The sequence below is a fragment of the Cinclus cinclus genome, chromosome 22 (assembly GCF_963662255.1).
Source record: "Cinclus cinclus chromosome 22, bCinCin1.1, whole genome shotgun sequence".
Lineage (NCBI taxonomy): Eukaryota > Metazoa > Chordata > Aves > Passeriformes > Cinclidae > Cinclus > Cinclus cinclus.
In genome coordinates, this window is record NC_085067.1 from 10,002,966 (window position 1) to 10,145,777 (window position 142,812).

The following is a 142,812-nucleotide window of genomic DNA, read 5'->3' on the forward strand; positions in this document are numbered from 1 at the left end:
GGATGCTGCCCTGAAGGAATGACTTTGGCTCTGACAGGTGAGCTGGGTTCCTTCAGCAGCTTTTGCTGGAATCCACTTCCCCACAGCCTCCAAATTATTTCAGCATCGGTGAGGCTGCTGTTCCTTCTGCTGGCTCCTTCAGCAGCAGGGAATCAGGATCATTGCTAAAGCCAGTGGTTGAAGCCAGCCAAGGTCAGTGGTCATCAGGGGTGCAGCCTTGCAGGAGCAGGAACCCAAATCCTTCCACGATCCCCACACGGAGAACTTTCCCAAAGTGTCCTCAGCAAGCCCAGGACAGGCAGTGCTCAGGCTGAGTGGATTTCACTCCCTCCTGAATTAAACCAAAGCCTCTCTCAGGCTGAAATCATCACGTCGCTCTCGAAGCCTTCCCTGCACTTCAATCCTCTTAATTGCACACAGTTTTTTTGTGGCCAAGCCAACAGAGTTGCTCACGAATTCCTAATAATTTCCTAATCCATGAAAAGCCCCTGTTGCACTGCTGGGAGCTGTTTGCCCATCCCTGGAAGTCTGGGATCATGTGTGCTCTGCCATGGTGGCACCCATGTCACGAACAGCCAGGGTTGCCATAGCAATCTCCTGTTCCTCCAGAACTGCAGGGCTGAAAAGACACTTCAATCCTCCTGGAACTGGCAAGAGCAGAAGTTTGGAGCTTTTTCTGACAGCTCTGCTGCAGTCTGGGTATTTTTTTAAAGTATGTTAATTAGCACTTAAATAGTTTTTTTTTTTTTTCTTAAAGTATGGGATGTGGGGTTTTTATTTTTATGTCTTTGATTCTTCTGCTTTCTCCCCCCTCAGCTTTTGCCATCAGGTTCCAATCAGAATTTTACTGCTCTATTTTTACCTCCTGTCTGTAAAAGCAGCAAAAAGCCCTATTTTTCCCCTCCTGTGTAGAAGGAAAAAAAAGGAGATAAATGGATGTTACATAAATGGAGCCAGGGAGGGAGGTAGAAGACATCCAGTGCTGCTGGATGGGAAGGTTGTGGGGAAAGAAAGGATGGAATAGCTTGGCCTGATCCATCCTGCATTGCCAGGAGTCACTGATTAAAGAAAGGATCTCTTCACAATGCCTGGAGATGGAGGAAGGCTGCTCTAGGAAGGGAAAGGAGACCTCTGGCAAGACATGACCCTGATTTGTAATGGAAAAGTGAGCTTCCCTACAGAAAAATCACACCCCAAAGCCCCCAAAATCCTGTACCCAGTAAAATCAGTGGGGAGTTGTGCAATGAACTCTACTGACACCAGGCTATGGCTTTTACCAATATATTCATTATAGGTTTGGTTTTACAAATGGAGCTGCGAGGGGAAGGGTTGGGCTGGAGAATGGCTGTATTTACAAGGGTTTATGGAGCATGCAGAAGGGAATTCTGGAGCCTTCCAGAAAGCTTCAAGGAATGCAGACAATCATTGTCCATGAGGTGCTTCTGGGCCTGGAGTCTGCTGGGGGGTTGTGGCACACGGGTGAAGAAAATTGGGGAAATGCCTGGTTTGGGGTTGTGGGTTTGGGGTTGTGGGTTTGGGGTTGTGGGTTTGGGCTCAATGGCAGCACCACCCTGCCCTGTGCTCCCCCCATCCCTCCCCTCTACCTCCATCTGCCCACACTCACTCCAGCACAATCCCAGGCACAAAATGAATATTCCTTGGTGGCAAGGAACATTTAGACTTTTTCTTTCCACAGCTGCCACCTTTCCACAGACCCCTGAGACCTAAAAGTGGGGATCAGTTCCCTTAAAATTATCTCCAAGCTTGTTATCTGCAATGCCCAGCACAGAAAACATGTCTGGGCTCCCCAGCACTGAGAATCCCACTCCAGAATATCCCACAGATATTCTGCTGCTGCGCTGTGGCAAATGGAAATCTCTCCATCTTCTGGGAGACAGAATCATTTTTTTAATGGAATATTCTGCAGTTCAACTCTATTGGTCATAGCAGAATATAAATGCAGGAGTTGTGTGTTTGGGAAAGGCAGAAAAAAACAACTCTGCTGCTGTGGAAAAGGTGTTTTCTTTGGGATGGAGGGGACACCAGGAAAATGGCAGGAAAAGGTGGAGGCAGGAGACCGAGACACCTAAAAGTGACTTGAGTTTAAAGGGGTGGTGGGAGACAGGACAAGGAGCAGCAGATTTTTAAATTAGGCTGCTAAAAGTACAGGCAAATGTCACTCAGACTAGGAGAAAAGAAAGAGATGGAATGAGTGTTTGGGATGGATCCAGTGTAAGTCAGTGGCTGCAGTGTGGGATGAGGGAGGCTGGGGCTGTGCAACCCCTAGGGGAGCCATCCTGCCCCTCCTGTGGCACAGGGAACAGTCACCTCCACTTCCAGGAGCAACCAGGGTTCCCGGGTGTGCCTGGAGCTCTCCCAGCACAGCCACCCCACTCCAACAGCTGAGTGCCTCCATGGAACTCCCTTGGAGCACTCCATGATCACCAGCTGGGAAACCCCTCCTAGGAGGGCAGGAGATCACCTCTGTCCTGGTGTGGCACCCAGGGGCACAGTTTATCCAAAGGGAAATGCATGGATTTGTGTCAAGTTTCAAAGGAAAAACACCTTCCCAAGTAATCCTGGCTCCTTGCACTTTCCCGTGTGGTGTCCCTGCTCTGCATCATTCCATCTTCTCCTTAAAATGTGTTCCAGGACAACCACCCAATGCTCCCGGGATCTGGAAGTCTGACACACTTCAAACACACAGGGGTGGCCTCAGGTTTGGTTCCTTCTTCCCCTGCTGCACTCAGCTTTTCCGACAGCTCCCTTTGGAGCCTGCCCATGGGATGGATCCTGGGAGAGAATGGAGAGGTTGGCTGGTCAAATCCACACTTTACCATTTGGGTGAAAATAAAATCTCCCCCACAGGATGATGTCTACTGTGCAGGTTTCACTGCAGATCATAACCAGGCCACATGAAATGGAATAAATTAAAATTGTGCAGGCAAGGAGAGGGAACGAAAGCTTGGGAAGAGCTTCCCTCAGGATTTTCACCTGGGAAAAAATTCTTGAAGACCAATAAAGAAGAAGGGTAAAACTGCTGGAGAGAAAATGTTGAATATGCAGAGAGGCTCGAGGAGAGGGGGGTTTAGCTGGCGCTGGTGGTGGCAGAGTCCCTTGGAAGACTTTGCACAAGTTCAGCAATGCCCAGGTGGGAAAACAAGGGGTGCTCCTCAAGCCCTGATTCACAGTCGGAAAAAAATTACCAACAAACTCCTGCTACCCCACAGTCTCTTGTCAAAGGTGGAGCTGATGAAGCAAAAAACAGACATTTTGTATGGTGCTGGCAAATTCTCCCCCTTTTTCCTCAGAAAATACTGTACAAGGATGCTCTAGCTCCCCTCTAATGCCGTAAACTCCATGGCATGGTCATAAGGGAAAAGGAAAGTGAAGCTGGAACACGTGGAACAAAAGGAACAGGACTTGCTTGTGGCAATGCTACGATCAACTTCCTGGGAATGTGGGCCCGGCGGGAGCTCCGTGGGATAGTCAGTGGTCCCTGGGATAAGGACAAGTCACGAGGCTGGGCCTCCTTTGAACCGCAGAGCGCCGGATCCAAGTCTCCTCCGCGTTGCCATTGCTGTTTCAAAGCAATAATTCGGGACTCCTGGATATGGGATTATTGCATTAGGAAACAAAACCTTTAAAGCATTAGAACAGCCCTTTGATGTCCCTGCCAAAAGGATGTGGTCGGTTCACAGGACACGCTGCTGGCTCAGGCTCCTGCTGCAGGCGCCGGCTGTGCCCGCGTGTCGGTGCCGTGGGATCGGGGCGGGAGCTCTCCCGGGGTGCGCATGCATGGCTGCCATGGCGCTGCCAGGACCTTTCTGAGCCGTGCCAGCACTACTCCATGCCGCTGCGCAGGATCTGGTTGGCCGCGATCAGCATCACGCTGATGATGAAGGCCATGGCGAAGGCGCAGATGAGGCTCTTGCGCACGCACGTCTGGCGGTTCTGCTTCTGGGCGTGCACTGCGGGGACAAGAGGGACGGTCAGACACACCAGGGCTTGTGTTCCTGCCTGGAGCAGCTCAGGAACCCTCCTGTCTTCACTGTCACCTCTCCCTACTGGGACATTCCCAAACAACTCACTCAACCTTCCAGGACTTCCAAACCAGCCCATCCCAGTCCTTCCCAACCCTTCAGGAACTCCTCTCCCTCATCATGGCTTTTAACCCCTTTAAATGCTCACAAGGATATTTGGGATTAGCTGTGTATTTCTTTTAAACTCTTTGTGAAATTGGAATCATAGAATGGATTGGGTTGGGTTGGGTTGAAAGTGACCGCAAAGGTCATCTTTGTCCCATGAATAGGGACAGCTTCCACTGTCCCAGGCTGCTCCAAGCCCAGTCCAGATTGGCCTGGGACACTGCCAGGGATCCAGGGGCAGCCACAGCTGCTCTGGGCGCCCTATGCCAGGGCCTGCCCACCCTCACAGGGAACATTTTCTTCACATTATCTGACCTAAACCTCCTGTCTTTCAGTTTGGACTAAGTTGTCTCTGAAGTTCTTTTTAATAGCAAATGATCGACCTTGTGTGAATCCCTCCAACTCTTCCAGGTCAAATGGGAATGAAAGGAAAATCAAGACGTTCTCCCTGATGACACTCAGGCCCCCACTGTGACAATTCCCAGGAGCATCCTTGGTACATGAGTCACTTTTCCAAACTGTTTTAGATTTTCTGTGCTTAAGCCAAATCAGATTTATTAAGAACCTTTCCAAGTGACTGTTTGCAGAATAATTGTCAAAAGAGGTGAGAGCAGCAATTAAAAAGCAGATAGAGTTGAGATTTTTAGCACTTGTTTTATTTAATTTTACTTTTTGCTAAGCTCATCAGTGAGAATTCGTGCTGTGACTTAATAAAGCCAGTATATGTCTCTGTCTTGGCCTCCCCACATCTGAATGTCAGAACCACGTGTGCTGTCGGGGCACTGTGGAGATATGTGCGCAAAGGTCTTGAAGGTTTCCCCAGGCAGTCCTAGGGTGGTTATGGCTGGAAGAGCCCAGTTATCACCCCAGCACTGCCACAATGGTCAGCACTAAACCATGTCCTCGGTGCCACACTTTTTGGACACTTGAAGGGATAGAGACTCCACCATTGTTGGGCAACCCTTCCAGTGTAGAAATTGCTCCTATTTTCTAATCTAAGCCTCCCCTGGCCCAGCCTGAGGCCGTTCCCTCTCCTACTGTCCCTGTTCCCTGGACCCCCCCCCCATCTGTCCCCTCCTGTCAGGGAGTTGTGCAGAGCCACAAGGTCCCCCCCGAGCCTCCTTTTCTCCAGGCTGAGCCCCTTCCCCAGCTCCCTCAGCTGCTCCTGGGGCTCCAGCCCCTTCCCAGCTCTGTTCCCTTCCCTGGACAGGCTCCAGCCTCTCAGGGTCTGTCTTGTCCTGAGGGGCCCAGAACTGATCCCAGAACTGGAGGTGTGACTTTAGCAGTGCCAGCACAGGGGACAAGCCCTGCCCTGGTGCAGCCCAGGGGCCATTGGCCTTTTTGGCCACCTGAGCACACCTGGGCTCATGTCCAGCCACTGGCACCAGCACCCCCAGAGCCTTTTCCAGCTGTCCAGCTCCTCTGTCCCAGCCTGAAGCATTCCATGGGCTGTTGTGCCATGGAACAAGTGCAGGACCTGGCACTTGGCCTTATTGACCCTCATTCAATTGGCCTGTCCACGTCAGTCAGGGAAAACCAGGAAATCATCCCACACTGGATGGGCAGCTCTGCCTGGCTACTCTGGGCCTTGCTTTGGTCTTTGGGCTTGGTTTGCCCTGGGAAGGGATGTCCCTGTCACCTTTTCCTCATGGATGGTTTTGTGATGACAGGAGACTTTCAGATGGTTGACAACAACCCCAAAACAAACCTAAAATGCACCCAAGGACAGGCTTCAGGTGCCCATGTTTGGATAGCTGGAAAGGAGAATATTTTTAGAATATGTGGAAAAACCCCTTGTTGTGATCCAGTCTTGAACCTCATCACACAGAGAGCCCTGCATGCTGGGTTTTGAGTCCCAGTTTTCTCTCCCGTCACCTCCTCTGGCTGGTGTTCAGCAGTGCCTGTGCCCTAATCCCAGCTCCCAGTGGCCCCAGCTCAGAGCCAGAGACACAGAAACCTCCTTAGGGAGGGTTGGAGCCATCCTGCCCCAGGCAGGGAATGTGAGTGAGGTCTTGATGTGTTCTGGGCAGGGAATGAAATGCCCCCCTGCGAGCAGCTCTCCCAAATTCCTCACTCTCTGCTTGCACTACTCTGCTCCTGGATTCCTTCTCTGGCTTTTATAAACCACACAGGATCAATGCTGTGGCTCCCTGGCTTTGTGCACGGTGCCCCGGTGATTTGAAATGCTCATTCCTGCCCAGCTGTAGTTATTATTTTATTTTTTCTAGTATTTCTGTACTTCTACAGCACTTCCAGGCAGCAGAAAAATCACCAGCATTGCTGTCAGGTTGGGCCTGCTGATGGAAACAGCAGTCCAAGACTGGGCAAGGGTTTATTGCGATAACAAACCCACCTCTTCAGAGGAAAAGAGTAAAACATGCTTGGTGTTTTTGCAGAAATGTTCCTGGATTGAACAATTCTTGAGGGTTCTGTTATAAACCAGAGCCTGAAGGCAGCAGGGTGCAGGGAAGTCCCATTTACTGCTCTTTACCAACTGAAGGGACACCAAACATCTAAATTACCTACAAATAACCCCAGGGGAAAGGGGGATGACTGTGGAGGGGCTGAAGGCCCAGCCAGACCCTCTTGCTGTTGGTACAGAATGACTCCAGTAACGAGGTGGGTATCACCATTGCCCTGCTCCCTTGAAATCCACAGGGAGACAGAGGAGCTGGAATTCCTGATGTCCTGATTCCTGGAATTCTTCCCTATGTGCTGTCCTCTTGAACATGAAGTTCCATTTAACCAATCCTGCTTACTGGGGAGGGTTTGCCCTCAGTTCTCTCCTTTCTCTAAATTCATAATCTTTGAGCACAGAATCTGCTTTTCCTGCTGGCACCCATAGCTGGCATTGTCCCAGGGCTGGATGCCAACATTTGGGTGCCGGTGGGAACTCTTACCACCCCTGGGACATGCCAGGGGTTGGATGTGGAGCTGGTTCATTGGACTTGGGCAGATCCTGAGGCTCCTCTGGAGAACTCAACCCTTCTTAGGGGAAAGAGCAACCCAGAGGTTTCCAACATCCATCAGACCTCACCAGGCAAAGGCAAATCAAGGCTGGTTCATTCTTCTTCTCAACACTCCCAGGACAGGCTGGTGAGGAGAACTCCCTCACTGGCACAGACCACTGCCCCCAGAACTCCTCCAGCAGGAACTGGGGTTAATGGAGCCAGGCTGTTTCCAGGTCACGATGCCCATGGTGGGTTTGGGATGTGCTCCTAGCACTGGGAGCCTGCAGGAAAACAGTTCCTCACAAGGACAGCAGCAGTGTATTTATAGTGGCCCTGTCCCAGCCGTGCCATAGGTGAGTTATGGTGGCTTGTTCTGGCTGCCTGGAGTTATTTTTGGTTTAACAGGTCAGTTTGTCATTGCCAAGCCGAGCTGAGTGGGACGGGGGGGGCGGGGGGGGGGGAAGGCAGGGGGAAGCTGCTGGCTGTATCCTGTGGATTTGGGGGTCGTGGCTGAGAGCGGAACCCTCCTGGCAGGCAGCACCAGTCCTGTAACCACTGACCGCTGTGCCACCAGCTTTGTCCTGAGTGTTGGATCAAGGGAACTGCCAGGAAAAGGCTGCTGGACTGTAAATCTTTGGGAACACAGTGTTGCTACAAATTGTCCTTTCCCTGTGTCCCATGAAATCACACAGCACTCAATGTCCTGTCCTGAGCGCTGATAAAAACAGAGATAAAGCTGAGGACAGAACCGTGCCTCTGCCCTGGGTGTGTCCTTCCCCTGGATGTGACATCCTGCAAATGACTTCAATGTTCAGAGGGAGCTGAGGAAACCCTGAACTTGGCCCTAACTACAATACAAGTATTTTATTTGGGGTAAAATATGTGGTGAGAGGTGCAAGGTCTGTCATCCACATTGATACTGAAGAATATTTCATGGTCATAAAGACCTCAATATCACAAAATGTCATAATTGTACGACAGAAATCTCATGGATTTGTACGGATGGTGATATTACCTGTACAATACTCTTTACCACCTCAGCCAGCTCACCCAGCTGTGAAGAAGGGGAATGTCCAGTGTGGAGAAGGGACATGTCTCTGCCCAAAGGAGAAGGTTTGGGACTGGTCTGGGATCCAAGAACACACCCAGAGGTGACACCAAGTGGAGATCCCCCTCTCACCAACGTTCTCCTGAAAGTTTCAGCTGTGTCTGCTCCCTTAGGAGATCCCCAAACCTCAGTGCGAACCCCTGTGGTTCATCTTGGCTTCATTCCTCCCCAGAATTAAAGGCCCTTCAATGGGGTGCATTATACATTAAATATAGATGGGAGCTGAGAGAAATATTTGAATTGCTATTTGAGGAGTTGAACTAAGAAAGGAAGTTCTTTTAGTTCTTCATCCCATCCCAATGTAGCACCTAAATAAAACTCTAGAAATTCTATCCAAAAAGCATCTCCTTCAGTGCACAATTAGAAGGGAGTGACCCCCAGGGAGACGCCCCAGGACAGCTGACAGCTATGCCTTAGTGCCACAGTCCATGACGTGTAATTCCTGCTATTGAGCCCTGCAGGGATCCTGGTGTTTGAGAACTGGGAACTCTGAGGGCACTGGTGGGTCGTTCCTAGCAAGCCTGGAGAGCTGCAGGGACTCAACCTGCTCTTTCCTGGCAGAAATGCTCCTGTCAGAGCTGTCACAGACCAGAACTGTCCCATTCCACTGGGATCTGGAGCAAAACTTTGCCCTGTTGTTGACAGTTCAGGTGATCTTGATTCCCTGCTGGATTTGTATGTGCTCCTAACATCTAAAAAAGGATCTGTTTTGCTTCTAGGTTCTGCCTGGCACCAGCAATGCCAAAACATCCCACGAGAAAAGCTGTTCCTGCTGTACTTTTGGAAACTGGAACTTCCAAAATGAGATGCTGAGCATTTGAGACCCACATTTTTTTCCTGGGTGGTTCAGCCAGGCTCCCAAAACCCTGCAGCAGTGACAACTGGCTTGTGTCCCCAGGGATCAGCATGTCAGCGGGTACCAACAGCTCCAGGCAAGGAAGAAACATCTCTCCCTCCTGCTGCCCACCAGGAGGAACATTAAAATTGTTGCTTGGCCTGATGCAGAGAGTGTTGCTGCTGCCTCCCTCCTGCAGTTGTTTTTTAAATTCAGCTGTGCTCCTCCAGCTTCTCTGCAGTGCTTAACAGAGGGGAGAGTAAGAATGGAGCTGCTGCATCTCATTCATTAGCAAGGCCAAGGACTGGGCTATATCTTCATCCTCTGCTTGGTGCCTCGACCTGGTGCCCATTCAGAGCTGTTTGACCCCACAGAATATCAGTATTTCCCCCAAATGGTCGGAAGCGGCTCTACTAGGACACAAACTCTGAGCTTCTCTGTTCCATTTCCCTGGGTTCTTCTGCACATGAGATGATTTCATGGAATCACAGGACAGTTGAGGTTGGAAGGGAACTTAAAAACCATCTTGTTTGTGGGCAGGGACACCTTCCACCAACCCAGGGTGCTCCAAGCCCCATCCAACCCGGCATGGGAAACTTCCAGGAGTCCAGGGGCAGCCCCAGTCTGGACAACAAGGACTTACTTGGTTGTTCCAAGCAGCAATACTTTGGAGCAGCATGAGTTCCTCTGGCCAAGGAAATGAAAAGGCTTCTTCTGACGTGGCTTAAAATGGGGAATGTCCTTGCCAGTGTCGGCTCTGTCCAAGTGCAAAATCCACTCTAGATCCCAGTGTATGATCCTATTTCCTGATCCCCTGTGGCTCTGCTGAAGGAAGGAAATGTTTCCCCTTCTCTGGGTGCCTCCAAGCACTGCTCAACTCTTAACTTTTCAGAGCTCCTCATGTGTTGAGAGGAGCTGTCCTGGCTGAGGCAGGTCCTGGCAGCTCAGAGCAAAAGGTACCCAGGGCAGCAGGGCACAGACCTCTGCTTACTGCTGGTATTACAGTGCAGGACAGAATTCATCCCAGCTGTTCCTTGGGAGCCTTTTTGGGATTTGAACAGAAAACTGGAGAAGCTCAACACAGCTTGGTAGGGCCTGCCTACCAAGAAAGTCTTTCCGTGGTAGGATGAGGGAAATAAAGGTGTTTCTGTAGGGAAGTTCAGCCTAGCTTAGACACTCATCTCAGCACATTCCTCTGCCTGCATCCCACCAGAGAGAGGGGAAAACCCCCAGTGCTTCATCCTTGCACCTGAAAAAGAATCAGCTTTGCTGAGGGATAGAAGAAATCTGAGGGTAGCTGTTGAGCTCTCTGTGTGTCCTGCTCCTCACTACAAAATAACTCCCTGCCAACCCCGTGCATTCACTCCTGGATCAGAGCAAGCTTTACACACACAGGAAGGGGATAATTGAACAGAAACCCAGGGACTTTCTCTCTCACCTTCGAACTCCGTTTGGCAGTTGCCAGAGTTCTCGTTCAAGCTCTCCTCCTCATTGATGATGATGTTCTCAATGTCCTTCATGGTGAGGTGGTCACGGAAGGCATGGTACAGGATGTGCTTCAGCTCCTCCAGCGTTATCCTCTGCATGTCAAACTGTGGGAGACAGCCCAGTTACACCCAGGGCATGGGGCTCTGAGGAAAGCAGGAGTGAGGGAATGCCACAATCCCCAATTTTTGTTTTGTCAGCCTCATTTCAACACCCCAGTGTGGGTTTTTGCTCTTTGGGGTTGGTTTCACCTAACAGTGAAGTCTAAAAATGGGTGTTGCCCCTGCCAGCTCCCTTGGCACTGCTGGAGCAGAAGAGAAACCAAGTCCTGTGCCAGGGATGGCCTTCCAGGCTGGAGAGGCAGCAATCCAGTCCATCCCAACAAAGAGAAAACCCTCAGCGATTCTCCTGGTAGCTCTCACACATTCCATGAGCCACAACCCTGTTTCTGCCCCCTTTTTTACCTTCCTAACCCCCAAGTTGTGCCTGGGTGGGAGGAATAAGAAGAGGAGACTTCCCTCTGAGCTGATTTCTGTTGTAGATCCAGTAGGAAACGCTGTTCTTACACCAACCAAGTGTTAAACCCACAACTCCTACTGAATGCAAGCATTTTGTCCCAGAAGGACATTGGATACGTGCAGTTTGTGGTATTAATTAATCCCTGCTAATGGTGCAGCAGAGAGGAGACACACCCTGGCTGCTTTGCTGTGCCAGGGGAGCAGAGGAGTCTCTCTGAGTTTAGTAAAGAAGGATGGAAATGTTCCAAGTCATGATGAGGTTTTCCAAGGGCTGCAGAAACTCCTCCTCTGCCCACCCCTGGAACTTACAGCCCCAGAAGGGTTCATGCACAGCAATCAGGGCTCCTCCACCCCATCTGAGCCCCTAGCCACCCTCAGGGTATCCAGAAAGTCCAAACCCCTCTGGTTCAATGCCCCAGTGGAGGAAATGCAATGCCAACTCACAGCTACTTCTGCCCTGGAGAACGGGTGTGCAGCAGGAAATTCCCATTCCTTCCCCAGCCTGGGGAGAACAGGACAAACCAGGCAGGACAGGACAAGGGGAATGGCTCCCAGCTGCCAGAGTTTTGATGGGATATTGGGAATTAGGAATTGTTCCTGGGAGGGTGGGCAGGCCCTGGCACAGGGTGCCCAGAGCAGCTGTGGCTGCCCCTGGACCCCTGGCAGTGTCCAAGGTCAGGTTGGACACTGGGGGACTGAGCAGCCTGGGACAGTGGAAGGTGTCCCTGTCATGTCAGGGGTGCCACTGGATGGGCTTTAAGGTTGCTCCAACCCCAAGCCTTTCTGTGCTTCTGATTCCCTGAAGGCAGAAAAACCAAATCCACAAACTACAGCAAACCTCAGATTTGTATTTGCCTTGGAGAATTGTCTCTGAGCCAGGAACTGGAAAAGAATTCCAGCAGAGGTTGAACATCAGCCCTGACGAGGTGGAACGGGGTCACCACATGCTGAGGAGATGCTCCTGCAGGCAGGAAGTGACCACGGGGGTGGAATTATGGGTTTGCCATTTGGATGGAATCAGGAAGGGGCTCAATGTCAGGCTGGAGTTTCCCGGGATGAAGACTCCAAAGGAATGCAGGATGGGGTGTTGGGTGAGAAATCCTTGGATTTACCCCCATGCTATCAGCAATGCAGGAAGTCACCCAGGAGGGCTGGGAACATTGGGCAACTTCACTGCCCTCTGCAAACCTCCTGCAACACCCCGAGCACTGCTGCAAGGCAACCAGAGGAATTATCCCAAATTTCCACACCTTCAATTGCCAGGAGAAATGCTTTTTGTCATGGAACAGGATGTGAAGAGCACAGCTGCTCCCTTTTCAACATTAAAGACAGCAGACCAGGGCTGGTGAGATTTGTACATGCACAACAAAGCAGGATGGAAACTGGTGATTAAATCCCAGGGGGATTTGCAGCCCAGCTTTGAACTGGGCACCAAGGAGCCACTGGTGACAATGGGATGCTCGCTATTTTTAGCTGAATCCCCGAGGAACAAGGACAGAAGAAAAACCAAACCCATCAGCTCTGCTGTTCACAGAAATACTTTTCATCTGGATAGAGCCAGGAACTTTGTCTCTGGTCCTTGTTGTCCACTTCCCTACACACTCCTTGCAGCAGGGTTGGGGTTGGTGCAGGAGGTAAGTGAAGGGAATTGGAGAAATTGGTGCTTCTGTGGATGCTGGATAAAACCAGATGGATGTGTGCAAATCTGTCTGCACACACAGGGATAGATGGGAATATTGCAGGGCCCAGATTAAGCAAAGTGCACTTATTTTCCTTTGTTAAACTCCTGGAGGATTAATTATTTTGCATCTGTGCAATGAGCGGTGGTCAGGAAGAAAACCTCAGGCTGAGCAACTCAGGACTGATGAGAATCCCAGGATGAGCTGGGTTGGAAGGATCTCAAAACCCATCCAGTGCCACCCCTGCCATGGCAGGGACACCTCCCACTGTCCCAGGCTGCTCCAAGCCCCAGTGTCCAACGTGGCCTTGGGCACTGCCAGGGGTCCAGGGGCAGCCACAGCTGCTCTGGGCACCCTGTGCCAGGGCCTGCCCACCCTCCCAGGATCAATTCCTAATTCCCAATATCCCGTCCATCCCTGCTCTCTGGCAGTGGAAGCCATGCCCTGTGCCCTGTCCCTCCAGTTCCGGATGCTCCCAGGCTCCCTCTCTGCCTTCCCTTCTCCAGACCCTGGGAGGTGCTGGGAGGTCTCTGCACACCCTCCTCTTCCCCAGGCTGCACAGCCCCAGCTCCTTCAGCCTCTCAGTCTTTGCTGCTCTCCCTCTCTCCCAGCATTGCCACTAAAAAGCTTTTGCAGAGTCTTCTGTCGGCCTGCCTCTGCTCCAGGCTGGAGCTCAGACATAACAGTGGGGATCAGCTCATCCTCAAATTGTGCCAGCAGTAATGACTTGAGGGGTTTGGGGTCTTCCTGTTCCAGTTAAAATCTGTCTGGAGGGAAAGAACTGTTCTCTTGAAAAATGCTCAGCTGCTGCTGAGCATCTCAAATGTTATGCTAATAGAGAGACAAATTATCTTTTTTATTGTTTTGTTGTCATTTGTATCTTTTAGGAAGTGGAAAAACCTCAGATGGAATTCAAAATCACCCTCACTGGCTCACAGGAATTGGACTCAATGATCTTTGGGGGTACCTTCCAAGTCAGAACACTCTGTCAAACTGTGAATTTATGCAGTGATTTTTGGTCTCTTAGCAGGAACATGGTCCTTGCTCCTGCTTATGCAGGACATCTGTCCTCCCTGAGCTCTGTGTCACCCTGGCCAAGTGTCCAGGATGGGTCCAGCTCAGGGCAGGCAGGGACAAGCTCTGGTTAGGCTCCCAAGTAATTCCAACTATCCCTGCTCTCCAACCCAGCAATTTCCCTGATTCACTTTTCAATTACTCCAGGTTTTATTGTGGTAATGACAGGAACCAGGGAGCAACTCTTAACTTTTATTGACTCTGTGGGGAGGAAAATGGGGACTGTGGCAAGCTGGAAACTTTCTATAGGATTTATAATTAGGAGAAATCAATGGAGCTGTTTGTGAGCCTTGGAATAATTAGCTGTGAGCAGTGAAACACAAACTGTGCTGAGGCTCAAGCTCCAGGTGCTGGTGTGAGTGGGAGCTATGGAGAGCACCAGGAACTGGGCAGTGCAGCTCCTGAGGGACACCTGAAGCTGGAGGATGCTGTCCCATGAGATACCTGGAAGGGAAAGTAGACCTGATCCAATCAATCCAGCCTGCAGCTTAATTCTTGACTTAAAATTCCTGCAGGGAATGAATCCCTACCTTGGGTCCTTGAATCTCCTTAATCAAAATTTCCCAAATTTGTGTCTGCCTTGCCTGCAAAGCTCCATCCCAGGTAGTTCTGCGTCCTGTCTGGCTCAGGCTCCTCTGCCCTGTGCAGGAATGGTTCAGTGGGAAGGACTTGTTCCTTGATGGAGTTAAATGCTGAAACAGCACTTCTGATCATTTCATATCAGCTCAGCTTTAAAACAAAAGAGTGGGAGGTTCCTCTCTGGAATCCCAGGGTGGCCTTGCTGCCCTGCAGGTGGGTGAGGCCAGGGGGACTCTGTAGTGACAGGAGCAGGGCCAGACTGGGAACCTTAAAGCCACTTTGCTCAACAAGAGGTGGGACTGGCTGCTCTGGCAGGGAGGATTTAGCTGGGAGAGCACTCACACCCAGGTTTCCCACATAAACAACCTGAAAAGCTCAGCTGGGGATGTTGAGGGCTCCAGGTGGAGCAGGATTTTGCCTCTTGTTCTGAAAATTAATCCTGCAACCTCAAAAGCTTCAAAGCATCAGAGAATCATTTAGGCTGGAAAATATCCTTGAACCAAGGGCCTGACCCCAATTCAGCACTAAACCAGTCACAAAGCACCACATGTGCAGTGACCCCAGTTCCAGCATTAACTATGGCCCAAAGCACCGTGCCCGTGTTTCACTGAGCTCTTATTTGGGACAGTCCTGCACAATTTCTGAGTAACATGCAAAGCCTTTGTTTTGCCCTCAGATCTTCTGCATGCCTTGAATAATCCCAGGGCACCTGCAGAGGGGCTCTGCCCACACTGCCACAATGGGGGTGTGATCCCAAAAACACCTGGAGTCTGCAGAGCAGCTGGGCTTTATGCACATGTATAGATACATTTGTATGAAGAAATGTACTATCTTATTATATATTATTATTGTTATTGTCATTGATATTACTACTACTATTAGTTATTGTTGTTGTTGTTGTTATTGTTGTTACTTAGAGGGATGAAGCACCTCTCTGGCAAGTAAAGGCTGAGAGAATTGGGATTGTTCAGCCTGGAGAAGATTTGGGGTGACCTCACTGTGGCCTTCTAAGACCTGAAGAAGCCAACAAGGAAGATGGAGAGAGACTTTGGACAATGGATGGGACAGGACACAGGGAATGGCTTCCCAGTGCCAGAGGGCAGGAATGGATGGGATACTGGGAAGAAATTGTTCCCTGGGAGGGTGGGCAGGCCCTGGCACAGGGTGCCCAGAGCAGCTGTGGCTGCCCCTGGATCCCTGGCAGTGCCCAAGGCCAGGTTGGACTTTGGGGCTTGGAGCAGCCTGGGATAGTGGAAGATGTCACTAGTAACACATGCACACACACACACACACACACACACACATATATATATAAATGGGAACATATGAAATATTTTCCAAATGTCCAGGCACACCCCTCTCCAAACCCCTCCCAGCCTGCAAGAGGGAGCAGAACTCCACCCATGATGGATTATTCCTTCCTGCTAGGGGATGATGTGGGCAGGACACAGTTCCATCCTGCCTAGAGCTGGATCCCAGGACTGACAGCCTTGCCCTCTCTGCATGTTTTTATCCCATCCCATCCCATCCCATCCCATCCCATCCCATCCCATCCCATCCCATCCCATCCCATCCCATCCCATCCCATCCCTCACACAGAGCTCAAGGCTGTGTTTGGTCCCATGGGGGACACACTCACCCCCAGTGCCTGGAGCACAGGGAGCCCCGCAGGAACCATTCCCCCTGGAATAACATGGGATGTTCACCCAATGCCTGGAGCACAGGGAGCCCAGCAGAACCGGCAGGACTCAGACACTCGGTGACAAGTGACCAGCGGGTTTCAGGGCATGTTCACAGCACTCACTGAGAAATTCACATCAGGTTTAAGTGCACGTTCACAGCATTCTAACCCCAAATAGCCAGCCTGAGTATGCACTATGAAATGATGAGGAATTCCAGCCTCATCTGGCCCTGTCTACCTCCTGTGTGTCCCTTCACACACCCACAGCCCACATGGGATCATCAAGGAACATCCCTGGGCTTTCCCAGCTCTGCCAGAGGCACTGGTGTCTGTGGCTTACAAACTGCTCAGGACAGGGCTCCAAACACCCTCCAGGGGTGGGGGGGATTTTGTGGCTGTCCTGTGCAGGGCCAGGAGTTGAGCTTGATGGTCCTTGGGGGTCCCTTCCCACTCAGGATATTCCATAATGCCAGTGTGGATTTGGAGCATCCCTGAAAGCTGCTGGCTCCATAACTCCTGGGACAGGTGTCTGCCAGGAACCCATGGGGACACATTTGGCTCTGGGGATGGCAAATGCTGCTGGGGCTGGGCTGCAAAGAAACCTTTTCCATCCAAGAACAGACCTGGAGCTGTAATTCTCTCCTGGAGGTGTAATTACTTCTGCTGGTCTCAACCCCTGGTGAGGCTGGTCCCAGCCTTTACTAGACCCAGACTCATTCCAGGGCAATGATTTAAGCAGGGGAGTGGGTCTTTGGCTGTGTCTCTCCACTTCCCAGCTGGGAACCAGTGGTTCTTAAACTGGGCTAAGAGGAATAGGCCTCCTGACAGGCACCACCTCCACAGCAAACACAGCAGGAATATGAACCTGGCCCCATTCAATTAACTTGAAATAGTTCAGTAAACCATGGAGAAGTGGTGGTTTGGTGGGGTGTTTTAATTAGAGAATGCTTTGAGACTGCAGCACAAATTAACAGGCCCCAACAATTTCTGTGGTGTGGGTTTAGGGCTGCCAGGACTCACCCTCATCCTAATCAAAGGGAATCCCTAACGAGGGCTGCACCTTCCTGACCTTCCATGCCAGGCCTGAAGGAGTCTCTGGGGAAGCAAACTCCTCATATTTAATTAGGGCTAAAGCTGGGAATTCCCATTTGGCACTGACAAATCTGAAGTTCTCATGGATTCCTGTCCTGGGGTAAACCCAGGAGTGGGCAGAGGTAAAGCTGCTCTGCTGGTGCTGTCTGTGTGTCCTCTGCAGGCAGGGATTTCACCCTGAACTCTTCCCCCCGGCTCAGTCAGTGGGAGCGCAGCAAGGGCATTTTGGGACAGGTCACTGTGAGGGCTGTGCCAGAATTCCAAACATTCCAAGGGGATTTTCTGTCTTTGCCCCACAAAACGTTCCTCCATCAGGGCAGAGCAGGGGGTCTGCACCCCCCCCCCCCCCCCCCCAGGGCGACCCTCAGGGGTGGCAGCTGCTGTGTCTGGGAACGCTGGAATAGCTGATCCAGGCAGCAGCAAGGTGCAAGGGCACCTCTGCTGTGTGCCAGGCCAGGTGCCCGGTGCAAGACAGCAGCCTGTGACAGTAATGACAACCCTGACAGCACAGGGGGATTGTGCACTGAGGAGAAGCCAAGGCCTTGCAGAAACAACCTCCCCTGTGTGTTTCACCAAGCAGATTGAGCCCGACCCTCAGGGCTCTTCCCCATTTCTCACAGGCTGCTGTGGATCCCTGCCTGGAGAAATGATCTTTAATGTGCTCCTGAATGGGATGAGGCAGCAGAAACCTGAGTGAGGACAATGAATGGGCCCTGCTCCTGCTGCTGTCTCCTGGAAGCCCTCGGCCAAAGGAAACCAATTTTTTACTTAGCAGCTACAAATGTTTGGAGAATGCCGGGAGAAGTGGATTTGAAGGTGAGACCTGTTCCTTGAACTGCACAAAGGACACAATAATTCATAAAGGCTTTACAAGGCAGACCCAGAGCTGCTGTAGGGGACTTGAGGCATCCTCGGCACTGCTGACAGTGGTTAACAAAAAATAATAACAACGAGGCAGCAAAGAGAGCTTCTAATCCTGCTGCGCAGCACCAGCCAGAGCCAAGATAGAATCCAGGATGGGTTGGGTTGGGAGAGACCTCAAAGTTCATCCCTGCCATGGGCAGGGACACTTTCCACTATTCCAGGCTGTCCCAAGCCCCAGTGTCCAACCCGACCTTTGACACTTCCAGGGATCCAGGGGCAGCCACAGCTTCTCTGGGCACCCTGTGCCAGGGCCTGCCCACCCTCCAAAGCAAAAGGGAAAAGAGAAAAATACCGAAGTTTTTATTCTGTACTTCCATCAGCAAGTGATGTTCAGCCACTTCCCAGGAAGGACTCCAGCCCCTGAAGTGATTTCCCCAAAGACAAACATTGTAAATAACAAATTTCCACCTTCCTCCCCCTTTTCTTAGCTTTTACATCTGAGCTGACATCACATGGTCTGGCATATCCCAGGACCTCAGGACTGGCACCTTCTCATTTGCAAGACATGAAATATTGAAAAGACAATTTTTTTTCACAGTGAGAAATTCACCTAAAGAGAAGAAATTCATCTGTGCAGGGAAATGCCATGATTTGTCAACTGACACTTTCTAAGGAGAAGGAAGTAATAACAAATTTGAAATGCCAGATGTTCCTGATGTTGCTAATGGGGCCCAGGAGCTGACAGAGAGGAGATGGAAGTACCACCACCAATGTGTCCCAGAGGGCCCTGCCCGGTGCCCCAGCAGCTGCACAGCCAAGGCACATGAACACCACATTTGGGGCTATTTTTCCAACATCCCCCCGAGCTGTAGAAAGCAGGGTTTCTCTAAAGCCCATTCCATCAGCCCCCAAAAGCCCCAGGCTCCCATGAACACACATTTGCTGAGAGGTGACAGTGAAACTCCCCTGGTGGCTGTCCTGGATCTCTCCTGACAAGTCAAGAGCCCTGAGGGAAGTCAGTGAATGTCAAATTCAACTGGAGGCAGAAACAGAGAGCAAAACCCCTCCCCTGCTGCAGCTCATTTCAGCAATTCCAGAGCAGAGGATGTGAAAAATTGGTGCTGCTGCTCCAAGGCTCAGAGGATGGGAAGGACAGAAATTATTTGAATATTTTGAATTTGTTTCTGTCTATCACCTTGTGCTGGGATGTGGATTTGTCTTTCCTTATATTTGCATGTTGTAATTATTTTTATGTCACCTTTTGCTCTCCACATAGCAACCATTGTTTGAAAGCAAGATTAATTCAGCTGAAAAGTACAACATCAAAACTAAAGCCTGGAGTATCTGCTCAGTTACTCCAGTGCTGGGAGGCCATGATTTTTTTCCTTGCCATGCTACAAACAAGGTGATCACTTCTGAAGTCCTCTCCATCAATTCACTTGGCATTTGTGAGCTCCTGGCAGCTCCCAATAAGAGAGAGAGAGAGCGCAGAAAATACAGATCAGCTGTCAGTGCTGAAAAATAAACTTCACCAAAGTGATTTTAATGCCTGACTCAGTAGGTACCAAGGAGGGAGCACTGGCACCTCCCCACTGGGATAAATGAGCAGCTTCTCCTGCAGGAAAGTCCAGGAGGCACAGGGAAAGCAGGAGCAGAGCTGGGCCCCCAGCACAGAGCTCAGCACAGGTGATCCCACAGCAGAGTGCAGGTGAAATGTGGGAAGAGCTCAGCTGGGAAACTCCTCCTGGGGACAAGCAGGAATGGTCCAGATTGGGAACACATTTAGGAGCTGCACATACTTGTTTGGATCCCACTGGGAACGCAGTGGGAACTCTCCCAGCACCAGCTCCCTCTGGGGAAGAACTTTTCCTTGATCTCCAGCCTGACCCTCCCCTGCTAGCTGGGGACTGTCACCAAGGCAGGAGAGTCCAGCCCCATCCCAACCCTGAGCTCCCACCTTGGAACAGCCACATCTCAGGAGAGAGATCTGACCCAGGCCTGTGACATCAGGCTGCTAATTGCACTTCAGTTCTGCATGAATTAGAGAAATATTTAGCTCAGTGACACTTAAGGGCTCTTGTCCCACTAAAATAAACTGAATAAATTGTCACACGGCACCTCAGCTCCCCCAGCCTGTGCCTTGCTTGGACAGCCCAGGGACAACACCTGGGGGGAAATCAAAGCTGGGCTTCCAAAGAGACCCCAACATGCTGGGGATGGAGCAGATCTGCTGGGAGAAGAGGCTGGGAAAGCTGGGATTGTTCAGCTGGAGAGGAGAAGCTCCAGAGTCACCTCACTGTGGCCTTGCAGGGCCTGAAGGATCTCACAGAAAAGATGGGGAGATACTGTGGACAAGGGCCTGGAGTGCCAGGACACAGGGAATGGCTTCTTACTGTCAGAGGGCAGGGTTGGGTGGGATACTGGGAAGGAATTGTTCCCTGGGAGGGTGCTGAGGCCCTGGCACAGAGGGCACAGCTGTGGCTGCCCCTGGATCCCTGGCAGTGCCCAAGGCCAGGTTGGACTTTGGGGCTTGGAGCAGCCTGGGACAGTGCAAGGTGTCCCTGCCCATAGCAGGGGTGGCACTGGATTTAAGCATTTAAGGTCCTTCCAACCCAAACCATTCATGATCCCTTGAGTTCAGCAGTCATCAGACCAAGCCTTACACCCCAAATCCTGGCAGCAGGCCCTGAGGGTCTGCTCTTCCCACATCTCCAGCATGGAGGACCAGGCTCTCCAGTACCACAGCCAAGCTTTAATTCATGTGCACAGCTATCCCAGGAATGGAGTGGATGCAGCCCTGCCACATGTGTGGGGACAAAGCAGCCCCCTGACTCTGGTGACACAGCTCAGGCTCCGCCACCCTTTGCTGAACCTCCTTGTCCTCCATGCCCTGACCCCAGGCTGCTCGCCTCAGTGTTCCCTCTCACCCAGGAGCCACAACACGGAGCTGAATTTATCAGTGCTGGGAAAGGCTCAGCAATCAAAAAGAGCTGCTAATCCTGATGATTCCAGTGATACAGCCCAAGGAAACACAATCCTGTCCCATCCTGCTGACAACTCCGCAGAAATATTGGGATCATTTGTTTGGGTTCAAAGCTATCTGACAGGATGAGGGGATTCACTAAAACAGGATACTTCCTACCTACAAATCTTCTTTTATTTGGAATGCTATGAACAGCCTAAAATGTAGCAGTCCATAAAAACAGGGAAAAAAAAGCTGGAGAAGAAGCAGTAACCCTGTCCTGCCCCAGGACAGTATTTGTAAGGACAACACTTCCTACCCCTGAACTGACCATTCTGACACTGCATAACACTTTCCCCATAAGAAATTACTATGCCTGTGAACAAAACACAGAATTCCTGGAACTCCCTGAAAAAAAGTGTGGAGTTGGGTGGGATGGTGTTTTCTCACACAAGGGACAGGACAAGGGGAAATGGCCTCGAGTTGTGCCAGGGGAGGTTCAAGTTGGATATTGGGGAATATTTCTTCATGGAAAAGGTTCTCCCACACAGCACAGCTGCCCAGGGAGTCATCATCCCTGGAGGGGTTAAAAAAAAGGGATGTGGTACCTGGGGACATGGTGGTCTTGGCAGTGCAGGGGGAGAGCTGAAGAGGGAGTTTGGACAAGGGATGGAGGGACAGGACACAGGGAATGGCTTCCCACTGTCACAGGGCAGGGCTGGATGGGATACTGGGAGGGAATTGTTCCCTGTGAGGGTGGGCAGGCCCTGGCACAGGGTGCCCAGAGCAGCTGTGGCTGCCCCTGGATCCCTGGCAGTGCCCAAGGCCAGGTTGGACACTGGGGCTTGGAGCAACCTGGGACAGTGGAAGGTGTCCCTGCCCATGGCAGGGGTGGGATATGTTGAATTTTTAGGTCCCTCCCACCCCAAAACATCCTGGCACTCTGTGATGCTGGATATGGAAAATGAGCATCATGACACACTGAAATATTCCTCCTGACACCAGACCACCCCCCTCCAATAATTCTCTATTTCTCTTTATCCCACTGGGTCCAAGACCTCATCTGGAGCTTTGCTGAAGTCTCCTCTGCTCTGCAGGTGCCAATCCAATTTTCTCACCAAATTATGAAATGTGTTAATAAAATCCAGCTGATTACAATCCTGGAGTCCTCAGCTTCTGCCCCAGCTCTGGAGAAGGACACGAACCTTCCAAAGGTTGAGCAGGGATATTTTTCTACTAGGAAATGTCACTGATCCATGAAAACTCTGAGCCCTGACTTCACTAAAACCTCATTAATCAGAGGCCTAATGGTGAGAGGGAAGGACCTGGCAGCCTGACTTGAGCAGACACTCACCCTAGAAGGGAGCAGGAGAAATAGCATTTACTGATGTGACCAATTCCATCCCTGGAAGAAGAACCTGTTGTGAGGGACACCAGCACCAGCTTTAGGGTGGCCTTTTGGCTGGAAGGAATCCTCATTTCATCAGTCTTTGAGTCCAGATTTGGTTTCAGTAGTCCCTGAGTGCAATTCCTTTGCAAATGTTACTTAATGTTTGTTATTTACCCAAGAGCCTTGGCTCAACAGCAGCGTTTTCATCCCATCCCATCTGCTGGAGCAATTCCTTCTTTTGCAAAATAAAAATTCACAGATTTTGCAGAAGAAAAAGCTGAGGACAGAGGCTGAAATCAATGCTGTGACACTCAGTAGAAGAAGGAGCAGGCTGCAAAGCCAGGGTCTCCTTTGCCTTCCCTTCAGTCCTGACCTGGGAACATCTTCAGAGCCCCATGGCAGAAGGACAAAATGTCTGCTCAAACCCAACTGGGATTGTGGTCCGCCGGTATTTGGGTTCACATCCATCGTGCTGTGTGAGGGGAGGGGTTGAGCTTGCCAAGGATTTATCTTGAACTTGGCTCATCTGTCTGAACAAATGCAAATTTGTTCCTGCCCTACACAGTGACCCCTGGGTTTGGGGTCAGGCCTGATGGGTCCCCCCAGCTCTCAGGGGTGACACCCCCTCAATGCCTGGCTGCAGAGGAGCCCTTTGGAAAGGTCCTGCTCCTTTCCTTGCCTGGGGTCAGGCTCCACCACCAGCTCCAGAAAGTCCCTTTCCTTGGTGACACACATCAAGTTTTCTGTTTTCCCTGCTCACAAACTGGCTTTCCCTGCAGGAAATCTCTGCTCCCTGGCCAGCTGTTCCAGCTCATCAACTCCTGTCATCTCTGACACTTCTGGAGCGCTTCATCCCAGTTTGAAATCCCTCAGGAGAGAGAAATCCATGGCTGGTGAGGGTTTTGAGTGGCTCCTTTCCTGCCCCTTTTCTGTCCTGTTTGGCACAGCCACACCGAGGGGAAGTTGTGCTTTGCTGTCCCCTCCTCCACGTGCTTTGTCATTTCCTGGGCTCCCCCAGTCTTTGCTGCCCTAAGATTTATTTCACAACAGCTGACTTCACCAAGAGGGGGTAAAGGAAAGCAAACAGAAAGAAACAATCTAAAATGTTCCTAAAATCTAAAATGACTGCTGCTCTTTCATAACTCAGAAGTGCTGGATCCCAGAAAGGTTTGGGTTGGAAGGGACTTTAAAATCATCTCCTGCCCTGGGCAGGGACACCTTCACTAGAGCAGGTTGTTCCAAGCCTGCTGTTTCCTCATCTCTGTGGTCCCTCTGTAACCTGCCCATTTACTGTGGATTAATTTTGCTGTCTGTGCTGAAGTCAGGATGAAATATCAGCTTTCTACCTGAGTGTGTCAAGTGCACCTGGGTTTTATCAGGGAGATAAGGTGAGAAGACTCTGTCATATCTGCCTGGAGCTTAGGCATCAAAACAGGTTCATTTTTCACTCATTTTTTTTCCCAGTAAAAGGAAGTGTGGATTCTTCAGGATTTTGTTGTGATTTTGTTTGTTTTTAAATCCTATTTGTGCTTTTTTTTTTTTTGGCATCAAGGTTCACTGAATAAAATTTACATTTAGGCAACAAAAGTTCACAACAGACTCTGCCACTTTCTGTATTAAACCCTTCATTTCCCTCTGGATGCTCTGGTTGGAGAAGTTTGATGTTGTTGATTCTCCAAGGGAAAAGCTGGAAAGAGCTGCAGGGAAGCGAATTCCTGAGCCCCCAGAACTGCTCTTGGTGTGCACATCCATATCCATCAGAACTGATGTAATTAAAAGGAAGGCATTGCAAAATATAATTTGAAGCAGTTTGCAGCATTAATACATAATTTTCAAATTGTTTGGGAAGAGAGAAGTTAACAGAATTGACAAGGCAATGTTATATGCAGTGAGAAGGAATAAAACTTAGTCTTCAACTTATATATCCTGTCAATTAATAAAGGAATGGATATAAATGAGATGCTCAGGATCTGAGAGAACAAAGGGGAATCTGCTTCTCTCAGAGTATCAAGAGCCAAAGCAACACATGCTGGAGAAGACAGGAAAATGCATCCTGGGAACAGGTGTTACTTTTAGCTGGTCTTTGGAGGTGCTAATGAAAACTCCCTAAAATTAATGGGATCACAGGGAATCCTGAGTATCTGATAAATTTCTGGGATTTGGCTGTGTAAATTTGACATGTCTCCATCAAGGAAACGTTATCACTCCTTGTCTCAGCCCTGCAAGCAGCTTCGGTAAATTTCCCTGATCTAATTGCTCTTTAATAGTTTGTTGTGTGAGCACTCGCTAATTATAAGTCAGGCAGCTTTGTGAAAACACATCTGAAATATTCCTACAGGTGAGAAATGGGTTTGGGGAAGAAAGGCATTTTTGACAGGGTGTGGTTTGTGAGTCTTGGGTGATCTGAAGTCCTGCTTCAAACACCAGCACTGAGTCAGAGCATTGTTGTCATTAGACATAAATAATTCATCAGGTGAGGAGACCCAGGTAGCTCTGGCTTTTCTCTGGGTACTGCATTTTAAAATAAAAATAACCTAACTCTTTATGCTGTTGTTTATTTCTTAATTTTTGCAGGTTTCCCTCAGACTCTGCCGTTCGCACCCAGTGCAGCACACACAGGTTGTGATCCCAGACTGGAGCATTCCCACAGAAATGGGGAACAAGAGGAGCTGCAAAATGGGACTGGGAGGGTGCCCCAGGGGTGTGTGGCACTGCTGAGACCCTCAAACCCTGGGGTCAGTTTTGTGCCCCTCAGCACAAGACAGACCCTGAAGGTCTGGAGCATGTCCAGGGAAGGGAACAGAGCTGGGAAGGGGCTGGAGCACCAGGAGCAGCTGAGGGAGCTGGGGAAGGGGCTCAGCCTGGAGAAAAGGAGGCTCAGGGGGGCCCTTGTGGCTCTGCACAACTCCCTGACAGGAGGGGACAGCCGGGGGGGTCGGGCTCTGCTCCAGGGAACAGGGACAGGAGGAGAGGGAACGGCCTCAGACTGGGCAGGGGAGGCTCAGAGTGGACACCAGGAGGAATTCCCCCATGGAAAGGGTGGTCAGGCACTGGAAGGGGTTGCCCAGGGAGGTTTGGAGTGCCCATCCTTGGAGGTGCCCAGGGAAGGGCTGAACGTGGCACTCGGCGCTCTGGGCTGGGGACAAGGTGGGGATGGGACAGAGGGTGGGTTCAGAGACCTTGGAGGGCTTTTCCAGCTCCAGTGATCCTGGGATTCTGTATGGTCCTGTACATGTGCAGCAGGGCCAGGGCTGGTGCTGAGGTTCCCAAGGAGATCCAACAGCAATCCCAGCACAGCCAAAGGGCAGGGAGTCCCTCCCACCCTTATATCACATTTCTGCTTCTAACTTCAGCCTTGGCAGAGACTTCCAGATCAGAGGAATGGGATAAATTCCTGGGAAAATGCAGACTTTGCTAACTACAGAACAAAAGGAAAGGCAGAAGGAATCCCCAGACAGCATTAGTCCTGATTGTAATTTATGCAATAAAAATAAAAAGTGATGGCTTAAATTGGAATTTTCTGTTGCCTCTCGGAGGATCAATTGGAGTTTTTTATCCTACATTTAGATGCTAATGATGCAATCCATCACTTCAGGGCCATTCTGGGGCAATGGTGGAGTTTAGAGGTCAATGAGAAACAAATTCCTCATGAAGTATTGAATGCTGGAAGAGGAAAGGTTGAATGCTGGAAGATGAAGGAGATACAGTGTTGTCTTTCAGAGAATATCAGAGCTCATTTTCTCCACTAATGGTGGTGGAACTGTGGGGTCTGGACTGCTGAAGTTCAAGATAAGGGTCTATCACAGCTGCTATTTGCTTATCTCATGGAAAGGAAAAAAAAAACCAAAATGTTTGCTTTTATGTTCCTGAACTCCATCTCTTTCTTTGGGAAGAAGTTTTCCTCCTGGTGGATGTAATAACCCATGGATGGACACGTGCATGGGCAGGTTCAGAGTAGATGTCAGGGGAAGAACCCTACCTTCACTGCAGAAGGGAAGAAGAGAGACCTTGAGTGAATAATTTGCCAAGTTATTTTGGGAAGTTCTGTGAACTTCCAGCACATCCAACTTGTGCTGTCAGGAAATTTCACACCTTGCAGGAGAAATCCTCTCCTTGGGCTTGCTCTGAAACTGCCTCCTGTTTCACTTGTACCCTCCCCAGCTCTAGTTATCACCTTCCCAAATTCTGACATAGAAAAGATAACCCAGTTATCTTTTCCTCCACCTAAGTTATCCACTTAAGTTTCCTCTTTTTATCCACTCAGGTTTCTTCTTTTCAGCCACCAAAGTTTCCTCTTGAGGAAGCACCACCTGAAAATCATGAAGGTTTCCTCCTCATTAACTTCTCCCATCCCACCATCTCCCTTCCAGGACATGGTGGAGCAGATCCCAATGACTTCCAAGAAATGAACACACACCACGAGCTGTTTTTTTCCCCTATTCTTTTCTCAACCTTTCCCAGTTTCCCACTTGCTGTTTGACTGCTGAGGACTGAGCCAACATTCCCATGGATCTGCTAAAAAAAACTTCAGGATCTCATTCCTGAGTGGTGCCAGCCCAAACCATTCAAGGATTCCATGATTTCATGATTCTGGGACTCCATGATTCTGTGATTTCATAATACTGTGACTCCACAATTTCATGATTCTATGATGTAATGATTCCCTGACTCTATGGTTCCATGATTCTATGATATCATGATGCCATGAGTCTGTGATTCCAATGTTCTATGATTCTATAATTCTACGTCTATGATTCCATGACTTCATGACTCCGTGATTTCATGATTCCATGATTTAATGAGCTACATTTTGCATTTCTCTTGAATCCAGGAACTGTTGGGCCAAGTGAGTTTTTATCTTTTGGAGAATTGTGCCATTTTCCTGCATTTTAAGGGCTGGTGGGAATTACGTTTGCAACAGCCAGGAAAACCTGACACAACCTGAGTTTTTTTCTCCTTATCCATGGAAATTTGGCTCATTCACTGATGTGAACTCATCCCCTTGTCACATTGTGTTATTTTATGCAAACCCCTGAACCACCCCTTTGGTCCCAAACCTCGAAGTTCACCGGATTCCAGGACAATTGCATTTTCCAAATGTGCAATTTGGAAATTCAATACTTTGGACTGCACATCCAATTTCCCACTGGAAATAAAAGGGAAAAACAACTTGTTTATCAAAGTTTCATTCTGGCACAGCATTATCTTCAACTGCTCCACACAAGCTCCAGTTACTGCCTCAAATTCAGTGTGGGAGAGCTGAGACTCCCCAAAAGTGCCACAGAAGGCTGGGAGCACAGCTGCAGCTGAGCTCCAGATGTGTTCCTGCTGAGTCAGACTGGCTGCAAACAGAGGAGAACAAAGAGGGCGGGATTGGGAGGGGATTTTTTGTTGGGTGTTATGGAAGTGGAAAATGGATATTATGGCTATAAAAGACTAACATAAAATCATGGAATCAGGAGTGAATGCTGAGTTAATAAGTTAAGTTTGCATTTTCAGTGTGTGAGCAAGGAAATAATAGATTTGGTTTAGGAGGTTTTGGGTTTTTTTATGCCTTTTATTACTGAGGCTGCTTCCCTGCCTGGCAAACCTTCTGAAAACTCCTGCCTTCATCCCCAGCTCCACAGGCACACAAAAACAAAGATGGAGGAAATGCCAGCCAAGCAACAGGAAAAAGCACCCAAATAGCAAAACAAAGCAGCTGAGTGCTTTCCAGGGAGGATGGAGCAGGTCTTCCCATGTGAGAGGCCATGGCAAAGGCTCAGGTAAGACTTAAACACAAATCCAGGTGTCTGCATTGTCTGGGTTATCTGGAATTGTTGAACACACATCCCAGCAATGCATTGGACTCCAAAGACTGGTCTTAAGCAGAATCCAAGGCACAAGGGTCACCTCCAAGGGCAAAAGGAGAGGGGCACAAAATCAAATCTGAAAACACAAAACATTTATTTTCCCCAAGCAACCAATATTTCCTGGTAAAATGACTGGAAAAAGGAATAAATGCTCCCTGGGTGCTCCACTGGGAACAAGGCAAGATGGCAAATCCATGCTCTGGCTTCTTAGGGTGGATCTCAGGGAAAGGTTCTTCCCCCAGAGGGTGCTGGGCACTGCCCAGGCTCCCCAAGGAATGGGCACGGCCCCGAGGCTGCCAGAGCTCCAGGAGCTGCCAGGGATGCCCAGGGAGGGATTGTTGGGGTGTCTGTGCAGGGCCAGAGGCTGGATGATCCCTGTGGTCCCTTCCAGCTGAGGATATTCCATGACTCTCCGGGGGGATGGAGAGTGCTGGCTTTTTGCCTCTGGTCAGGCAGAGCTTTGGCCCAGGAGCCACCAGAACATGGAAGCAGCAGAACCTCCTGGGTTTGGTGTGTGCAGAGTCAGCACTGCCCTGCAGCTGCTCCTTTGCACATTATCCCTCCTGATGGCTTTCAAACCATGGCTTTCAGCATCCCCTGCTGCTCCCAGCCCTGCTGGAATGCACAGCCAGAAGGTTTTTAGACAGAGACAAACTCACTTTTCAACAACATCCAACCTCTATTCCCAGTGTAAGGAAGCTCTGAAGCTCTGCTGGATGAAGTTATTAATAAAGAAAAATGTAAACACACACAATATTTGCAGTAATTCTCCATTACCCACTCCACAGGCAGCTTGGAACAATGCACGTGGAGGAGCTGCCCTGTTGCTCTCTGTTCCTATCAGGACTGATTTTATGAGGATGAGATTTTGCTCTGAAATGTTTCAGAAGCTACTGAGAAACAGATGGAGAAGGAAGCTGCACATGGGCAGCACTAAATCCACACTGTCTGTGCTAAAAGCACTTGGTGCAAGGAAAAGTGATAAGCACAGGGACATTTTGGGGCAGCAACAACTCACAGGAAGGAATGCAGCAGGCTGGCAAATCAGGCATGGCTGAGGAGCTGGGGTAAAACTCCAGGTTTTCCTGGGATTGAGTAAACCCAGAGGTCCAGAACCTTGGGAAATGCCTTTCTCTGCAGGAAGAAGTTTCCTTGTGATGCTGCCAAAGTGCGGACAACGTGGGTTATGTGCCAGAGAATTCCAGTTCCACTGCTGGGATCTCTGGGATCAAACCTGCCTGGCCTTCCCACCCTGAGGGGGTGAGGAACTGGTGTTAAAAAGGGAATCTTCCCCTGGCACATTCAACACACTCAGGTTCAGGTGCTCCTGAGGGTGACTTTTGAGCCATTGGCAGGTGGCACTGCAGGGAGGCTGTGACAGGAGGTTCTGAGCCGCCCCAGAGCAGGTGACCTCACTCCTGAGCCATCTCCATCCCAAGGCCATCCCTCCCATTGCATGCCCTGCCATCCTTCCTCCCTGGGTTGGCAGCAACAATCAATAACACCACTTCCCTCAGCTTCCCAAAGCACAGCTCTTGTGGGGTTTGTTTCTAAGGAACACTGAAAACTGGAGCATCCGTTGAACCTGGGAATCCTTGTAATTTAATTAAAATTGTATCTCGTTGATCCAATCATACCCTAAAAGCAACCACAAGCTCTGCCTGCGTGATCAGATCAGTTCCTGCGATTTCAGGAGTCCTGCTCCCCTGGCACCTCATCACACACACTGAGACTGAGGGGACATGAAATTCCTGCTTCCTGCAGAAAAATGGAACGTGCAGCACTTGGATTTACTCCTCAAGGAGCCAGAGGAGAAAGAGAATGAGGGAAACAGGGGAAACCAGAGCAGCTGCAGTGGATGTGCCCAGGCACAGACTCTGCCACAGACAGGAGAGGCTGCTTTAAATGGAGCCCCAAGTCTGTTTTCTTGGAAAAAGGAGGGTTTCTCTCCATTGTGTGACACATCCAAGGGAGACTTTGAATCCCAGTGCCATGGGGGCTGCAAACCCCAGCGTGGGCAAATCTGTGCCTGTGCTGAGGGGAAGACATGAAAAGACTGCTAATTAAAGCCATTAACTGATTGACTCTCCCCTGCACTGAGTGGAAATAACTTCCCAAAGCCTAGGCTCCTGCTCCCTCTGTGCTGAGGCTCAGCAATTCCAGCAGGGACGGAGGCGATCAGCAGATCCCTCTCCTCTGACAGCTGAGTTCATTCCTTAGGCAGCAGCTGCCCCTGGGATTCTGTTCTGTGTCGGGTGTCTGGCAGAGGAAATGCTGGTGGAGGGATTCACTCCCTGATCCAGCCTTTTGTCACCTTCCAGGTGCCCCTGGGCTGCTCTGGTTGCACAATTGTGGCCCTGTCACCTCTCCAGGTGGGGCCTGCCCTCAGGCAAGGGCTGGTTCCCATCCCCACAGATGAAAATCTGATTTTCTGGGAAATATTTCCTGCTTAGGTACCTTCCCCTGCTCTTGAGAGAACAGAGACTTATGAATCACTGGGTTCATCACGTTGAAAGAATGTGACTTTTTATTGTCAGTGATATTTGAAGTATTTAAAGTTTGAACATGTCTTGTTCATGCTAAAAGGGAACAGGGCTTCATCATCCCCCACCCACGGTGACCTGCACACTGAGAGGGAATATTGCTGCCTCCTCAAAGTCACTGCAATTGTCATTGTGCCTGAAAGATTCTCCAATTCGACAAAACTGGCTAAAAACAATTGGCTGAAAGCACCCTGACACTACCCCCCCCTCATACTGTGCAACTGTGCATTGTTCTCAAACAATGTCTAAATCAAGATTTCATTTATTGTTATGATCCAGCAGTCCAGGAGCTCCTGAAATCCCATTCCACATCTCCAATATCCAGGCTCTTCTCTTCAGATACACATTTCAGTGATAGGTTCAAACAGATGGATCTGTTTGTGTTTGATGTTCTCTCCAATTTCCTGTATCTCCTTCCTGCCCTTTACTTTGGCTTTAGGTTGGACTTGATGATCTCTAAGGTCTTTTCCAACCTTAATGATTCTCTAATTGTGAACAAAAAATGTTTCCATCCCTGCAGTGAGCTGAAGATCCTGACCTCTGCAGCTTTTCAAGTGCAACACCAGTGATGAAAGTCCTCATAATCAGGGATTTTATTTATTCCCAGCTACAGAAAAGCTTTGTCAATGGAATTCCAGATCTGATTTTCTATGCAACTCATCACTTGGGATGTGGTGGCTGCACCTGCTTGAGGTTTGTGTTAAAAGAGAGGGGCAGGTGGTTTGAAATGAGGTCTCTGCACATCCAATGTGGCCTGGATTATCAGGAGCTGCTGATTCTAATTCAGAACACCAGAGCTGTGTCCTGCTTCCTAGAGTCAGGGAATCATGGAATAGTTGAATTGTGGAATAACAGAATCACAGAATCATGGAATTTGTACATCTCAGAGAAGATGTGGCTGTTCCCGGATCCCTGGAAGTGTCCAAGACCAGGCTGGACAGGGCTGGGAGCAGCCTGGGAGAGAGGAAGAAGCCAGAACAACGTGGGCTTTAAGGTCCCTTCCACTCCAAACATTCCATGACTCCTGGGATCTCCTCCTGCTCCCCTTTTTAGTGAAGGAGTCAGGATACAGAAGCCTCCAAGACCTGACCTGATGAAGCTGCACCAATGTCTGGTCCAGAGCCATCACCAGCACCACTGTGTCACCAGGAGTGACAAGCGTGAGGGGCTCCTGAGGTGGAGAGCCATGATGGGGATAGGTGGCAGCCAGGACAGGAGTGTCCCCACCCCCCGTGTGTCCAGAGGAGCCCTGGCCTGGCAGAGAGGGCACAGAGGGTGAGGGGACACTGCGGCCCCCCAGCAGCTCTGCCACCCCACAAACAATGACCCCGGAGGGACAAGAGGTCACTTAAAGGCTTAGCTGGGACTTCATCCCCGCTCAGCCTCCCCCAGCCCTCGGGGGCTTTGGAAGCAGCTGGGAGCTGGGGGACATCCTGCCTGCAGAGCCCCAGGTGCTCCCGGGCTGTGACCGGAGCCACGGAAGGGCTCCAAGGCCCGGATTTAATTGGGCAGGTGCTGAATGAACTCACTGCAGCTTTCATTGCAGGAGCAATTGTGATGTCTATCAAAAGGCATGGGCTGGGAGGTTTTGAAAGCAGCCAGAGGCTGGCAGGGATAGTGTAAATTATCCTGGGCAGGTTTAAGGTCTCTTGACAAGGTCTGTGATGATCTTGGTGAGTGAGGACTGGGATGTTTCTGATATTGTGGAGAAGACACTTTAAAGGGAAGGAAAGTTCAGAGCTTTTCCAGTTTCATATTCAGAAAACAAGAACAAATACAATAAAGTTATCATAATAAATGTAATAAAGTTACCACATTCCCCACAAATTTCTGAGGTGCAACAAACTCCCTACAACAGAAGTTGTCAACTCTTGTTGCAATTATATTTTTAATACCATCCATATTTCTCTTGCGTCCCTGGATGCAGGAGTGTGACAACACTCCCAGGGTGTTTCCTCCTGCACATTCTAGGCCTTGTCTTCTATAAATCCCATTATTCTTAGCTTGTTTTCCTGTCTGCTGTGGGACAGAGGCAGCAGCTCCGTGCCCGAGCTGGAGCACTCACTGTGTCAGGGTTCAAGTCAGCACTGATTATCCAACACTGGGAAAAGAGCCGGGCTGGAAGTGGAGAGAGGATTAGAATCGTTCCTGGTGAATGTTAATGGCCTTTAATCAGCCACTCCATGCTGATTACCACAATCGACAGGAGCCTGTTTCCTCCAGTGTGCATGGCTGGGGTGGATTCGGGGTTTAACTGCCCTAATTGAATTTCTGCTCAGCAGTCAGTGCTCAGCTGTCTCCAGAGCACTCCAGGTGGGGACAGGAGAGGATTCCTCAGGGCTTGGGGCTCTCCCAACCCTCTGTCTGCTTCTTCTCCCATTGCTCCTTGCCTGCCCCTGCCCTGGCAGAGACCTGCTGGGCCCTAGATGTGGGAAAGGAACAGAATTCCTCCCTGGGAGGGTGGACAGGCCCTGGTACAGGGTGCCCAGAGCAGCTGTGGCTGCCCCTGCATCCCTGGAAGTGTCCACGGCCAGGTTGGACACTGGGGCTTGGAGCAGCCTAGGAAAGTGGAAGGTGTCCCTGACATGCCAGGGATGGGCTGCAAGGTGACTCCAACCCCAGCCATTCTGGGATTCTGTGAATAATGAACACTCTTGGAGAGGGAGGCGTGGTTGGCAAAGCAGATCCAGGCTGCCAGATGAGTGATCATTCTTCAGGACATGGATCATGATCATCTTTAACCCAGGGAGATCTGGGGGAAGTTTGGAGAGAGGACAAGTCACTACTGCCAGAGAAGAAAGGCACACCACACAGAGAAGAAAGTGCTGTCATGAGCCCCAGGATCATGGAACAGGTTGGGTGGGGAGGACCTCAAAGCCCATCCCATCCCATCCCATCCCATCCCATCCCATCCCATCCCATCCCACCCCTGCCATGTCAGGGACACCTTCCACTGTCCCAGGTTGTTCCAAGCCCCAGTGTCCAGCCTGGCCTTGGGCACTGCCAGGGATCCAGGGGCAGCCACAGCTGCTCTGGGCACCCTGTGCCAGGGCCTGCCCACCCTCACAGGAACAATTCCTCCCCAGTATCCCATCCATCCCTGCCCTCTGGCACTGGGAAGCCACACTAGTGGGCTACTGCTATGGAAGTACCTTTACAACTCAGGTTTGCAGGTCCCTGTCACCAGCCTTGGGGACACCTGCCCCAGTTCAGTGTATTTCAGTGCCAGCCAGGCCACGTGTGACAACCCCAGGGTCACACAGGACAAACTGCTGTCAGGTAAAGAAATGCAAAACCCCACATCAAACACCTCAAAGCAATTTTCCTTTGGCTCAGTCCTCTATTTTCTGTTCCAAATGATACAAGAGAAACCCCATTTGATTTGTTTGCTGAGAAACAGGCCCCAGATAAATGAGGGTGTTGTGTCACTGTTGAGTGAAACACATTTTAAAACATGTTGATGAAAACCAGGCACATATTCAGGAAAAACAGGGCAGGAATTCTGGGTCTAATGACAATTTCAAAGCCTTTGATCAAAGTCCCACTTGGCTAAGAGCAGAGGGCAATTTGAAGGGAATTGGATTCTCAAATATGTGTTGGTTATTCCCAATCATCAGTGTAAATATTCTGTGAGGTATCACACAACTACCCAAAATGAAAACCCCAATTCAGTGCAGGAGGAAGAAGCACAGCACACACAGACCAGGCTCAGCTCTTCCCTTCATTCCCAAAATCCTGATCTTGGAAGATTTATGCCAGCATTTCCCTGCCTGTGCCAGGTCCAGCATGAATTAAGATGTGAATTAAAACACAAACCTAAAACCTAAATCTTCCCAACAAGCTGAGATCACACCCAAAGGTTTGGCTTAGGGTACCAGGACACTTCCCCTGTCAGCCCAAAAGTGGGTTAGGAGCAGTTCTGGAGCAGTTCTGGAGCTGCTTTGGGCCACTTCAGCTCTGTCCCACAGCAGTTTGCCTGTTCCCCACCCAGCTCTGTTCTGAGCCATGTGCAGCACTGATCTGCTGGGGTTTTCCTCAGATCAACTACTTAAACTGAGCCCCTGTTCCACAGGAAGTCGAGGAAAGCTCAGAAGGGGCTGAAGGTGACAAAGTCTCAGCTGGCTCAGGGATATCAGGACAGAGGGGAGGCTTCTCTCCACTCCCTCCATCCTCACAGGGCTTTGTTCTCCTTCTCTGAAAGTTCACAAAACAACAATCCTGGGCAAGAGGGGTTATTTTCCATGCCTATCCTGATCTGAACCAGCAGTTCCTGGGAGGTTTCATCCTCATTTGATTCTGTGATTATAATAAATTCCACTTCTGCCCTGAAAATGCCCTTGAATTCGAGAACTTCCGAATGGCAGCAGAAAAAGAGGTGCAGTTTGCTGCAGGGTATTAGGAATATCCACACGGGGGTTTTGAACATGAATTCAGCAGAGCTTTTCTGCCTGTGCTAAAAATGTGGCATCAAAAAGTGCCAGGACGGGGGTAACATAGCAAAAGGAAGGCAGAACTGGGGAATAGATAAATTTAACTTAAATCCAGAATCCCAGCATGGTTTGGGCGGGAGGAACTTTAAAGCCCATCCCACTCCACCCCTGCCATGGGCAGGGACACCTTCCACTGTCCCAGGCTGCTCCAAGCCCCAGTGTCCAACCTGGCCTTGGGCACTGCGAGGGGTCCAGGGGCAGCCACAGCTGCTCTGGGCACCCTGTGCCAGGGCCTGCCACCCTCACAGGGAGCAATTCCTTCCCAATATCCCATCTAAACCTGCCCTCTGGCACTTTTATCCTGGATAATGTTGTGAAAGTATGCACCCACATACCAGCTGGCCATAAAATAAATATTTATATTGCCTCAATTGTCTCATATACAAAGAACACAAGTGCTGGAAGCTGAGGTTCACGGACACAGGATCAGAGTCCCTGAAAACCCTGGAATCTGGCACTTCCACCCAGCCTGGCTGCCTCCCTGACAGCTCTGCTTGGGCTCTGCTCCTTTCAAATGCCTCCGTTTGTTTCATTTGTCTCTTTATTGCTCTGTCACTCCCCAATTTGAGGGCACTGGAGCTGCAGGGGCGCAGGGGGAGCTGCTGGAATGGCAGGGACATGTTTGATAATGATCCTCTGGGCAGGGACTCCCGGGGGGATACATGGAACCAACTCCCAGAAGGGGCAGGAGGAGATGAAAAACATGCAAATCACTGTCAGGGGATGATTCCACCATCCCTTCCCCAGGGAAGGCAGCAGCTCCCACTCCCTGCTCCAAACCCTTCCATGAGCTCCACCTTGCTGGGGTTATCCCTGGGGTTGGTTCTGCTCAGAGTAGGAAATTTGGACACTAAAATCCATTTCTGAAGGTAACTGCAGCATTATTGTGGTTCATTGTGAGCAGAGATCTTCCCCTTCAGTGCCAGATCTGCTTATTCACTCTCAAAAATTATAAAAATCAGTTCTGAACACTTCCCACCAAGCTCACACAAATATTGGATCCTTCCACAGCTCCCTCAGGTTGCTCTGGGTTCCTGCTGTTCTACATTCTTTTAACTGCGTAAATGTATTGGATCACAGAATCATTTATTCTAATGACCACTTGATAGTGTTGTGTACTCAACAGCAAGAATAACAAAACAAATATCTCTGTAGACCACATCAGCTCTGCCAACTCTGGAGGCTGCAGCCATCTCAGAGCACAGATTTCTGTCTTTGTCAGCACAAAAATAAACCCAAACCTCCTCAGACAGAGAAATGATGGTGCAGAAAACACCCAAGCAGAGAAACAGGTTTTCAGTGAAGTGGTAAATTTGTTTAAAGAAAAATCCTCAAGGAATTTCTCTTGAAGATCAGCATTGTTCCATTCACTTGGTAAAACTGCATTAGGGATCTGCTGGGAAATTCACTGATAAATTCAGAGCCTGGGAAGGGTTTGCCTGGCTCAGAGGACACTGGTGCAGTGATGTGAGTTGGTCACAGCACCATGAACACCCTCAGGCCGTGCACATCACCCAAGAGCCCAGAAATTACTGAAAGAAAACCCGAACTGAAGTAATACCCCCACAAACTTAAATAAAAACCTCCAAACTCAAGCATAACAGCCCCACTGGCAGCACTGGTGGCACAAGTGCCCAGAGAAATCAGGGCATGATCCCAAAAAAAGGGGAGGGATGCCAGCAGCAGAATGGCCGGGGGGACAGGGCAGGAAGGAGCTGAACCTGCAGGACACCCAGGCCATCTCCACCTTCTCAGCAGGGATGGCCAGCATGTATCTCCACCCTGGTGGCCACAGGGATGTCCCCATCCTGGCAGCAGCTCAGGACAGCTGGGGCCTGGGCAGATCAGTGAGGGCCAGCAGTGGTGGGACAGCTGTGTCCTGTGCTGGGGACACACACAGGTGACAGCTGGAGGAGAACAGGGGGGCAGAGGGGACACCGCTCTTCTCCACAGGCAGCTCCAAACTGCTCCTGGTCCCTCTGTGGGAGGAGAAGCCCAGCCCCAGGTGGCCCTAGCAGGAGCTGCTCCAGGGCTGTGCTCAGGAGACACCTGGAGAGCATCACAAACACCAAGGGCTCACTCAGGGGCTGGAGCCTCCAGGGGGGTACTTTTAGAATCCCAGAAGGGTTTGGGTCAGAAGGGACCTTCAAACCCATCCCATGCCAACCCCAGCACCTTCCACCATCCCAGGCTGCTCCAACCCCGATGTCCAGCCTGGCCTTGGGCGCTGTCAGAGATGGGGCACACTGTGCCAGGGCCTTTGGTGCCAGGTTCCAGCAGACTGCACTGGAAATCAGGGATGCACACTGGGAAAATCCCAGTTACCCACCAAGCTGTAAGGATTCCCTAGAAGTCAGGGCCTGCAGGGGCCATTCCTCCCTCCTCCCCACTCACCCTAAGGAACTCCAGCCCCCCCCACCCCCAGCACCGGGATCTTTTCAGCTTCCTCATTTGCATTTTTCCAAAGGTGGTGGGGGTTTTTTTTGGTTTTTTTTTTTTTTCCCAATCAGTTGTTTTTGGTTTTTTTTTCACAGAAAAGGTCATTTTCTTCCAAACACATTTCTTTGTTGCAAACAGTTGCTGGCACCTCAGGGTTTCTGCTTTTTTTTCTGAGCAATGGAGTGTCTATTTTCCTCATTTTCCTTATTTTTCAAGCCTTAGTTCAGTTTCCCCAATATTTTTACTCCACTGAACGCCTGGCTTTGGAGGCAGGGCAATGTGTAGATTTCCATCTCACAGTGTGGATTCTTTAGCAAAAAAGAAGAAATAAAACAAGCCAAGTTTGTTTTAAACCATTCTCAAACTCTGGTCTCCATGAAAATCAGACTTTCCTTTGAGTCAATTAAGATTTCCCTCAACAAAATTTGTGCGGTGGAGTGAAAGATAATTTTGTTACAGGAATGGGAAGTACCCAGAGAAGCCAAAAGCTCCAAAATCCTGCAGCATTGGAGCTCCTTCCATGTCCTTTCCTCTGTGCAGAGAGGATGGATGGATGGATGGATGGATGATGGATGGATGGATGGATGGATGGATGATGGATGGATGGATGATGGATGGATGGATGGATGGATGGATGATGGATGGATGGATGATGGATGGATGGATGGATGGATGGATGGATGGATGGATGATGGATGGATGGATGGATGGATGGATGATGGATGGATGGATGGATGGATGATGGATGGATGGATGGATGGATGGATGGATGATGGGTGGATGGATGGATGGATGGATGGATGATGGATGGATGGATGGATGGATGGATGGATGGATGATGGATGGATGGATGGATGGATGGATGGATGATGGGTGGATGGATGGATGGATGGATGATGGATGGATGGATGGATGGATGGATGATGGATGGATGGATGGATGATGGATGGATGGATGGATGATGGATGATGGATGGATGGATGATGGATGGATGGATGGATGATGGATGGATGGATGGATGGATGGATGATGGATGGATGATGGATGGATGGATGGATGATGGATGGATGATGGATGGATGGATGATGGATGGATGGATGATGGATGGATGGATGGATGGATGGATGGATGGATGATGGATGGATGATGGGTGGATGGATGATGGATGGATGGATGGATGATGGATGGATGGATGGATGGATGGATGGATGATGGATGGATGGATGATGGATGATGGATGGATGGATGATGGATGGATGATGGATGGATGATGGATGGATGGATGGATGATGGATGGATGATGGATGGATGGATGATGGATGGATGGATGGATGGATGGATGGATGATGGATGGATGATGGATGGATGGATGGATGGATGGATGGATGGATGGATGATGGATGGATGATGGGTGGATGGATGATGGATGGATGGATGATGGATGGATGGATGGATGATCCTGAGTTCTGGATTGTTATTTAAGGCAGCTGGAGCATCCTCTCCGACAGAAACTCCTTCCTGACACTGGGAGTGAGGGGGTTTGGGGTTTGCCCCTGCCTGAAACTCATCACCTCTGCTCCATCACCCAAAGAGACCTTTCCAAAGGAAAAATTATCCCAATTCCAAGAAAACCAGTACCAGGAGTGGATCCTGGTCCTTAGGTGTGCTGGGAATTCTGATGCCCTCAGGAAGGAGTCCACAAAAAGGCAGGAAGCCTCTCTGAGCCCTGTGCCATGCACCCATCAGGTGATACTCTCACACATTCATCTTTCCTACAGGCTGCTCCTGACACTTCTAAGAAAATCCCTGAGAAATCCACAGCACAGTTCCTATTTCATACATCAGGCAAGAGAAAAAAACACTCCTCAACAAAGGCCTGGAGCTGGAGACTGAGTTTATAAATAAACTGGCAAAGAAAGAAGGACCTCTGGACCATGAGAGCTGCTGGAGGAAGTGTCCCTGAGTGCTGCAGAGGGTGCACAAAGCCCAGTCACACCTTCCAGGACAGCCAGATCCTGAACCCAGCAGGCAGGAACCCTCTGGATATCAACTGCCTGCTTTAAACAGACCCTAAACCAAAGCTGCAGGGCATTTCTGAGAGCTGAATGTGCTGCTTGAAGCTCCAAACCACAGCTATGCAAAGAAATATTGCCCTTCTCCTGCTTTGCTGCTTCCAAAAATTTGCCATCTCCATTGTCTCCAGTGCTGACCTGTAAACTCGGCCCTGGAGATTTGGGAGGGTGGATTTTGTTTCAGGGAAAATGTAGGGGTGGAAAGGAGGTCCCTTCACAGGCAGATGAATGTGAGGCCTCCCAGAATTGCTGTGGTGGGTTCATCCTCTACACAGGGTTCCAGCAGAGCCACAGAGACAGCTGTGCCACTAGGGTCCGGGGCATGAACTCCTGCAGGGCTCACATCTGCTCCAGCTGTGCCAGCACATCTGGACACAGGCCTAAGGACAGGGAGCAGTGTCTGGACATGGATTCATCCCTGCACAGGCTCAGCTCTCCCTGTGCTGCCACAAATCCATGGAGAGCAACAGGGGAATCCATGGCAGCAAAGGGAGGTTCAAATGAGGCAGCAGAACTATTCCCTTTCCACTGATAACAGCACCACAGAGCTGGAACTTAAATCAAAAAGGCCTTGAAAGACTTGCTGGGACCCATGAGGTGACATTTAACTGTCCCCAGTGCACACAGCTCCACCTGAGCCACTTCCCCCCACATTTTTTTTTTTACTAAATGCAGTAAAAATGGCATTTCTGAAGTAAAATTTATCCCTTCCTGAGGCCGATGCCCAAAGCAGATCCCTTGAATTGAACCCTGGAAGTGACTTTTTCTCTCTGATATCTCCAAGAGACACCCTGGGGGTGTCCCAGGTTATCTGGGAGGAGCTAAAAGACACTCTTGGAGAGTCCCAGAATATTTGGGATGAGCTAAAGGTCACTGAGAGGTGTCCCGAGTTTTTTGGGATGAACTTCATTCCAACCACCTGCACCCTCCCATGGAAAACCTCACCTTTTAAATATGGATATGAGGAAACCATGACCAAAACTGCAGGAGCAGCTGTGGCAGGAGATATTTAATTCCTGAAATGAGGATACAGTCAGGATGCTGGAGTTAAGGGGCACTGGTGAACACAATGACTGCAACTGGGTGTCCCAGGAAAGGTCTCTGCCTTGGCTCCCAGCTCACACTGCAGTGGTTTTGCAGGATAATCAATGCCAAAGTTTCCAACCTCTCCTTCACTTTTCCAGCTGGAAAAACCCAAGAAATTATCGATATTTTAAATGCATGGATTTTTTTTTCCTGCGGAAATCACCTGAAGATATCTCAGGTTCAAAAACCAAAAAGTGCTGCCCAGAACAAGGCAGCACTGTGGGATTATTTGTTTGGTGGAAGAGAAGGTTCCTGGTGCAATGGTCCAGCTGCAGTTCTCCATCTTTGGCTCTGTGCATCAAATTTCCACCCAAACTTTCAGCTGCATTTGCTGATTTAAACCCCAGAGCAGCCACCAAGAGGGAGGGCACTGAATCTATGAATCACAGAGACCTGGAATGGAAGGACCTCAAAGCTCATCTCATCCCACCCCTGCCATGGGCAGGGACACCTCCCACTGTCCCAGGCTGCTCCAAGCCCCAGTGTCCAACCTGGCCTTGGGCACTGCCAGGGATCCAGGGGCAGCCACAGCTGCTCTGGGCACCCTGTGCCAGGGCCTGCCACCCTCAGAGTACAGAATTCCTTCCCAATCTCCCACCTCTCTTCCTCCCCAGCAGTCAATTTGAGATGCTTCTTTGAAAAGCTGACACAGCAGCTCCTGAAATCCAGGAATCGAGATTTTTGCAGCAGAGCAACTCAGCACCAGCAAAATTCTGCTGCAAGATGTAAAGTGTCCCATCCTTTGGTTTTACAACATCCTGCACCTTCCCAGAGGGTCTGCACTGCCTCAGGAGGAGAAGGAGGAGAGGGAGGAAGAGCTGACCCCAGAGGGGCATCTGGATCTGTTCCCATATCAAACTGGACACAGACACAAACAATTCCTCTGCAGCAAGGCTCATTTGCCATCATCAGATTAACTCCTCTGCAGAGATAGGAGGAGAAACTCACACACAGGAAGCAACTGCAGCAGGATTATTTCTGAACTCCATAAAGAAAAATCCCTCTCCAGGCAAAATTTTCTTTGGAGACAGCCCCAACACAGCCCCTGATTCCCTGCTCCCACATTCCCTTCTCTCTCATTCCCTGCTCCTTTCAGGGCCCCTCCATGCCCTGCCCTATGCCACTGCCACTCCCCCACATTTTCCCCTTCATTTCACTCTATTAAGTCACTAATTGATTGACCAGATCAGGAGAGCCCAAATCTGTCCCCTGGGACTCTCCTGCATTCTCAGTGACAACTGCACACTGGACTGGGGATGGGCAGAGCTCTAAACCTCAGTGGCTGGGATGGGCAGGGAAACCTGCATGTCCCATCCCAGTCATGTCCCTCTGCTCTCCTGTGTTCCCAGCCGGCGCTGATCCCTCCCTTCGTCTCTCTAAATTCCCTCCCCAGTGCAACCCCCCGCAGCTGGATGTAGGTCCTGCTCCATTTTCCAGGGAACCAAATGTCCTTTGGTGCCTGTGCTGAGGGTGCAACTCAGACCTCAGGGGTCCCTGCTGTCCCTGCACATCCCTCCCTCTTTGAACAGGTGCTGTTGGAGTTTTGGCCATTCCTACTCACCCATCAAATATCATAAACCCCAGAATATCACTCCCCCTAGCAAAAGTCTGTGGGAGCCTGGAGAAAGGAAAAGGTTCCCCCAAATCCAGAAAACACAAGCAGCTGCTGAGCTGTTCCCTGTGCAGGAACTCTGCAGTCCTGCAGAGACATCCCAGCAGTGAGAAATGAGAGCTCTGAGCAGTATCTCCCTGTCAGAATTCTGCTCCTGCTCCTGCACAGCAGCTTTGTCCATCCCCAAATGCCCAGGCTGCTCCAAGCCCCAGGGATTTGTGCTGGGTGATCTCTGACGGGATGAACCGTGGCTGAGGGGATGATCCAGCACTGTCCCCTCATGCCACACAAAGCCTCCAAATCCTGCCTGGAATTCCCTGCAGCCTCCATGTGCACACAGCAACGGGAAAAGGGGAGAAATTAATCGGGAAGTGCTTTGGCTCTCAGCTGGTCATGGAACAAAGTGTTGACTTTTCCAAATGACCTCATCAGTGCCGTGGGCACGGAATTTCTCCTGCATCTGATGCAGATGCAGCCCTGTTTTTTAACAATCCCACTTGTCCTGACTTCCCAAAGCATTTCATTTAAAAACCTGTCATCCAGGGCTGTTTTTCCCTCTGGGGCTGTTGCTGAGCCCCAGGGCCTGGACCTCCTCCAAATTCCATCCTGCAGAAGTGTTTAACACTGGAGCCTGGAGGTCTCTGCCCTCAGAAATGAGCTTGGAAAAGATCTCCCAGCATGAGGAGGGCTGGAGGTAGAGGAGAAGGCACTTTCTGGATGCCCACATGGTTTCTCTCTCCAGTGGGACTGATTTCAGAAGCTTTGGGGTGAGGTTTCCTGGTGGCACCACCCAGCCAGGTGTCCCTTTTGTCCCATTCTTGCCCCCCAGCACTGGGCACAGCCACAGCCTTGTGGGCACCATTCCCTCCTTAAAATCCTTCCTTGGGAATGGCTGCAGGGCTGCAGGGCTCTGTCAGCAACCCAGGCTCAGCCTCTGCCATTTGCTCCAGAAAATGTGGAAATCACATCAGGGGGAAATGGGAAACACGGCCAAGCCCTGATTCCCAAAAAGGCTTGGTTTGCCCTCAGGAATCCTGCTGGAGATGATGCAGAGGCAGAAATGCCCAGGGATGAGGTGTCTGAGGCCCTGCAGATGGACTGGGTAAAGCCAGAGAGCAATAGGCAAAGGGAACCTGTTCCCTGAATGACACTTCCATGATTTTTTCCTTGCTTTTTCTTTGCGAAAAAGCTGCAAAGACATTGTACTCCAACCCCAGAGGAAAAGCAACTGGAGCTCTTCAAGAGCTCAGAAATGCAGGGAAGTGCTGAGTAAAGAGGTGGTAAAGCCCATAACTGTTTTTCCAAGGCTATGGAGCAGTTGTGGAATTCAGCCAGAGCTTTGCTGCCTGAGGGAGCCCCTGGGGCTGTCCCTGCCCACTCAGGGCTCTGCTCCCTTTTCCCTGTCCCACCATGGCCAGGGAGGCACCAGGGCCATGTCCCTGTGGAAGCTGATCCCAGGAACCCTGCTGCTCTAAATCAAGGCACAATCCCTTCTCCCGACCTCATTCCAGGCATTTGCAGAGGTGGGAGGGTCACTAAAAGCAGTGGGTTAAACTATGAGCTGAATTTTCAGGAAGGCTCCAGACTTCTCTGCTCCCCATCCAAGAGCTCAACTCACATACTTGATTTTCCCACGAGGGTTTTTGCTTCTTGAGCAGCTCCTGAGAGGCTGGAATTCTGGAAGGCACCAATGACTCAGTGGGATGGGATGGGATGGGATGGGATGGGATGGGATGGGATGGGATGGGATGGGATGGGATGGGATGGGATGGGATGGGATGGGATGGGATGGGATGGGATGGAGCACCCTCCTCTCCCTCCCAGGCTGGCATGAGGTTCCCAAGGAGCAGTGGAGGAAATAAAGCATCACTGTCTCCCAGTCCTGCCCATCCTGGTGCCATTTATTTCCCCCAGGTACATCACAAACCATGGGGGCTTCACCAGCACCAAACTCCTGCTTTGACCACCAAATCCTGGAATCCAGAGCAGAATTTTCAGCATTATTCCTGCCCCATGCCAAGAGGCCAGGAACAAGCTTTTAAAAGCCTTTAAAAATACTCCTCCAAAGCTCCACCCAATTCAGTCTGGACTGGGCTGGAGGGCTGTAAAAGAAGGCAGAAATTCTCATTTCCAGGTTTGGCTCTTTTGCTTCATTAAACTTGGGAACAGCCAAAGTTTCTTAGCAGAGCTTGTGGGATGGTCAGTGAAAGGAGCTGGAATCCCACAGGAAGCCACACATTTGATCCATTGGCTGCAAATGTGCAGCTCTGTGTTTTGGGTGATTTTTGATCCTGCCATAACAGCCTGGACTGCTTTCCTGGAAGCTACAATGCTGTTTAAAATCTCACTGCAGAGCAGGCAAAAAGCAGCTCCCAGTGCTAGATCTGTCTCCTTCCAGTGTGTGGGAACAGCAGGACCAAACCACCCTAGGGCAGCACCTGGGGCAAAACTTTCTCTGACACAACACAGATTATCCTGAGCTCATCCCTGAAATCAGCAGAAACCCCAGTGGGACCTGACCTGCCCAGCACGTTCCCTCTGTGTGGAACAACCCCTGCCACAGTCAAGGGACACTGAACAGGGACACACTTTGGGAGCAGCCAGGCAGCTTCAAGGTTCCTAACTCAAAAGATTCCTGGAGAAAAATGCTTTTCTCTTCCAAAAGTGAATTCCAGATTCCCAAAGGTGTCGCATGAGTCTCGGGGTGCTTTGCAGTGTCCAGCTGCATTCATCCACAGGAACACAGGGCTTAGCTGGACACAATTCCCTCCACCAACGTGGGATGTTCTTCCACAGTCCCATGATGGACCTCAACACCTTTTCCACAATCATTCCCACTCAGTAAAACATCCTGTGTTCCTCAACAACTGCACTCTGGAAGCTGCTGAGAGCTGGCTGAAGTTGCAATTAAAGCAATGCTGACTTACCTGCCAGAATATGCTGTCTATTGTGTTCCCCAGGAAGCCGTCCCTGCCTTCTGACGACACCAGCTTCGGTCCCAGAATGGTCATAAATTCATCAAAATCCACCTGGCCATCCCCTGGAATGAGAGGAAAAGATAAGAGATTCAGAAATCAGAGAGAAGGTTGGATTGGAAAGGACTTTTAGAGGCCATATAGTGCAACACCCTGATGTGGATAGGGACACCTTCCACTATCCCAAGGTGCTCCAAGTCCCCTCCATCCTGGCCTTGGACAGTGCCAGGGATCCAGGAGCAGCCACAGCTTCTCTGGAAATCTATGCCAGGGCCTCCTCACCCTCATTATTATCAATTAATTACCTCTGAGAGCCCAATGTGCCCCTCTGGACCTGATGTACGCCCTGGGAAACATCCACAACAACTTCCCAGTGTCCACAGACACAAATCCTTTGCTGTACCAAGGAATGGCCCCTGTTGTACCCTAGCTGCCCCCAAGGACAGAGTCAGGCCATGCACTGAGGGGAACAGGTCATTCCCCAGTCCCAGACACCAGAGGCCCTTTCCAAAAGGCCATTTTGGCAGGGGGACAGGAGCCAGATGAGAGGGAGGCCAGGGAAGAACAGGCCAGGAGAACCATCTCAGGTTCTGCACAAGTTTTACATGGCCAGCCCCAGGCTCCAGAGGGAGGGAGTGCAGGCAGAGCAGGAGCCAGGCTATCACAGATCCAGCAGACATTTCAGCCCAGCTGCCCAGCAGCATCAGTGTGTGTGCCCAGCATGCAGAGCAGGCAGAGCAGGAACACCTCGGTGCCACCAGCAGGGACAGGTGACGGCTCCTGCCACCAATGAGCCCGGCTGTGCAGTGCTGAGTGTGGCTCCTGTTCCGAAAGAGGCACGGGGCTGCTTGGAGGGAGATTGTATCAAATGTGACTTTTCCCTCCATGAAAAAGGGAGGGAAAGGGAAAGGGAGGGAAAGGGATATTCATGCCTGCTGAAGGATCTTAAAAATCCCAGTCTGTCTGAGCAGTTCAATGCCCAGATCTCCTGAGAATGCTTAACCTGGTCTTGTGGAAAATCTCTTTCATTGATCAGGCCATGGACATCTCCTCCTCCATGTTATTGAACTGATGGGGGTGGACTAATCAGACCAGTGCAGGATCAGAACCAGCACCTGAAGCATTCAGGGCTGTGTTTTACTCCCATTCAGCCGGGAGTGACCGCACCCAGCCCTCCCTGGAGCTGCTGTTGTGAAGTCAGCAGCTGTGAGAAGAGTCTCAGACTGTGAGACTGCAGCAGATCAATGCCAGGGCCAGGAGTGAAACACCAGCAGTGCCAGAGCCACGCTGGGTGCCAGGAGTGCCACGTACGGCACCACTACCTGTGCTCCTTATCACACCTGTGCTTATCACACCTGTGCTCCTTACCCTACCTGTGCTTATCACAGCTGTGCTTATCACACCTCTGCTCCTTATCACACCTGTGCTTACACTACCTGTGCTCATCACACCTGTGCTCCTTATCTCACCTGTGCTTATCACACCTGAGCTTATCACACCTGTGCTCCTTACCACACCTGTGTTTATGACACCTGTGCTAATCACACCTATGGTCCTTATCACACCTGTGTTTCTTATCACACCTGTGCTCCTTATCACACCTATGCTCCTTATCACACCTGTGCTCCTTATCACACCTGTGCTAATCACACCTGTGCTAATCACACCTGTGCTCCTTATCTCACCTGTGTTTATGACACCTGTGCTTATCACACCTGTGCTCCTTATCACACCTATGGTCCTTATCACACCTCTGCTTCTTATCACACCTGTGCTCCTTATCTCACCTGTGCTCCTTATCACACATGTGCTTATCACAACTGTGCTCCTTATCTCACCTGTGCTTATCACACCTATGCTCCTTATCCACCCTATGCTTCTTATCACACCTGTGCTCCTTATCACACCTGTGCTTATCACACCTGTGCTCCTTATCACACATGTGCTTATCACAACTGTGCTCCTTATCTCACCTGTGCTTATCACACCTATGCTCCTTATCCACCCTATGCTTCTTATCACACCTGTGCTCCTTATCACACCTGTGCTTATCACACCTGTGCTCCTTATCACTCCAGTGCCTCTTGTCACAGCCGTGTGCACCATCTGAGCAGGTGCGTGCCTGATCATGAGATCCCGTCTCCTTATCTCTGCACAAACGCGTGGGAAAGTCAGCATAGCCCGAGCACTCCCTGGGCCGAATTGTGATCTCCGGGCACCAGGAGATCTGGGATTTCTGGGAGGGAATATCCTGCGGTGAGGCTCTGAAAGTGAACCCTGCAGGGATCCTGTAAAACGCCCCAAGACCCCGTCCCGCCGCTAAAGCCGCTCCCAGCTTCGGAGCTCTGCAGGGCCGAGCTCATTTCTGGGGCCGCTTGTTGAGGCAAAGTGTGGGCACCCCACCATTCCGAGAGCCATCCTTTAGAACATTTATTGCCTGTGGAACACGCGTTCCCCCTGCTGCCCCTCGGGGGCATCCCGCGGGGTGGATCAGTCCTGGCACCAGGATCGCTCGGGAAGGTAACGCGAGGTGACAGCGGCTCCGGGTGATTTACACCGCGGCACAGCGCTCCACGGCACAGACAGCAGCGAATCCACGCGCTGCCATGCAAATCGGGATGCTTTGGGATGCTAATTTCTTTAAATTAGCCAGATTAACAAGAAAACAATTTGCATTTTAAAGAGATGCTGGTACCTGCCCCCGCATACATTTGGCCTGTGCCTGTGTGACCCCGAGCCCGGAGTTGTTCAATTCGGGTCCTCTCCAATGTCACTCCACCCTCAGAGGACAGGCAGGACTCGGTCCCGCACGTGATTCCAGAGAAAACTGCTGGGCTCTGACTTTGTACAAGACTTCGGGCAGCCCCTCGCTCGTGACTTCCCTGTGCCTCTGTCAGGTATCATCACTAACTTCTCAGGCTCTAATTATCACCTTAATGAGAGCATTTTCCACAACCTCCGAAGAAAGATGCCATTGAAAAATGCATTATCCCCTTACTGACTGTTTCTCAATTATAACTCTTAACTAGCAAGGCAACTAGACCCCACTTTTGCCTGGTAAAAATATCCCTTTAACATTCATGTGAAGCTGCAGAAAACAAACTTTCCCTGCCATCAGCACTCATGAGACTGCAGCATCATTTCATCAAAAGAGAGAAATCACAGGTTTGCCTGAAAATTCCTTTTTACAGCCACGAGAGAAATGTTTTATAAAAGCCAACACCAAAACCTGCACAGGGCTGCTCTGCACAGCCAGGGCATCACCAAAGCCCAGTTTTCACATTCCACCCTGGGAGCACAGTGTGGAATTTGGGTTTGGCACAGGCAAGAGCCGCCCTCCTGCTCCTCCCCACGGCCACAAACTCAGTGCTGGGAGCTGCTGGGTGATGCCCGCGCTGAGCATCTGCTCGGGATCGAGCCCTGGAATCAAATCCAACCCTCCCATCCTTGTGCTGCAGATGTGCTGCTCTCCCCAGGGCCCTTGGGATTCTAAGCCGTGTGTGGATTATCCACAAATTCACTCAGAGTTGGTTTAAGGATGGGGAGAAAGGAGGAGAAGGCCAGGCAGACAGCTCGTGTGCTGTTTGTTCTCCCTCACCTTCCTCGCTCCTCTCCAGGAGCCATCCTGCAATCCTTGATCCCAGCAGGGTTCACAGGACCCCAATCCCCCTGTGAGATGAGTGCTGGTCACATCCTCCCCTCCTCTGCCTCCAGGTTCCCACTGACAACTGACCACAGCTCATCCCACAGGAGGAGAACCCCTGGGAAGGCCAGAGGGGCACAGGCAGGAGCGGCTCCAGCCAGGTGGAGCAGGATGTGTTCCCTGTCCCCAGACAGCCCCAGGACAGCTCCTCCCTGTCCCTGCTCCCAGGCACAAATGCAGATTTATAAACCCTGGTTGGGCTGAGGTCCCTGACTGCAGAAGGGAAAAGGCTCCATGGGGACTGGGTAGTGATGGGTTAATGGCTGCACCTGAGAATTTCAGAGCTCTTTTCCAACTTAATGATTCCATGATTCCAAGGCACTCACACATTCCCAGAGTTTATTTACAAACTGGGAGGGCAGGGAAACCTACTGGCACAGTGGGGTGGGGGTCTGCTGGAACAGGCAAATCTTGGGAATGATAGTGAGGGGTCTGCTGGAACAGGGAAACCTTGGGAATGGTGGTGAGGGGCTCCTGGAACAGGAAAACCTTGGGAATGGTGGTGAGGGGCTTCTGGACAGGTCAGCCTGGCAGCTGGCAAAGGGGGTGAGGACAGAGGGGTTTCCAGACAGGATTCCACCCCATCCCTGAGTTGCGCTCAGCAGCCAAGGGATGGGTCACTGCCTGTGTGGGTGATTTTAGCAGAACACCAGAGCTGAGCTTAAGCACTGGTTTAAACCCACCTAAAGCACTACTTGATTTCCTCCCAGCAGTGCCCTCACATTTTCCTCCCTGTAAAGCTCTGTGTAAATCCTGGCATTAATGTCACCGAGTCACCCAGGGGCACCAATACTGTGGCTGAGCCTCATGACTCAAGCAATGACTCAGAACCTCTCTGGCCACCCCAGCAGAGCCAAATCAGATCAGCTCGTCACCCCCAGCCCCCCAGTTCGGTGAGAAGAGCTTCCAGGTGCCCCCAGAGGTTTGCTCCCTGTAGGACTCTCAGTCCTGGCAGACACAGGGAACTGTGACAATAAGAAGGAATGGCAGTGGTGGGAGCCTGGCTCCTTGTCCCATGGTGGGAAGAGGATGCTGAAGGCACCAAGCAACATCTCTGGGTTCTCTGGAACCTTTCCAGTGCCACAGAGCCCACATGGCCAGCAGGGACTTGCCAAAGCTCCCTCTCACTGCTCCTTCGTGGGGTGCAGAGAGACCTTGGGGATAATTCCATCTTGAGGAGCCCCAGGATCAACATTTGCCATGTGTGAGCTCAGTTTATCTGCTCACAGAGCTCCACAGAGCTCCAGCAGGGAATCCTGGGGTCCCATGGCACATCCAACACACTTATGCTGAGTGTGGTGATGGCAGGATTGGGACTGGATCATCTTTAAGGTCCCTTCCTTCTGTGGCTCTTTGATTCCAAGTGCACCAAAGATGCTGGAGCAGCAGCAAAGAGCAGCATGAAGCTGGGAATCCAAGACCTTGCAGCCTGGGGAGATTTTCTTTGGACTTGACTGATCAAGGAAGGGGTGTCTGCACCTCTGCAAAATGTCCAACTGGGGGCATGTCAATTGTCCATTCCTAAATAAACCTGTGGGGTCACAGAATCATGGAATCATTGAGGTTGGAACTGACTTCCAGGGTAATCGAGTCCAACATTTCTCCAGGACTGCCAAGGCTACCACTGACCCCTGTCCCCAAGAGCCACATCTACACAGTTTCTGAACATTTCCAGGGATGCCTGAACACCCTTCCAGTGAAGAAATGTTCCCAATGTCCACCCTGAGCCTCCCCTGCCCAGTCTGAGGCCGTTCCCTCTCCTCCTGTCCCTGTTCCCTGGAGCAGAGCCCGACCCCCCTGGCTGTCCCCTCCTGTCAGGGAGTTGTGCAGAGGAGAAGGGTCATAGGAAGAAGAAAATCATTAATGATGGAACATCTGGAAAAGCACCACAGCCCTCCAAGGAGCAGACTATGGGTTGTACACCATCTCAGAGGAGATGAAAGAGCCTCCAGCCCTTTGGAAAGGGGATTTACTCTCCTAAGCTATGTCTGTTCAACACCAATTCTCCTCCAGGTTCTGATCCCACATCCCCAGGACCGAGAGGTTCCAGGTGCCATCAGCTGCTCCTGCTGGTTCTGCACTGGTTTATACGAGCTGAGCACAGAAATTTCCCACCCTCTCCCTAAGCTTTGAGCTCCAGACAAAGGATTTCATCTTCCCTCAGTCCTTCACTATGGGGAGCAGGGAAAGTTGAATCTGTTGGAGGATGTGCAGCAGGAACCACAGAGCCAGAGCTTAGCAGTCACCTTGTCAGGGCACCAGCAGCCCCGAACACCCCTAAGTGCACCCAAACCACCCCCTGAGCCTCATCCCACCTTCCCCTGGTCCTGATCCCACCCTCAGAAGTCTGCCCAGATTGGAAATGCCAGGCAGGGAGTGCAGGGTTCCAAAAGCCCTCATCCCAGATAGCACAGCAGCATCTCCTGGGTCCTCCTGCCCGAGCTCCCATGCTTTGAACATGGAACAAGGGAATGCTCGGAGGAGCGGGGGGTGACCCCATCTCACCCCATTCCCATAGGACAGCCCCACCCTCAGCTCTCAGGAGAGATCCCTGTCTCTCCAAAGGTCTCCTGTCTGAGACACTCCCTTGGAGGGTGGAATTAAATCTTCATTGGGCTGGAGAAAGGCAGAGCTGGAGAGGGGAAGTGGAGGGGGAAAATATGCCTGGAAATGACGGGGACAAAGGGAAGTGAGGAGGAGAAAACACTCCTGGAAATGAGAGGGGGGAAGGGAAATGAAAGGGGGAAAACATTTCTCGAAATGAGAGGGGGGAAACGTTCCTGGATTGCATCACCTCCTCCACCCCCGGGCAGACCGGACTTAGTCCGGGTTTTCAAAGCCTTGTGCATCACATCGGCTGGATAATGCGCCCTGATTGCTCCCTGCATGAGCCTTTTCCTGGCCATTCTCAGGATAATCAGGTCCTTGGAAGTTCCCTGCGTGGCCCTGAGCGAGGATCGCCCGGAGTTGGGATGAGGATGAGGATGAGGTTTAAATGCTGATCAGCATCCGCACTCCTCCAGCACAGCCGAGTGTGACCTCCAGCGAGCAGCGAGGTGAGATATTTAAAGTTAATGAGCTGGGTTTGCGGCTGGTGGCCCGGAGCACACAACTCCTGATTATTTTTGTTCTCCAGCTCCCTGCAGTGCCCGGCTGGCTCGGGCTGTGTCATTGCCGTGCCCAGCTCACCCGGGTAGGGCTGGCATAGGATGAGCAGGGAACAGCTCCAGCCACAGGAGATTTCCCAGGCAAGGTTTTCTGTTTCAAAGACTGGGAGGTCAGAGCCCCCTCAGCAGCCTAAACCCTTGCCCAGCGTGAGGCAGAGAATTTCTTCCTAATTACAGCCTCAGTCCAAACCTACAACGGGAACAGGGAAAGCCTGGCACAAAACTTTGGCCTTGCAAAACAGAATTAATTCTAAAATTAATTCTAAAAGCTCCAGTGACTTCTGGGAGGAGAGAAACAACTGTCGTCATCGTCATCCGCCCCCCCACCCCCAGCACAGGAGGGACAAAGAATGAATCCAGAGGGGCCCCAGAGCTGCTCCAAGGGCTGGAGCCAGGCTGGCAGAGCTGGGGATGCTCACCTGGAGAGGAGAAGACTCAAGAGAGACCTAAGAGCCTGTTCCAGGGGCTCCAGGAGAGCTGGAGAGGGACTGGGGACAAGGGATGGAGGGACAAGACACAGGGAATGGCTCCCACTGCCAGAGGGCAGGGCTGGATGGGATATTGGGAAGGAATTGTTCCCTGGGAGGGTGGGCAGCCCCTGGCACAGGGTGCCCAGAGCAGCTGTGGCTGCCCCTGGATCCCTGGCAGTGCCCAAGGCCAGGTTGGACATTGGGGCTTGGAGCAGCCTGGGACAGTGGAAGGTGTCCCTGCCATGGAATGAGAGGTGCTTTAAGATCCCTTCCAACCCAAACCATTCTGGGATTCCATGAAAACTTCACAGGATCTGAGGAAATTATCAAACATCTCTACTGGAGCCCCTCTGTCCTTTAAGTCCCTCAGCTCCTGCAGTTTTCAGAGCAGCTGTGTGGATCTGGCTGCTCTGGTTCCATGACAACCACACAGAACAGATCCACGGATTGTACAGACACATCCCTGGGGGAGGGAATTTCGGATTTCCATGGGGGCTGCAAGGCTCCAGCAGAGCCAAGAAGGGTGGACATGGGGGCTTTGTCCATCCCACAATGAGCAGAGGAGCTGCAGAGCTCCTCACTCTGGCACACCTTGGCTTGTCCTGCAAGGGCACGGAACAGCTCCACAGGACTGGTTTGCTTCCCATTAAGAATAAATCTGTAAACTCCCAGTGTCTGACCAGGAGACAGGGACTGAGGGAATCTGCTGGGACCTGTCCCTGCTCCAGCACAAGCACTCAAACAAGGAGGAAAAGTCCAAGGAAAACAGGGACTGCAGTAAGAAATAAATCCCCATCAGACACCTGCCAGCTCCATATTGACTCCGGGGAGCTGCAGGATGCCCAGGGACCAGCCCTGTCACCAGATGTCCCCAGGGGAGGGCCCTGCAGGGGCTGTGAAGGGGATGTGCCACCAGCATGGCCACCAGAGCCCCCAGAGCCTCCAGCCCTCTCTGAGATCCCCTCCTGGGCACCCAAAGCCATTTTTCAGGTCTGTGCAGACTCCGGTCCCTCCCCAGCTGTGAGCAGCTGGTCCCTCTGTCCCACAGATCAAGAGCAGTGGGACCAACCCCAGACTCCCCAGGACTTCCAACATCTCTGCTGGAAAGGGCAGGGAGCTCTGGGTGCAGCTCACACCCCTTGGGGAGCACCAGCAGCTCATTAAAGTAGGGTGCTTCCTGGGGCACACACACCCTGGGAAGACAAAATGATCCCAGGGCTGCCTTTCAGGAAGAAATAAAATTAATGCAAACAAAGCGCAGGGCATGAGGAGCATCCCAGCCCACAGCATGGATGGTTTCCAGAGAGGGGACTGCAGCTCAGTCCTTTGTGCTGTCCCTTCAGCAGGGCTGCACTTCAGCAAAGGCAGGGTTGGACTTTATTTGGTATAATTTGATATAATTTGGTGTGATTTGATGAACCTCTTGCTGCTCCTGAGCTGCAGATCTGACAGGCTGCAGCAGCAGCTGTAATTACTCCTCATTTCTGCAGTGAGAACACAGAATGGGATAAAATGTGATAATCCTCATTGTCCAAATGAGAGCAGACATGGAGAGAGTGGCCCCTATAAATCCAGACAAGTCTCATCAAATCCATCCTGCTGCCCAAAATTCCCAGCTCAGCAACACATTTAAAGGACAACTAGGCTGGAATGTAGATGGATCATTTCTCACTCTGAAAAATCACTTTGATATCAAAGGACAAACCCCAAATCCATCATAACCCATCTGCCCCTGGATCCCTGGAACTGCCCAAGGCCAAGCTGGACGGGGCTTGGAGCAACCTGGGATAGTGGAAGGTCCCCGCCCATGCCAGGGGATGAAGTGAGATGAGGTCTAAGATTATTTCCAACCTAAACCTGGATTCTGGGATTCTCTGACTTTTATGATCTCTGATTTTAACCCAGAAATGGTTCCTGGTTCCCTTCTAGCAGCCTGGACTCTTTTATACTGAAACACATTTTATATTGAGATATAAAATGAAATATTTTATCCAGCTTTTTTCATGCTGAAACACAAGGAAACATTAAAAAAAATAAACAGAAGGAAAGTGAGAGAGAAAATAAGGAATAAAAGTGTTTCCAGCTTCGGAATGTCACCATTGTCCCACACAGGGCAGCTCAAGCTGTGCTTGTGGACAGAAGCCAACATTTCATTGATCAAAGCTTGGACAGGATGATCTTGGAAGCCTTTTCCAACCTTACTGATACTGAGATTTGTCCAGCCTTAATGATCCTGTGATCCTGGGATTTGTCCATGCCTAAGAACAAGGAATTTGCCTTCTGCCTGCCCCAGGGGAAAGCTGAACACTTCATTTTTGAAGGAGATATTTTCTCTGTCTCCAGAAGTCCGAGCTGATGTCCTTCGAACGTTCCCATCCCTGTCCCCAGCTCTGGTGTCCCTTCCCTCACCAAGAGCCAAAGCAATGTCCCCAGGGAAGTCATGGTCAGCAGGACAGCATCCTGGAGGGACACATTGACCTGTGACACCACACAGCCATGGCACTGTCACCTTTTCCCTTTCCAAAGAGAATCTGGGACATTCTGGGATGTGTCACCTGTAGTGGCAAAATTGGAGATGTGACATCCTCAGGAGCAATGAAAAACTGGGGAGGAATCTCGGTTTGAATTTCTGGAATAGTCCTGGAATTACTGAGGTTGGAAAAGACATCCAAGGTCATCAGGTCCAACCTTGGACCAAGTGGCCCCATGGCCACCAAACCACAGCACCAAGCGCCACTTCTGCCTGGGTTTGAACATCCAGAACAGCCTCAGGTTGTTCTGGAAACAACCAGCAGAGGTTGGATATTGGGAACATTTCTCCATGGAAAGACTGGTCAGGCATTGACACTGCCCAGGGGTGGAGTCCCCATCCCTGGAGGGTTTAACAGCCCTGTAGATGTGGCACTTGGGGACACAGGGCAGTGGTGACCTTGGCAGTGCTGGGGGTGGTTGGACTCAATGATCTCAGAGATCCTTTCCAACCTCAATGATTCCATGACTTCTTTAGAATTTAAAGTTGAGATTCTCCCGTTTTTCATTGCTCTCAAGGATGTCCCAGAGGTATCAGGAAGGTCCCTGGTGAAACCAGCTCAACTTTTGCATCATCAAAATACTCCCAATTCTCATCCCAATAAATAATTTGGCATCCAAGGCTGGATTTCCCCCCTTCTTGCGGTACCCTGGAGTTATTTTTCCAGCTGCTCCTCTAATTACTGCACCAAGTGCTCATTTTATTCCTCAGATAAAAATCCCAATTAAACAATTTGTGACACTTAAGTCACACATTCATCTCTTTTATGGCAAATCCTGCTTAAAGAGGAGGAATCCCAGATAAGGCCACACATTCCATGTGCCACTTCCCAGTATTTTTATCAGCATTGTTGCCAATTGGAAGAATTTACAAACAATTCCTTTTACCAGTACAGAAATGTATAAAATATTTCACTTTCCCTATGCTGGCAGAACATTCCAGGTCATTCCCCAGATTCCAGAGAGAAGCATGGGCCCCTCTCACCATTTGTGTCCATGAAATGCAGAGTTATGGCTGAAAATCAGGGAAATCCATGGGATAAAGGTCAGATTTGACCTCTGAGAGTATTTCCAGACCAAAATACTGGCTCCCTACAAGGCACAAGCCCCAGAGGGGTGCCCAGGTCCCCCAGCAACCTCTGTGGGAACAGTCCTACACTTCCAAACAAAGCTTTGGGATAATGGGAATCTTGGAACCCCCAGCCCTCACATCACTTCCTAAAGAGAAACATTTTCCCCCAGTAAATCCCTTTTCTTTCTGTCCTGTTCTGGCATTTCCCATCCCAGCAGTGCCACAACATCTCCTGGAGTCCACAAAAGGAGGGTTCTGATGATTTATTAAGGTTTCTCTGGAGATCTTGAAATATTCAAAGGAGATTCCCATTTTTCTCCATACCTTGGGAAAATGTATGATTTTCCCTGTGGCAGCTGCATTTCTTCACCTGGGTGAAGCACACCTGGTAGAATCCCAGAATCATGGAATACCTGGAGTTGGAAGGGACCTACAGGGATCAGGGAGTCCAACTCCTGCCCTGCATAGACACCCCAACACCCCCACCCTGGGCCTGAAGCACTGTGCAAGCTCTAGCAAAGCTTTGGAAGAAGAGCTGGAGAAGGGATTTGTAGGGATACAGAGGATCCCCAGCCCTGCTGCTCTCCTGCCTCCAGGGAAGAGTGGAGGAATAGGACATTCCCAGGAAACCAGGGCATGCAGAGGGGGTGAGCGCAGAGCCACTCCCTGCACTCCTGGGCAGCCTGGCAGTGCCAGGCTGGTGGCTGGTGACACGTCCCTCTGCTGGCCTGTCCCCTCTGCAGGAAGGCTGGTGACAGGTTCCTGTGCAGGGAACTGCTGGCATCCCTCAGCAGCCATGGAGGCATCAGAGGTGACGCCTGTGAAGGGCTCCTGGCCCAAATCCCAGCTGTGCCAAGGCGGGTCTTGCTCAAGTTCCAGCAGCGTTCTTTCCCTAACCCCATTTCTACTCCAAGAGTGATAAATTATGGAGCATCCCTTCCATGCTGCTCCCATGGGAGCTCTGAAAGTATCACTGAGCAGCTACACACGGTGGCCCTGGAAGCAGCTGTCCCTGTGTCATTCATTGCCGGTGTCACTCCCTATGCCATTCCCTCTGCCATTCCCTGTGTCACTCCCTGTGCCACTCCCGGTGTTATTCCCTACATCATTCCCAGTGTTATTCCCTGTGCCACTCCCAATGTCATTCCCTGTGCCATTTGTGGTGTTATTCTCTGTGCCACTCTCTGTGCTGGCTGGGTGGCAGGAGGTGACATCCAGGTGTGAAATGCTCTTGCCAGGTCACTTTCTGCTCAGCCCCAGCACACTCTGCAGATGCTCGTCTGAGATCCCCATGTCCAGCCTGGCAACCTTGCTGCCTCCATCCCCATCCCTACAGAAAACAGGGAAATCCAGCCCAGCCCAGCTCCAGCTGCTGGCTTTTGTGACCCCTCAGTGAAATCAGCCGTACCAGATGTGCAGCCCCTCTGCCACCCTGGAATTTGCTGATGAAAACTGGATGTTGGGGCTGTTCAGGCTGGCTCAGGTTTAATCCCAAGCCCTGCCAACTTTCTTACCTCATTTTCAGGCACTGGCAGCAGTTTTGATGAGAAAGAAGGAATGGATGTCTGGCTGCTCCACCTGTCAGCACATCATAACTCATGGCACAGGCCAGAGATGTGCAGAGGATTTCACCTCCCCCCTGGCTCTCCTGACCACTGGAGACTCCTCCCTGAGTGTGACCTTTCATCCATGTGAGCTTCCAACCATCTAAGGCCAAGCAAAAACCTGGAAAAACTCAGCAACCCTCCCCAGGAATATATGGGAAGGTGGTTATATGGAACATATGGTCCAGGTATTCCTGGGACCACTGGGCACAACCAGTAGTCCTGCCCTGCTTCTGACTGCTGTCCTTTCCCAGTGGGAGGGGAAGGAGGAGGCTGTTGCTGCTTCTCACTCCACAGTTCAAGTTAAATCCCAGGAAAAGGTGAATAATCCATTGGAGAAAAGGTAGCCCTAATAACATAAAATCAAGCTGCACAGCACTAACTCAATTTGCAGGCAAGGTAAATCTTTCACAGAACGTTCCTCTCTTTGCTCAGTGCCTCAGGAATTTCTCATTCCCTGAGTTTTTTTAAATCCATGGCCCATTTGGCCTTCCCCTGCCACAGCCTCCCTTCAGCCCCCAAACCTCTGCTCCAACACTGCACCAGTACAACCAGTTTGGAGCTGTAAGATCAGCTCCCATCCCTGCAGAAAGCACACAGAGCTCCCTGGAGGGCCTCAGCAGGAATTTACCACTTCCATCACTCCAGGTTTAACCCCACTCCCCACCTCAGGTACCTCCACACCAGCAGTCTGCACAGAATGGTGCCAAAGTGCCAGAGTCAGGGAACGACTGGAGATGAATCAGAACTGGGAGCCAAGTCCCAGCACTCTTTTTCCAAAAAAGCTCAGAATTTCGGGCAAAGACCCCAGGAGCTGGCAGCACACTAAGCCTGGCTTTGCCAAACCTGAGCCCGAGTCCCTCTCTGCCAGGAAAGGCCAGCACAGCAGAGCAAAGGGCAAACAACTTTTGGACAAAACCCTTTAAAAAGTGATGGATAGATTCCTTCCCCCCCCCCCCCCTCCCTTTTCTTTATGGAATGAGATCATTCCTACAGCGGATCTCCTCTCCCTGCCAGGTTTTGCAGCCCTTTCTCTGCTGGACACCCTGGGCAGGCTGACAGCCCTGCCCTGCCCCGGTGACAATTGTCCCGTGTCTCTCCCAGGGACATCGGGAATTCAGGAATCCCCAGCGGGGCAGGGGAGATTCACTGCCCCATCTCCCCGGGCTCTGCTCTCCAGTCTCCCCAAGAATTCCAGCATCTCCCTGTCTCTCCTGGATCCCTGCAGCCACCGGACTCTGCTCTGGCAGGACTTCAGAATTTCCACCCTGCCACACCCCGAGACAAGGCTGGATCTGCACCCCAGCTTCCCCCACGCTCCTGGCAGCAGCAAGGTCTCCCCTCCTGCCCTGCCGAGGACATTTTTAAGGAATTGCTCGTTGTGCTCAGCTCTGAGTGAGCTCTGCAGCAGCTGAAATTCCTCTCAGGCTCCAGCATCCCCATCCTGCATATCCCTCTCCCCGCTAATGCGGGTTCTGTTGCTTTTATTCCCTCAGTAATTGTTTGATGAGCTCTCCCAGCAGGACTTGTCTCGGAAACATTCCACCCCTCAAAATTTCTCGCAGAGCAATCAACACCTCATTAGAACAGCTCCCAGCACAGCAGCTCCGGCCTGGGACAGGGCAGCTCTGCTGGGTGGGAATCCTGCTCCTGTCCCAGGAAGTGTCACCGACCAGGGGCTGCCCCGGAATGCAAAGGGAAAGGTTCAAAGAGCCTGGCAAAGATTATCTGGGCAGGGTGGGATTCCTGGAGGATCTGGGCCGGTCCAGGAGCTGGACTAGATGATCCTGGGGGTCCCTTCCAACTCGGGATATTCCATGATGGTGATGGCATCAAAGGAATTGCTTCCATCACCTTCAACCTGGCTCAGCTTCTGACATCTGACTTGGGTTTGTTTTTCACCTGTGGAATTTCTCCCTCCAGTCTGGGACAGCCCCTCTCCACTCATTTGAGGGGAGACTCAGCTCCTCATGCGGGACAGCTCTGATCTCTGCTCTGTGTGACAGGGACAGGACTCAGGGAATGACTAAAGCTGTGCCAAGGGAGTTTAGGTTGGAGATCAGGAAAGTTCTTCCCCCAGAGGGTGCTGGGCACTGCCCAGGCTTCCCAGGAAATGGGCACGGCCCCGAGGCTGCCAGAGCTCCAGGAGCTGCCAGGGATGCACAGGGAGGCATCGTTGAGATTTGTGAATTTTGCGAGAGCTGCTCTGTCTTCATTTGGCTGTATCCCACAAGGGATGATCCATGTCCCTTCTATGGATTGCCTGATCCCCAGGATTACCCACAGCAGGTTCACATCTCACCTTGCTCTTTCCTTTTGTCTGGGGAAATCGAAGTTCCCCAGCTCCCTCTCCACCCTTCCCTTGGTGAGCAGGAATTGCTGGATCTGGGTCCAAGCACTGGGAAAGCCCCTGTGAATCCCCAGGAGAGAGCAGACCCCGGTGAGGACTCACCATCCATGTCCAGGCGCTGCATGATGATGGCCAGCTCCACCTCACTGGGCATGTAGCCCAGGGAGCGCATGGCCATGCCCAGCTCCTGCTTGGAGATGAAGCCATTCCCGTCCCGGTCCAGCACTCGGAAAGCCTCACGGATCTCTGGAGGGAAGGGAGAAAGGAGGAGCTGTTATGGTGGAGGACTCCGTGGATGCTGAACACAAAAGCAGCAGCTGTTTCCTTTTCCAATGTTAATTGTGAATATTTGCTCATCCTGGGGCAGTACGATCAGGATGTATTAACGCACACCCACAAACCTCTGTGCAGTCCCACGGTTCCTGTGCACACGGGATATTCCGGGATCAGAGACATAGAACCCTTAGGAAGGCAGGAAAAGCCCTCTCTAAGATTGAGTCCAGCCACTTAACTCAGCACTGCCAAGGCCCCCACTGACCCATGTCTCCAGCTGCCACATCCCCAGGGTTGTTAACCCATCCAGGGACTCCACCCTGTGCCACCCTTTCAGTGAAGAAATAATTCCCAATATCCAACCTGAACCTCTGCTAGCACAACTTGAGTCTGTTTCCTGTCATCCTCTTGCTGTCACCCTGGGTGATTTCTGTCTCTAGATCCTTCTCACAGCTTTTCTCTAATTTATAACGTTTTTACAGCACTAAACAGCCTCAGATCAATAAAAATACTGATGGAACATAAGGAATCACTTCCATCAATCATCCTCAGCCTGGTTCAGCTCCTGATTATCTGACTTTGGTTTGGTTTTTAACTTTTAACTGCTCCAGCCTGTGGCAGCCCCTCTCCACTTGTGTGGGAGAAGACACCGAGGGGCAGCTCTGGTCTCTGCTCTGTGTGACAGGGACAGGACCCAGGGAAGGCTGGAGCTGTGCCAGAGCAGGGTCAGGTTGGGTTTTAGGGAAGGGTTCTTCCCCCAGAGGGTGCTGGGCACTGCCCAAGCTCCCCAGGGAATGGGCACGGCCCCGAGGCTGCCAGAGCTCCAGGAGCTGCCAGGGATGCCCAGGGAGGGATTGTTGGGGTGTCTGTGCCCGGCCAGGGGGTGGATGATTCTTGAGGGTCCCTTCCAGTCAGGATATTCCACGATTCTGTAATCCACCACCTCAATGTCTCTGCTCATAGACCTCTCAACTCCCAGTCCCAAACTCCCCAGATCTGCTTGCTGGAAATATCAGAGAAATTTGAACCTTCCAGCAGCTGGGAGCCTGTTTCACTTGAAACCATGGAGGTGAGTAGGGAAAGAGGTGCCAATTCCTCAGTTTTGGTGAAGCAGTCCCCGTGCTTGGAGAGGGAATCAGGGGATGTTCCATCATCTCCCTCTGGGAATGGGGATGTAGGGAGCACCCCAGGGCCCCCTGCAAGTGCTCAGAGAAGTTTCACCTTCATTTAAAGCATTTCACTGGAGAAGCGGGAGGGAAAATTCAGCAGGTTGGGGATTTTTTTTTTGTTTGTTTTTATGTTTTTTTGTTTTGTTTTGTTTTTTGGGAAAAGAAACCCAAACTCATTAAAAATTTCTCCATTCTCCATCAGGAATTGGAGGATGGAAAATGTTTCGCCTGCCTGGAGTAGTTCAGGCTTTAAAGAAAATATTTCCAGTCCTCCACGGGCTGCCAGAGTCACCCCCCTCCTGTCCCCAGGAGTCAGGGGCCACCAGACCGTGCAGAGGGGCTGCAGGAAACCTTTGGATGTTCCTGGGAGAAAGGCAGGAGTATCAGAGCCCACCAAGGAATGGTTTTTGTGGTCTTTACTAAGCTTTATTTAAAGCTTTACAAATCAGAATCTGCTTCTAAAGCCTCTCACCCAGGTTCAGCCCCTGCCTGCCCCCACCAGACTGCTCCTGTTTCCATGGGCAGGATCCTGTTCCCATTTCCGTGGGCAGGATTCTGTTCCCATTTCCATGGGCAGGATTCTGCCTGGGTAAATCCCTGGGCAGGGGCCAGGCCACTGCAGACTGCTGCTGACCCCCCAGCTGTGCTCATCTCCATGAGATGGGATCAGTTTTCATCCAGCCCAAGAGCCCAGAGGGAAGGGCCCATTCTTTCCAGGGAATATTGGGCCACATCTCCGATCTCTACACTCTGGGCTCGGCTTTGCATCAGCTGTGACTTCCTGAAGCTGAATTCTCTTTGTCTCCCTGCCTGGCTGGGCTGCTGGGAGGGAAAGGTGGGGAGGCTGCTCAAAGCATCAGTTCATAATTCCAGGAGCCTTTGGAGTAGGAATGAATCTCTGAATACCATCAGACTCTGCCAGCTGCAGGGAAATCTCCTTCCATGTGTGGTCCTGAGAGCTCAGTGCAGTAAATATTACACCCAAATCAACTGATGGGAAAACAAACTCCTGACAGCTGAAGGCAGAAGAAGGCGAGTCATTGCAGGGAACCCGAGAGGATTTTAGGAAGCAAAACATGAATCTGGAAAAGTTTATATGTGAGTGAGACTGATCCAAATGCCAGGGGTAAATGCCAGGGATAAAGCACAGCTGTCCAGGGCTCTGCTGTGGAATATCCACACAGCAGCTCCAGCTGAGGGCCCTCTCCAGGCACACCCATCCCCAAAGCTGCTTTAACAGCACTCAACCTTTGAGCCTTGGGCAGAGCAGAACTCCCCCCATCCCCCCTCTCCATTTGGGGCCTTCTCTTCCTCTCAAAGACCTGAACTTTTGACCAAGCCTGACATATCCTTCCCAAATCCATTCCCATCACCAAGTGGAGCCTTTTCCTCTCCCCACTCTATAAATACCACTTGTGCAGAGGTAGATGTGAGCTATTTATAGGCTGAACACACTGTACAGGGAGCAGTGTGACCTCAGGCGGTGCCTCCTCTTTATCTTGCCATGGAACAGCTCCTCCTCACCCCCTTCTCTTCCTAGGGGTTATTCCCAGGCTCCTGCAGGTGCTGCCCATCCTGAGCACCCTCCGTGCTCCCAAACCCCACTCCAGGGCCCTGTGGCCCCTGGGTGCCCCTCACCTTCCTCTCCAGCTGTTGCATTTCATTACCCAAAGCTAAAAATACAGCAGCACTTTCCCCAGATGACTTTCCCCACCAAGTCACCATGGCAACAGATGCTCCCAGCTCAGAGCTGCGAGAGGATGTGGTCCATGGAGTCAATCTCTCCGCAGACAGTGCTGGGGCTTCATAGAAGCTTTGGGGTCTTTCCCATTCCAGCAGCTCCACAGGGATGCTTTGCTGATCCGAAAAAGCAGAGCCCTGTTCTGTCTTTAAGGAACGCAGGGGAGAGGGTGCTGAGGTGCTGCTGACCCAGGAGCTGCCCTCTCCCCATGCCCAGCCTGGATGGCAGCAAGGAAAACCAAGCACGTGGATTCCCCTCCCTGAGGGGTCAGAAATCCCAATATTTATTCCTCTTTTCCTAAGTAGTGTGTTCATTTACTCCCAAATGTGGGAGCTGACACAGAACTGTATTAGAGGATAAGAGGGGGGAAAAGAAGAAATCCCAGGAAGTCAGAAAACAGGAGGTTCATGCTGCCCCATGGAATCACAGAGTCCTGGAGTGATTTGGGTTGGAAGGGACCAAGGCTCATCTTGTTCCAGTATCCCAGGCTGCTCCAAGCCCCATCCAACCCTGGCCACCAAATCATCCTGATTAACACCTTTGTTAACGACCTCAAAGAGGCGGCCACAACATGAATTAAATTCCCGAATGATCTAAGGCTGGGAAGAATTGGAAGGATAAAAGTCCAGCAAGGAGAAAGGAACAGTCAGGCTTTGGGGGCAGAAGGGGCTGAGGAAGCAGGAGCAGAGCCGGGTCTAAAAGGTTTCCCAGGAAAGTTTATCCTGAGTTTCAACCTGGGTGCGAAGATTTCTGTTCCACAGGAGCCCAGAGCACAGCGCTCCCCTCCCAGAGTTGTTTGAGCATTCCAGAGCCGTGTAGGGAAGAATGTGTTTACTTTTAATTCATTCCCTCTCTCCTCCCATTGAACAGCTGCACTTTACAGCTTCCCGATTATCGTCCAATCACCCCCCCCCCCCCCCACCCCTCCGCCCTCCTCCGGGAGAAGGAGGGAAGAACCTGGGAAAAAGAGAATTTTCATTACCTTTCTGAAGGGCACAAACAGTGCTGCCAGAGCCGGCCCTGACATCCGGCCTGGCAAGTGCTTAACTCCCTAAAATCCATCCTCATCACCCCTGCTGCTGCTCCTGCTCCAGCCCTTCCCTCCCCAGCCGAACTCTCCAAAATCCATCCTCATCACCCCTGCTGCTGCTCCTGCTCCAGCCCTTCCCTCCCCAGCCGAACTCTCCAAAATCCATCCTCATCACCCCTGCTGCTGCTCCTGCTCCAGCCCTTCCCTCCCCAGCCCTCCCCGTGCTCCTGCCCGACCTTCCCGCTCATCTCGTCTCCCTGCTCAGGTTTATTCCCAGTGATCTCTTCGGGCAAACACCGTAATTCTATTGTGTCTCCTGGAGGAGGAGGAATAACGATTGCCAGGAGAATTAATTCCATTACATCCCCTGGCCGTGTAAATCCCACCCTAAAAGTGTGATTGCCCCGCAGCCAGCCCGCCCGAGCGCTCAGCGATCCCCGCCAGTCCCGCACGGTGCAGTCATTAGTGAGATAAGAGCCAAGATAACACCGCCCCAAACCTCCCCCCACTCACCGCAGTCCTTAATTGCACCTTTGGGCCCCCAAGTACGAAGGGAACGATCGGAAAGCTGCAAACAGCTCGTCCTTGGATGAACCGGGGAGTGAGGCTGGGAACTACTACGGCTAAAAAAATGGAATTTTCCAGCCCTCCATCTGCTATTCTCACTCTTATTTTTTTGGGTGTTTTTTTTTCTTTCTTTCTTTTTTTTTTTCCTTGCCGCAAATTGCAACGAACTGTCAAAATAACCCCGGTTTTATCTGATGGCAATGCCCCCCCCCCCCCAATGTGTTCCAATGGGAAGTGTCAAAATATTTCCCTTGGTTATTGGGATCTCAGCGAAGCAGTTCAGCACCCCCGGATGGGGCTCTCACCGCGCCCTGGGACTGTGTCCCCCTGAGCTCTGCAGCCTCCGGCTCCTCTGTCCGCATCCCGCAAGCCAGGCAGGACGGGGCTGCTGGAATGGGGAATGAGCAGCAGGATTTAAAGGGCTGCGGTGGTCCAGGGGCTCAGAGAGACACGGGCATGGCAAAGGCACAAACAATCCACAGCCACAAAAGCTCCCAGAGCTCAGGGCTGGCTCTGCTTTGTCCTCAGAGGGGTTGTTTGACACGGAATTTGGCAGATTTTTATTTATCTCTCCCTTACCAAGGAAAAAAAATGATTTGTGGCAAAGACATTTTTGGAGCTTCTGCTCCCCAGCACATTGAACGTTTCCAGGTAACCTTTGGGAACCTCTATTTCCACGGAAATGCAGGACAGAACAAGGGCTACTGCTCTCAGATCTGCCCTCAAAGGGAAGTTTTTAAAGATTGGGAATCCTTGAGGGGAGGCTGGAGGAGCAGCAGCACTGAGATCCTGCAGGTGTCGGAAGGATTTGGCAAAACAGCAGCTTCCACTCTTCCCTGTGAATGTCCTTGCTATGGAAATCCCTGCTGGAGACAAGCAGGGCTCACCCTCAGCATCAGAGGAAGGGTGGGTAGGGCTGGAGGGGCTGTGTTGTGACCCCACCCGTAAATCAGGAGGAAGAATCACGTTCTCAGTGCCCGGGAAAGGGCCGGGCTGGGCTCAGGGACGAGTTTGGCATGAAGGAACTGAGGAGGGGATTGGAGAAGAGCAAATGCTGGGAGAGAGGAGGGCAGGGCTCAGCTCATGGAATCCCAGAATGGTTTGGATTGGAAGGGATCTTAAAGACCATCCAGTGTCACCCTCTCCATGGCAGGGACACCTTCCACTGTCCCAGGCTGCTCCAAGCCCCAGTGTCCAACCTGGTCTTGGGCACTGCCAGGGATACAGGGGCAGCCACAGCTGCTCTGGGCACCCTGTGCCAGGACCTGCCACCCTCCCAGGGCTTGGATTTCCACCTGTGAGGGGACAGGAAGAGAGAGAGAACACTCCAGGGACAGGAATAAGCCATTTCAGGAGAGGAGCACCACTGTAGGAACAAATGTATATGAGAGAATTTAGCCTCAATGAGGAGGAAGTTCCAGAGTGAGCAGTGACTGCAGATTTGGGGGCTCTGTCTGTTCTGGGCAGCTTTGTGACCAAGTCACCTCCAGCAGAGCAACCTCAGCCTCTAGGGACCTCTTCCAGCCTGCTGAGAATATTTTTATTCCAAAAATTTCAGTCTTGATATCCTTTATCAAATATTTCAGTGCACACTGCAGCAGCTGGCATAAACACATGGGGATTCCATGGTAATCCCTACAGGTAATGCCATGGTAATCCCTACAGGTAATTCCATGGTAATCCCTACAGGTGATGCCATGGTAACCCCTACAGGTGATTCCATGGTAATCCCTACAGGTGATTCCATGGTAATCCCTACAGGTAATGCCATGTAACCCCTACAGGTGATTCCATGGTAATCCCTACAGGTAATGCCATGGTAATCCCTACAGGTGATGCCATGGTAACCCCTACAGGTGATTCCATGGTAATCCCTACAGGTGATGCCATGGTAACCCCTACAGGTGATTCCATGGTAATCCCTACAGGTAATGCCATGGTAACCCCTACAGGTGATTCCATGGTAATCCCTACAGGTAATGCCATGGTAATCCCTACAGGTGATTCCATGGTAATCCCTACAGGTGATGCCATGGTAATCCCTACAGGTAATGCCATGGTAATCCCTACAGGTAATGCCATGGTAATCCCTACAGGTGATTCCATGGTAACCCCTACAGGTGATTCCATGGTAATCCCTACAGGTGATGCCATGGTAACCCCTACAGGTGATGCCATGGTAATCCCTACAGGTAATGCCATGGTAATCCCTACAGGTAATGCCATGGTAATCCCTACAGGTGATTCCATGGTAACCCCTACAGGTGATTCCATGGTAATCCCTGCAGGTGATGCCATGGTAATCCCTACAGGTAATGCCATATTAATTCCTATAGGTTATTTTGTGTTCTTACAGTTGATTTCATGTTAATTCCTACAAATTATTTCATGTTTATTCTTGCAGATGATTCCATGGTCATTTTTAGAGGCGATTCCATGTTAATTCTTTGAATTATTCCATGTTAATTCTTACAAATGATTCCATGTTAATTCTTACAGATAATTTCCTGTTCCTACAGATGATTCCATGTGAATTCCTGCATGAGGGCTCGTGTTCTGAGCTTCATCTGTCAGTCAGTGCTTGAAACCTTTCCTCAGATCCCTGCTCTCCCCTCCTGCTGCATCCCTGGCTCTGTGGATCTCCACCAGGAGATTCCTGCGGGGTTTTTTGGGCACCCATGCCCACCCCTGGAATTATAAAGAGCAGCACCAGGACAGGGGGGCTGCCCAAGCCCATGGTCCAGTTCTGCTCTCTGGATAAAAATCAGCTTTTTGTGCCACATCCACTGCAAATCCCTGTCACCCTGCAGGGATGGGTGTGGGGACAGTACCTCACACCCATTCCAGAGGGGGTTTTGGTCCTCTGGCACAAACTGTAGGACCCTGAGCAATGCTGGCTGAGGTTCCACCACAGAGACCCTTCCTTTAAATTGTCCAACACAAAACCTCTACGAGAAAGGAGAGGTGTTTCAAACACTCAGACAAATCCAGGGAATTCCACAGCACTGGCCCAGGCTCCTCCTGGGCTTCCCTGCCATGGATTATTGACTATGGAAATGCGCTGGGAGCAGCCCCAGAGCTCCACTGCCCTGGGTGGGCTCAGGGTCCTGCCCAGCTCTGCTCTCCAGGGTAGGGCTGGTCCTGAGGTAGGTGGCCAGAGCCAGGAATTCTGTGATGCTTCCTGCAAGTTCTGTAACCCAGGATGTGCAAGGTCAGGGGAAAATGTGTTACCCAGACTTGATGGCAAAGGAAAATGAAGAAGAAAGTGAGACAGAAAAAAAGAAAAATAAAGAGAAAGCTTTAGAAAAAAAAGACCTAAAAAGAGAAAGAAGAAAAATTATACAAAGAAGAAAAGGAAGAAAAGAAAAAAGGGGGGAAAAGAAAAGAAAGGAAAAGGGGACAAAGAGAAGCAGAAGCAGTAACACCCCACACTGAAAGGATATCAGCACTACAAGGCAGATTAATTTCAGATTCATGCTACGACTTTTGTTTACAACACCAGAACCTGCTGCTAAAAGGCTGAATGAGGAGGGAATAAATTTCCAGTGTTTTCTAAAGAAAGCTTCATCTCCCTTTCACAGCTCTTTCTATCAGCAAACAACCTTCTCCTCCCTGCTCCTTCCACAGAGCAGCACAGAGCACAGAGCTTCCCTCCTGAGCCTCCCCTGCTCCAGCTGCGGCTCATCCTGCACACCCTGCACATCCCTCATCATCCCTGATCATCCCACACATCCCTGATCATCCCTGATCATCCCTGATCATCTCTGATCATCCCTGATCATCCCTGATCATCCCACACATCCCTGATCATCTCTGATCATTCCTTGCATCCCTCACCATCCCTCAAATCCCTGATCATCCCACACATCCCTGATCATCCCTGATCATCTCTGATCATCTCTGATCATCCCTGATCATCCCACACATCAGTGATCATCTCTGATCATCCCTGATCATCCCTGATCATCCCTGATCATCCTTGATCATCCTTCCCATCCCTGATCATCCCTCAAATCCCTGATCATCTCTGATCATCCCTGATCATCCTTGATCATCCTTCCCATCCCTGATCATCCTTCAAATCCCTGATCATCTCTGATCATCCCTGATCATCCCACACATCAGTGATCATCCCACACATCAGTGATCATCTCTGAACATCCCTGATCATCCCTGATCATCCCTGATCCTCCTTGATCATCCTTCAAATCCCTGATAATCTCTGATCATCCCTGATCATCCCACACATCAGTGATCATCCCACACATCAGTGGTCATCTCTGATCATCCCTGATCATCCCTGATCATCCTTCCCATCCCTGATCATCCCTCAAATCCCTCACATCCCTGCTCTCCCAGCAGCCACATGGGAATGTTTCCTCTGTTTAATGGATGGAATTTGCATCCTGCCCCAATTTACTGCTGGAATGAGCTCTGTTCTCCTACCAGAACCAGTCATTCTGTGCCCAGTAGGAAAGAGAACCTCTCCCTTCATGTGCAGCTCCTTCCCTGGGCTTCCCAGAGTCCTGACTGGGATTTGAGCACTCTGCTGGAAATTTCCTGCCCAGTATTCTTGCACCATTTGGAATAATGTCTTTGGAACAGCCCATAGGGATAATTTGTTACAACCAAACCCTAAGACTTGACTCTGACAAAGGTGACGAGTTGTGATCCTCCTCCCCATCCTGAACTCACCCTGCAGCAGACAGGCAGTGCCTGCAGCAGGTTTCCCTGGAGTTCCATTGCTCTCCTAATCCCTCTTCCTTTATTTAACTTCCCTTAAGCCCAGGTTAAAAAGGCCTTACTCAGGACCAGAGAAGGACCTCAGGCCCTGCTGAGTCTGCTCAGGACTTAGGAATTGAGCCCACAGTGAAATATTCCTTCTTATTCCCCCAATTCCTCCAGGAAGGATGGGAGCAGCACATCCAGCATCCCTCTCATCACTTTCCTCTCAGCAGATTTCATGGAATCTTGGAATGGATTGGGTTGGAAGGGACCTCAGCCCATCCGGTGCCATCCCTGCCATGACGGGGACACTTTCCACTGTCCCAGGCTGCTCCAAGCTCAAGTGTCCAACCTGGCCTTGGGCACTGCCAGGGACCCAGGGGCTGCCACTCTCTGTGTCCCTTGGATTAATTCCCACTCCTTGTTTCTCCAGTATCCCCATCCAAGGGGAGCGACTGCCCTGGGAAGGACCACAGCGTGCCACTGATTTCATGCTTTTCATCCAAAATTCCCCGTTCCTGTACATTTTCTGCTCCTCAAGTTTCAAAATCTTTTCTATCCTGGAAGAAGCTTTTCTCTGTAAAAGCCTGAGTGATTCTAACACAGAAATGCTTCCCTGAGAGCACAGCTGGTGATCAAACAAATCCCACTTCACACATCCTCTGTGTCTCTGTCTCCTCACTGTTGGAGCTCAGGAAAGGAGCCACAGTCCTGGCTCCAGAGGAGGAAAGAGGCAGCACCAGCTCTGTTTGGAAAGGAAACTTTCTGGGATGGACTCAGCAGTGCCAGAATTCCCCTCCTGGTTCAAGCCTCAGACAAACTCTGCTCTTTGTGCACAGAACCCCAAACTTGAATGCAGAAATAAACTCAGATTTTTTTTTTTGCCCTTGCTGTAGGGCAGTATTCCCCATTGTCTTTGTTTTCCATAAATTGGGCACCTCCTCATCCTCTGGGGCTGCCAATCACTGCAGTCCCCAAACCCCACACAGCACTTTCACCTTCCAAGGAATCTTTGTACATCCCCAAATTCCTGAGGAACTGGAACAGCCCAAGGGGTGAGGGGCTGTAACCTCAGCACCTGAACCTGCAGCCTCAAGGCTCCTTAATGTCCCTGGAAATTACCAAACAAACTCTGGACTGCCATCAGATAAAGAGCAGAAAGCACCAAGGGAGCTGTTCCAGAGCAGATGGATGTGGGAGCAATCCCGGCTGCAGCAGAGGAATGGGCTGGGAACTGCCCAGAGCTAGAGAGAGAAATCACAATTCCACATTCCATTGGATTTTGAGCAGCTTAGCTGCCTCTTCCACAGCCTCCTGGCAGCTGGGATGGAGCAAAAAGGGTTAATTCCAAACATTCTGGCCAAAAGAAAGGTGATGAAAACTCAGAGAAAGGAGAAGAAAATGAGAAAGAAAGAGGGAAAAGAGGTAAAAGAAAAAGGAAAAACAAAAGAAAGAGAAGGAGAAAAAGGTAAAATTATGAAAAAATAATTAAAAATTTAAAAGAAAATGAAAAAAAAAATGAAAAAAAGGAACAGGAAAGAAAAAGTAAAATAAAAACAAGAAGGAGAAAAGGAAAATGGAAATGAAAGGAAAAGGAAGAGGGAAAAGGAATAGGGAAAAGGAAAAGGGAAAGGATAGGAAAAGGAAAAATAAGAAAGGGAAAGAAATTTTTAAAAGGAAAAGGAAAAACAAATAAAAAGCAAGAGAAAGAAAGAAAAAGTAAAAAGAAGGAAAAGGAGCTTTTGGGCAGCCTGGCTGCCTCCTCCTCAGCACCCTGACAAGAGGGATCATGCCACAATAGACCAAAAGGGTTAATTCCAAATATTCCAGCCAAAAGAAAGGTGAGGAAAATTGTGAAGGAATCCACTCCTTGGTTTGGTTTGCTTTGCTTTCCTTTCCTTTCCGTGGCTTTGCAGTGGAACAGAACCAAAGCTCATCCATCATTCTTGTTGGGAATGGTTTCCAGAAAAGGTTTCACCCCACTGAAATCCCAGTATTTCATGGCCCCATTATTTAATACTTTAAACACTGAAATTATCAATTCCAAAGGAAATATTGCAGCATTCCCAAAATGAAGCCCTCCTGTTATTTCTGGATGAAAGAGCTATTGTCAACAGGGAATGGAATCAAATCTGCATTTGGGGGATGGAAAAGGTTTCCGTGGAAGAATTCCAATCAGCTTGGTAAAGTCTAAAGCAATTTGGGAAATCTTTTCCCAAAGCATCACTGGAGTGTTTTCCTTAAGGGACAGGGAGCCCCAAAAAGCCCAACAGCAACACTTCAGCCCCTCTGGAAAACTGCCATGGCTCCAGCAGCTTTGTCAGCAATTCCCAAGTATTTTCCTGTGCAGAGAGCAGCAAACTCATTGCAGATCCCTCAAAAAATCTGAATTTTGCCCTGGAGCTATACTGTGAGTGCTCATTCACTCTGGCTGAAGGTCCCTCCATAACACCTGGAGTGATGCTGGGACTGCAGCAAGAAGGGGGATGGAGTTCCTGTGGATTTGATCTGCAGGCAGGTCCTGGCACGTGGGATGGGTTCTGTTCTGTATTTGCTGTTCCCAGCTTGCCATCCCCCTAATCTGGTGTTGTCCCAGGCTGTCACACTCAGAGAATCCCAGAATTAATAAGGCTGAAAAAGGTCTCAAGACCATTAAGTCCAACCATCAACCAACCACGCTCACCACAGGGAGCCCTGCACACTCCAGCTGCCCAGAACCCTCTTCCAGCAGCTGGGAATGTGCTCCTGGGCAGGGCTGGAATGCTGGACAGAGCCACAGAGCTGCTATAGGGCCAGGGTGACACTGCCACAGATCCCCATCCTAAATCCATCCCCAAATCCCAGTGAGGCTCCCTCAGCCCGTGCTCTGCTGGGGCGGGGTTTGGCCACAACTGGGAGGAAAAGGGAAGGGATTTTAGTAATAATTATTACAAATGAACCTCCAAATTCTCATGTGCAGCCACGAGCCCTCTACACTGGGACGTGATTGCTAAAGGTCACCCAGTCCCAGGGTTTTCCTGAGCCCAGCCTGATTTCCAGCCAAAGAAATCAGGGAGAGTTGGAAAGGCAGTGTCAAACATCCAGCTCTGGAAATGTAAAGGGGTAATTGAAAATGTAAAAAGATAATTGGAAGCTGCTTACTGATGGGAACAAATTTAGTCTTGTGATTTGGGGACTTCATTCCTGAAGGAGACTCAGTGGAACCCGCCAATCCCAGGGATATGGAGAGACCTGCAGAGACCTTCCCAATTCTGCAAATCCAGAGGGAGTTTCTACTTCCAAAGTACCTAATAGCAGGTGTAGGAGAAACTTTTTTGGATTTCATTTCCTCTGTTTACCTTTTGTAGAAAACAGGAGAAATTGTTGTACTCTAAACCTTGAATCCTCCAAATGTTCCAGGAGAGTGATTGAAATATTTGCATTTCTCTCCTGTTTAGTTGCTTGAATGAAACCAAAGTTTCTGTACATCAAAGGCCCATAAAAAATAAAGCCTTCCTGAGAATAAATATCTGTTCTCTCTCTGTGTGCTGTGTACCTGAAAGCAGTCCTTGAGATTTCTATTTGAAAAACGTGTTGGAGGCAAGCACAGACAATCCAGCTTGAAAGGGATTGCTTTCCTTGCACGCTTTAATGACATTTAGAATAAAGCTGAAGATTTATTTTCTCATTTCTTTTCATATCCTACCATTTGGTAACATATTTTTCTTTTTTTTCTCCTCTTTTTCTTTTGTCCTATCCCAGAAGCAGGAGCTTGGCAGCTCTTCCTCTGGTGGAATGAAAACAAGCATTGCTGGAATGAGGAAGAGAAATGATATTTGGGGTCTTTGCTGGTGCTGACTGGGACACCAAAAAACAGCCTCATTATTTTACTCCCTGCAGATGATCAGATCCTTCTGGGTGAGAGCAGCTGGCAGAATCCCCTTGGGGTGCTTCTCAAGGTTTAACAGTCTCTGAAGCTACTGTGGAGTAGATGAATTTTAAATCCTCCCCAGGTTACACTCCCAGGTTCTGGGGCAGTCCCCAAAGCCCCTCTGTGTACATCAAATATCAGAGAAGAGGAACCTGAACATTTCTGGTTCTGGTTCAAGATGACCCCAGCAGGTGCCCAGGTGGTCAAAAAGCATCATGGGCTGTATCAAAAATAGTGAAAGCCAGGGCAGGGATTGTCCCCTTTGTCCCCTGCTCTGGCCCTGCTGAGGTCCCTGAGGGCTGTGTCCAGTCCTGAGCCCCACAGGATGAGAGAGCCCTGGAGGGGCTGGAGCCTGTCCAGGGAAGGGAACAGAGCTGGGAAGGGGCTGGAGCCCCAGGAGCAGCTGAGGGAGCTGGGGAAGGGGCTCAGCCTGGAGAAAAGGAGGCTCAGGGGGGACATTGTGGCTCTGCACAACTCCCTGACAGGAGGGGACAGCCGGGGGGGGATTTGGGATCTGCTCCAGGGAACAGGGACAGGAGGAGAGGGAACGGCCTCAGGCTGGGCCAGGGGGAGCTCAGGGTGGATCCCCAGCACAGCAGCGACAGCGAGCTCCTGGAGCAGGGCCAGCACAGGCTGTGAGGATGAGGAGGGCCTGGAGCATCTCCGCGCCCAGGAAAGGCTGAGGGAGCTGGGGCTGTTGAGCCTCGAGAGGAGCCCCAGCTGAGAGGGACCCTCAGCCCTGGGTGTCCCTGTGTGCAGGGAGGGTCAGAGCAGGGCCCAGGCTCTGCTCCAGGGCCCAGCAGTGACACCAGAGGAACGGGCAGGGACTGAGCCCAGCAACTGCCCCTGCACAGGAGGCACAAATTCTGCCCTGGGCAGTGCCCAGCCCTGAACAGGCTGCCCAGGGAGGGGCTGCAGTGTCCCTCAGCGGGGATATTCCAGAGCCACATGGGCACAACCCTGTGCCCTGTGCTCTGGGATGGCCCTGCCTGAGCAGGGAGGTGGCACCAGGTCCCTGTGGTCCCTTCCAGCCTGACCCAGCCTGGGGTTCTGGGATACTCAGGAGAAACAAGAACTACATCAGGATTCCCATGACAGTGTTTGGGATGGAGATAAGGCCACCAAAAGTGAGTGGCAGGTGATGGTCAGAGCACAAAGCCTGCTCCTCTTTCCAGCCCCTGGGGTGGAAACCAACCTGGATGATCCCAGTAAAACCAGTGGTGGATTCTATCAAATCTTCTGTTTCCCATATGCTGCTTCCCATCCAGATGGATGCACTGAACACTGGAGCTGCCTTCAGAGGCTGTTTTGTGCTTGAGAAGGAGGCAGCAAAGCTGCCAGCACAGTCAGACTCTTCAGAGGGCTGGTTTAATTAACTAGTGTGATATCAAAGCTGAATGACTCCTGACACACAATTACAGGGCTTTGTCTGAGTTGGAAGAAGTTGTGTAACCCTTGACTTTATCATCATCTCACTCCTGTTCACTCAATACTTCCAAAATACATCCCATGGTCACATTTCAGTGGCCACTTCTGTATCTGCTGGTCCTGGGAACAAATGAACATTGCTAAAAATACCAACAAATCTCAGAACCTGAGCACACAACAGAGGCTGCATCTGCATTTCAGAGCTGACATTAAAATTCCAGTGTGCTGCTCTGAACTCTAGGGAAGTCCATCTTTAGCTCTGCTTTGGAGGAGATAATTTATGCTGGGCCATCCATCTCTGTCTGGGAGGCAGAGCCACACCTGAGGTGGGGACAGCCTTTCCCAGAGTGCTGAGGTGACAAAGGCAGCCATGACTTAGCTGTGTGACTTCAGGCACTGGCCAGCAGAAAATCCCTGGGAAAGGTGTGCCAGAATACAGGTGATGGCTGCAAAATCCTCCAGCAGGTGTTTGAGCCTCTTCCAGTTCATCCTCCCAACAGATGCACTCCTGGAGTGCCTTTTCTCTGTGGGTTCCATCATTGCCTCCTCTCTTGCCCCACCACGCAGTGAGATCCTCATCCCCCAGGGACCTGGGGCCATCTCCTCCCACACCCGAGCTTTGAATCATTCCTGATTTATTTCCTTTCCCTCACACCAGCCTCGTGTTGTGCATTCCATCCCCTTCTCCAATTCCCTCATCCTTCTCTGCTGCATCTCATGCACAGTCCGAATCCATCTGATTCCCAGTAAGGATCCCTGCCTGATTCCCATCCCCAATCTCTGCCTGATTCCCAGTAAGGATCTCTGCCTGATTCCCAGTAAGAATCCCTGCCTGATTCCCAAATCCCTGCCTGATTCCCAGTAAGGATCCCTGCCTGAGTCCCAGCCCCAATGCCTGCCTGGTTCCCGGCTGGCATCCAGAGCCTCCTCTGCCATTCCGGCGGCTCCTCCAGATCCAAAGGCAGCAGGGATGATGAGGGCTGATTAAACCCAGACACGCCTCCCCCTTTCCCTGCTCCCCGCAATTCCAGCTGGGAAGCAGCTGAGGATTCAGCCGGGTGGCAAAGTGGGAGTGAAGCCCTGAGCCATGCTGGGCGAGCCCGGCAGGTCCCTGCCGGGATGAGGAGCTGATTTTCGGGGAAGTGAAGCAGGGACTGTCCCCGTGAGTCAGTGCCGAGCCCGGGGGTCTCTGGGCACAGGAGATGCTGCTCTGCTCAGAGCACAGAGCTGAGCTGCTCCCAAAACACCGGCTGGACAGATCCTGTGTGCTGTAAACACAGAACTCCTTTCAATACAATAAACCTGGCTGAGTATCCCAAACAGAAAGGGGGTTATTAATAAATCAACCCCGAGCACAGGCGTAAGCAGAGCCTCACGCTGGATGCAGAGTGATTTATACACAAAGCAAAATAGATCAGTCTCACGTTGCTGGAAAAGGACACCAGATGCCTTTGACGTCACCTAAATTATCTCTATTTTTAAAAGTTACTCTTTCCCATTTGCTGCCAACTCAGAAAGTCCAATTTGCCAAGATAATCTATCGAGTGGGGATGAAGATTTCCAAAGTTGAAGTATCAGTCTCTTAGCAACCGTAGTACTCTTTTGTATTAAACTGAGCCCAGGCGTCTCCTGGAGCCTTTTCTGCACCTAATCAGTGAATTCCCATTAAACACACAATATTGGAGAAACGTCACTTAGGATCCAGGATACATCTAAACACATCGAGTCCGTGTTCTCTCTGCTCAGAGGGATATTTATAGCAGGGAGACATGTCAAGGAAGGATGTGGCATCTCTTATTCATGCAAAGAACTGGATAAGAAATGAGAATGTAGGGAAAAAATGGTGCAGCAAGAGCTGATAAGAAAAACAACACAAAATCATGGGAGGAACTTCTTCCAGCTGGGTCTGGTTCAAGCTGGTGGCCTTTGGGTGGTGGGAAGGGGTGAGAGAAAAGAAAAGCTCCCTTTCCTTGCCTGCTCTGCTTCCAGCCCAGTGTTTGGAGCAGTTTCTCCAAGCCTACCAGAGTTCTGGAAAGGGCTTTTGCCTCCCACATCCACATCTGCTTCTCGAAGCCTGGCACAAAGCTCTGACTCCTGGGAAGTTTCCCTTGAGTAACACCTGCAGGTGCTCTGCAGAAAGCTGCTGGAGAAGGACGTGACACTGTTTTGGATGGAGAATGGGTGACACGAGACCACTTCTCTGTCCTGTCCCTGTGGAGTTTCTGTGCTGCCCACCCAGTAATTCTGGCCTTTTTCTTTCACAAATGTAACAAAAATCTCCAGAACAAAACGGAAATGCAATTCCTGAGTCAGTATTTCAGTACAGAGGGCCTAGAGATGGTTTCTGCTCTCCTTGCCTCCCTGCAGGCTCTGTGACGTGCTATGCCCTGTCCCTCTGTGCCCAGGATCAGCCTGGAGGTTTGCCTGGGCTGCCCTCACCCTCCCTGAGCAGCAGCAGCAGGAGCAGGGCCAGGACCATGCTCTGCACGTGAGGATCAGAATACAGGAGCACCTCGGGATTTTAGGCACCATCCTCTGCCCAGGATCCCCATGGCTGCCTCCCACAGCCTCCACATGGATCAGACTAATCCTGGTGGCTGCTGCTGGCCAAGAGTAAGGGCAAGGAGACATTTCCAGGTCCCAGAGCCATTGGAATTGGACTTCTGGACTGGAGAGGGAGCAGCTCTGAGCTGGGCCTTGCCCTTCCTGCTGCCCTGCAGCCACCCCACAGCCCCAGCCCAGGGCAGGGGTGGCCAAAAACACATCCCAGTGCTCGCAGGTGTGACTGTCACTGGTGAGTCAGATCTCCAGGTGAACCTCCAGGAGCACCACACAGCCTTGGATGAGAGCAGGATCCTGGGAAGCAGCCCTGGAACACCAGGCACTCTCTTACAGAGCAAACAGCTCTAAGAGCTTTGGGACCTCTCTGTTCCTTATCTCACAACAGATAAGAATTAAAGGAAATCAATTCCACCTCTCCTCTGCTCCAGCTCCAATCCCATCTCTCTCAGTACTGCTAACCCTATTTCCAGAGTGCTCTCCAAAGTATCCCACGAATAATTCCATTATTGCCTGGGATTGTTGTTTATGATGTGGGGATTGCCCTGCACTCAAGAGCACAGGGAAAAGAGGCTGAGTGCCTTTAGATTTACAAGGCAGAGCAGCTTCCCCCTTTCCACCAGCTGGAGTATTCAGGCTGGTTTTTCTTCCTGCCACGTGAAAAATGCTGGGGAAATGATTTTGAGCTGAGTGTGCAGCACCTGATCCCAGAGGCATCAGTCAGTGTGACAGGGAGCAGTGGCACTGCCAGGGACACTGCAGTGTTACAGCAGGAGGGTCAGTACAGCCTCAATACAGATATTCAATGTATCAATATATCCCACAATATCCATGCACAGTATGAGCACAGACATGGCACCCTAAACCTCCTGGTCTGCCTGGAATACAAAGTGGAAGTGGTCCCAGCTTAAAGTTCCACTGAATTTCCCCAGGGAATAATGAAGTTGGTTGATAAAATGACTCTGGAAGTATTTCTTGCAAATATGAATCAATTTAGATTGATAGGAAGTAGAATCAAGAAACAAACCCACCTGACTGCTCTTGGCAGCTTGGCCATTAAATACATAATTCAATTGAAAGGAAACCCAGCCCTGGTCTGGACTTCCAGCACGAAGGAGGCAACTGCAGGAAGTGAAAGAATCCAGTACCAGTCCCTTTCTCACAAAACTGGTGCCTGCTGGGGCTCTTCCAGGGGTGCACAACTGCCCTCCCCTGGGAAGGGGATCTTGGCCCAACACCTGAATTCAGAAGTTTGCTATGAAAACATCTCAGGACAGAGAGGGAATTGTCTCCCTTAGGAAGCAGTGAGAAGGGAGCAAAGTTCCTAAGTCAGTTCAGGGGGAAAAGCCAAGGTTTCTGTTATTTCCCCACTCATCTCCATGGAAGCAGCTTCTCCCTGGAATCAGAAACTGCTGCTGGCCTGTCCCAAGCTGGGAAGCAGCTTCTGCTTCCAGAGGCTCCCATATCCCTCTGCAGCTGATCCTGCTGTGCTGGACAGAACCTGCCTGTTATCCTGGAGACACTAAAACAACACCTCCAGAGCGTTGAGGAAAAGCTGCTGTGAGTTCTGCAGGTTGCCAAGAGCTCCAAGGGATTCCACAGTGGCCAAGGAATAATGAGGAGCAGGGAAATCCCAGATGTGCTTCTTCCACGGGCTGTATCCCTGTGCCAGCTGCTCATGGAGAGGGACTGCAGCCCAGCACAGGCACACCAGAGGATCCTGGACACAGAGCATCTGCTCCAGGACCTCCCCAGGTCATCCACGACGTGGGGGAAGGATAAAAGCAGCTCCTTGCTCCTCATCTTCAGCTGATATTCTCTCCAAGGGTATTTTAGCAACAGCAGAAAAGAGCAAAACGGGAGGAAAAATCCCAAACAGCTCTGCCAGTTTCATGGAAATAGCCTCAGCTGGAAGGAATACACACAGACCATCCAAGTCCAGCTCCTGGCTCTGCACAGGACAGCCCCAAGAATCCCAGCAGGAGTTTATTGCTGCAGCACATCAGCTGCTTTCCCTCCTCCATCCCTTCCCATCCACCCCATCCCAGATCCCAGCAAGGGACTGGCAGTGCCCTCAAAGGTCACACATTCCTGTACCTGCATGAAGCTCATAGGACAGTGTTCCTGGAATCAGGTATCACCCAGTGCCATCCCATTCCATGGGCAGGGACACCTTCCACTGTCCCAGGCTGCTCCAAGCCTCAGTGTCCAACCTGGCCTTGGGCACTGCCAGGGATCCAGGGGCAGCCACAGCTGCTCTGAGCACCCTGTGCCAGGGCCTGCCCACCTGCACAGGGAACAGTTCCTTCCCAATATCCCACCAGTCCCTGCCCTTAGGCACTGTGAAGTCCAGCTGGGTTCATCCCTTCCTAAGGAAGGGCACTGAGGGGACCTGGAATGCTCAGCCTGACCCAGGGACAGCAGCAGGTCTGCAGCTCCAGAGCAGTTCTGGGTCCTGGGAAGGGCAGCACCAGGTATATCTGATCCTCCCTCAAGGGCCCTTCTTCAAACAGTCCCAAGACCTCCACCAATCTTCCCTTTCCCTTTCAGGATCACATTCACTTCTGTTTATCCCACAGGAAGGAGTCCCATGGGTTACCTATGCCAGCAGTGCTGCTCCACTTTCTCCTCTCCTGAACACCTCCTCCAGCTCCATCTGACATTTGCAGCTCTGCTTTGGAGCAGACAGTGAACAACTGCTCCGTGTTCTCCTTCTCCACACCCTTCTCCCACTCTGGAGCCTGGATTCACCAAATCCTGGGCTGTGCTCAGGCTGCAAGCCTTTTTGGAGCTGTCACAACTTCTTGTCACCTGTCCCTCCAATGTGGACCCTCCATGGCCACCAGAATCACTGAGCTGCCACCAAACCCTCACAAGAACGTCTCCCTGCTGCTGAGCCATTGGCAGGAGAAGAAAATAAAGAAACTTCCAGGTCCACAAACCAATCCCTGGAACATCTGAGGTGGAAATCCCACACTGCAGACTTCAGCACTGGAAACAGGAGCTTCCCCAGTTCACCATGAGCAGGTCCCACAGGCCAGGAGCTGGGTCACATCCCCATGTCCAGCCCCGAGAAGGGACAGCTTTAGTGGGACAGACCAGGATCTCCATTCCAAGGAGCCAACATCAGTCTCCAGTGACCTGATCATCCCAGCACCCCCTGCTCTGGTGCTCATGGATCCCAGGGGCATGGGAAGGGCTCTGACCTTCATGGTCAGCCAAGGCCCAGGGTGGGACATGGGCAACACCTGGAGTCCCAAACCAGCCCCAGGAGGTCAGGAGCCTCCATCCCAGCCATCTCCAATGGGAACTATTCCCACCAGGCTCCCTGGAGGTGGAAGCAGCAGCTTGGGCACCTCCAGTGCCTCCCCCTCGGGCACCCCCAGCTCTCAAGTGAGCTGGTGAAGGCTGGACTGGCCATTCCCTGAATGGCCCCATCCTAGAAATATGGAGAGAAGCTGTAACTGGCAGGATCTGCCTCTTTCCCTCCTGCAGTTCTCATGGAAAAGCTGCAGCAACATTCACACTTAATCACAGAAACTGCTGTACACAGGTCCAGCTGCAGGGCCAGGGCAACTCTCTCCCTTTGGAAAGCCCTCATTCCCTGATTCCTGTCAATTCTACCCTTTTGGAAAGCCCTCATTCCCTGATTCCTGGCATCTCCCGAGCACAGAAGTCACCCAGCACCAATCAGGGCAGCCCCTTTGTAAGCATCTTGCTCTGGGGTAAGATTTTGCAGCTCCTATCATCTAAAAATATCTTGGGAGAATTTGCTCCAGCCCAAATGGCTCTGCTTGAAAGGGGTTCAAACATCAAATGTCAGCTGGGAATTCAGAGCAGGGTCTGGCTTGCTTTTCCTGCCCCTTTCCCAACTTCAAACAGCTCCAGAGCCTTGAGCTTGGCTTCACTAAAACCCCTGGTTCCATCAAAAACTGAAATAAAAACTGGGTGAACACCTCCCTCCATCCCTTTCCCAATTCCTCCAGGACCTTCTGCATGGTCAGGTTACAGTTTCCTGTTGGTTTTCTTGGGTTTTCCTGGGCTGGGCTCCCACTGGGAGTGGCTGGATGGGCACAGAATCCCTGCCCTGAGGAGCAGTGGGAGGAAAAGGTGACTGAGATCAGTCTGAAGCCCACAGAGAGTTCTGTGCCTTCCTAAATCCTGCAGTGAAGGTTGAACTCTTCCCAAGAGTGTTACTGGGAAGCTGTGGCTGCCCCTGGATCCCTGGCAGTGTCCCAGGCCAGGCTGGACAGGGCTTGGAGCAGCCTGGGACAGTGGAAGGTGTCCCTGCCATGGCAGGGGTGACACTGGATGGGATTTAAAGTCTTTCCAACCCAAACCATCCTGGAATTGTGTGATCTTTGTGACAAGTGCCTGTGTCCCACCCTGGGGTGTCCCAGAGCTCCTCAGGACAGTTTCCACCTGGGAATCCCAGACTTTGCTGGGCCACAGCCAAGTGAACAAATCTGGTTCCCTTCTGGGCCATTTTATCCATTAACACTGGTTTGTCTGGGCAGATCCAGCCCCTTGGGAGGGTCAGCCACGCTGATCTGAGGAGGCTCCAACAGAACCACAGGGACCTCCTGGTGCCTGGGGAGGGCAGAGCCAGGAGCACAAAGTGCTACACTTTTCACACTTCACTGGGAAGCTTTACAAATTAATTGGAGTACAAAGTCAGGTCTAATTGATGTTTTTATTGATTGAACTGCTCCAAGTCTTAATTTTGGTTATAAACTTCCTTTAAAACATAACCATTTATAATTAAGACAGGATCTGTAATTAATGGAGTTTTATAGTCATAAAACTGCCTCTCATCAGTCTAAATTAAACTCCACATGAAAGTTGGAGCAAATTAAATACAGTAGATGCCAAAACTACTTTCTCTGAACTCTTTCCTACTCTTATTAATGTCAAAACAGAAGAGATGTGAAGGTGTGGAAAAGTGTTGGAAATCCCTGTTTGGAGAGGAGGCAGCAGGGATGGACACCATGGTCTGTGCCCACCCCGTGCAGGGTGAGCACAGAGACATCCCCATCACCTTCCACATGAGGCAGGAGCCACTTGCCACACTCCAGATGGAAGATTAATATTTTCATATTAAAAAATTAGTATCTTGCCCCTCTTGCACCATTCTAACAAATACAAATCTGGTTGGAAAAGTGTTTTGTTCCACCAGAGTCACACGAGATCACCACGCCCAAGGGGGGGTTAGCAGAGGTTCCCTTCACGTGCCAGGGACTATTTAAAACAAAGGTTAATTAAAACAAGGGTTAATTAAAACTAGGGTAAGGATAGGCCTGGCCATTCCCCCAAATCCCTATTAATGAAACTCCTGAGCTCTGGTTGACCAAATGATTCTTTCCAGCCTCATCCACTGGGAATCTTTACAGCCATCAACCACAATATTTACACATCCCAGACAATTCTGAGCTTGTGGCAAGAAAATAAATAATCGTGGACATATGTACAGAGCTAAAAGTTCCCCAATAAATCTGTTTGCCATGTTTGCCTCATCCACATCTAGGTAATTAGCAATTCCCTGCTTTAAATGGTCCCATTAATTTGGGTTGCTGTTTTTAGTGGAATATCATTTCCTCTTCCCAAAAGGGCCATTACTATTTTTGTATCGTGTTTTTTTTTTCTGGCTGCCACATTCTGTTCTCCCCACTCAAAAAAGTCACTGCAACCTTCACCAAGTATTTATGGCTTGAAGATTCCTACACACATCACTGAGCTGACATCCAGCAAGACTCTCACAGCTGTCTGGAGTTATCCAGGGCTATCCCACAGAACTCCAAGCTCCAGCTGGAGCCCAGGCTCCTCAGTAGCTGCTGTAAAGAGCTGCTCGGGCCCTGGTTGTTCCCAATGTCATCTTTTGGGATGCCCAGCTGTCCCCATGGACAGCAGCACTCAGGCATTAGGGAAGTCTCAAGGAGCACTCTGGGTGAGGAATTCTGGCAAGTGCCACGACAGGATTTGTCCCTTGCCTGGGGATAAGGATTATTCCAGCTGCTTCTGAACAGCCATCAGCCAAAGCAGAGCTGGGCTGATGGAGATGGAGGAAGTGCCTCCCCAAAAGGGTGGGAGGGAAATGCCCAAGCAGCACCAAACCCCTTTATTTGATCCGTTTTAGAGCAAAACCAGACGGGTCTGTGGCCCTCCTGCCTCAGAGCCTCCCTTTTCAGCCCATTCTCTTAATTTGTGCTGCTCTCATCCCATCAAAGCCTCAGAGGCCACAGGAGCTGGGAGAGGTAAGGGAATGCAGAGAGCTGATTATTAATGGAGCACTTAAATTACCATACTGATAATTACCCAATGGAGCGAGGTTCAAAAGAGCCTCTCTCTGTTCCACCACGGATTCCCAGCCCAAACACCCAGCCCAGCCCGGGTCCAGCCCTCTCTCACAGGCAGGCACACTGTGGTGCATGACAAACTGGGATGGGACTGGTTCTGAGCCACCAGGAGCTGAACCCTCCTTCTCAGCCAGCAGATGAAGGATGGCAGAATGAGCTGTGCTCATGGGCAGCTGGATCCCAGAAATCCCCCCAGGATGGGATATGACAGCCAATCTTCCAGTACTCAGGAACTGAAACTCAGGGGGGGTGAAACTTTCTCTAGGAGCTGATCCCTAAAAGGTTTCTATTAGAATGAGAAAGACCCTAAGGACATCACCAGTCATCTGATTCCTTCAGTGACAGCCCAGCTCCATCGATGGAAATTTTCCTGCCTCTATCACTGGGATCAGAATTTCACATCTGTAAAATCAGCACATTTTACCTGGGAGACACAAGTCCCTCCCCAGGTTCAGCTCTTCCATTGGCTGAGCAAGGACACCAACCCTGCTCCTCCTCAGAAACATTCCATGGGCAGCTTCTCCATGCAGAGGAACTCCAGGGATGTGCCATATTTGGCTTCAAACATTGCTGGGATGGAGAAACAGAGGTGCTCTCAACACATCAGGAGAGCTTTATATATGCCAGGCCTCCACACTGTGATTCCAGCCCGAATCTTTGGCTGAGAAGGTGAAATAATCACACTAAACACCTGAAAACAGCAGCTTCTGGTCTCTGTTATTGCAGATAAAGCTCAGCAGAGACATCCCCAGAGCACAAAAAGTCAGCCCTTCCCCACAGCAAATCCCACAGCAACACACACGAGGTGTCCCTTGGGCTCAGGTGGCACCAGGTGACACCCAGGTGTCACCCAGCCAAGAGCCCTGGCCTGCTGCTCTGTTACAGGGGAAATAAATGATCCCTTCAATCACCTAAAAACTCCTCTCCAAAGCCCCAGGAGCTGCTGAGCAACAGCTCCCGAAGTGTGAGCTGCTGTCTAATCCCATCTCCTTCTGCCAGCCCTGAAGGGACACCTCAGCCTTACTCTCATTGATGGGAGCTGCAGAAATTAAAGCACATCTCTTCATCCAAGGAGGAAAAAACAGCAAATTGGAAACACCAGACCCAGTGCAGGACAGCAAGGAACCTGAGGAGAAGCCAGACTCCCCTTCCAGAGCCCCGTATTTAACCAGACTCTTTGATTTGCTTTGCTGCCATTTCCTCAGCTCATACATTCCAGCCTATTCTCATGAAAAGTGAGAGCCAAACAAAAGGAAGGATGAGGAATCCGGCAAAGGAAAGCTGTGGAGAAAGCCTGGAAGGTCGCTGGAATGAACCCTGCAGAAGCTGTCAGCTCTCTAAGCTCCTTCCCAGAATGGGGTGGGAAGTGTCCCTGCTGCATCCCTGCTGCATCCCAGCCAACCCAAACTGGGGATATTTTTACTGCTGGGCTGGAATGGCCATTCCTGGACTTTGCCAGAACCCAGGCTCGGTTCCTGGGAGCCCCTCAGGGGAGCAATGAAAGCACTTGGGAGCCACGGGGAGGACCCTGAGGGCACAGGGGTGGCTCAGGTGTGACCCCACTCCTGGGGCTCCTCTGCCAGAGTGGGGGGATCCCTGCACCTCTCTGCCCAAATCCTGACCCTGCTCCTGCACCCTTGGCTTGGCTGGAAAAGAACCATCCTGAGGCAATCTGTGTCCTGCAGAGCTTTCCCCAAACCAGACCCAGCCTCTCCAAGACACTTCATCAACTCCCAGCAGCTGCCCCGGCCCCGTGTCCAGGCTGGAAGGAAATGTTTGGACTTGATCTTTCTGTGGAAGCTGGGGCCTGGCCAGCCTAAATCTGCACATTTGCCACACCTTCAGGGCAGAACTGAGTGAAAAAGCTCAGACTCAAAATGAAACACTTTGTTTTGGAACAGATGAGAATTCTTTTTTCCTCCATAGCTTCCGATTCATGAGAGACAAATGCAAAAATTGAAACGTGCTGATTTGGCTTAGATTTAAAAAAAAAATAGAAAAAAAAGTAGGGGCATCGATTTATTTTTAAACACCAATAAATGGAACAATCCCCTCTTTGCAGAGCTGCACTGGGAGGCAGTGCCTGTCCTGGGGCTCTTAACTCTCCCTGCAGTCCCTGAGGAACACATCTGTACAATCAGGGACGTTGTTACTCCTGTGCTTTAGAGAGGGAACCTCAGCCCATCTCACTTCTACTTCCCCCAGGAGCAAAGCAAGACAGAACATCCAACTCTCTCTATTTTCTTATTTTCCCTCCTGCAGCATTAGAATCAAATTTCCAAAGCAGTGACAAGCTCCACTGAGTGCTTGTTCTGGGCATTCCATCCCTCAGGCTGGCAAACACAGCTCTCCATGGCAAAGGCAGAAACTGCTGTGTCCCCATAGCACAGTCCCCTCCTTATGTGCAAATGTGAGGAACTGCTGAGCACAAAACCGCTCCAAGTCTTTTGTACCTCTGGGAAGTAGCAGCACTTCCAGTCGGTTCCAGAGCCCTGCCCCTGCCCCTGCCCACCCAGAGCTGTTCACAAAATCTCACACCCTGGATTTGATTTCCTTGAAAGGAAAGTAATGAGATTTGTATTTCCTCACAAATTAAAAAGAAATTGCCCAAAAGAATAATCCTAAAATACAAAATACTGCCTCATCCCAGATGTTTCTAATAGGCTTGTGTTCTAATGGCTTATTTAGAGACACTTTTCCTAAATGACATCTTAATGATGTACATTCAGGACCATGAGACACAAATATAATTCACTACTAAAGCTTGGGGGTTTTCCTTTTTTTGTTCGTTTTTTTGGGTTTGTTTTTTTATTTTTATTCCCCAGAATTGTTATCAAAATAAAGGAGACATTTTCAGAAAGACTTTGTGCTATTCTGCACTACTAAGACTGAAAATTCAAAATGTCAACGTTTCTGGGAGTTCTTTTTCTTGCTCTTGCTTGGCTTGTGCTGCCTGTAACCCCTCAGCTCCAGGCAGGACACAGGCTGGGACTGAGCAGCTCCCTGCTTGTCCAACCCACCCCAATTCCAGCCAGATTTGGATCCCGGCTGCTTTCCCCACTGGTGGATGGTGCCAGGACTCTGTAGACCTGAGCTCCAGACACTGAGCTCCACCATCTCCTGTCCTGTTATTCTGAGTATTGCTTCATGTGATGCTCATGTGGGTCCTGCTGCTGTCCCAGCCCTGCCACTGTCCCTCCCTTTTGCCCCTCTCAGCTGGGTTCAGCCACAGGGGTCCTTCAGAGTGGGGGTGAACAGGAGACCAAGGCACACAGAGAGATCTTGGCTCAGCTCATCCCACAAACCCCACCTCGTGCAAGGCCCAGGGTGCCCCAGAGAGCCCCTGGCCAAGCCCTCCCTGCCAGCATCACCCGGCGAGGAGGGAGGGCAGGACCTTGGGCTGAGCTCAGCCTGCCAAAACCACGGCTCTGCTTTAACTAATTTCATTTGGCGAGTGAACAACCTGAGCCAGGCTGGCACCAGCCCTAGGAGCTGCAGTGCTCTCACCCTGCAGTGGCTGTGCTGGCACCGAGGGCTCCCAGAGCATTCCAAAACTGCAGCTCCTGCCTGAACACCCCCTGTGCCCCTGGACACTCCCTGTGCTCCAGAACACACCCTGTACCCCAGGACATTTCCTGTGCCCCTGGACATTCCCTGTGCCCCTGGGCACTCCTGCCATCCAGGGTTGGATCAGAAAGCAAAGGGGGCTGAGTTCTCCTGTTCCTCCCCTCTGTTCCCAGAGCATCCGTACCCCTCACAGCCCTGCACAGCCCCAGTACCTGGGAGCACCGGGGTCCCTGGCAGAGCGGCACCCCATGAATGGGTGTCCAAGGCCGGACTTCCAAGGGCTCCTGCACAGGCACTTTGATGTCACCAAAGCCAGAGCTGGGAGAGCAGCACTTCCCACTGGGCTCCTGCTCCCTGCCCAGGTCGCCTGGAGCCATCTGGCTGGAGGCTGTGGCTGCAGGGTCCAGGGACAGCTGGACACGGCTGCACACGGCTCTGGCTGCTATAGCTCCAGCTGCTTTGGCTCCAGGAATAGCAAATCCAAGGCTGGAGGCAGTTGCTCCTCTCAGCTCCAAACCTTCTGCCCTCTGCTCCCTCCCACCCATCCTGCCCCATCCCACTGGGGCACAGCCCCCCCCCCCCCCCGCTCCTCCCCTCCTCTCCTGCTTCCCCCAGCTCGGATTTTTTGGGAACACACAGTGCAGATCCTGAGGGAGCATCCTTGCACAATCCATTTAATGAACCCGGCCTTGGCACCTCTTTCTCATCTGAGCTGAGGCTGTGATGTCTCAGCACCCATGTCTGGGAAAGGCAACTGGCAAACAGAGAATTCCAGCCAGAGGGAGAGGACAACCAGGTTCAATTCCCGGTACTGCTGACATCCCTCTGCTGGCCTCATACCCTGTTCACTGTGCCAGGACCCTGGCCTTGGCCTCAGGACAGGAAAGGCACTTCCTGGCCCACGGGGACATGGAGACAGGACCACACTGTCCCTCAGCAGAGCCCTGTGGATGATGGATATTCCCTGGAGCAGCAGGGCTGAGATCCTGACAATACCACGGGCAGTGTTCCCACCCCAAACCAGGAGCACCGACCTTGACATCTGGTGATGATTCAAAGGCTCTGCTCAAGTGGCGTCTGAAAAAAAAACCCTTCAAAGGCACCAGGTTCAATCCTCTCAGTCACTGGGTTTCTGTCCCCACCACTGCAGCAGCGCTGTGTCAGGACCTTGTGCCACCCCCCTGTGTCACCAGCAGGGACCACAGGGGCATGGGCACTGGGGAGTCCAGGCAAAGCCATTGCTCATGGCGAGCAGGAGCCACAGAGGAGAGGCTCTGGCTGCTCCCAAGGCTGTGGTGGCTTCTCCCCCTTCCCAAATTCTCTGCTGCCCAGTAAACTGAGGAACAGAGGAATCAGTGACGGCCAAAACATCCCAGTGAAGGACTATGAACAGGGATCTGTCCTTCTGCTTCTACAGTGTACACCTAACCCCTAAACCTCCTTATTTGGGGCAAAACCTATTTCTGTATGTTCCCCTGTACAGATTCAGTGGGGTTTTGCAGGTATTTGTGCCTTGGAGAGGGGGCTGCTCTGAGGAGCCAAGGCATCGGTTCTGCTGGGCTGGGGTTTGATTACAGCTGATGTGCTGAAGTGAACTTCACCTCCTGGCTGAAATCCTTGTCCCCACAGCTCCAGGGACACCTGGCATTGAACTGCCCCACCAGCCTGGCAGGCAGAACGCCAGGATCATCTCCAGACCCTGCAGGATTCTGAATCAGGGTAATTAAAGGATGGATCTTCAAAGGCCAACTCGGAGACCTTGTCTGAGTGAGCAGAGCCCTAGCAGCCCCACGGACCCCTCATGTCCATCCAGGGCTGTCCTGCTGGCATTCACCAGAGACATCCCTGTCCCAGCTCCTCCACTGGCAGCTTGGCCAGCCCTTTTCCTAGCACTCCCTGAGCTCCTGAGCCCAGCACTGAGAGAGGCCCCAGGAACTGAAATAAAGAGTGAACCATTTGCTCAGCAGTCAGTACCACCAAGGGATGCCTAAGGCAGCTTAAATCCAGGGAGAAGGCCAGGTTTGTGCCTCTGCCTGTGCCATTAAATGGGAAGAAATGGCTTTTCAGAGGGATTTTCAGCTGGGGACCAAGTGCTTGAGTCCCCAGAACTGCTGTGGCTTCTGCAACACTGAGGTTTCTCCAGGGTCTCGCTCCTGTGGCCACGGAAGGAGCTGGATAGCTGGGACAATTCCCTCCTGATCCAAAGGAGCAGCCCTTTATAGGGTGGGGAGGGGGTATGTTCAAAATCTGTTCCTGTGGCACTGCAGGAAGTCTAGCCCCAAAAGCCTCAGGCAGGAATTGATGCCTCCCTTTGCCAGGGAGAGATTCTCTGGACAGACTAACCCCATCCCAAAGGATGCCTGGGAGCTGAGCCAGCAGGGAATGATGTGTTTGGGACCTGGCTGGGTGTGCACAAGACACCAACCACACCTTGAATGCACAGCTTTTCCCATTCTGGAAAACAGGGGGCACAGAGGCATTCATCCTCCAGGGAATGTCCAGGGATTGTCCAAGGAATCTCACAGCTCTGGGCTGCAGGAGCCCTGTCCCAGGCACTGTCACTGTCAGCAGCTCAGCAGAGCAAATGCAGCAGGTGAGGCTGAGACTGCTGGGTGCATCCAGGAAGATTTCCTGGAATAGCAGGGACTTGCTAAAACCCAGGTTTAACACCAGGGATTGAAGAACTTTTAAAATTAATGATCCAGCCTAGGAGCTTGCATCAAAAATTAAAAATCCCTATTAAAAATTGGATAAATGTGTCACAGCCAGATTTAAAAGCCTTTTATGGCAGGTTTAGCTCCTGATGTGGATTTGCTCCATTCCAGTGGCTGGAGGGGACATAGTGAATTCCCAGCCATGGGAGCATTGGCCTGGCAGGATCCATGGAATGCCAGGGAGCACAAAGCCTCAGCAGCACCTCTGGTGAGAGAGACACCCACAGCAGACCCAAAAGGAGCTGCACCAGTGCAGTTTTGATCCCTCTCCCTAAATCCATCTTTTTTCCAGCTCAAACAGGCTCCATCTCCATTGCAATAATCCAGGAATCCTCTAGCCCTGCCCAAGGATATCTGAATATCCCCCCCGTCTCACCAGCCTGTTCCCAAACTGTGTCAGCATAGCTGGAGCTCAAACCATCCCTTTAATTGTTGTCCAGATGGTGTCCCTGTCATTTTAATTTGTTGGCAGCCAATCCCATTTTATTTGTACTCTCTTGCTGCAAGGACTCTTTCCTTGGAGATGATGCTGATGCCTGTTCCTGGACTTTGGGGGCAGGGAGTCCAGGTGACACATTCTCCCTTTGGAGGGAGTGTAGGACATGGGGAGCAGAGCCCCTGGAGCTCTTCCTAAGGCTGGATTTCTCCCTGGAAAATCAACCTGCCAAAATCCAGGCTCCTTGTGCAGGGCTTGGGATGTAAAGGACAATGGAAATACTTCTTGTTCTGGAGTTTCCCCCTATCCAAAACTTTCTGCCACCTTCCTGCTGAGGAGCTCCAGTGCTGGAAAATCTCAGAGCTCATCCCCCAACTTCCAGTGGTTCCAATGGCAATGCAGCAGCTCAAACCTCAGAACCTGGAATTCCTTTGCAGACCTCCCTCTGATCCCACCCTCTGGGTGTCCCCACACTGAACTGCCTGTTTGGGGAGCCAAGTGATGCTAATTCCAGGGAAAAAGAGCTTTCCTGGAGGCTGAAGGGGGAAGGTTGGTGGTGCTGGATGAGTGTCTGTGGCACACAGGACCCCGGTGCCTCAGGAAAGGATTCCCAAAGGGAGCTCAGGAGAATGGAGCTGTGCTGGGCAGGGTCCTCCCCTCAGTGCTGGAGACTCCTGATGGGACAGAGCATGGAGAATGACATCCACAAACCTCTGCATTGGGGGATCCCTGCAGCCTCCTCATGGCTGATCTGTCACAGCTCCAGGGACAGGGAACCACCCCTTCCCCATCCAGGAATTGTCTGGAGCAAATGGGAACCAGCAACCCAAGAATTCCTGCAGAATTCCCTGTGTGGGTGGGCAGGCCCTGGCACAGGGTGCCCAGAGCAGCTGTGGCTGCCCCTGGATCCCTGGCAGTGCCCAAGGCCAGGCTGGACATTGGGGCTTGGAGCAGCCTGGGACAGTGGAAGGTGTCCCTGCCATGGATGGGGTGGGAGTGGATGGGCTTTGAGGTCCCTTCCCCCCCAAACCTGTATAGGATTCTGTGATCCTCAGAACATTAACACTGCACCAGATTTTCAAATTTATTTTTATACCTGGAACTCCCAAGTCTCAAGGAAATCCACACTGGAATTCCAAACTGTAGCTGGAAAATTGGCAGAAGGATCTCGGCAGAAGGACGAGACAGAGCTGCTCCTGTCCTCAACAACCTGGGAATGGTGCTGGCACAGTTTGATATTCAGGCACACAAAACCCCATCGCAGTTTAATAGCAGAAAGAAATAATTCCATTTCCAGCCATGGTCACTCACAGCAGCAACACTAGGGATGAACCTTCCTTGGAAAAGAGCTCTGGGAAACAGCAAATGAGCTTTATTATACAGTCCCAGCTACTGCATTAATGCTTGCAGGGTTTGCACTGGGTAGACTTGTGGAGCTGTGCAGGGCTCCATGTCCAGAGCATCTCCTATTCCAGAAGACCTTTATCCCTTTCCTTTCCTTTCCTTTCCTTTCCTTTCCTTTCCTTTCCTTTCCTTTCCTTTCCTTTCCTTTCCTTTCCTTTCCTTTCCTTTCCTTTCCTTTCCTTTCCTTTCCTTTCCTTTCCTTTCCTTTCCTTTTTCCTCTTTTCCAGGTGTTTTTTCCTCTCCCTGGAGCTAAGCAAGCTCAGCCTGTTGCTGCTCCATGACTCAGCCCACTGACTAATGCCTGTCTGCCTTGGGTCTCCCTCTTGGAGCATATCCCTGCTCCTGTTCCCTGGATCCCACCTAGAACACTGAAGATAATTAATCCTCAGCTAGGGAGGCTGGAGGGACCCTCCTTGCCCTTTCCCACCCTCAGGATTAAAGTGCCAGGGAAAATGCTGCCTCTGGAGAGGGACAGAAGTTGTGGCACAGCAGCTCTGGTTCTGCAGCTAGGGAATATTAGCAAGCCTTCCTGATAACAGTGCAGAGAACCAGCTCTGGACCAGTCACAATCTCCTGGCCCACAGGGTTTTTGTTAAATAACATCCCCCAAGGGAGCCTGGCTGGTGACAGAGCCCTGCAGGACACAACCCCTCCTTCCCAGGTCTCCCAACACCCAAGAATTGTCACCGATGTGCAGAGGAGGGTGAACAGCCCTGACCTGGGCTGATTTCCAGAGGTAGAGTTAGGACAGCACAGCTGTGTTTGTGATGTTGGGCCATTTTATCCAGGATGTGGGACCCCAGAGTGTCCCCAGAGTGTCCCCAGCCCCACGACTGCCACCCTGCCCTGCTCCTGGGGCTGCAGCCCCACCAGCCCTTGAGCACATTGGCCCTGCCTGCAGTACTGGCCAGCAGGAGACAGCTGCTAGTCCCAGCACCATGTGGAGCAGCACTTAACCAGGACCCTGACATTCCCTCAGGAACCGATTCCAATGGACTCTGGAGCTGCTCAGGGATGTCTTCTACACCCAGAAAAGAGACCCAGGTGAGAGCTGGCAACAGAGGAGAGGTGCTGGGAAGAAGAAGCAGAAATCAGGCATCTACTGTGGTTTATAATCCATAAGGATGGAAAAGCCTCTGGGTGAGGGAAGTGCCCACATTCCTGCCCTATATTCCCTGCATCCCAAGCTCCTGCAGTCCCTTTTCCTGAGCTGCTCTGCTCACATCTCCAGTTCAACCAGGCAAAACCCTGGCACTGCCACCCTGGAGCTTGACCTTAGGGACTGCAAGAAGGCCAAAAATCTCTCCCAGTCTGGAAAAAACCCTACAGACACCCCAACCCCACCTGAGGCAGGAGCTCTGTGGGCAAGGTACCAGATACCAACACTGCCCTGCAGCAACATTTCCTCCTGCTAATTGCAAAGGAACCTGGCTCAGGTGAGGATTTATTGGGATGACTGCCTGGACAAATGCTGCTGCTGTGGTTCACATTTGGGTTTCTCTACAGGGCCCTACTTTCATCTCCCCCAAGCCTGCTTTTCATGCATGTGCCTCTCTTCAGGTGAGATTTGTCACATTCCCACTCTGGAAATGTTTTTCCCCTCCTGACAATACCCTTTAGATAGTGCCTGTGGAGGTGGATGACTCAAGGTTGACATGATTATTTCCATCCAGCATTTTTTTATTAAAAATACTCCTGATGGTTCAGAATGTGAGGACAAGAGCTGCCTTGAAAGGGACATGGGAAGCTCAGAGTCTGCCCAAACTGTGCCATAATTTTATGTCAACCAACAAGAGCCAGAAAATTTGTGTAAAACAGCCCCTCCCAGGCTGAATTTATCATTTCATAGAAATCTCCAAGTACATGGCAGTAACACCCACCCAAGACCCCTCCATGCTTCCAGTCCCTCAGAACCAGGTTATGGATGAGCTGCCGCTTCCAGCTCTGTCATTTATGCCGAGTTACAAAGTTAAGGATCTCCTGATTTAGCTTTGGGCAAGTTAATTCCCTTTGTGACAGCTCCCAAACACCCTCACACTACTCCAGCCCCATAAATAGCAAGCGCTGCTGCTGGGAATAGACACCATCAGCAGAATGACCTCTCCTCTCCCAGCCTCCCCCTGCTGCCAGCAGAGTGCTCAGAGGCAGCAGCATGGAAAAAAACAGAGTGGAGTTAGGGATGACAGATGGTTGCTGCAAGTCAGCAAAGTTTTGCAGGGAAAATCTTCCTGTGGTCTCCTAAGGCCTCACCTGGGAAACTGGACACAGTTCTGGTGTCCCCAACATGGGGAGGACATGGAATTGTTGGAGCAAGGCCAGAGGAGGCCATAAAGTTGATAAGGGGATGGGACCACCTTCCCTATGGAGACAGGCCGAGAAATTTGGGATTGTTCACTTGGAGAAGTCTCCAGGGAGACCTCAGAGCCTCTCCCAGGGCCTGAGGGGGCTCCAGGAGAGCTGGAGAGGGACTTGGGACAAAGGCTGGAGGGACAGGACACAGGGAATGGCTTCCCACTGCCAGAGGGCAGGGATGGATGGGATATTGTGAAGGAATTGTTCCCTGTGAGGGTGGGCAGGTCCTGGCACAGGGTGCCCAGAGCAGCTGTGGCTGCCCCTGGATCCCTGGCAGTGCCCAAGGCCAGGTTGGACATTGGGGCTTGGAGCAGCCTGGGACAGTGGAAGGTGTCCCTGCCATGGATGGGGTGGGAGTGGATGGTCTTTAAGGTCCCTTCCAACCCAAACCATTATGGGATTCTCTGATTCTGAAAATTCATTTGGAAAATAACCTCTCAGAAAAGAGGCAGAGCAGCACTTTGAGCATTCACCCCAAGCCCTGGGCTCCTTCCCCTTTACATTACTCAAAATCAGAGCACTTTTCCATTTCCTGATCTCCCTATTCTCCTCCAGCCCCTACCTGCAGCTGAAACAGGGAAAACTCCTGGGTATTCCCTGTATGATGAGCTGGGATTGGGGTCAGGCTGCAGCACCATCCCCAGCAGCATCCCAGAAACCCTTCCCAAGTCAACAGTGCTGACACACGCACTGCCAGACACAGAAAAATGAAGAGATCTGCTGCAAAGGACCCAACAGATCAGGCACTTGTTGGAGCTTTGAGCACAGAGGAATGTTATAAAAAATTCCCAGTGATTCCTCCAGCTCCAAACCTATCATAATTTAATCTGTGTGACTGGAATTTCTCAATAGGCTGGAACTCCCTCAGGACCAAAATCTCATTGAAAAAGAAACCAAGGAGAATTTTGGCATCTCTTCCCCAGCCTGGAAGATGAAATGCAAATCTGTTACTGGCATCGAGCTCTCACAGCCTGATCCATCCACAGAGCTCCAATAGCCTGACATTAACTTCTCAAGGAAGAACATTTTGTTACTCATCCTCAGACAGTTTATGCTTAAAGGCAGAAAGACTAATTCTGTTTGGGGTTTGGGCAGTGAACCTTCCCCAATTACCAGCACAGCCAGGCACTGATCTGGTATTAGACAAAACACAGCGAGAGGGGGACTGCTGCCTTCGTTTTAAATATAAATTCCAGAGGCTGAACGCTGCTGGCACATGGAAAAACATCTCCAGCTTCTTCTGCTGCTCTGGCTTTTCAGACATGAATCAATTCGGTGCCACTCCTGTGTGTATGGAAGAGGATAACCTGAGGTGAAGCTCCGGTGTCCTGTCCCAGAGCTGGGGACATCCTCACGGCAAAGAAATAAAGCCCTCGCCAAGAGGAGTGCAGAGCAAAGAATGGGTGTTAATTCGAACACGAGCCTGTGCTTAACAGCAGGGAATAAATGGATGATGAGGTGAAGAGCTCTGTCCAGCCCCCCGGAGCACGAGGGGGGCACTTCGGGAGAGGACACGAAGGATCCGATCCCTGCGCTCCCACTCCCGGCACGGCCGCTGCAGTGCGACTCCAATTAGCAGCACCCGGCTGCTCTTTCTCCAAAAGCGGCTCCTCCGCACCTAATTTCCCTCATTTGCCGTTAATTAACGGAAACGATCCCCAGTTCTGGAGGGCCCGATTCTTCCGGGGCAGGCGGGGCTGGGCTCCAGCTCCTCCCGCAGCTCCCTTGGACAAAGCGATGCCCGAGAGCTCCTGGATCCGTACGGGGATCAGGGACAGCAGGAGAAGGGTGGAATTGAGGCTGGGTTTCCTTCCCTCCCCAGCACAGCCCGTTTCCATTCCCAGCACAGCCCCTTTCCATCCCTCACCAGCACAGTCCATTTTCATGTGAATGGCAGGGAAGCAAACCCAGGACGAGCATCCCCCTGCCCTCCATGGCCTTGCCAGGAGTCCCAGCTCCGGGGCCGCTTGAAGCAACTCCTGACAGTTCTCTGCAAATCTAGCAGGCAATTAGAGCAGCTGTGCTTTAATCAGGACAGGAATAACAAAAAATCCTTGTTTGTGCTTGGAGTGAGCTGCAGAATCTCCTCCTTCCTCATGTGTGCTCAGCAGCCCCCTGTCCCTGCACAGGAACAAGGCAAAGCTGTGCCTGGCCATACTACTGACATCTTTGGGATGAAGAGAACCTGAGCCAGCTCAGTTCAGCTGAACTCAAACCTTCAAGCCAAGCTCCAAGGAGAAGAGCCCAAAATGTGACCTTGGCAGTTCTGGGGTTCCTGGGTCTGAGCTACGCTGCACTGAAGTGGTTTCTCAGGTTGTCTTTTACCTGAGCTGTCCCCTTACACCCTCACTGGGAAGAGGAAAACACTGTTGGTACCTGACCTAAATTCATATAAAGCTCACAAACTCAAATCCAAAGGCTCAGAGTTGGAAAGGCTGGGAAATTAAGGTCTGATTTACCGAAGCACAAAAGAAAAGGGGCAGGGTGGGCAGAAATGTTGGCCTCCTGTTTCTCAAAAATGCTTCCAGGCTGTCCTGGAAGGACTAGTTCCACCTTGCACCCTTCCCTTGATCCTTCCCTCAAAAAATTCTCCATCAAGGCCCCTGATTCTGACCATGACTTGTACCAAGTGTCCACTGGAGAGCAAAACAAGAGCTCTAATTCATTCCCCAATACACAAAGACTGGCTGTCAACAACATTGACTCTAATTATTTAACTCAGAAGCTACCCTGGTGAGCCACAAATCCTCTACAAAAGAGAGGATTCCCCCCTGAACCAGGGGGAGAGTACCTGACCACACATCCCAGGCCAGGGCAGAAGGGATTAACAACAGCAGCTTCCAGGGGGAGATGATGGGATCCTCCAGGAAGCACACATGGGCAACCTTCCTGATGGCCCATGCCAGACTAAGGCTGCTCTGTGCTCCCTACCACTGATCTGGAAAATGGAATTTTGAAGCTCTTTCCATCTTAAGCCACAAGTGACCTCCATGCATCTTCTTACATTGAGACACGGAGAGGAACCTCCCTTCAGGAAGGCCTCAAAGCAAATGAGACTTGGTGGGAAGTACAGACTCAGCTCTGCAGGGTCCCAGGGAAGGCTAAATCTTTGGGACAGTATGAGCCTCAATTTTCCCATTTTGCCCATAAGATTCAGGCTTAATGCCTCAAAAAACTGCAGAAGGACAAAAGCTGAGACTAAAATCACTCCGCAGCTCCCAGAACAACTTTGGACAGGGATGTTCTCTGTGTCCCTGGTCTGCTGAGCTGTCCCACTTCCCACCTGCATTCCATGCATGGGACACCACGAAGAAGTGCAGAGGAGCCTTCCCCACCCCAAAGCCCCACTCACCATCCAGCTCCTCCACGGAGATGTTGGCCAGCTGCTCGCTGTCGCTGCCTGCCGAGAGCGAGCGGTTCAGGTAATTGCCCTTGTACAACAAGCCAGCTGTCACATGGTGGAATGGCATCTTCTCCCTGCCACAAAAACGGGAAAAGAGAGGATGATTGTCGTCATCTGCCTTTGTTTCATGGGAATGGAGCTAAACCCGGCCTGGGAGGAGGGGCTGGACCAGCACCCCAGGCTGCAGTTGGGTGTCAGGGGTGGGCTGATCTTGAACCCAGTGTCTGAGGCAGGAGCTGAATGAACAAACAGCAAAGCAGCTGCTGCCTCTGGGTGCTGGAGAGGAGTGAGGGGAGCCAGAGCAGTGGAGCCTTAGGAAAACAGGATTTCCCAACACTTAGACTGCAGATTTCAGCCTTGGTAATAATTACAGAGAGCACAGGGGTCTGAACTGACCTGCAGGTGAAAGGTTTTAGCATCGTGCAGTGTTTGGGTTGGAGAGCACCTTGAAGCCCATCCTGAACCACCCCTGCCATGGGCAGGGACACCTTCCACAATTCCAAGGTGCCCCAAGCCCCAGCCAGCCTGGCCTTGGGCACTGCCAGGGATCCAGGGGCAGCCCCACGTGCTGCCCAGCAGCACAAGTGCCAAAGGCATGGAAGGGTCTGGACCCCTGAGACCCCACTCGGAGCATGCAGCCCCCTCAGAGAGCTCAGCCAACCACCCTGAGCGAGTTGTTTGTCACTGCAGGGCCCCAGCTCCACGTCCCACTGAGAGGGGAACATCCACATTCGAGCAGGGCCCCACAGAGAACATTCTCATCTCCCGAATCTGACAGCTGAGGAAACATCTCGCTCCATGGGAGGCTGGAGCAGGGAGGTGTTTGCAAACTCTGCAGGTCCCAACCTCAGGGAAGGGCAGGCACTGCCCAGCCAGGAATGGGAATTACTGTCAGCAGCACTCACCCTGTGATTTAGTAGACGTGAGGAGGAGGCGAGTTTGCCAAAGTCAATTGAAATATTAAGAGGAAGATTTGTCATGCCCAGGGCTGGATTCAATCAGCATAAGCCCATCCTGGGCCTATTGTGCTTTGGGCTGCACATTTCCAGCAGAAATAAATCAGCAGAGTCCCCAGAGCCACCCAGAGCTGGCCAGGGACTCCCTGGGGCTGGAGGTGGCCAGGACAAGCTGGGGGTGCCTCTGAAAGCCACCACTGCTCTCAGAGGGCAGGGGAAGGGCTGGGGCTCCCTCACCTCACCTCGGGGAGCAGAGCCCGAGGGCACCCCCAGTGCTGCCAGGCTCTCTGCCTCAGGAGGGAGATGCCATCTCTGGGATGCTGCCCCAGCCAGCACCACAGCCAGCAGGATGATCTGGCTCTGCCTCAGCCATATGTTGCCACCACAGCCAATAAACCAAATGTATAGACAATATAGATGGATTCATTTGGGAACAAAAGCCTTCCTGCCTCCCTGGGCTGGGAACAGCTCTGACAGACCCCCCAGGAGCAAACCAACCTGGAGACATGGGCAGGCACAGAGGGAGAGCCAGGCGGCTCCTCTTGCACTGCTCAGCACGTTCCAGGAATTTCTCTGGCAGTAATTATGTAAATAAATCCTAATCGTAACTTTAAGTATTTTTATTTGGGAGCCAGTTTGCTCCAGCAGCACATTAGAAATGTAAACAAGGGGTTCTGTTTCATTAAGCACATCTGTAATTTCCCAGCCCTTGCCAATTCCTGGGTTTACTCTGAGATGTTGTGCCCACTGACACCTGCTCAGCACTAAAATGAAAATTTTACCTGGCCAGGGGACACTCAGGCAATGCCAGCTCTGAGGCAATGGTAGCACAGGAGAGACACTTCCAGCCCTTTACACCACCTTCATTTGTTTCCAGGCCCACCACAAAACATTCAGGCAGCAACCAATTCTCTGGATAATCATCCCCCAGGGTAATCACAGAGTTGGAAGGGACCCACAGGGGTCATTGAGTTCAACTCTTGGACAACCCCAAGAATCACTAAAAGCAATTACACTGATTTTCCAAATCACTTAAATGGGTTTAAGTCTCCCCCTGGGCTGAGCTTCACTGCAGATTCAGTTTGTTGAGTCCATGGGGCTGGTGTCTGACACCCCCTGCCCCAGCCCTGGGTGAAGGAAACTCCAGCCCTGAACTCCCTGAGCTCACCCACAGATGGTATAGCAACAAACCATGGATTTCAAGCATTCCTGAAATCACTTTCACAGTCTCGGCTTCTACAACCATTAAAAAAATGACAATGCCTCTCCCCTGAGGGCTGAAGAGCTGAAAATCAGCTCCTGCCTGGATCCTGTGGTGTGTTTTAGTGCTGGAGGAGAGCCATGATACCCTGGAGTGAGAAATCCTGCATTAAATTCTGCTGCCCAGATATATTAGGTTTTTTAAAGCTGTAATATCGTTCAGCAGAAACCCTGCAGAGCCTCTGGAATCCAGCACCTCTCAGCTCTAACAAGGGATGCTCCAAATGGGCGCAGCAGCAGCTCTGGTCTCAGAGACCCCCAGGGACATGTAACTGTGCCTCAGAAACACTCAGCACCCTCAGACAGGAACCTGCAGCCAAACCCAAGCCTGAGAGGGGGAGAAAACAGCAAAAAGAGGCCCAGGAGGGGCAGGCAGTGGAATAGCTCCGAAGTACTGGGGTGGGAAAGCCCTGGAGGCTGGAATCCTTAAAAGCTTCATGGGAATATGCAGGTGTTCGATGCCTGTCTGAGAATAAAAAGGCTTCCCTGGCATAGCCAGACTGGTCCACGCTGGTCATCCGCGGATGTGTTCAGGGCTAGGTTGGGGCAGCCTAGGACAGTGGAAGGTGTCCCTGCCCATAGCAGGGGTGGCACTGGGTGAATCCTTCCCACCCAAGCCATTCTGGGATTCTGGGACAGGCTCACTTTGAATGCAGCCAAAACGTCCATTGCAGAAACACAGAACTCCAATTTTTCTGTGGCTGCTGCTCCCAGTGCCCAGCAAGACCCTGGGAAACTCAATCCCTGAGTGGGGTGGTGCTGCTGGCTCCATCCCCCATGGTGATGCCTGGCGCTCACCAGCAGCAGCTGCTGGGGACAGGGCACTGACAGGTTTGAGCTCTCCAAATGTTCCATTTGAGCACCGGGGCTCCTGCCCCTTCTCCAGAGCTGCCCAACAACACCTGAGCAGGGAGCTGGGCTGGGGACTTTACTCCCCACCACAGACGCGTTTTCCACTGGGCAACTTGCAAACCTGTCCTGTTTCTTTTTCTTTCTTTCTTTCTTTTTTTTTTTTTCAGTCCAGAGAAGATTCGAAAAGTCCAAGAAAAAAGGAAAAAAGCCAACCAACCAACCGAACCACAATCCAAGGAGCTTCTCTACCTCAGCCAGCCAGAAGCTAACCAAAAGCGAAGGAGAGCTCTCTCCTGCTGTCCACTGCAGACAGCACAGTCTGTGTGAATGATGCTGGGGAGCAAGTGCAGTCTCTGATCACAAACTCTGCACCTCTTCTCTCTCTTTCTCTCCTGGAACCAGTCTTAAAGCTGCAGAACTCAATATTCAACACAAACAGAACAGACAACTGGGGACACAAGCATCAAAAAGTCACTTTAAGACATTACCAAACACAGTTTGGGGATTTGGAGTAGCGAAATCTCCTTGAAAAATATAATGAAAATACCACAAAAACATTTGCATTGAACCAGAAAGCCCTCAAAGAATCCCTAACCAAGTCTGTGGACATGTCCCCACAGCCCCCTGGCAGGTTCCAGTCCCTGTGCCAGGCTCCCAGCAGGTCCCACCCTCATCATGCACTGCCAGCCTCGCTCCTGCCTCTCAGCACAGCCACATTTGTGGAATTTAGATTTCCATAAGCAATATACCATCAGGATAAAAGAAAGCCATCTCCAAAGTGCTCACATGTCTGTGGTTCCCATTCCTCCCCAGCCCCTGTGCTACTCTTCCCAAAAAGGTTTTCAGAGCCTATGAACCCCACACAACCATTAAATCCAAGGTCCAGCTCCAGGATTCATCTCTGAAATGAAACTGGAATAAATTTCTGCTGATCCTGGATCTTCCTGGGTGGTCAGAAGAGGTTCCTTTTTCCCCTCTCTACCATGTGCAGCCCAAAGTATCCCAGGAATCCATCCTGGGGAGTCCATCCTGGTTTTCTAGCCTCAGACATGGAACACACAACATCCTTGGCACTGCCTGGGTGTCCCAGCTAGCCAGAATCCTGTGTTTGCCTTCCCCATGGAGCTGGAATTCCATAGATCCCAGGGGTTGGGAGCACCCTGGCAGGATCCCAAGCTGGATGTTAAGCCCTGTGGTGTCAAACAGAGCAGGCAGAAATAAGGGAAAATGGGGTGCGGATAAAGTGGAGATTTCCAGCTCTACCACAGACTGGGCTGCGGGAGTCCAAGATGGAAGAATGGAAAGCACACATCCATGGATGACCAAGGACACAGGAGTGGAGCGTCAGCACAAGCTTTGTTCTCTTAGCCCTTTCTCAGGGCTGAAAGGAATGCAGGAATATATTGAAAATCCAGGAAGCAGCCAGATGGTCAAGAAACTGGAACAGGAGTTGGGAAGTCCCTGAGGTCACTTTTAAATCCTTTAAAAATTCATCAGATGAAGTGATGGCGTTAAAGATGTTTCTCCCTGGGCACAGCAATATTTGAACATCTAAAGCAAAGAAGAGCAGGGACTTTGGAGGAAATGATCCCATTTTCCCCAGGGCTGAGCCAGTGCCATTGTCCTCGGAGGGAGGCTGTGTGATCTCCAGCTGGATCCAAAGGGGACAGCAGAGCAAATAGAGCCCTGGTGTCACCTGGGAAACTCCTGGGTTATCTGATCCCCCATGAGGCACCAGCCAGGGGACACCACCAGCCTCCCAAAGAGGCTCCATTGCCATCTCGGGTCCTTTCCCATGGAGCTGTCCATGCTGCCTTCTTTCTCTAAGGAGGCAGCTAAGCGTGGTGGTTAGACCTGGCTTAAGGTCTGGCATGGGAGAGGCTGAGCCAGACTAAATCCCCACTTTAAAGCCAGCACAGTTCAGGGAAGACAAAATCCTTGTGCTAGGAAAAGTCACTTTGTCCCTTGTCACCTGCATTCCCTGCTGCTAACAATAGCTTTAAAGATTTTTTTCTTTTTTAATTTGCTTTGTGCACAAACTTGGCACCTCGAGCGCAATCTGAGCCTGAGCAGAGCCTGCAGGGTTCCAAGGGCTCCTCTTGGCTCGGGAGGAGCTCGGAGGATGCACAGCTTGGCAAGGTGTGAAGGTTGAAGCTGCAGATATGAAGTACCCAGGTCAGGTTTAATCAGGCTCAGCTCAGGGGTGTGAAGAGAGCCAGGGCTTAGAGCAGGCTCAGGCTCAGGCTCGTCCTGTACTACAAACCAAGAGAAGTGGCCTTGGGAGGAGCCTCAGGATGGGGAAAAAGAAAGTTTGGTTCTTTTAAAAGAAGGCCCTCAAATAGATCCTCCCAGGGAGGCCAGTCCTGGAGGAAGTCTGTGTTTGCTGACTACTGATCCCAATCTTCATTGATCTCAAAGCCCCAAACCCCCAGGAAGGCACATTTGGGATATTTATAAACAGGAGAGAGAGAGCAGAGGCTCCTGCTTGGCCTGCACAGGGCACTCACTGCTCTGGGCAGGTCGGGAGAGCCTCAGACATTTCCTCAGACTGGGCTGAGAGTGCAGTGAGCCCTAAAGCTCCCTCTGAGAGCTTTTCTGGGACACAGGAGGGATCCCACTTTCCTGGGTGGTTATCAGAAGTTTGACCTGGATTTTCCACACATATTTGTAGCAAATGAATCCATCGAAACAAATTCCAGCTTTCACAAGGATCTATGAACTGCAAACACAAAACCTGAACCCACACACGTGAGATTTCACTGAACATCTGCTGGTGGGGATCCAGGTAAAAGCCAAATTGACCTCCAGGGACCATTGGCAGTCCTGACCCATCACATCCCCTCAGCACACCTTATGGCATTTGGGCTCTATCTGATCATTTGTTGGCCTAAGCCTAAGAAAATGTTGCTCTAATTCAGGCAGGAAATGCAGGTCTGACACACACTGGGCTGGGATACCAACAATAAAGCTCCTCATGGTGATCACTGAGTAAAAAAGCCTTTACAAACAGATCATTCTCAGCATTCAAAGACGAAACTGGGAAGAAAAAAAAATCCTCTGCAAGGCAGAAAACAGATCCGAGTGACAACCTCATGTAATGTATGGCACCTCAGGAGCCACAAGATTCCACATTCAAGAACTACAAAGCATTTGGAGCTTCAGAAGGTTTTATGCTGGGGCTTTTTCCCACTTCTTGCAGTAAATTCACAATGAAAAAGCAGAGGAAAGGCACTTGTAAAGACACCACTTCTCTAAACAACTGCTGCTGCTTTGAATTCCAGCAGAAGGGGAGAGCTGAGGGTGCCAGGTCAGGTACAATACCCAAAACTTCTGTCTGGGAGCTGCACATGTGAGAGCACAGGCGGACAGAGAAATCAGAGATGTTGTTTGTTATTTTTGACATTTTGTTGTTTGTTATTTTTGAACCGTGGCTGGGGCTGATCCCCAGCTCAAAGCACCGGGAGGAGAGGACTGCCAGGACCTGAAAACTCCGTGTCTGTCCCCAGGGCAAGAGCAGCACTCACAAGGGGATAGAGACCCTTTCCACTCCAAACAGGCTTAAAGTGCCCGATTAAAGAACCAGCACTGCTGACTCACTCAGATTTCCTCTCACCCAAGCTCCTCTCAGCTCCCAAACTCATCCTCACCTTCTGCAGACAAAAATCCCCAGATTTTTGCTGCCCTCTTCCACTTCCTGTCACTTCTGCCACCACCAGTTGTGTTTAACCAAGATAAGTAAAAAATTTTCTCTCTTCCAGGTTTGGAAAGCCTCTGAGTTGATGTGATAAAGTAAAAAAAAAAGGAAAGCCAACAACACAACAAAAATCTTTAATCTCTTCTCCCCTCTAACAATTCACCTGGAAACATTAAAAAATTAGTTTGGGAATGGAAGTTTTATCCCTGGGGAGGCCCAGCCTCCCATTCCCTCCTGTGGGCCGAGCTCTTCTACAGGACACCAGGTACAACCACAGTGTCCATCACACAAGGGTTCCCAAAAAAAGTCTTTTTCAGGTGACCAGGGTTTAGGAGAGGAAACCGACACAAAATCTCTACAAAAGGCTGCTACAAAAGGAGGCTACAAAAACCTCTCAGATCTTCGTGAAGAAGGGAAGCTGAAGGAACATGCACATTGGGAATTGAGGCAGAGTTTTATGGCAAAGGTGATCAACCTTTGGAACAAACACCCCAGGAGGGACACAGCCTGGGTGACCACAGGAGGGACATGTCCAGCCTGTCCCCAGGCCCTGGTGCCTCGCTGGAAGATGCTGGTGGAGTTAAAGGATGAAAACTCAGGGCTGTTGATGGATTGTTTCCCACACTGGATGTCACCCTGTGCCCACCAGGGATTCCTGCCAGCATGGAGAGGGGGCTCCTCCTGGCCCCCTTCCCAGAAATCAGCTTCTCCAGCAGTCAGGATGGACAAAGCCAGCAGGGAGCAGGTTCAGCTGAGCACCCACGGCAGGTCCGGGGTGCCAGAGAGGCTTTGGAGCATCACCCACCCCTGCCCAGCCCCTCGCTCCTGGCTGCTCACACGCAAAAAGATCCCAATTCTCTTCCTCTGCAATACTCAGCTCATTTTTTTTTCCCTGATTACAACACGAGATCACTCAGAACTAAATGATGGGAACGAGGTCTTTGTTGACATCAAGAAAAAAAATTATCCCAGAGCTTTGAGCAGGGAGGAAATGTCACTCATGCACCCCCCCAACCCCCATAACACATCCCTAACACATTTCCCTGCTCTGTTGAGCCCTTTTCTCCTCTACTCACAGCTGCTGAGGGTTTGCTCACTGAGCCTGGCCAGCGGGGATTTTTCTGAGCTTCTGTTCATTCCCTCTTGTCCAGTTCCCTCCCCTGGGCAGGCATAAATCAGCCCTGGAGACACAAGCAGCAGCAATTCCTGGCACCCCAAACACCCTGGTTCACAAAACAATACACAGTGGATTATTCAGAGCACACCCTGCGTCACACACCAGTAATTATAAACATGCAGTCTATCAAATAATGACAATTAACAGCGGATTTGACAGAGTAACACACTCCAAATAGCCTAGTGGTTGATTACGCCTTATTAATGAAATGCCAAAACACAGAGGGCTCTTAGCAGGACAATTAATTGCTCCCAATAAATCTGACTTCTGCCAGACCTCATCTTTAAAGGAGGCTTTGGGACATCTGGTGAGGGTTATTTTTTAAAGCAATGGCTGCTGGTTTCTACAGAAAATTCCCTGGGAGCTGGGAGGGCTGGAGCCACCAACACACATGAGCAGAAGGGAATTAGAGATGAGGGCAACCCCAACACTGGAATTATTTTATATAAACTGGGGTGGATTGTGGTCTAAGATTCTAAACAAGATCTACTCCCAGCACTTCCCCTGCAAACATCCAGGGCCAGCAACATCCTTGGAAAAAATGTCCTCAGACACAATGGCCCAGATTCAAGGGAATCAGCAGCCAAAGAGGATCCCAGGCAGCTGGGAGAGGGGGAACAGACCCAAAGGGAGACCTGTCCCAAGCAGAGGTGTCCAGAGCCACCAGGCTGGCTGTCACTAACCCAGGAACAGGCTGTGGTGACAAAGGGTGCCAGTGTGCCAATGGCTCCACTCCTGCAGAAACTGGAAACGTCAGCTGCCTTGGACACACAGGACCTGCAGCAGTGCAGCTAAAGGTGGTCTGTGTGTGTCCGTCCGTCCGTCCATCCATCCATCCATCCATCCATCCATCCATCCATCCCTTCAGAGCAGCTGTTGAACCCCACCCCCTGCTTGTGGCAGGAGGATCCCAGTGACCCCAAGCCCCAGTGACCCCACCCACAGCAGTCACTGGGAATGGGCGTTTTCCAAGGGCCAAACCCCAGAGCTGTGGGGCTGCAAAGCTCTGGAGCATTCCCCGGCCCCAGCCCATGCTGGAGCAGCCCCTCACCCTTAATTCCCCAGCCAGCAGATCCTATCAGGGAGAGCGGGGTCAGTCTGTGCTGCTTTCCCCACAAGCTCCTGCTCCTGGGAAGATTTCAGTGAAGCTGTTCCAGGAACCCCAGTGATCATTTCCTGCCGGAGCAGTGTTGAGCTATCGGGGTGGCACAAATTACAGCATCCTTATTTTTATTTCAGCCTTTATTTGAAGGGAACATACAAGAGAAATCTGATGCTGGCTGGGCCTGAAACCCACAAGCACTCTGTAAACAAGCTCGACCCTGAGATCTCTTCCTGAAACACCAGAAGAACCAGCGGCACTGGATAATTGGAAACAGTTACGGAGCTAATTTTCTTGTTTTTTTCTGGGATTTGCTCTTGGGCTGGCTCTTCCCAACCTTAATACCTGGCAGGGCTGATCAGCTCTTTGGAATCTCAGTTGCATAAGGGTTGATGTGCAGAGAGCTCTCGTGGAGAAATCACTGCCCTGGAGAGGGCAGGGATATCCAGGGGGAAAAGGAGAGAGCCATTTCTCCTTGAGTGCTGCTTTTAAAAGGGGTCAGAGCAGAGTCTCAGGCTGAATGGATGAATAAATAGATCCCAAGGAACACTTTACTGTGACATCCTTGGAAGCCTCTGGACACATCCTCCTCAAACCCTTCAGGACATTTGCTATTTAGCAGCACAAACACATGCAGGTATTCCAACCCTGTCCATGGGACACTTCCCTGGGGGTCACAGCATCCCTGGAGGCAGCAGCACCTGCAGTTCCCTGCACTGGGACAGGCTGGGAGCACCAGCAGGGCTCACCTGGGCCAGGTTTTCCTCCTCTGTTTGCCCAAGGCTTGGCAGGAGGGGAAAGGTCTCAGAGGTGTCAGCAAACAGCTGAGCCCTGCACACCCTGAGCGGCAGAGAGCCTCATTAGGCACCTGCAGCTCATTAACTCTGCCCTCCTGAGCCCTGCAGGACCAGAGCACAAACCCCAGAAATTGAGGCTGAGAAGGGATGAAGCCAAACTAGATTTGTGCAGGACATCAGCATAGCCCTTCCCACAACCGAACAAATTCCAGCTCACATTCTGGTTTTGCATTCCAGCAGCCAGGAGAAAGATGCTAAGGAAATGAGATGCACTCAGATGTTCTCCCTGGCTCTCACCTGTGTGTCTGCACGTGCTGTCACCTGTGCCAGCCACACCAGCAGCCTGCAGGACACCCAGTGACCACAGGCAAACCCCACTGCCCGGGCCCTGTTCAGATGCAAAGCAGCCCCATTTTCACCTTCCTGGCATTCCTGAGTGTCCAAACTCCTGCTGCAGGGAAGGACTTCAGGCAAAGGCATGGAAATACAGGAGGGTGAGGAAAAGGGATGGAGCAGAGATCCCCAAAGCAGCACCTCCACTGAGCTCCTCCAGGCATCACTCACTGCTGGGGTTCAGAGATGAACCCACGGGGCCCTGTCACCTCCCTGTGCAGTGTTCCCACCCCACAGACAGCCACCAAACCTGCAGAGACGCCAGCACAACAGAGAATGGCTCCAGGCACGGAACAACATGAATCCAACCCTTCCAGCCAGGTGGAATGGTGGGATAATGCCTGGGAAAAGGAGCTCCAGGAAAGGCCCAGGTCCAAAAAGGGGCCTGGAAGCCCCAGCTGGGGCAGACCCAAGGGCAGCAGTGCAAATGTCTGAGACAGACCTGAGGGCAGAATTCAGTGCAGATGTTTGAGGAACAGACCCAAGGACAGAATTCAGTGCAGATGTTTCAGATTTGCTTTTCTACTGCTGTAAAAATGCAAATGCAGGGATGCCCAGCAAGCCTCCACATGCTGCTGTTAAGTTCAAGGAATGAGAGGGCACTTTTAGAAGAATCACCTACTGAATTTCTCTACATTTTCCACGTTTTGCCCATGGACTCCAGGTTCAACAGACTAAATTCAGACTGTGGCTTTTATTACCACTGCTTGATGTCTTTACTCTGAGAACCATTTTCACATCTTAGTGCTTTTATCAAAAGAGGCTGCAGTTAATTAAAAGCAGAGCTATAAACCAGTTTGATTCTATTGCCCTCTTTTCATGATAGCCAAGAACTATTGCATAATACCCAAGATTTACTCGAGTTTCTGCCTCACACTTGTAACACTAACCACATTCACAGGTTAAAACCACCGTTAAAGCATCCCCAGCCTTGCAAAGCTCCTCCATATGATCAATTCCCAGTACATCATTAGCTAGGGACTGTATGAACTGAATAAAAGTGACTTGGTCTTTTTAAACAACATTAAAAAACCTTTCAATTCATCTCAGGAAGGCACCTGGCTACAATGAACACTCTCTTCTGACATTCCCAGAATTTTCTGAAAAGGCTCTGCCTGTTTGAATTTGCATCTCCTCATAGATTGCCTGCTATATTTCACCCCAAATAAATAAAAGCTCTATGAGCACAAATCTAAAATTATGGTGGAGGGCATTTCTAGTCCAAGGAGCTCCTCAATGCGCATTTTGCTCAGTTTACCACAACTCTGGAAGACAAAACATGCACAACACCATCATTGCATGGATCAAGCCATGATTTTGCTTAGAGATCAGGACATTTCAAAAGAAATACAACAAGAAAGTTGCATTGCTTTGAACTTACAGGGGCAGCGTTCCTGGAGGCGGAGGGAGCTGCACAGGACCAGCCACTGAAATGTGCCTGGGCTGGGACAGGAAAGCCCGGACAAGCAGCCACCAAAATGCTGTTTCTAAATCCATCTATAGTTACAGACCTGGCATGGTGTGGAAGGGATCGGCTGCATCAGCAGAACCCTCCAGCACACCGCGATTGGACAGAACCTGCATGGAAATGAAGCCAGGGAGGGAGAGCAGGGAACAAGGAGGCTCAACCCCACTCCCCACCCGGCTGAGGCGGGCAAGGAAAGAGATTTGGCTTAAATTACCCTTTGTGCCTTTTGCTTTGTTTTGGTTTGGGTTTGGGTTTTTTTTTTTGTTTGTTTTGTTTTTATTTTTGGTTTTTTTGTGGTTTTTTGTGGTTTTTTGTTTAGGGTTTTTTTGTTTGGTTTTTTTTTTCCCTTTTTTATTTGTTTGTTTGGGTTTTTTTTTTTTTCTGTTTGCACGCCAAGTTCTGCCCTGGGGCTCGATGGCAGAAAAGTGCTTTTGTTCCCTGCTGAAATCCTTCCGTTCCCAGGACCAAACCCTTGCCCCACTGAGAACTTAAGGGAAGGCGTTGTGAGAACCAGCCGAGCTCTGCACACTCCCGAGGAATCGAGGAGCAGAACGCGGCTCCTGCAGGACAGACCGTCCCCACGGGAGAGCCCTGACACCCCCGGGAGCTTCACCCCGAGCAGGACCTGGCTGCGGTCTCTCACTTCCCCGTGGGATTCTGCCCCGAAACATGAAGACCCCTCCGGGCAGAGCTTTTATCCACAGGTGCAGTGCAGAGAGGATTTCGCTACAGGTCCAGCGCATCCTCTGAGGAAACAGGCAAGCATCCACCGAGTCTGCCCAAACTGAAAGGATGAAGCTTCCCCGTCAAACCCTTCCCGGGGCAGAGTCCCACACATGCATTCCGGGGGGAAGGGGGCGTGCAGGGACCCACGGGAAGCCAGCTGGAAAATTCCCTGGTAAAGAAATGGCATCGGGAGCTCTTACCTGGTCGGATTTGTATTCCCAGCTAGCAGCACACCTACAGCCCAAGGCTCTCAGGGGGCATCGCGGGGGTGCGGATTGCTGCAGGTCATGGGTGTGTACAGCCAGAAGCAAAAAAAACCCGACCCAAAACAACCCCCACAAAATCCCCCAAAAGCCACAACATGACCCAAATGAGATCCCTGCAACGGCGGTCTCGTTACAAGCAAGATGAGATGAAGGAGGGGTTTTTACTTGCTCTGAGGCATCATATGGAGCTTAATCACAGCAGTTACGTATTGGGTTCTTTTGGCCTTCAATCAAGTGTGTCATTTCGGTGGCAGCTGCCTACGTGATGCCTGCACCCTGGGCGCTCCAGTCCTGTGCCAGTGCCGGCCTTGTGCAGCTATTCTACAGCTCAACAACGGGCAAAATCCATTTCCCAGGCTGCGGGAAGCTCCTCCTGTAGTCCAGCGAGCCCTCGGAGCCACCCAGGATCACACACCTCTCCTCCGGTACCCACAGCCCGGGCAGCCGCTCCCACCGCAGCGCCCGTCCCGCTCTCATCTCCCGGCGCAGCCCATCCGTATCCCGAGGACTTCCAGCGCTCCCAAAGCCACCGGGAGGGGACACAGCTTGCCAGGCGCCCCGCGGACGAACGCGACACGGCGCTAAGGGGGAGGCAGCTGCTCCGTGGAAAACAGCAAAACTTGGTGGGTGGGAAAGGTCTGAGGAGCTGCTGAGTAACCGCGGAACAGCTCAGCCAAGACCCGGCACAGCCCCGAGGCTCAGCCCTCCCCACTGCAGCCCTGGGGCTGCTCAAGGAGGAAAGGAGGCGAGCGCTGCAAATCAGGTGTTGAACCTGGTGATTGAATCAGCTGAAATCAGCCGGGGCTGGGCTCAGCACGGCTCCGAGCAGGTGCGGGGGAACGGGCACCGCTCTGCTCGGGCACGTTTTGGTCGCCGACAGCGGCATCAGGAGGTGTTTGGGGCCGAATTCCTCCGTCAAGTGCATTTGTTGGGCTTGATAGATTCATTAGGACCCATCCATTCAAACAGATGGCGGATGCTCCCTCTGCTCCGGGATCTGGGTTCGCCATCCGTGTCCAACTCCCCGAGAGCAGGACACCGCATAGACACCGAGCTCTCATTACATCACCCGCTACGGACGAGCAGGGGGCCGGGAAACGAATAAAAATGGTTTTCTGGGCAGCCAAAGTGCTGTCGTGCCGCTCCATGGCAACTCCACAAACACGCGTGTGAGCACCCACGGCCGCACACCGCCGGTGAGGTGGATCACAGCCGCGGATCCGCCGCACGGCGCGGGGCTGGGTACCGAGGGGAGGGGATGAGCATCCCGAGCAACCCCACGGCCACCCGCGGGTCCCCCGTCTGAGCCGGCTGGCAGCATTGGCTGAAGCCCCAACAGGTTCCCAGTGGAGCTGCGGTGCCCCCGGGCCGGGGAGGGGAGGGGAGGGCGCTGCCTTCGCGCAGCCGGCTCCCTCCGAGCCCTCCCCTCCGTCCCCGCCCGGCCGGGAGGCAGCCCGAGTTCCCCATCCTTCGCCACCTCCTCACTCACCTCTCCACCAGCCGGCTCCTCCGCCACAGGTTTGCTCGGCTCCACTGTCCCCCCCACCCCCCGCCCTCCCTAGATCGCTCCCAGACGAGTTATTCAAAGGAGGATGGAGGGAGGAGGCTCAGAGAGATCTGGGCGGTGGGGATGGCGGAGAGAGAGAGAAAAAAATTATATATATATATATACAAAAACAAGCAAAGGGATGAAAGGAAATCAAAGAAGCGAAGAACTGGACTGCAAGGAGGCGATGCTGGAGGAGGAGAGCGGCGCGGCGCCCCATGGCCCCCGCAGCCCCGAGCAGAGCCCGAGCCGCGCCGCGCTCCCCCGGCCCGGCCAGGGACCACCCTCCGCCGCCAGCCCTGCGGCGCGGCCCCCGCTAACCCCTTCCTCGCCGTGCCTCCCCGCCGGCCGCCCCCTCCTCCGCATCCTCCAGCCCAGCCGGGGATGCTGCGCGCAGGGAGCGGCTCCGGCCCCGCCGCCCCAGCCCCCCAGGAAGGGCGCAGCCCCGATGAATCCAGCGCCGGGAGGGACACGCTCCTGTGGGGCCGAGCCCCTCAGGAAGTTGTGTCTCCAGCTCTCCTTTTGGCAGGGATGTGGGTTAAGCCGCCAGTTCCTTTTTTAGAAGCACAGAATCGTTGGTTGGAAAAGACCTCCAGGATCAAGTCCAGCCATCGCCCCGGCACAGCCAAGCCCACCACTGACCCGTGTCCCCAGGTGCCACGTCCCTCCAGGGACGGACACTCCACTGCCTCCCTGGGCAGCTCCTTGGAGTTCCTGACCACCCTTTCCATGGGGAAATTTCCCTAAAATCCACCCAAACCTCCCCTGGCCCAGCCTGAGGCCGTTCCCTCTCCTCCTGTCCCTGTTCCCTGGAGCAGATCCCAAATCCCCCCCAGCTGTCCCCTCCTGTCAGGGAGTTGTGCAGAGCCACAAGGTCCCCCCTGAGCCTCCTTTTCTCCAGGCTGAGCCCCTTCCCCAGCTCCCTCAGCTGGTCCTGGGGCTCCAGCCCCTTCCCAGCTCTGTTCCCTTCCCTGGACACACTCCAGCCCCTCAGGGTCTGTCCTGTGAGAGGCCCAAAATTGCCTCCAGGATTGGAGGTGCCCCAACAGTGCCAGCACAGGGGACAGTCACTGGCCTCACTGCCCTGGTTCTGCTGGCCACACCATTACTGATATTGGCTAGAATGGTCTTGCACTTCCTGGCCAGCAATAGTGGAGGAGAAGAACTCACATCTGCAGGTGTGTCCTGTGCTCTGTGTGCACAAACTGTGCTTCTCCCTGCACCCAGCCCTCCCAGCCTGCCTGACCCCAGTGGATGATGGAAGAAGAAGAGCAGAGCAGGGAAAGCTACATCACTGATCCAGGGGACCTGGATTTCTGCACTGGGGAGGAGGGAGTGCCTGCAGGATTGCCCTTCTTCCAGCTGAATCTCCCCCTTTCCCTGCTGCAGTCACCTTCAGCTGGTACCAGCACTCAGTGGAGCTTGCTTGGCTCCCCAGCTCCCTGTTGGAATGCTCCTGAGGCACACAGTCCTCAGATCACTGTCTGGCACCAGCACAGCCCCTGACCCCTTGGGACAACTGGGCCAGGATGCTTCCAGCAGGGGAAGTTTGACTGAAACCGGTTTGGGCTGAAAGCAAGCAGAGATGTTGTGCTGATGACAGCAGCTGTCTGCAAGAGAGGCTCTGATGGGAGCCCAATAGCTCAAACTGCCTCAATTGGATCTGGAAAACAGCCTGGAGAGACACCTGTCATCTCCAGCAACACTCCCACAGTCGTGTGTGCATCAAACAAAGCCTGCAGAGCATCAATTTTAGGACTCAAAGATGTTTCATTCACATCTTGTCTTCCTTGTACTTTTCTCATGTAAAATTTTTCCAGTCCCCATCCCTTCAGCCTCATGGGTCACTGTGTTCCCCATGCTGGAATTTTCCTGGGATCAGAAGGAACATGATCTGCAGCTCAGGAGACAGGGGCAGAGGGATTTTGGCTCTCTTTGCTCCCTGTGCAGATAAACCCCATATAAACTCCATCTCTATTGATATTCAACCCCTTCTGCTCCACCAGCTCAACTGTCCTGCCCCAGTGGGCGATTTCTGCATCCCATTGCCTGGACATTGTCTGCACGGAGATTCATTAATTTAGCCATGTTCAGATCCCTTATAAACCATCAGAACTGGGCTACATCCCACAGTTTTACCATTTTTATGAAGTTATTGGCATTCTTGTGCTCAGTGAGAAGATAATTCCTGCTCCAGGAGCAAGACCCTCAGCAACAGTGGTGGAAGGTGAGTGATGGCACCAAATTTTGTTCCATTAGAATGAGATGCAGATGAATCTCCTCATCCTTTTACTTTTCATTCCTATTTTTTCTCTTGATCCATGTGAAAACTTTCACCTGCAGCTCCCTCATCTGCATCTGGGCTGCCTCTGTGAGTAAATGGGGGCAAACCTCCTCATCTGGGAAAGTTATTCCCTGCCTTTAGCTAATTTCCTTTCCTTAAGCTCTGGAAAACATTAACCAAAAAGGTTCCAACCTTCATGGCTGAAAACAGTAGCTGGAAAATGCATTAGGCAGATATGTTTATTATTAGAAGTTCTGAAAGGACCGAGTCCTCATTAATCCCTAAATAGATCCAGAATATCTCCAGATTGTGTCCACATCAGTAAGAGCAGCCCATGGCTCTTTTCCCTTTTTTCTTTGTTAAAATACAGAATACAGAGCTGATCACTCCAAACCCTCTGGTTTTCAGGTGTCCTGGGAAGCATCTCCTGGGGCTGAGAAGGGGAGCTGGGATGGAGTTTTTCAGAAGGATGGGGCTTCCTCGGGAATCCGCCCCAGGATGCTTGGAATAGAATATTGTCTCTGGATAGAGTCAGAGACAATAAAATCCTGAGCGACAAAGTGAGTGATGGCAGCAGGACAGGTTGTTGTCAGCCCTGCCTGGGGACACCGGGGCTGTCACTGCCAGCACGGGCTGTCCCTCCAAGGAGTGATGAGCACCTGCTGTAATTCACATCGAGCTGTTCTCTCCAGCCACGCTCCTTCCATGGGACCCCAGCTCCTGGGGAGCTGCCCAGCGAAGCCACCGGGGCTTTGGGGCAGGGGCTTTGTTTGGGGTGAAATCCAGCAGCAATAAATTGGGTGTCCAAGGGGAGGCAGGGCAAACCAGGCTATGGCTCCAGGAGAGCTGCATGGCTTCAAAAGATCCCTTTTAGCCAAATATGAGGCCTGGAAACCTCACAAACCTCGAAGCCCCTCAGAGAAGAAAGTCCTTGATGGGATTAAAGAGCTTTGCTCTGCTGAAAACCCCAGAAAATTGGGAATGCCCTTGGAGGGAGGAGGTCTGCAATCCTTCCTTCCCTATGGTGCTGGGAAAGGGCTCTTCCCACTCTGATTTTGAATGTCCCGGGCAACACCCACTGTCCCCCTCCCCGAAGAGGGCTCAGGAGCCTTTCCCAGCCTTATGGCTCTCATGAGTGGGAGAGGTTTTCCAACTGACATCTTACATGTTCAGTATTGCTTAATTCCACCCCATATTTCTGATTAAACACTTGGTGGAAGGAGTACAATTGCTCCCTAGTCTGGATTTTCATGTTTTAATGGTGTTTAATTATTCCAGGTGAAACTTTTATTTTTCCTTTTCCTCCAACTCTCTTCTGCACTGGATGCTTTCTCCTGGAGTTTAATTAGCACATTTCAGGATGGAATATTGAGATTAAATCACTGCTGGGTGAGCTCTGCTCCAGGATTGATGATCCTTAGGCAAAGCTTTTATTGGAGCTGCCAGCACAGGCTATGGATTTATGGATCAAAGGGTTCTTTGGGCCGGGAGCAAGCCAGCGGTGCCGCAGCAGGCTGGGGACATGGGCCAGACTGCTGGCCTTTGTCCCCTCCTGCAGACACAAAAAGGATGGCTGAGTGTGCTGGGGATGATGTGAGGGTGGTGAGGCTGTGGCACAGAGCAGCTGTGGCTGTCTCAGCCCTGGCAGTGTCCAAGGTCAGGCTGGACAGGGCTTGGAGCAACCTGGGATAGTGGAAGGTGTCCCTGCCCATGGCAGGGGTGGCACTGGATCCCTTCAAGGTCCCTTCCAGCCCAGACCATCCTGGGATTCATCCTGGGCAGAAAGGGACGTCCTGCAGGTCCCAAGGAGGGCTCTCCACACCCCAGCAGCAGGGCTGGCACATCTAGCTCCACCATCTGCTGGGATCCAAGGGTTCATTCCAGCCTCTCCCAGAGCCTGGAGCTGGCTGCAAACATGAAATTTGGCACCAGGCCAGCCCTTTTCCTGCTGCCTCAAATGCCAGCATTTTGATTCAAGCTCATCTGCAAATGCTAATAAAGCTGCAGCTTTGCAACAGAGTCCACCCTGGTGGAACTCATTGAAAGGAGACCTTGAGGGAGGGGGAAAATCCCAAACTGAGAGTTCCTTTAATTGTGCTGTCATCCAGCTAAAGGTACAGACATGCAGTGACACCCACAGAGATCTTTTCCCAGCTGAGACTCTGAAGACCTGTGGCTTCCTTGGGGCCAAGGAACTCTCTGTGGACAGGAATTTTTGCTTACACCCCTTGCAGGAAGGCTCCTCATCCCAGGAGCTTGTGTGAGGGGGACTATCCCAAAAAACTCCCAGCAATGCCCATGTGGGAGAGAACAGCACCTCCTATTCATGCTGCTGGGCAGGCTGGCTTTCCTCTCATCATTCAGAGCAGCTCTGGTACAGAATGGAGCAGAACTGGGCAAGGTTTCACCCTTCAGAGCCCTCGAGACTCAGCCAAGTGCCTGCAAAGGGCAGAGAGCCCCAGCCCAGCCCCAAATCCACGAGGAATTCCAGCAGGGGGGTGCTCTGTGTGTTTTGTTTTGCTCTTAGAAAGATAGTCCTGTAATTTAGTGACTCATCCATTCTCCAGCCTTTGTTGCTTTTCATTTTCAACATCTTTAAACTGTTTGTGGAGAATGTGCTTATTTTTAGACTTCCCATCAGGCAGAGGCATCTGAGCTAGTTCTGAGGGAACAGCTCCATTGAGACTTTGGTTGTCTGGGGTGTTAATGGGCGAATTTCCTGCTGGGCGGAGATCTCCTTCCCTTTCCTCACTGAACTGGGAGCAGGCAGGGATTTTCAGGCTGTGCCCTGTGGGGTCTCTTGGGATGTGCTGAGCTCAGAGCTCCTGGAAGGAGGAGGAGGATGGATGGATGGATGGATGGATGGATGGATGGATGGATGGATGGATGGATAACCAACAAATGTTGGGGCAACAGGAACAAATGGGATCTCAAATCATCCTTATCAAACCTGCAAATTTCCATCCATGGCCCAGAAATTATCTGTCCCATGGCACAGACTGACAGCAGGAAGGGCAAAGGAAAGGAGCCCTCAGCCAAGAGCCCTCTCCCATTCCTCTCCCCTGCAGCAAATCATGAGGAGTATTTATGTTTAATTCAGTTGTTGTTTTTTTTTTAAGCAATGTTTTTATTTGGAAAAAAATAACCCAAAAACAAACAAACAAAAAACCACCAACATTATTTTTTTTTCCAGAAAATTGACAAAACAGAAGATGCTTTTTGAGTTAATGAATAGATTTGGGGTTGGGTTGGTTTGTGAAGTCTGACACCTCCTCATTTTGGTTTGCAGCTCCAAATTCTTGTGGGGAGCTTTAAAATGAAAGGAAATTTCAAAATTAAAATTGGCTCTGTAGCACTCCAAGCCAGGCATCTGATCAGAAAAAAAAGTGTGTGGGGGGGGGGAAGCCCAATCCTGCCTGCTTATTTTTTCTTTTTTTTTCTTTTTTTTTTTTTAATTTAATTAAGTCAATGGAGAACGGAAGGGCCTCAAATGAAAACCACACTGGCCCCAAACGTCTCCAAGGCTCCAGATGTGAATTCCTTCACCTTCTGCTGGTGAGCATGGCCTGGCTGTCCTCCAGCACTCTGGGCACAGCCCCTGCTCAGGAACGAGAGCAGAGACCCAGGGATGTCCTAGGAAAGGTCAGGTGATGCCTCCAGTCCGTCTCTGAAATGTGGGATCATCCAGACCTGAACTGAGATCTCAGGCCACATCCTATGGACTCTGCCCCATGGAGGTATTTGGGGTTTGTCATCTTGTGCCACCCTCTGTCCCAGTGTGTCCCTCGGTGCCACCAACCAGGCTCAGCCTCAGCCAGAGGCACTGCCAAGGACCTGCTCCCCCAGCCAACCCTGGGCAGGGCTCCTTGGCTAGCTCCAGGGAGCCTTTTCAGCCACATTTGTAATTCCATTGAGAGCCACAGTCCTAATGGATGGCTGGAAGTGTTCCACAGCTCCTGGCTGTCACCTCCCAGGCATCACCAGCAGGGCAGGGCCCTTCTGCTCTGCATTCCCCAGCAGCAGCCCCAGGAACAGCTCTGGAGGCTCCTGGTCATGTTTTACCCCCAAAACAGATGCAGGACCCAAATCTCCTCAACCACAAGACAGAGCTCTCTGCTCTGCTGTCCCCACCCCACAGTCTCGTGGTGGCACAAAGCACCTGGCACCCCTTGGAGGATCTGCCACCACCTCCACACCTCATGTTTCCAAGGTACTGCACCCTATCTTTCCATTTCCTTAAATCATGGAATCAGAGAATCCCAGAATGGATTGGGTTGGAAGGATCTCAAAGCCCATCCCATTCTACCCACCCCATCCATGGCACGGACACCTTCCACTGTCCCAGGCTGCTCCAAGCCCTGTCCAGCCTGGCCTTGGGCACTGCCAGGGATCCAGGGGCAGCCACAGCTGCTCTGGGCACCCTGTGCCAGGACCTGCCCACCCGCACAGGAACAATTCCTTCCCAATAGCCCATCCATCCCTGCTCTCTGGCTGTTAAAACCATTCCTGTTGTCCTGGCACTCCACACAAAACTCAAGGATGGGGGTTTTTTTGTTGCATCTAAAACTTTCCATGAACCACAGGGAAACCTCCAGGGGGGCTTTGGGGTGAAGCTCAGAGAGGCATCTCAAGCCCTGAATGAAGGCATTGATGGAGCAGGTGGGGAACACACCTCAGCTGAAGCACAGGAGAGCTGGATTCCACCAGGGACTCAGGAACAGCCCCTCTGGAGGAGCCGGTTCAGGGAACACTTGGCAGGACGGTCAGTGTGCCCAGGCGGGGGCACAGTGACAATAGGATGGGTTTGTTTTCTTGTTTACCAGGCCAGATGTCCCAGCTCTCCATCCATCACCCCGAGCCATCAGCTGGGAGTACCTGTCCCAGGAGGGAGGCATTTTCCAGGGCCTGAGCAGGAGGAATGGAGACAATCTGGCTGAGTTAATCACTAAGTGGCTGGGCCCAGAAATGAAGTAGCTTAAGAGAAAATCTCACTGTGTGTTTTTTTTAATGAAGGCATTTCTGCAATAGATTCAACCCAGAAAAACCCTGCTTGGTCCATGGATTGCAGTGCAGGTATGAGCCAAATACATGGTGAAAAGGAGATAAACACCGTGTCCTCCTGCATGGCCACAGGAGACAAATTCCCCATTTAGAAAGCCATAAAAACGTGTTTTAGAACAACTGCATTCACGGCATATTGTTTCTCTGAGAAAAATATCTTAGTGACTTTGAACTCCTCCAATGCCATCCAGAACTTTTTTTTTTCCCCAAAGTGTCTCAAAAGTAGCAAAAAATATGAAAGAATTAATGAGTGTTAACAGCTGAAACAGATGGTCTGCTGTGAGTCCCCACAGCCTCATGCAACTGTGAGTCAAGCCATTTTTCAAAATGGTGAAGAAAAGTAATAATAATAATAAAAAAAATCAATTTCCAAGGCTACCAGGCTTCCAAAATTCCACTCGGACTTCCCAGGCGTGAGGCAGCAGGAAGGGAGGGGCTGGCTCAGTTTGGAACCCACCTTTGGCTCCAGCCCAGAGCCCCTTTGCCCTCACGGGAGATGCTGAGGATTTTGTCTGCATTCAGCAGCGCCTGGGGCTGGGTTCTGCTCTAGGGTTTGAACCAGGGACCCTCCCCGACATTCCCCACACTCGCGGTGTCCCCAAACCCACCCTTGGGAGGGAGAGGAGAGGAGAGGAGAGGAGAGGAGAGGAGAGGAGAGGAGAGGAGAGGAGAGGAGAGGAGAGGAGAGGAGAGGAGAGGAGAGGAGAGGAGAGGAGAGGAGAGGAGAGGAGAGGAGAGGAGAGGAGAGGAGAGGAGAGGAGAGGAGAGGAGAGGAGAGGAGAGGAGAGGAGAGGAGAGGAGAGGAGAGGAGAGGAGAGGAGAGGAGAGGAGAGGAGAGGAGAGGAGAGGAGAGGAGAGGAGAGGAGAGGAGAGGAGAGGAGAGGAGAGGAGAGGAGGAGCACTTGCCAGGAGGGGAATTCTGGTTGCCTGCTCCGCTGAGGCGGCTCCTCCTTCTCGCCGGGAGACTCATCCTCGCGGCCACCTTCATGCTTGGGCTGCCCCTCTGCCGGCTCCTGGATCAACCCCATCAGGCAGACGAGTCGGCGGGGCCCGGGCGCTGGGCGAGCTCATCATGGGGCCAGGCGAGCCCGGGATGCGACTCTGCAGGCGAGGAGCGACACAAAGTTCAGCGCACGCACGGCGAGGCTTTATCATTTATTTAAACCCCGGCTCTCAATAATTCATGCCGGGGAGTGCGACAACAGTGGCAGGAGCGCGGCAGCGCCGGCACCGAGCGGCCACATCTGGAACAGATGTTCAGTTCCCAAAAAAAAGCGGGGCTTGCGGGGAATGCGCAACGCCACGGGAATGGTGTGCTCTGGGACACAGCCCCGCTCGTCCTGGGGCACCAGCCATGAGCTGGTGTTGGCAGTGCAGAGCTGGCACAGAGCAGATGGAAGGGCCAGGGCTGGCTGGGAGAGCTCGGACTGGCATTCCTTGGAAGCGCCGGGCAGATGCTGGAAAGGCTCCTCCGAACGCCCACACGACCCTCCACAAACTCCCCGGCCAGGACCCCACTGCCCCCAGTTGCCCACAGTTGGCATAAACTGCCCCCAGGTATGGACAAAAATGGCAATCTCCTTGGAATATTTCAGGGTCTCCAGAGAAATCCTAATAAATCCTCAGAACCCTCCTTTTGTGGGCTCCAGGAGATGTGGCACTGCTGGGATGGGAAGTGCCAGAACAGGACAGAAAGAAAAGGGATTTACTGGGGAAAAATATTTCTCTTTAGGAAGGGATGTGAGGGCTGGGGGTTCCAAGATTCCCATTATCCCAAAGCTTTGTTTGGAAGTGTAGGACTGTTCCCACAGAGGTTGTTGGGGGACCTGGGCCTGTGCCTTGTAGGGTGCCAGTATTTTGGTCTGGAAATACTCTCAGAGGTCAAATCTGACCTTTATCCCATGGATTTCCCTGATTTTCAGCCACAACTCTGCATTTCATGGACACAAATGGTGAGAGGGGCCCATGCTTCTCTCTGGAATCTGGGGAATGACCTGGAATGTTCTGCCAGCATAGGGAAAGTGAAATATTTTATACGTTTCTGTACTGGAAAAAGGAATTATTTTGCCAGCCCGGAGCACCTCACTCGGGGTCCCTGCAGTGCCCGACCTCTGTGCCGGGCGGTTCCATCGGCAGGGGCTGAACCCAGCCTGGGCTCCCGGGATGTGCTGGGTCAGGAGGAGGCGCCGTGGCCACCCGGGCACCTTTCACTGCCAGGTGTGCCTTCAGAGCGCCACAGGGACCCCTGGGATATCCTCTCAGCCAGTGTCACCTCTCCAGTGGTGACACACAAACCCTCCAAGCCTGAGCATCCCCTCTGTGCCGTGTCACCGAGCTCCTGCCCAACCCCACAGTGCCCTTCAGCCACTCCCAGCCCACGGCCACAGCTCCCCTGCTCTCTGCGGCCAGCACGGGCCAGCGTGGCCGTGCCAGGGCCCCTCTTGGCTCGGACCTGGCTGCCCCCCGTCCCCATTCCTTTTGGAACATCACCCATAAGGCAAGGAGCGTTTGAACAATGCTCCCAGGCATGTGGTGTGGTTTAGGGACTGCCCTGTGCAGTGCCAGGAGTTGGACTTCCATGATCCTTGCAGGTCCTTGTGACAGGAGTGTCAGATTTGTCTTTATAAACAAGCTGTGGGTCTGCTGGTCGAGAAAACCAGCACTGAGAGGTAAAAGAAACAATGGGAAGGATTCCACTGACTGATGAATGGAAAAAGATATTTGCCTTTACAAACAAACTGAGGGTTTGCTGGTAAATGAAATTGGATATTGAAAGATGGAGGAAGCTATGGGAAAAACCACAAATTCTATAAGAATTAAAAACTAAAAGGGAGGGTTATACATTAGAGGGGAATCTCAGGTGTCAGACATTCTGGGAAGTCTACCTCTCCTACTTCAGCTAATGGGGAGAGATGGAAATGCAGCCAGCAAATGAGGATAAAAAGGGAGGCTGCATCCTCCAAAAATTTGAGAGATCCCAGGGGAATGCCCCATGGCCTCTCCCTTTATTCGACTAAAGTAAAAGGAATTCCCTGTCAACTTTTTTGCACATAAACCTCTGGTGTTTGTGGATTAAATTTCCTAACACTTGTCACTCAGGATATTCCATGAATCTCTGATTCTTCAGCCAGGCTCTCACTATGCTCTGACAGACACTTTATTCCTGGCCCCGGTGCCCCTGGGTGCCTCACACATGCCCCTCATTATCCTTCCTGGCACCGGCTCCGTGCCAGCCGCGGTCCTGCCGGAGCCCCGGGCCGCGCCCCGGCTGTCCCCTCCCTGCTGTCCCCTGCCCATCTGTCACTCGCCAGCTGGCCTCACTCGCCCTTTTTCTGGAAGGTGAATTGGAAGCAACAATTTCTTTGGCTGCAATTGCACAACACCTCAAGCACCTGAGCTCTGACCCAGACCTCCAAGGTGTAATTATTATTATTATTATTATTATCATTATTATTACCAGCACTGTTATCCCAGCCCTCTGAGGGAACCTTCTTGAGACAGTCCTTATGTTTTGGGTTACCTCTTTTATCCCTGTGATTTGCAACACCTCCTCTGATATCTGAGCTCCACTTTTGGGTAACACAAACATGGAGATGTCTTTCAGTGCATATTTCCTTCCTGAAAAGAAACTTTCACCTTGCTCCTCTTCCTAAATGTGAACCTTGCACTTTACCCTTCCAGCCAGCCACTTAACGCCAATAAGAAATGGACTTTCTTTTTTCCTAGATAATGACTGATCTTGCAGACTGGATAATGAAATAAGTAATACCATTAGCAGCCCATTAATCAGTGGTGAGCAGTGAATAACACCGAGTGCCTGGCTGTCAACTGCTGCTGAAGGACAAGGGAAGGGGAACTGGGCAGAAATGGGGAAACTACCCAAAATCCAGTCTCCTGTTCCCCACAAGTTTCTTTTTACTGCCAAGTGGCTAACACTGAATTCTTTGCCTGGGGGATCCAGCCTTGTGACAGCTTGTCCAGATTAGATACCTGTGCTCCGGAGGTTCCCTGCACATCCAAAATCCTGCTCATTTCCACATTAGTTAGCAGGAACTCAGTTCCTTCATTTCTGTCGCTGCCTAGTGCAGAATGTGAAAAAACAGGGCAGAATCCAGGAGGGTCCTTCCCTGCAGTGTCATTAACAGTGGTGGTGGCAGAACATGGCCACAGCTGCATCAGGACCTGTCCCCAACCATGGGACCTGTCCCCATCCACAGGACCTGTGCCCATCCATGGAACCTGTCCCCATCACAGGACCCGTCCTTATCCACGGGACCTGTCCCCATCCCTGGCTGTGCCTGAGCCACGTTCCTGAATGTTCCCAGGAGGAACAAGCATGGTGCTGGAACAGGGGCTTGCTGCTGTCCTGACAGGGTGAGAAACAGGAGATTGTGGAGCAGATCAGAAATGAACATCTGAGCAGAGTCACCCCTGGGAGGGAGCAGCTGTTGCTGTGATTTCTGTCTCATTGGTATCTCCACCAAGAGAAAACGTGTCACCCCTGAGCCCCAGGGACTGCTCTGCTGTTCTGTGCAGCTGCTGACTGCTTCCCTCCATCTCCCAATCCCAAGATCACTGAGCTTGGAAAAGATCTCTAGGATCATCCATTCCAAGCTGTGCCTGATCCCCACCTTGTCCCCAGCCCAGAGCACTGAGTGCTACGTCCAACTCTTCCGTGGACACCTCCAGGGATGGGCACTCCAAACCTCCCTGGGCAACCCCTGCCAAGGCCTGACCACCCTTTCCATGGGGAAATTCCTCCTGGTGTCCACTCTGAGCCTCCCCTGCCCAGCCTGAGGCCGTTCCCTCTCCTCCTGTCCCTGTTCCCTGGAGCAGATCCCAAATCCCCCCCAGCTGTCCCCTCCTGTCAGGGAGTTGTGCAGAGCCACAAGGTCCCCCCTGAGCCTCCTCTTCTCCAGGCTGAGCCCCTTCCTCAGCTCCCTCAGCTGCTCCTGGGGCTCCAGCCCCTTCCCAGATCTGTTCCCTTCCCTGGACATGCTCCAGACCTTCAGGGTCTTCCTTAGAGCAGCCCAAAACTGGACACAGGACTGGAGGTACCTCATCCTCAAGGTGTGGCCTCAATCTTTATGCCAGGTGACACAGCAGGGATTTTAGGAAAAGCTATGTCATGGGCAAACACCACCCTGAACTGCTGAGGTCCTTTCCCCAGGAGTGCTCACTCTGCAAGAGAGGAAGATCAGGAACAACAACCCTAAAAATAAAAATTATCAAAGAGAATACTGAATGAAACCCTTTTTAACCCTCTCCCTAAGACACCTCTTCTGCCCTCACCTCCAGCCCAGCTCACAGCACCCCAGTGACGCTGTGAACACCACGGCGGCCGCTCTATCACTGAAAGGGTTAATTGGGAAGGTATTTTCCGCTCAACCCCCTCGCTGGCCCAGCACTGGAAGCTCCTGGCCCCGGGCTCCCTCTCCTCCTCCTCCTCCTCCTCCTCCTCCTCCTCTTCGCTCCCCATGCCAAGGGATGGTGACTGACAGAGCCGCGCTCCTCTCGGCACATCCCTCCGTGGCAGTCGGGTGACACTTGTCTCCAAAATGTGCTGCTGGGGACAGGCAGGACGAGCACAAACACGGACACAGAGCAAAGGTGGGGCTGGCTCCAAAGCGGGGGTGACACCGCTTCCTTTCCTCTCCACTGGCAGAAAATCAACTCTGCTCATAAGAGGAGAAAGCCAGCTCCAAGGAAAAAGAAAGGTCCTCACATCACTTCTTCCATCAGGCTGACACCTCTTCATCTCGGGGAATTTAACATCTGTTACATAATTCAGGGAACATGTGGTTATTTTCCAGGCTTATTAATAGCCCAAACCCCACAGCTGAAATGAAAATGAGCAGCTGCTCCAGACTTCACCTCTGGAGAAGGGGCTGGGAGCAGGTACCAGGGCTGGCTGGGGCTCAAGGCACCGTCACACCACAGCTCCTCCTGACGGGCCAGAAAGGACACGGCTTGGACTGATTCTGAGACAGCTGCATTCCCACAGTGCTTCTTTTCCTTTCACATCTCATTTTTCTTTCCAGGAGAGGCAGAGGATGGTGGAGAGGATCACAGATATGAGAGAGGGTTGGGGAAGTGCAGAGAGGAGGGGAAGGAGACCCTTCATCCCAAAACGCTTTCATTCACAGGTCACTCAGTCACTTCCAAGATGTCTAACAGGGCTTGCAGGCACTTCCATGCCAGGATTTAATCCTGAATGCCTGAGCTGCCCTGTCACTTGAAGAACAGGCTGAAGGAAGGCCCTTGGCACCTGGACAGAAGGTGGGAAGGTTGTCTATGGCTCTGTTCCTGTGCGGATGGAAGGGAGTTCCATGAGCACACCTCTCCACACTGAAATGGTGCCTTGGATGCTCCCTGATGTTTCCACGTGTGATGCAGGCTTGGCAGTAGGTAAAGGTGAGGCTGTGGCTGGGACACACAGGCATGTATAGGATATTCCTAAGACACACAACCCACAGCTCACATCAGGTAAAGGAAGAGGCAAAGCCCCCCAGCCACCTCCAACTCATTTAGGGATCCATTAATGGATTATACAAATTTATCTCCTCAGTCTCTTGAGGGTCTTAGCAGAACCCAAAGTTCATCTTGATTCAGTCCCAACTCCCTCCGTGGCTTTAATCCAGTGCAGAAAACTCAAACCTGACAAAGGATGGGGACTGGTGAGTACCTCTTCATTTCCTGGCAGCCAATAAAAGCTGGGAAGGGGTGAGGTCACCAGAGCCCAGTGGTGCCTGAAGAGAGGACGAGGTGGCCCTGGTGGCCTGGGCAGCTCTGAGCCACTCTGGGTGCAGCCACCCCAGTGGCAGGAGGGCACCCCTGCCCAGGGCTCAGGCAGGGACTGAGAGCAGCAGAGAGCAGGGCTGGGACTTCAGCAGGCAGAAACCAGGAGCTGCTCCAGCTCCAGGAAATGCCTGAATACCCCTAGGACTGAGCGCACAACTCACACATCTCATCCCACAGGGTTTAAAACAGGCAGGAAATTGGGGTTTTCTCCATGTTCAGTGAATATCCAGTGATTCACACAGGACAAAGCAGCAGCAGGGAACGTGAGGGAAACCCCCCCGAAGACACGCTGGGAGCTGGGAGGTGACTCCACCACAGGGAAAAGCCTTGGCTCAAAGCCTTCCTTCCAAAGGAGCAGGGAGCTGCCTTCAGGCAGCACATCCCAGCTTCTGCCTCACTGCTGCACCTCAGCTGAGCCTCGGGACTGCAAATTGCAATTTCCATGTGGTCAAGAACCACAGGACACAGACTGTGCCTGGGAGACGTGGGAAGGGGTCCTGGAAGGACCTGGAGCCAGGCTGGGATTGGGATTTATCCAGAAGTCTCCAGACCCTGCTGCCTTGGTTGTTCCCAGCCCAAGGGTGGGCTCAGCTCTCCACTCTCCCCACTGGAGAGCTTCCCATGCAGACTAAAACGATCTGCTTAAAAAAAAAAACTTAGTGAACCATTCCTCTAAATCTGAAATCACCAAATCTAAACTGCTTCCTGACCCAAACTAGAACAGACCATTTTGAGAGAGGAAAAGATCTGTCAACTTTAGCAGAGTTTGACTCAAATTTTCTTTTTTCCCTCTCTGTAGCCACCATTTTCATCCCCACACAGCTGAAAGTTCACTCATTTTTACTTTTACAGGCATATTTTCTCTGTTCACCAAGCCATGCTTATCTGACCTCCTGGATCCGTAAAAATCATTTCTTTTTCCTTATCCTGTACCTGGGCTGATCATCTAAGCTTTGCTGGAAGGATTTGGAGAACAATACTATTTTTGGCATCCTGGGATTCTTTCACAGAATCTTCAATTTCCGCTGCTATTTTTTGCCTTCATGTCCTGTTCCCAATATCTGCAACATGGCACTTCTGGGGTCAATTTGACTTAAACACAGTTTAACTGCAACTTAAACAATTATGTTTATTAGCATAAATACAGAGCCACAGGATATTAAGGAAGGAGGGTGCTGAGTACCTAAAAGCTCTTGGAAATTTAGAAATCATCTAATTATTTCTGTTACCCAACAAGGGCTTCACACACTGCTCACTGTCTTTAGAAAAAGTAACTGGCAACATCAGAAAAATTATAAATTGACAATTCCAAGTGATTGACCTCCTGTTCCTATTGTGCGTTTGCCATGGAATGAAAGAAAAACAGGAAAGAGTCTTGCCAAGGTACAGGGAAGAAAAAAACAACAACAAAATGAATGAGACTTTTTTGGCAGAATTTGCAAATTATTCCTGCTCCCTTTCACCCAACTTCCGTCACATAATTGCCGCGTGCTGTAGCAAATTCCCTGGAAATGCTTCTGCTGCGAAGGTGGAAGCACTTCACCAAACTGAGGACAGACTCCTGTCCTCAAAGCCCCAGCCAGGAATGAAGCACAAGCAAAAGAACCAAAGAGAAACAGGTTTAGGTTCAGACCTGGTAGGTCTGGCTCTAAGCCAGGCTAGAGCAGGTGTTTGTGAGGATGGCCAAGCTGGAGTGCCAGGGAATCAGTGTGGAATGGCAAAGAGCTGCTCTGGGAAAGGCAAAGAGCTGTCCTGGGGATGGCAAAGAGCTGCTCTGGGGATGGCAAAGAGCTGCTCTGGGAAATGGCAAAGAGCTGTCCTGGTGATGGCAAAGAGCTGTCCTGGGGATGGCAAAGAGCTGCTCTGGGAAATGGCAAAGAGATGTCCTGGGGATGGCAAAGAGCTGCTCTGGGAAATGGCAAAGAGCTGTCCTGGTGATGGCAAAGAACTGTCCTGGGGATGGCAAAGAGCTGCTCTGGGGATGGCAAAGAGCTGCTCTGGGAAATGGCAAAGAGCTGCTCTGGGAATGGCAAAAAGCTGTCCTGGTGATGGCAAAGAGCTGCTCTGGGGATGGCAAAGAGATGTCCTGGGGATGGCAAAGAGCTGCTCTGGGAATGGCAAAGAGATGTCCTGGGAATGGCAAAAAGCTGCTCTGGGAATGGCAAAGAGCTGTCCTGGGGATGGCAAAGAGCTGTCCTGGGATGGCAAAGAGCTGCTCTGGGGATGGCAAAGAGCTGCTCTGGGAAATGGCAAAGAGCTGCTCTGGGAATGGCAAAGAACTGCAGGCTCTGACAGCCAGAACAGGTACAAACCTGACCTTGGGCTCTCAGGGATGTCTGGGCTCAAGCCAGGCTTCAGCAGCAGTGTGAGGGCAGAGATGTGCTCAGCCAGCCAAGGAGGCCTCTTCCATCTCACCTCCACATCGTTCTCCTGACTGTAGCATCAGCTTCTGGAGATTCCAGGAGGGAAGCCAAAGTCACCCCCAACCCACACTATGCCACTGCTCATGGTGGCACTGGCCCAGCAGGAGAGATTCCAGGCTGGAATGTCAGGTCAGGAGGGACAGAGGGGGATCTGCTCCATGGTGGAAATGACCAAAGGAGGGCCCAAGGGTGGCCCCAGTGCAGGCAGTGCCCTCCCCAAGGAGTCCTGCAGGCACTGAACTCCCTGAGCAGGGCTGGGTGCTGGTGAGCTCAGGGAAAAGGGAGAAATTCGATCCAAGCTCCACCCAAAAAGTTCATTCAGGAGCAGACAAAAACAAAGCTGCAGTAGAGGTGTAGGACACAGGGTGGGAGCAAAGGAATCTACAGGAGGCTGAGCTTAACTGGGCTCCATGAGCAGGGTGTGGCTGGGACCCAGGTGAGGTCCTCAGGGCATCACAGGGTCATGGAATATCCTGAGAGGGAAGGGACCCCCAGGGAACACCCAGTGCAGCCCCTGGCCCTGCACAGACTCCCCAACAATCCCTCCCTGGGCATCCCTGGCAGCTCCTGGAGCTCTGGCAGCCTCGGGGCCGTGCCCATTCCCTGGGGAGCCTGGGCAGTGCCCAGCACCCTCTGGGGGAAAAAGCTTTCCCTAAAACCCAACCTGACCCTGCCCTGGCACAGCTCCAGCTGTTCCCTCAGGTCCCATTTTTGTCACCCAGAGCAGAGATCAGAGTCTGCCCCTCCTCTTCCAGTCATGAGGACGATGTAACTGTGATGAGTCTCCCCTCAGTCTCCTCTAGCTGAACATTCCAAGTGCCCTCAGCTGCTCCTCTTCCCCTCAAGGCCCTTCACCTTCTTGGTGGCCTCCTTTGGATGCTTCGTAATGGATTCATGTCTTTCCTACATTATGGTGCCCCAAATTTCACAAGATATTTGTGATGAGGCTGGCCCAGTCTGGAGCAGAGCAGGACAATCCCTCCCTGGTGGCACTGGGCTGGTGGCCTCAGGAAGGGTCACTGCCCCCAGGGCTCTGACAGCACCAAGGCTTGATCCCCACCCTTGGAAACACAGGAAGCACTGGGATCCAGATGCTCAATACCTAAAACCTTGTCACCTGTCCTGGCATCTCAGAGTGCTCCTCTGCAAGCGGCCCTGTGGTACAGAACCTCATTGATGGAATCTCTGAGGTTGGACAGAACTTCAAGCCCATCAGGTCTGACCTGTGCCCGATGCCCACCCTGTCCCCAGCCCAGAGCACCGAGTGCCAGGGGATTGAAATGATCCACAGCACAAAGCTCTTGGTGCTCCTGTGGAAATCAGGGACTGGGTTTCCTGGCTTGGAAAAGCAAATGTAAGTATTTGTAAGAAAAACAGACACAGTTTCTTCACCTCAGTGTGTTCTCTCTGCCATTCACTGAAGTCACTGCCCTTGAATTTACATGTTTTTCTAAAACAGGACTTGGCTGGCAGCTCTTGAGATCTCTAAAATAACTTTTTCTATGCTGCTGTTGTTTTTCAGCAGCACATTGAGCTATTACTTATCAAAAAGGGCCTCATTTCCCCAAATTAAATAAATACTCTATAAAGCATGGGACGTACAAATTATTCCAATGTACTTTCAAACATTCTGGGGCCTTGGTAAACAAAATCTATTCTGTATTTAAACTCTGTAGCTTTACCTCATGCGATATCACTGTGCAAAAGTCTTAATTTGATTGTACATCTTATTAACTGTGCTCTTGTGTGTCCTCCCCCTTTCTCTCCTGTTCTACTTATTTACTTTAAAATAAAAGCCAATCATCTCTCATACAGCACTGCAATTTTCATCAGAATTCTTCTGCTAGCAAAACATAGTTAAGGCTGACCCTGACAACCATTCTCATTTTCCTTCAAACATTTCAATTATTACTTAATTTAGGCCTGCTTGAATAGTCCTGCCACCTCTAATTTGACCACTGTCACAGCGATGCAGGAGTGACTCCAGAATGAAAGGGGTTTGAAATTGCCATCAATGAATGAGTGGTGGTGGGTAATTATGACTTTACTCAATATTGGCGGGGTGAAAACTCAAATCCTGGGGTCAGTCCTGGACCCCTCACTCCAGGATGGACGTTGAAGGGCTGGAGCGTGTCCAGGGAAGGGAACAGAGCTGGGAAGGGGCTGGAGCCCCAGGAGCAGCTGAGGGAGCTGGGGAAGGGGCTCAGCCTGGAGAAGAGGAGGCTCAGGGGGGACCTTGTGGCTCTGCACAACTCCCTGACAGGAGGGGACAGCCGGGGGGGATTTGGGATCTGCTCCAGGGAACAGGGACAGGATGAGAGGGAACAGCCTCAGACTGGGCCAGGGGAGGCTCAGGGTGGGGACTGGGGAAAATTCCTTCCAGGAAAGGTGGTCAGGCCTTGGCACAGCTGCCCAGGGAGGACGAGGTGGCCCTGGTGGCCTGGGCAGCTCTGAGCCACTCTGGGTGCAGCCACCCCAGTGGCAGGAGGGCACCCCTGCCCAGGGCTCAGGCAGGGACTGAGAGCAGCAGAGAGCAGGGCTGGGACTTCAGCAGGCAGAAACCAGGAGCTGCTCCAGCTCCAGGAAATGCCTGAATACCCCTAGGACTGAGCGCACAACTCACACATCTCATCCCACAGGGTTTAAAAACAGGCAGGAAATTGGGGTTTTCTCCATGTTCAGTGAATATCCAGTGATTCACACAGGACAAAGCAGCAGCAGGGAACGTGAGGGAAACCCCCCCGAAGACACGCTGGGAGCTGGGAGGTGACTCCACCACAGGGAAAAGCCTTGGCTCAAAGCCTTCCTTCCAAAGGAGCAGGGAGCTGCCTTCAGGCAGCACATCCCAGCTTCTGCCTCACTGCTGCACCTCAGCTGAGCCCTGGGCGTTTAACCAAGTGGGGATGTGGCACTTGGGGACATGGGGCAGTGCTGGCCTTGGCAGTGCTGGGGAACAATAAAGAACTGTTGGATATAAAAACATCAACTCTGGGAGCAGAAAACCAACTCTGGCTCTGAGATGGCCGGGAGCAGTCCAAGGTGTCAGGATTTCTCCTGTGACTGCAAATATAGATACACCATTGTAGAAGTTTAGATTTCTTAATTTCAATATATTTATTTTGTGTTGTGAGATAGGTTGAGGAGTTAAATAAGGTAGGCTTAAAATTGCAGAAATAACCCTTCCCATGTTTGTTCACTTTAAAGTGTAAATTCACAAAAACAAACCAAATCCTTTAATTAGTTTCTGAAGCTATCAACAACTAAACCAACCTCCAATTAGTTCCATTAACTCAGAGAGAAAATTCTCACGAAAAAACTTCTGTGAATACCTTCTTCTCAGTACCAATTAATGCAAAACTAACATAACCATGTATATATATGTACACACCTGACTATATATATGTATTGTGTCATATATATTGTGTGATATATAAAAAATACATAAATTTTATATTAATTATAAAAAGGTATAAATGTACAAACACACAGTATGCTTACTGTTATATAATTTTAAATTATATAACACATTAAAAATTGAGAGGCTGCTTGAGTAGAAATAAAAAAGGAGAAGTTAAAAGATTAAAATAACCACTTTAAACTCTCTGTTGCAAACCTGGAATAATCACAGACTAGCAAACCATCTAGAGGTAAAAGAAAAAAAAGATTGTGCAGCAACCCAGCAGAGCAGGAGAGCTAAAAGGCACTGCTCAAAGTGGATCCAGGGAGGAAAGAGATCCCTGGGTTTAACAAATTTCTCGGACTGCAGCAGTGGGGTCGGCCCAAAAGGGCTCTGAACAACAACTCGCTAAAGAGGCGACACCAAAACCTCATCAGGGGCACGAGGGGAAGGAATTCTGGCAGGAGGATGTGGCTGATGGGTGAGCACACAGCACAGCTCAGGAGAGACTGAAAGGGCCAGGGAATTGTTTGCATTCCTTTTGCTCTGGAGGAGATGGGAAAAGGAGGCAGAAACAAAGATGAACAGTCAGTTTTCATAACGGAAACAATTTCCCACTGCAGCCCCAGAGAGCCCTGTAAAATAGACCCACTCAGTTATTGGGAAATTACCTGGGGACTGGAGGTGTGCGAGTGCAATGACAACTTTCCTTAATGGCACAGAGTCAACCAGGATGAGCAAACCCTGAACTGCTGCAACAGCTGCACAAAAATCCAGCCTCTGAGGTCAAAAGAGCTGAATTTCAGTGCCAAATCCTGCTCAGGAGAAAAGACCCCACGGTCTCCTTACCAAATTCTGAGCTCTGGACTCAGCATTGCAGGCCAGGAAGGAGTCACTGGGCGGGGTGTGGAGGCTGCTTTGGAAAGAGCCACAGGAAAATCCAATGTGAGAGCTTTCTGTCAGAGAAGCAGAACAAACTGGAACTGTGCTGCTGCCTGGCTCTGTTGTGCACATGCAGGATGAATAAATCCTTCTCAGAGCACTTGGGAAGGGAGATAACAGAGCAAGGAAAGGTGAGAGGAGGGAAAGGAGCTTGGACAGAGACAGAGAGTGAATTCTGCACAGAAACAGATTGACACATCAGGGCCCTTCAGTTTGGCAAAGAGATGCTTGAAAGGGTTGTAGGAGACACTTACTAAACCAGAGTTTAATCATATCCTCAACATCACGGAGCAAAGGCAATAGAGAACAAACACTTGCTCTTTCTCACAGCACCAGACCCAAGAGGTACCCAAGGAAATTACCAAGAAGGCATTTCAAAAAAAGGAAAAGGAGAGGAAGTGGTTTTTGCAAATAGTGCCCAATTATGTTGTTAAATTTTTTCCAGGAAAAAAACAATGCATTGAAAGTGACAGCCTTCAGCTCAGGAAGTTTTCAGCAGGGATTGAGAGGAGCTGGGAAGTTGGAGGAGGAATGGCTTGCACTTGCCCTTCTCCAGGAGATGAGGTGAGAGGGGAATTTTTCCTCCCTAGAGAGAGTCCCAAGGATGGAGCTCCAGTACCAATTCCCTCAGTCTCTGTGGCTTTTTTCCTACTGCCAGAGAAGCAAATATTTCCTCCTGGAGCTTCTGGACACTGAAAGCTACAAGTCATGTTCCAGCAATTTTATGTGGATCACAGTTTGGACATAAAGTGTTTAACTAATGGTCAAGAAAAAGCCCAGTGAATCATCACCGGTGACCCTGTGTTTTGCACAGAGCAGGTTCTCTTCATAATTCACACTCTTAAACTCATCTAATCTGTTCTTTCAAACCCTTTAGGGTGAATCTCGGGCATGGCATCACCAAAAATCAATAGCTTTAAGGGACTTGAATGAGCTTGCCTTGGGCAGTGGCCTGAGGGGTGGCAGGGAGGGAGGAGGGAAGGCACCATAGCAGACTCGGGTTTCTCCAGGTCCCAGAGGGAGTTCTGGGCTCGGACCAGAGACTGTTGTGCTGTACAAACACCCATGCAGAGGATGCTCTCCATCCCAGCACTGCTCTGCACCCCTGCCTGGGGCTGGAGCTCAGCACCAGGGAGTGCCAGGTCTGTACTCCCCTCACAGGTCCCTCTCCCACCCTGCCAGTAATTTTTATAAACAAACCTTATTTTGGTGTTTTCTCCCCAGAGACACGTGAGAACACATGAAGGAGGTGCCCACAGGGGACCATCCTTAGGACAAGGACAGGGCCATTGAGAACCTTGTGTGTCCTTACAGCCCCACTGCAAAGCTTCTCTGAATCTGGGAAAGCCAAGGGAACCTCCCCAGCCTCCCCCTCTCCTTTCCTTCCAGCACCTTCTGCCTGCAGCTCCCACGGTCACCACTTCCCTCCCCTAAAAAGCTGGACTGTCAATCCACAGCAATCCCCTCTGGCCTGTGGGGATCCAGGCTTGCAGAGGTGCTGAGCCAGAGGAGCAGCACAACGATGTCCACAGTGCCTGTGGCTGGCACCAAGGTCCCCCCTGTGCCCCCAAGGCCATAGACACTGCTGTCCCACCTATGCATGGATGTACACGGACACAGCAGCTCCTCTCATCCAGCCTACACTTCTGGACCATCATCACGAGATTGCCAAGGCTTCTCATGGAATCCCAGAGTGGTCTGGGTTGGAGAAGGCCATCTCATTCCACCCCCTGCCCAGGCAGGGACACCTTCACTACCCCCATCAGTGGCTTTGACACTTGGCACCTGAGGCTGGAGCAGTCTGGGAGCTCAGCTCAGACCCAGATCAAGCTCTGCTGGGTTTTTGAGCTGGCATGGGGCCAAAATAGGGTCAGTGTTCCCAAAGGGATCAGCAGGGCTGTCCAAGGTTTTCTGATGCCTCTGGCTGCTCCCAGCCTCACTGGAGCTGCAATAGTTTCCTCAAGCATTAAATGAGACCCCAGGTGGAGCCCACTTGCCTTTTGTTCCAGAACAGGAATAAGCCCTTATTACCTAATTACCCACCCTCTCACACGGCTCAGCATTTTGAACAGTTCCATCTCCTTCTTGTATCCCAGAGAAAGCCCCTTTTACAGTTCCCATTCCAGGAGGGAACAGGATATTTATCTATAATCCCAAAGAAAGCACTGTTGCTTCAATCAGGTCACAGGACAAAACTGCCCCTTCAATCCATGGTACAAACTAATGGAGAAAAGGATCCATCCACTCTTCCAGCTTGTTTTTATGGATTATCCAAACTGCCTGGATCTCTCTTCCCACTGAGTATTCATCAGGAGCTTGGAACAGCTGTGGGCTCCATGGGGTGGGAGCAGTGGGGCTGCTGCTGTGGCAGGGTGCAACTGAATGGGGTCCTGCCCCATCAGGCTATTCTCTGGGTTTTTCTTTGAGGCCAGGATGGGTTGGGATTAATTCCACTGGTGTTATTTGCATTACAACAGCTCTGGGATCGGCACCTTTTGTTCCAGAAAATGGAATTTTGCATGCGAACTCACTGAGAGGAATTTACCAGACCAACGCGGCTCTGCATGGACTGAGGTGCCAAGGGACAGTGGCACCCAACAGGAGCTGCTTGGCACTGTCACAGCAGTTAACACGTGTGACAATCACACGCCAAAACACCCTCGTGTCCATCACCAGGACAGAGAAGCTTTGCCCTTCCCAGGAGCCAGCACAGACAATCAATCCCTGCCCGGGCTGACACTTGTCCAGCAGGTCAGGGAGGGATCCTGCCCCTGTGCCCAGCCCTGGGGGCACCTCTGGAGTGCTGTGCCCGGCTCTGGATCCTCAGCACAGCAGCGACAGCGAGCTCCTGGAGCAGGGCCAGCACAGGCTGTGAGGATGAGGAGGGCCTGGAGCATCTCCGCGCCCAGGAAAGGCTGAGGGAGCTGGGGCTGTTGAGCCTCGAGAGGAGCCCCAGCTGAGAGGGACCCTCAGCCCTGGGTGTCCCTGTGTGCAGGGAGGGTCAGAGCAGGGCCCAGGCTCTGCTCCAGGGCCCAGCAGTGACACCAGAGGAACGGGCAGGGACTGAGCCCAGCAACTGCCCCTGCACAGGAGGCACAAATTCTGCCCTGGGCAGTGCCCAGCCCTGAACAGGCTGCCCAGGGAGGGGCTGGAGTGTCCCTCAGCGGGGATATTCCAGAGCCACATGGGCACAACCCTGTGCCCTGTGCTCTGGGATGGCCCTGCCTGAGCAGGGAGGTGGCACCAGGGACCCTCTGTGGTCCCTTTCCAGCCTGGGGTTCTGGGATTCTGTGACACTCTCCTGCTGTCTCCTCCTGCACAACCCCAGGCCTGGAGCCAGCTGAGGTGTCAGGGGGGTTGCCGATCATTACAAAACACAAACATCCCCCAGGAGTCACATCCTGGTGACTCCTCCACAACAGGAGCAGCTCCATGGCAGCTCCTTGTTCTTAAGAACCAGCAGCTTAACTCCCTGCTTAACCCCTGGGAGACCTTTACTCTTCCCAAGTTAATCCCTTCCCAGCTCCATAGGCTGCTTTGCCACAGTGGATTTACGAGGCAGCAAAAATAAAACCACACTCTGAATAGGTTCCTGTTTCATTTGCAGCTGTGGGGGTGCCAGCTCCTTCTTGCCTTTGCTCCTGCAGTGGAGCCTCCAGGAGAAACCTTTCCAAAATCAGCAGGGGCCTCCCGCCAACTCCCAGTGAGGCATCAGCAGCTCCTGAGGGTTTATTAATCCCCTTTGAAACAGTGCTTGAGGCTCCCAGAGCACTTGGGCAGTTCTCAAACTGGAGTCCAGACTTTGGCTGGAGGTAGGAGCAACCCAGAGTCAGTCAGTTCTGAATATAAGAGGATTTAAAGGGTGGAACCTGCATCAAACTGGGCAACATCTGTACATGACTTTCTTGAAAATCTGCTCTCAAGGATCCCCAGGGCTCTGGACACGATTCGGTTTAACTCTATTTAAAGACCAGCCTCCAGCAAACATTGATTTCTGGCAGTCTCTGGGTGACCATGGAACACAAGGTTTGCATTGTCTGGGCAGCCTCTCGCCTCCTTCCATTCATGTGGGGGTTTTAAATAATGCACTGAGAGTGGCTTCTGTTCAAAAGGCTAAAACATGTCCCAAAGGAGGGGGGGGGAAGGGTAAAAACATCAAAGAAGACAAGAGCACAGCGTGAGGTGGATGCACCTGCTCTGAAAGGTCACCCGAGCTCAGCCAAGCCACCCAGATGACCAGAACAGGTCAGGGTGATCAGGATGACCCACCCCTGCAGGTCCACGGCTAGATCCTGACTGTGACTCTGCCACCCCCAGCCTGGCACACTGTGCTGGTGTCTGTCCCTCAAGCATTTCCCTCAATAACCGTGCCATTTCATTCATATGCTGTGTTTTTACCATTTCAGACTTCTGTAGACTGCTTTTAATTTATCAGACTAATTCCAACTGCAATACCCTGCCAGAGATGGCGAATGGGCTTGACAAACATCCCTTGCTCTAAATAGAAGAATCTATTAGATTCTAGCAGCTCAAAGTAGTAAATTTAGGTTTTATCTCTGTCAGATCCATATTGGTCCCTTCCTGCTCCAGACACCCTACTGAGTTCCTTTTGTTTAAAGGTGACTGGCAAAGGGAAAGCAGAAATGAGAGCTCTGCCTTGTGTGCCTGGGCTCTTTCAACTCTACAGAGTCAAGGAAGTAGAAAAGGTTGTTGCCTGCTGTAAAAATAGAATTATTTTTCTGCTTCTTCCTCAGAAATTCAGCTCTAGTTTGGAGCAGAAAAATCTTGGCTGGTTGGAGATGGATAGGCAGGGCAAAATGGAGCAAATGGCCTGGTGGGACCTTGAAATTCAGCCCTTTGTGCCCTCCTGGGGATAGTCCCTGGTGGTGCTATCAGGGAGCCTGGGGAAAGAAAGGGCTCTGGGGCTACTCAGAACCTGTCCCACAGACAGGTGATTCCCAGGGACTCTGCCACACTTGCCCAGGGCCTGCTGCTCAATCAGGGTTCAAATTCACCCATCCACTTACATCAGCCAACTCCAATATCTGCCCAAATGGGGAGGGACAAGCTTAGCAGTACTCACCATTCCTGGGTGAAGAAAAAGGGGGGGAAATGCCAAAGAGGCTTTCCCATCCCCACAAAGAGGAGTTCAAACTCAATTATCTGCTTTTAGGAAAGAAACCTCAGTGCAGGTCACTTTTAATGTGAGTGATAGATTCCAGGTGAGCAATTCCCTGTCCAGGCCTGCCAATCCTGGGCTCAAGAGTGACTGAAACCCAGCCCGGTGAGCTTAATTTCAGAGCACAAAACACCAGATCACACTAACTGCTGATCTCAAAAACATCTCCTCACCCCCCTTCTTCATCTCAGTGTTCCCAGAATGAAATGGAAAAGTCAAACCCTTCCCCTCGCAGCGCGCTGCTCCTTCCCTGCTCAAGCATCCAGCGGGACACAGATCCAGGCTCAGCCAGCATGGGGGACTCGGGAGGGAGGTGGGAGCTGCCACAGAAGCTCCATCCTCCTGCTGGAATCAGCTCCCAGCCTCTCTCTCTGAATCCCAGGCTCTGCTGTTTCTCCAGGCTTCTCTTGGGAGCACTGGAGATGCGAAGGGCTGGGCCCGGGAATGATCCATCCATGCCAGGACGCATTCCCTGAGAGTCAGCAAAACTTTTCAGCCCTTCATTTCATTCTATTATTTCTGCTGATGGCACTATAAATAATTACTCCCCACCCTCTGTGTGCTTGAGCTACTTTGCTCAAAAAAGATGCACATTTTGTTCATCTTTCAGTACACTGCTTGTATTTTTTGGTGGTTTGCAAACCCTGCTCGGTGTTCTCCAGCTCTGCAGGATGGAGGGAACAGGTTCCAGGGGCCTTATCTGAGAAGAGCTTGCCTGCAGCCCCGCTCAGACCAGGGGACCAAGGCTTTTTAATTTTCGACGCTTTCAGATTTCCTTGCCAGGTCATTTTCTTCCCTTGGAGCTGGGAACAATGGAGCCATTATCCCACCTCTCGGTCACAGGGGACAAGCTCCTTCCTAATTGTCACCAAAGTCACAGATGGCTAAAGCGCTACGGAGGGGTGGGAACTGTTGAGGAAATAATAACCTCAAAGAAATAATAGCCTCCAAGCCCTGGGGTGCCCAGCACCCCTGTGCCTGCGCAGCCCCGTGCTCGGTGAGATCAGCACGCAGCCGTGCCGTGGGTTTCCCTCTGTCCTGGCACCTCTGCTCTCCCTTGCAGGCTCTGTGCCTCCTCCTCTCCAAGTTTCACTCCTTCACTGCCCAAGACACAGTGTTTTGCTGCCCACAAACCACCTGATCCCTGCAGACGCTCATTCTCCGACCCGCGGCTCCTCTCTCCCTGCTGGCTTCCAAGTTCCCCGTCCCATCTCTCCCTCACTTATGGAAAGCACCACTGTTGAGTAGAAAACCCTCCATTTTCCTGACCCAGCTGTACAGCCCCACAGTCCTGTGGGCTTTGGGCCAGGCTGAATTGACAGGATTCCTTCCTCAAGCCCTCCACCCTGGGAGATGAAGGCGAGGAAGAGTTTTTCCCGGTGGATTAAGAAAAGCGGGATTTTTTTGCTGTGCTAACACGCCTCAACATGCAGAACATAAACAGCTCCTCTCCTGATTTCCTGAGAGGTGGCTACCATCGAACACTTCTCAAGGAGATTAGTGGCTGCTTTTCCAATCCTATTTCAAGCCTCCAGGAGGCTGCTATTTGTCAAAAGTGTTATTAACCTCCGATAGGCACCAGGATAAATGTTTGCTGGCACAGCCTCTTTCCCTCCTGGTTCCATGCAGGAGAGAGGCTCACCTGGGACCCGGCTGCAAAGACTCAAACGGGCTCTCATTAAGGTCAGGGCACTTTAAGGATGCACCCACCCGAGACGGGGATGAAGGAACGACAATCCATAAATTAAGGAAAAAGCCACGTTGCGTGGAAACATAAACAGAGAGTCACTCGGTTAAGGAGGAGAGGAAAATCACTGCCTGAGCGGGGCAGTTCAGAGTTAAATGTTCTCTAGGTACAGGGCTCCTGCTAAAGGGCGATCTATCAGCCCAGCTAAGGCTGGGGTGGGTGAGAGTGCTGGGGAGAGGGGACTCCGGCGTGCGAACAACGCTGTCGTTCCCAATAACCGGGGATTCGCTCCGCGAGGCTCTCCAGAACTGCTCTGCATTGCGAGTGCAATGCGCATGGAAGGATGTGGCAAAACTCCCCTAACCTGGGAGACACGGGGGACGGAGGGGAGCCGGGCGGCGGCAGCGCGGCGGGGACCAACTTCTGCCGTGATTTATGGGCCAGGCATCCCAACTTATCTTCTGCTGAACGGCAGCTCCGGGGTTTAAGCGGCGAGAGGGAAAAAAAGCCCCAACTCTGGGTCATGCACTCAGTGATTTAAAAGGGAAGGAGGGGAGAGGGAAGGGAGCCGAGGTGGCAGGACAGGCAGCCCCGGGCCCCAGGTGCGCGGTGGGAGGGCTCCTCCTGCCACCGGCCCCGCGTGAGCCACAGCGACGCGTTAGACTTTCACCCTGGCAAAGGAAAACACGTGTGAAAACCAGGGGGATGCTCCCAGCTGCCAGGCAGGAGCGGGGAGAAGCCGAGCCCGCAGCCCCGTCCCTCCGCGCGTACCTCCAGCCGCCGGTGCCCGCTGAGCCGCGGTCCCCGTCCATGCCGTGCCGGAGACGGAGCCCGAGGTGTCCTGGGGAAGCGCGGGCGGCTGCCGTGACTTGGGAATACAGAATATGGTACAAGCTTTAATTAAAAGAGTCTGAAGGCTCTCTCCTGCTCGCTCGTCCTTTCTTTTGCAGTACCGGATCGGATTTAAAGGGCTAGAACCCCAATTTGGCACTGCTGCTCCCCCCGGAGCGCCGCGCTGCCGCCCGGGCCTGCCAGTTCCAGCATCCTCCTGCCGCCCGTCGGGAGCATCCTGGCAGCCCTCGGGGCCGGATCCGGCTGCACAGGGAGCTGCGGTGGCAGCACCAGCAAGGTGGAAATCAAGGCTCCCTCCTGTAGGCACGGTGGGTGGCGAGAGGGGGTCCCACAGGCAGCAGGGTGGGCGAGGGCAGCCCGACCGCTCCCGAGGAGCAAAGTTTGTGCTCTACCAGTGCTCCAGAGAAGTGGGAGGGGGAGGATCGTGTCCCTCTGTCCTGGTGATGCCACCACCCTGTGGCAGTGCCCAAAGGCGCTGCCCCTCCAGCGCCAGTCCTGGGTGGAGCAGGGTTGCTGGGAAGGGCTGCGTCACCCAGGGTGGTGGGGAAGGAGAAGGGGATGGGAAAGGGCTGTGTCACCTCAGCCCAGCTCTGCAAGATGGGGTCCTCAGCCTCCTGCCCACATCCCATGAGCAGGGAAGCAATTCCATTTGGATTTGGAGGCCACTTGCTGGTGCCAAGGCCGTGGGGAGACAACCTGGCGCTGGTGGCGTGCGAGTGACGCCGATCCCTCCTTCAGCTCCAAGTCTCTCTCCAGTTTCAGTCGTTCTCCAGACCTCCATGGAAACACTCGTCTGCAACAGTGTTGGGCTCTCAGTGCCCCTCAGGCTGCTCAGCAGAGCAGGGATGGCCAAGGCAGAGTGTCAGCCTTCCATCCAGCTTTCCCAAAAAAAGGAAAGGGGATGAAGAGCAGGGTTTCCATGGAGCCCTCCTTGGTCCAGATTTTGAGCTCAAATGGGGAAAACTAAAGGAAACAAGGAGCACATCTTTCTTCTTCTTCTTTATCTTCTTTTGTCTGGTTTGACCCCAAAATGCTGCCCTCCCTCCCCAAGGCCAGCCTGGAACATCCCTCTCTGGATGTCCGATCAATGTGTGCCATGCTCTCAGGCTGACCCGCGTGTTCTGGCTTCCTCTCGCCTCATTAATTACACCCAGGGGTGGGTGCCAAAAGGAAAAGCTGGTTCTAATTCCATGCTGCAACCCAGCTCCAAGCTGCTGGGATAATTAGCAGGTTATTAATGAACAAGAAGATTCCCACCATGGAGGGAGGAAGGATGGGGAGGGAGGGGAAGGGCCATTTGGGCCTGGTTGGGAAAACAGCATTGGAGTCGGAGACTCCATCCCTCAATCCAAGGCTTTGAGCCACCTGCAGTGCCTGGGAAGGTGCTCCCAGCCCTGGGGCTGCCGGCAGATCCGCAGAAAAAGTCCAAGGATTCTGTTTGGCCAGGGGCCACTCTGGGAGCAGAACAGCTCCGTGTCCCAGCCCCAGCCTGTGGACACCCATCTGGCTCTGGGGACAGAGAGGAGGTGGCTTTGGAGCCTCCTTCTCCACCAGGTCTGCAGGATTGCTGACTTGGGGCTGTGGGGTTTTTGGAGCATCACCATCTGCCAGGGCTCCTGCTGGGGGCTGGTGGGTGTCACCCCAAACACTTCTCTTTGAACCCCTCATAAACTGTGTGAACAACAGAGTCTTTCTTCAAAATCAATCTGATACCAAGTGTTGGTACCATTTCCCTGGGTTTCGGCACCATCTGAAAATTCCTGGGAAAGGCATCACCTGGCACAGCCTGGTGGGAAAGTATTTATCTAAATACTGAGGAGCAGCAGGCAGGGGTGAGATTCCAGCAAAACCAGGGTGTCCTCAGAGGCTCCAGCCTGAGCTGCTGCTGTCTTGTGTGTCTCTCCAAGGCATGTGGTTGTTGTTCCTTTAATTATTAATCCTTGCATTGACGTAATCAAATGTGCCCAAGCTTTTAACGGATGCCTCAA

The 142,812-nt window shown here is 51.5% G+C and overlaps 1 protein-coding gene across 1 annotated transcript; it reads right to left on the bottom strand.

The window, feature by feature from the left end:
* Positions 1-3,843: 3,843 nt before the first annotated feature.
* On the bottom strand, positions 3,844-98,028 carry CALN1 (calneuron 1). The gene is made up of 6 exons (XM_062507174.1): positions 97,911-98,028; positions 60,433-60,576; positions 45,388-45,500; positions 10,481-10,634; positions 8,133-8,135; positions 3,844-3,971 (listed from the first exon to the last, which is right to left on the bottom strand). Exons 1-6 carry the CDS (start codon positions 98,026-98,028, stop codon positions 3,844-3,846), a joined length of 660 nt encoding a protein of 219 aa, XP_062363158.1.
* Between the last annotated feature and the right edge of the window lie 44,784 nt (positions 98,029-142,812).

Excerpts from the sequence above, each read along its gene's own strand:
- CALN1 (XM_062507174.1), bottom strand. The coding sequence starts at position 98,028 with ATGCCATTCCACCATGTGACAGCTGGCTTGTTGTACAAGGGCAATTAC. Across the intron at positions 60,577-97,910 it reads CTCCGTGGAGGAGCTGGATG|AGATCCGTGAGGCTTTCCGA; the intron begins GTGAGTGGGGCT and ends CCTTCCCTCCAG. Across the intron at positions 10,635-45,387 it reads TAGACAGCATATTCTGGCAG|TTTGACATGCAGAGGATAAC; the intron begins GTAAGTCAGCAT and ends TGTCTCCCACAG.